The sequence below is a fragment of the Tachysurus fulvidraco genome, chromosome 3 (genome assembly GCF_022655615.1).
Source record: "Tachysurus fulvidraco isolate hzauxx_2018 chromosome 3, HZAU_PFXX_2.0, whole genome shotgun sequence".
Lineage (NCBI taxonomy): Eukaryota > Metazoa > Chordata > Actinopteri > Siluriformes > Bagridae > Tachysurus > Tachysurus fulvidraco.
In genome coordinates, this window is record NC_062520.1 from 14908264 (window position 1) to 15024115 (window position 115852).

The 115852-nt window shown below is 37.2% G+C and overlaps 6 protein-coding genes across 32 annotated transcripts; 3 read left to right on the forward strand and 3 right to left on the reverse strand.

Annotated features, from left to right (window-relative positions):
• The first annotated feature begins 5862 nt into the window (after nucleotides 1–5862).
• On the forward strand, nucleotides 5863–11771 carry tent5ba (terminal nucleotidyltransferase 5ba). Of its 2 annotated transcripts, XM_027150021.2 has the most exons (3): nucleotides 5868–5935; nucleotides 6023–6253; nucleotides 10127–11771. In XM_027150021.2, exons 2-3 carry the CDS (start codon nucleotides 6098–6100, stop codon nucleotides 11144–11146), a joined length of 1176 nt encoding a protein of 391 aa, XP_027005822.1. In that variant the 5' UTR covers nucleotides 5868–5935; nucleotides 6023–6097; the 3' UTR covers nucleotides 11147–11771. The 2 variants fall into 2 exon arrangements, with proteins under 2 accessions (XP_027005821.1, XP_027005822.1); XM_027150020.2 differs by having other exon boundaries at nucleotides 5863–6253.
• A 14413-nt stretch (nucleotides 11772–26184) lies between these two features.
• On the forward strand, nucleotides 26185–36130 carry tcea3 (transcription elongation factor A (SII), 3). Of its 19 annotated transcripts, none has more exons than XR_003441002.2 (22): nucleotides 26186–26443; nucleotides 26958–27020; nucleotides 27243–27348; nucleotides 27445–27547; nucleotides 27692–27826; nucleotides 27914–28000; nucleotides 28951–29052; nucleotides 29157–29249; nucleotides 29417–29515; nucleotides 31693–31821; nucleotides 31930–31992; nucleotides 32133–32192; nucleotides 32376–32438; nucleotides 32583–32645; nucleotides 32737–32799; nucleotides 32889–32966; nucleotides 33524–33684; nucleotides 33821–33877; nucleotides 34402–34556; nucleotides 34876–35026; nucleotides 35301–35372; nucleotides 35595–36130. XR_003441002.2 is itself a non-coding variant. In XM_047811455.1 (22 exons), the coding sequence occupies exons 1-22, from the start codon at nucleotides 26375–26377 to the stop codon at nucleotides 35601–35603; spliced, it is 1977 nt and encodes a 658-aa protein (XP_047667411.1). In that variant the 5' UTR covers nucleotides 26190–26374; the 3' UTR covers nucleotides 35604–36130. The 19 variants fall into 19 exon arrangements, 16 of the variants coding, with proteins under 16 accessions (XP_047667411.1, XP_027005143.2, XP_027005144.2 ...); XM_047811455.1 differs by having other exon boundaries at nucleotides 26190–26443; nucleotides 33821–33882; nucleotides 34407–34556; nucleotides 34880–35026; XM_027149342.2 differs by having other exon boundaries at nucleotides 26191–26443; nucleotides 34880–35026.
• A 9647-nt stretch (nucleotides 36131–45777) lies between these two features.
• oprd1b (opioid receptor, delta 1b) lies at nucleotides 45778–51317 on the forward strand. The gene is made up of 3 exons (XM_027148950.2): nucleotides 45778–46096; nucleotides 48143–48498; nucleotides 49223–51317. The coding sequence occupies exons 1-3, from the start codon at nucleotides 45867–45869 to the stop codon at nucleotides 49747–49749; spliced, it is 1113 nt and encodes a 370-aa protein (XP_027004751.1). The 5' UTR covers nucleotides 45778–45866; the 3' UTR covers nucleotides 49750–51317.
• A 4269-nt stretch (nucleotides 51318–55586) lies between these two features.
• Nucleotides 55587–62652, reverse strand: rcc1 (regulator of chromosome condensation 1). Its single transcript, XM_027149884.2, has 10 exons — nucleotides 62497–62652; nucleotides 59545–59631; nucleotides 59233–59420; nucleotides 58960–59139; nucleotides 58612–58708; nucleotides 58407–58529; nucleotides 58099–58245; nucleotides 57785–57904; nucleotides 57520–57672; nucleotides 55587–56378 (listed from the first exon to the last, which is right to left on the reverse strand). The coding sequence occupies exons 2-10, from the start codon at nucleotides 59615–59617 to the stop codon at nucleotides 56203–56205; spliced, it is 1257 nt and encodes a 418-aa protein (XP_027005685.1). The 5' UTR covers nucleotides 59618–59631; nucleotides 62497–62652; the 3' UTR covers nucleotides 55587–56202.
• A 4625-nt stretch (nucleotides 62653–67277) lies between these two features.
• phactr4b (phosphatase and actin regulator 4b) lies at nucleotides 67278–98889 on the reverse strand. Of its 7 annotated transcripts, none has more exons than XM_027149812.2 (16): nucleotides 98741–98889; nucleotides 92360–92464; nucleotides 91658–91702; nucleotides 78919–79080; nucleotides 78422–78502; nucleotides 77272–77691; nucleotides 75654–76040; nucleotides 74274–74399; nucleotides 72391–72907; nucleotides 71554–71861; nucleotides 71215–71395; nucleotides 70909–70964; nucleotides 70385–70446; nucleotides 69185–69322; nucleotides 69013–69089; nucleotides 68748–68930 (listed from the first exon to the last, which is right to left on the reverse strand). In XM_027149812.2, the coding sequence occupies exons 3-16, from the start codon at nucleotides 91668–91670 to the stop codon at nucleotides 68915–68917; spliced, it is 2544 nt and encodes an 847-aa protein (XP_027005613.2). In that variant the 5' UTR covers nucleotides 91671–91702; nucleotides 92360–92464; nucleotides 98741–98889; the 3' UTR covers nucleotides 68748–68914. The 7 variants fall into 7 exon arrangements, 6 of the variants coding, with proteins under 6 accessions (XP_027005613.2, XP_027005610.2, XP_027005608.2 ...); XM_027149809.2 differs by lacking the exon at nucleotides 98741–98889 and adding an exon at nucleotides 95746–95910; XR_007140184.1 differs by lacking the exons at nucleotides 91658–91702; nucleotides 92360–92464; nucleotides 98741–98889 and adding exons at nucleotides 67278–68637; nucleotides 88801–89060 and having other exon boundaries at nucleotides 68826–68930.
• A 9180-nt stretch (nucleotides 98890–108069) lies between these two features.
• LOC113644691 (endothelin-2) lies at nucleotides 108070–111974 on the reverse strand. Of its 2 annotated transcripts, none has more exons than XM_047811498.1 (5): nucleotides 111681–111974; nucleotides 110829–110970; nucleotides 110039–110152; nucleotides 109454–109582; nucleotides 108070–109360 (listed from the first exon to the last, which is right to left on the reverse strand). In XM_047811498.1, the coding sequence occupies exons 1-5, from the start codon at nucleotides 111736–111738 to the stop codon at nucleotides 109270–109272; spliced, it is 534 nt and encodes a 177-aa protein (XP_047667454.1). In that variant the 5' UTR covers nucleotides 111739–111974; the 3' UTR covers nucleotides 108070–109269. The 2 variants fall into 2 exon arrangements, with proteins under 2 accessions (XP_047667454.1, XP_027005538.1); XM_027149737.2 differs by having other exon boundaries at nucleotides 109454–109564; nucleotides 111681–111972.
• Nucleotides 111975–115852: the final 3878 nt, after the last annotated feature.

A 115852-nucleotide genomic window follows, 5' to 3' on the forward strand; every position in this document is an offset into this window, starting at 1 on the left:
CATACGGGTTTGACACACCCTGTTGTCCGAGACACCAGGCAAAAAACGAAAGAGAAATAAATACAAGAAAGGGTAAGAAAGAGATAAAAGCATAGGCCCTCTGCTTTGTTCACAGATTTTTTTTAGGGTTAGGCTCTTCCTTTGTATGATTTTTAGGTGTATTTGATATTTTAATTTTTGTATGCAGGAAAGAGTTTAAAATTACATGCTCCCCCACCTCTCTACAGTGTATGGAATTACTTTGTGATACTTCTTTTTAGAAAATATTATAGAGTTGTCTGGTAATTTAGCAAAGGAGATGTCTAGTTTCCATTGTTTGCCTGTCACTGTAAGGCTTCTATTGAACAGGCACTGAGGACTTTGCGTACTTGCGTCACAGGTAGGGCTCAGTTTACATAAGGCAATTCCAGACCTTGAGCTGCTACAGTCAGACGGCAAATAAGAGTTCCTGCATCTTATCAAATGCTAACCAGAACAGGTAGACTGAGTGCACTTCAGTAAGGAAAACCCTGTCGCATTGACGTCACCCAAACAGTAGTGTTGCCATAGAACTGTCTAAGCCTGCTATTTTAAACCCTTCATTTAATTCAAATATAAATATAGATCTAAGTCAAATAATGGATTACACTTGTCACAATTATAAAACATAGCTTTTCAGAAATTGTGTGGCTTTAGGGAAACAATATGTATATGTGTACAGAATCTAGTAAAAAAGTTGAAATTGAATCTAGGTTTTTTCTTTAGGAACAAATCATGTTTTACTTTTTCTGCTAGAAAAAAGGCTAGTTGATGCCACATTTCTCTATATTATTGATTATGTGATCTGTTGTATATGAATGCCCCATCAAAGTGTCTTCAGATGTTGGATGCTGTGTTTCATGGAGTTTTAAGGTTTATTTCAAATTGCGGACCTCTCATGCATCATTGTACACTTTACTCCAAAGTGAATTTGCCTTCTCTGACAAATCGCCGGCTTACTCACCTTTATATTTTTTTTATATATAAGGGTATTATAGGCAGGCTGGCAGGCTACATATTCGAATTTCTTTCTTTTGCACAGAGTACTTATGGTTTACGGTCCCAGAAAATTATTTCATTAAATGTTCCTCAAGCCAGGACAGAGTTGTTTAAAAAGGTTTTTATGTTTTTTGCACCTTCAACTTGGAATGAACTGTACAGAAATCACTAAAGCTACAGTGTCTAATTTCCTTAAAAGATTTTAAACATTATGTTAAATCTATAGAACATGAGTCCATTCACACTTGCAAATGTTTTAATTAATGCCACTTTTATTTAAATTGAAATGCACTTGAATTATCTTTTGTCTTTTTGTTTGTTTTGTGATTGTGTGATTTAATTTGTTCTGCTATTTTGGCCAGGTCTCTCTTGAAAAAAGAGATTCTATATCTCAATGTGACTAATCTGGTTAAATAAAGGTTAAATAAATAATAAAATAAATGTTCCAGACACTAACGTGTAGAACAAATTAGAATGATTGAAACCCCAAATGCAGTCTTATATGAAACCAACAGAAATGCTAAGGCCTGATTTCTAATACAAGTTAGCACGTGTGCATTCGCATACTTTCCTTCAAGATTACATCTAAAATATATGACTATGCAGTCCCACTAGGAAGAACAAAATATGCACACAGCACAGCAAAGTCCTAAAATAAGCTCTTGTACACACAGCTAGTGTTTACACCAGGGCTGCTTAAATAATGCAATTGTTTCCACTTTTTGGTGAGCTCTATTTTCAAATAATTGAATTGATGAACATTTCAGTAGACATGTGTCTTGTTTTGAACAGATTAAGCATCACATTTATACATTGACTTATACACATACTCTACATTGCTGTAATCAACACAGATTCTTAAAAAAAATCAATAACAGCTTATATTCAATAACTCACATATTACTATTCAAGAACAAATCAGGAACAATTAACTTATACATTAAAACCCCTTACTAAACACGAAAATGCTATTTCTTATTTTCAGTACATTAAGAGCCACTACTATCAACTACTAAAAAATAAAAGTTAATTACTTAGCACACAATATAAAAGTATTAAATTAAATGGTTCGTTTATTATTATGGACTAATAAAAATGATCAGATGATTAACAGATTTATCAAATATTATCTCTGGCAACACCATCTTACCTACTGGTCTACTGGTTCAAAGTATCCTACTCCAACATATCACTAGTCCAAAATAAATGCTTTTTACTTCTTGCATATTATAAATATAAAATGATGTGTTCAGTGGATGCAGAGATCAACCCTTTATTTACTGATCTCTAATTTGAGCTCACCTCACATCATTCTATTGTGCAGAAGGAAGTGTGTCAGTGTTCCCACTGTCTGACCAACAATCACAATAACTCCAAAGTTTTTGAGATATCGATTCCAAATGTTAAGGAATAAGCAAGTTTTTTCTACACTGAACAAAAATATAAACACAACACTTTTGTTTTTGCCCCCATTTTTCATGAGTTGAACTCAAAGTTCTAAGACTTTTTTTACGTACACAAAAGGCCTATTTCTCTCAAATATTGTTCACAAATCTGTCTAAATCTGTGTTAGTGAGCACTTCTCCTTTGCCGAGATAATCTAACCACCTCACAGGTGTAGCATATCAAGATGCTGATTAGACAGCATGATTATTGCACAGGTGTGCCTTAGGCTGGCCAAAATAAAAGGCCACTCTAAAATGTGCAGTTTTTATCACACAGCACAATGCTACAGATGTTGCAAGTTTTGAGGGAGCGTGCAATTCACCAGAGCTGTTGCCCGTGAATTGAACATTTATTTCTCTACCATAAGCCGTCTCCAAAGGCGTTTCAGAGAATTTGCCAGTACATCCAACCGGCCTCACAACCGCAGACCATGGGTAACCACACCAGCCCAGGACCTACACATCCAGCATCTTCACCTCCAAGATCATCTGAGACCAGCCATCCAGACAGCTGCTGCAACAATCGATTTGCATAAACAAAGAACAAACTGTCATAAACTGTCAGAAACCGTCTCAGGGAAGCTCATCTGCATGCTCGTCGTCCTCATCGGGGTCTCGACCTGACTGCAGTTTCTCGTCGTAACTGACTTGAGTGGGCAAATGCTCACATTTAATGGCGTCTTGTACTTTGGAGAGGTGTTCTCTTCACGAATGAATCCCGGCTTTTACTGTACAGTGCAGATGGCAGACAATGTGTATGGCATCATTTGGGTGAGCGGTTTGCTGATGGTTAGGAGATATTCAGATACTGAAGGATCTCTAGACGACACTGGGATTTTGTGTATGCAGTTGCTCAATAATGTTAAATAAGTTATAGTACAGTATTGTAAAATGTTTCTTTTGTTAATAAAAATTAAAATGTAATTTTAGTTAAAGCCAAATTGTACAAGTCACACATTTGAATGTTCCACATCTATTCCAACAGATGTCTTACTGAGTCAAATTCTTCCTTTCCTAGTCTCATGGAACAAATGGTTTCCTGAGTCATCACACCCTTATAAACGATAAAAGTGATTTCAACATCACAATAATAAAGGATGTCTGTTCTAATTCATAATGTGCAACACACTAACCTCATGGTCTGTTTAAATGCTGCTTGTAAATGAGTTTCAAGCAGAGCACTCTCATTACATTCAGTTCTGTTTAGTCATTGCTATTTCCATTTTATTTGGCAACACAATATCAATCCTTTCTTCAGTCCTCTAAAAGAGCTCTACCAGTTGTCAAAACCACTTTATAAATAATTACAATAAAGTGCCAATAAATAATCAATAACACGTTTTACTTCATAACAGCATATTTAAATAGTAGCTTTATCGATAATTCTATCAGCATTTTATAATACTTTTTACAGCATTTTTTCTTACTTGTTCTTCTGATAAGGTTAGTGGTTTCGTGGATTAGTGGCTTAGGAAGTGGATTATGGTAACATGTAGGTAAAACTAACGCAGTCATCTTTTAAGTGCTGTGTTAGCTTTAAGGCTTGATCAAATAATGGTGAATCTATATCCACCCACTAGACTCACACTGGCGGATAAATTAAAGCAAACAGAAACCAGTTCTGCCAAACCAATTACCAACAATAATTAAAGCAAATAATCTTCTGTTTACTTTAAATGTAAATATATTTTACTGTTTACATGTGAATCCATGATTATAGACATTTTTTTTGCTGGCTGGATGGGAAAAGACTTAAAAGGTTAAATACAACAGATGTGAGCACTATAATTTATATTCTATAAAATCACTCAATCCAGTTGCTGACTATTTTTTTACAAAGAGTACTTTATTTTATTGATGTGTTGAAAATGTTGTGTGTACTTTTTGTTGCCTTCCCAATGTTCTCTAGCACATCCCAGGCCATTATTCTTCCACACTGTCTGCGTGCCACATGGCAGGTTTTTTTAATAGATCTGTGACGAAGATTCTGGGTATCTCCAGCTGTACAGGCCACTGATGGGGCCATTTCTTCCACACTGCCTGGCAACCAAAGGATGCTGTTACATGCTGAAATTGGTTAAAACTATGGTGTGTGAAGACAACCTGCCGTAGATAGACGTTTATAAAAACAGCTTGTTTTATCTGTTATCTTTAATAAATACAGTATATGTCATTATTTTTTTATGTATGATTTTCTTTCAAATTAAGAAGTACAGTTTTAATCAGCAGGTAATACCTCTTCAAACCTGGTTTTGCCCCTATGAAGCATGTGACCAATAAAAATGCATACTGCAGCATGTTACAGAAGAAGTTCATTCATTATGTATATGCATTTGTTCTGAAATTGCTTAAACAACTTCTCCAATGAAACCTTTTAAGAAAAACTATTACAAATGCCCTCATGTGCAAGGTCATGTTGAGTTTAAAGGATAATGTGCCTTTTATTATCACTTGGTACTTAATACCAACCTGGCACTGATTATTTGCACATGGTACTGATGTGGATTTAAAAGTTGTTCTGCTGTTGAAAAGTAGAATAAAACCTTTCACCAAAAGAGTCAGCACATAAGAACATTCATGATGGAAACATAAACATGAGAATTTATCTTGAGTGGAAAAAGCTATGTGTTTCCACTCATGGCTTATCACTCACTGTAAAACTCAAATCAAACCAGATTAAAGAAAAACAAACTTGTACTTGTACTTGAAAAATAACCCATCTCATCAGGTTTAGACTTTTCCAACCAGATGGAGAAGCAATCAAAGGTTGCAATTAAAGTTTAGTCTGCACACACATTGGTCTTACTATAATTAATGCAGCCAATTAGTGCTATGTCTAATAACCATAGTTGAAACTTAAGCACAGTGGTCAGAAGGAAACCTTTAAGGTGTGTGTGTTTGTGTGTGTGTGTGTGTGTGTGTGTGTGTGTGTGTGTGTGTGTGTGTGTGTGTGTGTGTGTGTGTGTGTGTGTGTGTGTGTGTGTGTGTGTGTGTGTGTGAATTCTTCTTCATTATTATTATTATTATTATTATTATTATTATTATTATTATTATTATTATTATTATTATTATTATTATTATAACAACAGGATATACATCCAGTGATTGTGTCCAAACGTTTTAATGACTTTAAATAAAGCACTTAAAGATGATATAAAAAGAATTAGGACTTTACTTTGAAAGAAATAAACGTAAATCCGTATTATTCAAAGTGTTATAAAGTGTTTTAAATTAAATCCTTAGGGGAAGTTTCTTTAAAACTTGCAGTGGGCGTGACCACAGCACAGCCTCTCCAAAAAGGAGAGGAGCACTTATTAAATATTCATGAGCTTTCGTCCAATCAGCAAATTTATGCAAATATATGCAAATATAATAAGTATAAATAGTTCTGCCGGGGAGCGAAGCGTTTTAGACAAGTTATGAATTAGCGAGCGTGAGCTGGAAGCCGATAAAACGAGCTAGAATCGGATCTTGTATGTGTAAGGAGTTGAATATTTTTGAGTTCTTAGGCGTAAAACTTTGTCTAATAAGTGAAGTGTATTTTTCTGCATCCCATTCAGCACTGTGTGAAGACGCTGAGATCTTTTGAGGAGCAGAGATTTTTATTTTTATTATCACTTCTGTCTCTCATCGCCATGTCAGTCGGTGACACGTCGGGACACTCTGGGCGATTCTGTGTCTTGTCTTGGGAGCAGGTGCAGCGTTTGGACTGTATTCTTGGTGAACCGGTCCCTATTCACGGACGTGGGAACTTCCCGACACTTTCTGTTCAACCCCGACAAATTGTCCAGGTAAAACCTTTAGGTGCCTGGTGTGTTAATGATTTAACTGTCTGTCTCTGCATGTGTGCGTTCATCTCTGTTTCTTAATCAGTCTTGACACAAAGAGTGTCTTACTTTATTTACAATATACAATATACAATATCTGTAGCATACAATATTTTATAGTGTATAACAAAGATGTTTTATTTGGTATTTAGTGTTATATACCAACTTTAGTGTTAGTGTTATATACCCGCTTTAGTGTTATATAGCCGCTTTAGTGTTATATACCTGCTTTAATGTTACAGTATATACCCGCTTTAGTGTTATACCCACACCATAGGCCTACACAGAGAGGCCTGATCTCCACCAGTAAAGCTTATGAAAGAAGGGATTAGGTTGGATATTCTCTGAGTTCACAGTTTGGAGGTCTTCACATTTGCTTTAGAAGGTATAGGATAAGCAAAATATTTTTAGCCTTTGCCCCTTGGGACTTGCTCAGCTGATTAAACTGCTATATTAATGACTCCGATGTTCCTTTAAATGCTGCTTCTATCTATCTATCTATCTATCTATCTATCTATCTATCTATCTATCTATCTATCTATCTATCTATCTAGTTACTTATTTATTTATCTATCTCGACCCAAGCTACTATCACAGCTGCCCTTGGGACAACACGTTGGCATGATTTCCCCAAGTTCATTAAAGAAAATCTTTATGCCAGTCAGGGGAATCCTGTCTTTACAGAAGTCCTACTGAAAGTTAGGAGACTTCTGTATTTGTCTATAGCAAAATATAATTTTGATTTAAAATCATTTCATATTCTCGTTATTGCTTCTGGAATTGTAATCAGTTTTCTTTCCGATTAATAGTCTTAGCCACGTAATGGAAGTGACTGGTTCAGTGAGTGACTGATATAAAACAAGATAATGTTTATGTTTATAGAGGCACCATCCAATTGAAACTAATGCAGATCCTCTTATTTGGGACATATTTGCACTGGTCTGTCAAGCTTTGCTTGAAACTTTACAATCCGTATGAATTCCAACAGAAATGAGGTATAGAAGCTTGAATATTAACCAGTTATTGATAGCTCCTCTTCAACCTAAGAAAATGGTGTTAATGTGTTTTTCAGTCCCTAAAATAAACATGATTGATTAGTATTGCATGACAAAAGATTTTTAGATCGTTATCAGAATCAGTGTCTTGGGCTGCATACGCACACAAGTGCTTTGGGCTTCATCAATTACTGTACATTTTTTCATACAAAGAGGAAATAAGGACAAAGTTAATCTATTGTTTTAATGTAATTATTAGTGTTAGTGGTCTGATAATTACTACAATGTCTCCTTTGGATGCTGTTTCTTACATGTCTTCAAATTGACAGCTTTTATTTAATAGTCCTCTTACATCTGACAACATGGAACCTTGTTTTTAAGGACACAGAATCTGTACCGTGTAATTATGTTGTTGTGGTTTTGCCTCTTTTAGTGTTGTCTTACTAATGATGTATTTAAGCAGAGGCTTTTGTCAGAATTGTTAAATGGGATGTAACATGATGAGAATATAGACATGTATGTGTGTTCCCAAAGGCAAAGTGCCTGAGGCAGCGCACTGAATCAAAAATGTTTTGTGAAGCTTCTTGTTACATGATATTTAATCTGTTAATGTTTGTTGAAAGAGAGCTTTGTTTGTTGAAATATTACTGTCTTTTTTAACTGCAGTTTTTCAGTGTTACACAATATTATACACTGTGGCTGTAGAAGTATATAAGATAAATGTTTGTGTGTATGCTAGGTTCTGCATTAGTGTGCTCTTGAATAACAATGTATAATGTTTTCATACTGGCGCTTTCTCATTTATTCAAAATTGTTAAATTTCTAATCTCAGATATCCATCAGGCCCACGTATTTGTGAAGTTTCAAACAATATGACAATTATAAAAGAATAACTGCCTAAACTGACATGATATTCATGTTAAAGAATTGGTAATATAGTTGAGAAAGAAGCTGAGATGTGTAAAAAGTCCTGCATAGACCTTTCAGCCACTACTTATACTTCAAAGCCTCAGCCTGACCTAATAATTATAAATAGTAGGCTAATGACCGGATGGCTAATGACTGAGTGGAGTTAGTGTCTGTTTTTTATTTTGCCTAATGCTAATCAGACAGAGTATTTACACAGTTTCACACATTACGTTTTACCTATAGGGTGTATTCCTCCAAGTACTGTACACTGACTCTTATTTCAACAAGCCTGGCTAAATTCCAGCACCTTTAGCTCTACACCAGGAAACGAATCTTATGCCAATGTCGGTTACTATAGTAACGTAGGTATTTGGACAAACATACATTCTGTTATGTTACTAATGAAGCTTAGTTTGATTATTCTACTGGACAACAATATAAAAACATAAAAAAAAGATATAGAAATAGATCTCTCTGCTCATGATAAATATCAGTTCATAAACAGTTCATCCTTTTTAAAAGTAGAATTAGATTGGGATAAGATATAAAAACTACTTTTTGTGTACAGCTGAACATCGCCTTGGTAAAATGCAGGTTGTAAAACCAGTGGTCTATAGTAAACCTTATTTCATAGTCATCCATATGGTGTCTGCTGATCCAGTGGATGAGGGAGTGTGAATCCAGGAGGATGCAATATGTCTGTACATGATATAAAAGTAGGAATTGAACCTTGCCTTGCACTCAAGAATGAAATTCAAATTTTCTTTTTCCTGGCTTCGTCACCTTCTACTTACTTGAATGTTAGTACATATGCACTAAGTGCATATAATTTGTTGGAAAGTTTAAAAGTTACTCAAGGGATCTACTTTTTGTAATTATGTGTTCTAACATATCAATGCTTGACAAAAAAGGTACTCTTTCTTTGCAGTCTACATTTAGCTGTTTCTGCAACTGACTCTTGGAGCTCCTCCAATGTAGCATCTAAGCATGTTAGCCTACAGTTTTGCTTGAATAAGCAGGAACGTGTCGCACTTGCATTTTGTGTGACACACACTGATTGTTAATTGACATAGAGGCTAATTTAAGCAAGGCTATTTTATTATTGACTCACTTTGTAGAATACCACTTAAGTCACAGATAGATTATTTTGATTCCCTTTAGTCAGGTGCAGGTCAGGGGGTATGCTTTTGTAAAACCTTTTCCCCTTACAATATTTTCCCGGCTCTTCACACTTGAAGCCCATATCACCACTCATAGCCCGGTTCCAGTTCGGAAATTAAATATATAATAATATATAATGTATATATACTATGTTGCAAAATACAAATAATGTGTTGTAAATTAACATTCAGTATATTATATATTCTGTGACTTGAATGACCAATGACCTAGTGTTTCTTGTGGAGGAAGGGAATGCAGACTACTTGTGATGGCCTTAATTGCAAGTAGACAGGTTTAGCTCATTAACATGTGACTCTGTAAACAGTATCTTTCAGCATTTGAACATTTTAAATGCTTCCCATTCAATGTCTTTTTGTGCATAGGTTCTTAATATCAATTGAACTATCTAAGAATAAACAGTAGCATATCTTTTGAATAATCTCAAATTGCTTGCTCAAACTATTCCCAGAAATGTTTGCTTTCTTGCGAAGATAAACTAAAATAATGATCTTAGTTGGTGGGTGTATTTGCAAGTTCAATGAGTGAACCTGTTTATCTAGGCTAACATTTAACTTTCGTTTACCTCGTAAATACGAAAACTACTGTAGTTCAGCAACGGGAAATGCTCACATTCAGTAATGTTTCAGAGTGGCAGTCAAGGTTGCAAAAAAGTGGACCATATCAATTATTGGAATTTTAGCATTGTTATGTTAGCATTGACTAGCTAATTTTACTAAGACCAAATTGTAAAAAGTTATCTTTGTCTTTCTAGGTTGTGCGAACACGGCTGGAGGAGAGAGGAATCCCTGTGCGTGATGTGAGATTGAATGGCTCTGCTGCCAGTCACATTCTGCACCAAGACACAGGACTCGGCTACAAGGACTTAGACCTAATATTTGGCATATCTCTGTCGGATGACCAGGCATTCCATCTGGTTAAAGAAGTGGTTCTAGACTGCCTGCTTGACTTCTTGCCCGAGGGTGTTAGCAAAGAGCGCATCAATGCACTAACTCTGAAGGAGGCCTATGTGCAGAAGTTGGTGAAGGTGTGCAACGACTCGGACCGCTGGAGTCTCATATCTCTGTCCAACAACACAGGCAAGAACGTGGAGCTGAAGTTTGTGGATTCTCTGAGACGCCAGTTTGAATTCAGTGTGGACTCTTTCCAAATTGGCCTTGACTCACTACTGCTCTTCGATCGGTGCTCTGAGACACCTATGTCTGAAAGCTTCCACCCCACTGTTTTGGGGGAAAGCATGTATGGTGACTTTCAAGAAGCTCTTGGTCATCTTCATAATAAAATCATTGCTACACGCAGCCCAGAGGAGATCCGGGGTGGTGGTCTTTTAAAGTACTGTCACCTCCTGGTGCGGGGCTTCCAGCCCAAGTCAGAGGCTGAGATGAAATCACTCCAGCGCTACATGTGCTCCCGGTTCTTCATTGACTTTCCAGACATTGGAGAGCAGCAAAGGAAGCTGGAGGCCTACCTGCAGAACCACTTTGTGGGCATGGAGCACAAGCGCTACAACTGCCTCACCACACTCTACCATGTGGTTAACGAGAGTACTGTGTGCCTGATGGGCCACGAGAGACGTCAGACATTGAATCTTATTTCCATGTTGGCGCTGCGGGTGCTGGCCGAACAGAACGCCATACCCACTGTCACGACGTGTTACTACCAGCCTGCTCCTTATGTACGGGATATAAACTTCAGTAACTACTACATCGCTCATGTGCAGCCACTGGTTCACCCTTGTACTAACTCCTATCGGACTTGGCTGCCCTGCAAATGACCCAAAGAATCTGAAAAGAGAGATAACTATTAAAAAAGGCCTTGAAAGGAATAGCTGTCCAACCAGCTTCTGACTTCTGGTGGAACGATATGGGCACACAGTTCTTTTTCTCCCTTTTTATTTTAGACTTCTCAATGAAAATGAGATTATAAACAATGGCATCTTGAAATTATTTTTCAGTGTACATGAGTGAAGTGGACTGATAATTTACTGCTGTATGTCTGACATGAGCCAGTCCTATTGCATATTCCCTTGCTCTCACATAAATTAATTTTTCTGACTGGATACAGGACAGTTGGTCGTCTTTCAGTATAGCAATTATTACGTCTTTGATCTACAGCAGTTTTTGTTGGCCTTTGGGACAAAAGGCTGTATATTTTAGGTAGTGTTAAAAAGTTAACTTTTTTAACTTTTTTCTGGCTGTGGTTCAATCAATCTGTTTTCTTCTGTTTAAAGGACCAAAGGCATTTTATTTTTATAAGGAAATGTTTCTAGCAATTCCAAGTGCCTAAAAATCCATGTTAAAAAAAAAGATGAGAACTTTGTGCTCTCATGATTTCTTGTATCCTATATTTTCAGGGATAGAAGCATGTATTTTCATGTGATTAAAAAACACCAAAATTCACCCTGAAGTGTCCCTGATATGGTTCATTTTTCAAAATAAAGAAATGTATAATTTCTCAACAAATTTAACTCTAATTGTAACTTTGTACTCAAATAAGCTATGTTATTGAGCTACGTTATTATGGGCTGAACATGTGGCATGCTTTAGCTGAGGTGATGGATCCGTTACATTTCCGGCACATGAAACATAAGGATCCTTTTTAAAGCACAATGACTTCTCTTTTTGTTCTGACACTAAAGCTACCTTCAATGGCCTTTTTGTTCCTCTACCCATGTAGCTACTGGAATCAGAATCAAATTTCCTGCAAATTGATGCTATACTTATGTTTACTTAGTTCATCTAAGTCCTTAAAAGGGTTAGTGAACTGAGACTGATAATATAGCAGATCACTGGCTTGCCAAATCTTGCTGGGAAATTGGTAGTACTAATGATTGATATTTTGAGGTTAGAACGGATTTCCAGTCTTCAGCAATATAGACCATGGGGCAATTGACCTGTAATAGGTCCCTGTAATATGTAATAAATCTCCTATTTTCTGGTTATTTATGATATACAGAAAAATATTGCTGTATACAATGAAGTTATCTAGAAAATTTGATTATGGACAACATAGCTACCATACGTGTTAAAACAACAGTCTGTACAATACATCTGATCTTTTCCTTTAAAGGGCAGAGCTGTGACTCACATTGCCGGCATGTTTGACATTATGGAAAATCATACTGGCCATTTAATCTCTTTTCTTTTGGCACTCACACATGTTCACACATGTAACCTCTGTTTAGCTCAAGATGGAAATTCACTGTCAGTGGTATAAAAGTAGGTTGCTGACTCTCTACTTACTTCAGAATGTCTGGAATGGATCATTGTGGAGTTTATAAATAATGCAATCCTACTGCCTTTGTTTGCAGCTTCTTAAGTCAGGTTAAAACTTTCGTGTGTACATGATTGAACGCACATTTATAATTCCTTACTGTGTAACAAAAAGGGGACTTCTGAGTTTGGCTTAACAGGCTGGTGTAGTAGAACTTCTTGTTAGTCTTTTTACATTTTTTAAATATATCCTCAGCCGTTAAAAAGCAAATTCCAACATAAAGCAGTGCAAGCAATGTCAAACATAAGATTTCTATTATAATTAAATGTATAATGCTACATTTTTGCCTTATTTTAGAACTGATCAAACAGAAATGACCCAGGAGCTCCATGCTGTATACAAATTGTATTTAAATGTATATGCTTTTAACAGGCAAAACTATTTTTCACTTATCTTTTTGCAAAATGCCCTAAGTCTGAGGCAGTGATTTAAGTTCTAAAACCTTCAGCAATTTAAATCAGAACTGGAATACAGTGGAATAATTTCTTTTGTTGGCAATAAGTCTTGGAATAGCAGCAATCAATGTGCTGCTGACCTGGACCATTTCTTTTGACATTATGTCAATAAAATTGTAAGATAAAAATACACCTCCATCTTAGACATCCAAAAGTCTTTCATGTGCTTGGGGATTCTAATGATTATATGCATGCTCACTAAGCACTGATACTGGGTAGGGCTTCACTTTGCTCCCACAACAGTGTCAATTCTTCATGCAATGGATTCCCCAAGTTGGAAACATTTCTTTGAGATTCTGGTCCTCCTTGACATGAATGCATCAGTCATTTCCTGTAGATTTTTCAGCTGCACATTTATGTTTCGAATTCTTGTTCTACCACATCCCAAAGGATTTAGATCTGGTTACTGGTAAGAATGAAAACAACACTAAACTCACTGTCATGTTCATGAAATCTTTTTTTAAGATGACTTTTACTGCATTAACTTGCTGAATGTGATCATTATAAGACAGTAGACTGTGAGCATCGGCACATAGTCAGCAACAATACCCAAATAAACTGTAGCATTCAAGGGATAATTGATTGGTATAAACAGGCCAAAAGTGTGTCAAGAAAACATTCTTCACAGCCTTACACTCTCTCCACCAGCTATGATTGTTTAAAAATGTAAATTAATTTTTAAAAAAAATCTGAACAAAAAATAATTGCTAAACTTTTTGAGATTTTTAGTGCTATTTTAGTATCAGTGCACTAAAAAAATTGTGAAAGCGATTACGTTTTAATGATTAAAATTATTTTTTAAATTTTTTGCCCTCTTCCTTCTTTGCATTAAAAAAAAATGATAATGCATGTCTGAAAGCTGTTAGGGATTTAAATTTAGGTAATTAATGAAAGAAAGGAGACGCAATGTGTTCTGGACCACCAGGGCAGTTTCCTTCTGGAATTACTGATTTCCTGTGTCCTCGTTTTCCTAGCCAAGCACTAATAACACAGTCACTATTTTGTGCTGTGTAATGTATAGCCTATAAAAGGCCCATATCGAACCTTTCCCCTTTTCCATCTCATTGTACTGAGAGCACAAAAAGCAGAATCAAGTCTCTAAGGAAAGTGCGTTGATGTGCCCCTTGATAGTACGATGATAGTAGGTTTTACATTGATAAATTGCTCTTTGACACTGACAAGAGTGAAAAAGCAAGCTAGTCGGTGGTGCAATCATAGAATGTACAGCAGCCAATAGAGGGTTTGGGTGTGTGTAGAGAAGAGAATGGGCAATGTTACTGCATTGGAATAATGAGAAGAGTTATCAGTGAGCAGGTGCTAAATACAAAAGCTGGGTAGAGCTGTCAGACATGTAGAGACATACCCTAATGTCCTTTCAGTGACTACCCCTTATTCTCTAAGCTTGTAGGAGAGTGTAGATAGCCCATCAAAAGAGCAGCTTGATGATCAGTGTGTAACATCAGAACACAGGACATGGTATCAGGGCCACATTTTTAGTTGAACTACAGAAAAACTACTGATACATTTTATCAGTCCACAAAAGTGACTTTTTTATGACATAAAGACACTAACGAGCTTTTATTAGACAGTGCCTATAGTCTGCTACCTGGTATGACCATTGCCCTCACTAGGGATGTAAAGCATTGTAGTGCAAATCTCTCTTTTCAAAATCTCTAGCAATACAGTACCTAGTGGTATTAGCTTCTCTGTTAATACCAAGTGGCTTATACTGTAGCACTGGCTATTGGTCCTAAAGGAGGTAATACCCACATGACACATTCAGTGTGGTGTTAAAGGCAGAGGACTTAATGACAGTGCTCCAAGTCATGTGAGACAATGGTCATGTACAGGGGAAACCAGTGGGTGTATTGACACAAATGAGATTTACTCAAATGCCATTAACAGAGGCTTTTGGCACACAGGCACACAGATTCAGTGGGCTCTGGGAAATCGTCTCTCCTTAGTTGAACATGAACTAAGCATGTGGAACAGTAGGCTTCCATTTGGAGCCCTGAACCATGCTCATGTTATTTTCATAGAAGTAATTTTTAAATAGTGAAACTGAGGACATTGGTACACATGGCAGTGGATAGAACGCAAAGGCAGGTTCACATCAGGACAAGCATGGACTAAACTGCCAAAGTATGATTCACTAGAAGCACACATTCAATGGCAGGGTGGTGTAGCCCTCTGCAATTAAACCAGTGGAGGTCTAAAACATCAGATCAGTGTAGTTACTGAGCACACTGTCCACAGGTTCTAATTTACAATTTTAGTGTAGAAAACCACCAAACGCAGGGGTATATACCTAAAGAGGTGCAATTTGGCCTGAATTACTGTGGAAGTGTGATAACTGCTAGATAAATAGACATTAAAAATTACCTGAGTTTCCAGACAGAGCACCTGTCAGGATATTTTTAAGATATTTTATGATACAGAAAAAAAATAGGCTGAAACTACCCCATTTTCCTTTTAAGATACCCAAATGTAGTTGTAAAACAGCGGCTGTTCTTAATGCTGTACACACCAGATATGATCTGAGGTGGGAAACATAAGCTACTCCTTTTGGTGTTATTAGAAATTATGCTATAAAGCAAGCACAGAAACCACCCTGGTAGTTCTTCATTCGGTCAAAGACTCAGTGTTACATACAGTACCTACTATTTTAGGTTCTATTTCTGGCCCATATGTCTGTAAAGGTGTATTTGAGTGTCAAGAAGGAAGCAGCTGTTGTCAGAAGGTTGCTGGTGTTGGGTGTCTTGTTATTGGATAAGTAACTAAATATACTCACCCATTTAGTATGCTGACCGGAGCCACAGAATGCATAAATGTACTGTTTCTGCATGTAATTTATACTATTAACACTGATTTGTTCAGCCCAGATTCATTTATCCACTTCTTGATGTATTGTTCTTTGGGCTTAAACATGTTATCATGCAGTGCAGCTAACCAAGCTCATAGATTTTAGTCTATATGCAGATTAAAAACCATTTTAGACTCTAGGTCTTAACTAGAGTCTAATAGCAGTAAAGAAGATTTTCCATAATGATACTGAAGTACTGAAGCAATTCTTTGCATAACTGCACAACTGTATTATTGATATCTTCAGGTTTGACATACACAGAGAACAAAATGTTCATCAACTGTCTACTGGCCAGCCTGGTGAATATTAGAAATCAGGACTCTGTCATGGTTTCTTGAGAATTTTAGGTACTGTATAACTCCAGACCCATGCATAGACATTTTAATGGCAGGGACCCATATTAGGACAACGCGCCTTCCCCATACCCACACACTACTATGAACCATAATCACTGAAATTGAGCTACATTTAGTTAAATATCCAGCGACTGGTCCTACACCAGAAAAATCATGTTTAGAACCTAACCCACCTAGCCTTTCCATTCTCATGGATATAGATTGATCTAGTGTATCATTAAAAATTGGAGAGAGTACATTGTACTATCTTCAGTCACAGAGCTTGGAAGTTCACTACAACGCTTATGTCTTTGCATTATGAGACACTCAGGAGCCTTATGAAATACTAGTATTATGCATGCTAGCCACAGCCTGAACACACAAGGGTTGGGGCAAATATCTAACTGTATATATATTCATGATTTCCACCATGGAACATATTAGAGAGCACTGGGCAGTTTTGACATTGTGCTGGTAATGTGGTAAACAGATGGACCCTGAATACAGTAGGTGTTTTTAATTAAAGTTTGTTTGGGTGATCACATGATCTTTATGAGGTGAAATAATTCTAGGACTAAAGGAAAACACATGTCCATGCTGTACTGAATCAAAGGATGGACCTGGTAGGCCAATTGAAACTAAGAGTACAAACATCAAACTCTCTAAACATTCTATTGTGCATCTGCCTCAGTCCATGGCTATGGGTATTTTTGTATGGGCAAAAATAGTGGATTTTTTTTTAATCTAGTCTGAACTGGGGTTTTACTTGGTAATTATAATTTAGCAATGACATATTTTATAAATGTCATGCTGTGTCTTCATGTCTATGCCATCTCTATGAGCTCTAGGTTTTAAAGAATATGTGAGGTGTCTGTAAACATATGGAGGGTAATGTAACTTGATAGTATATGATAATATGCATTAGGAAATGTCAGTGTGACAGAATATTTAGTGTATATGGAATATAGAGGAGCATGTAAAGGAGCTGAGGGCCTACTGGGGAAGTGCTGCAGGAAGCCCAGAATAGCACACAGGCAGAGATGGCATCTGTTATTTTACTTCACTTCTGTCTCTGTTGATTACCTGACATGGGTAATAGATCATCTTGAACAGAGCAGACCATAAAGGGGCAAGAAAAGGAAAAGAAGTAGAAAGTAAGGATGAAAGACAGTGGGGGATACAAAGACAGCAAGCAAGGCAAGGAGAGATAGAAAGAGTCCGATAGGCAGAATGTCTCCTTTTTCCATGCTATTTCCCAGAGGGGAACCGGAGCGCTGCATTCCATGCATTGCGACTCGCTGACAAACAATCCCAACTTTATCTCCAGCACGTGGAATAGCTGAATGGGTGCAGTGTCTGAGATGGAGGCTGGAGTTTACCCAGCGAGGGGGGCAGAGCCACTGCCTGTTTGGCCATGTCCCAGTGCCCCTTTGAGCTTATGCACTCCCAAACCAAACACATGCCGGTGTTAGGTAGCTCAGAAGGCCAGAGTGTACAGAGAACACTCTGGAAGCAGATGGGCCGTCAGGGGCCAAGGGCAAGCATCCAGTGAAATGCAGCAAGTAAAAGAAAATGAATGAAGTAGCAATTCATAAATACTAGCTTTGATCACATATCTCTAGAATTTATAGATTTCCTATTTAGACTGTTAAAATTCTGGGTGTTTCTTTTGATTACTATGATTGCAGTACTTTTGGGATGAACATGCTCTTTCTTCTCCTTTATTGCAATTTTGAATTATTCAATATATTTAAGGAAGTGTAGTCTTATTGGTCATATCAAATGTTGCTTTCTCTTGCTGACATGAGGTAGATGGGAAAGCTGGACCTAGATCAAGGTTAAAATAAAATAGCAACTTTCAACCATACTGGCAGTGTCATTGTTCTCAAGTCCAAAGTCCAAAAATACAGTATAAAATATGAGCAGTGGTACAGTAGTAAGAGCTACTCTTCTGTTGCAGACGTGGCATACATGTAGGGTGATGAGGCACAGAGAGAGAGAGAGAGAGAGAGAGAGAGAGAGAGAGAGAGAGAGAGAGAGAGAGAGAGAGAGAGAGAGAGAGAGCGAGAGAGAGAGAGAACAGAGAGCTCTTTCAGTCTGTCTGTATTTACAGTATTTGCCGATCCACCCATTTCTCATCCCCCATGCTGCCCAAGGCCAGATGAAAGCTGTAGGCTGTTCTGCCCAAGACCAGATGTTTAGGTGGGGCTTTTGGCCACAGAGGTGCTCTGCTGGTTGTTGTCATGCACCACACATGCCTCATCCAATGTCGTCTGGGAGAATCATTTTAGTATGTTATCGCAGCTTGTTGGCCGATTTGTGCACGAAGGCAGATGAGGGATGTGCAGCAATATGCGGTAGGGCTGTGATCTTAAATGTGAGCTTTTTTCTAAAAAAGGGGGCAGAACTTATGGTCCATTATCTCACTGAGTATCCCACTGTCTACACAAACAGACTACCATTGTCTGGACTAGTGTTTAGTGTAGGCCAAGAACTCCATAGGTCTTCTGGAAGCAAAAGTTTTTCCTCACTGAAAAGCAAAATAAACACAACCCGGGAACACACTTGCATAGCTCAGCTTCTATAAATATCCACCCACTAAACCATATAAAACATTTCAAAGTGCACAATAATTTAACAACATCCGCCCCTTTTTACAATTAAAAAACATTATGTGGACTTTCAGTTCTACATAAAGGTTGCAATTCAAGAACATGGCTGATACTTATTTGTATTTAAATATGGACTTTTCCTTTTATTCTTACAAGGTATTCTTCTTTTATTTGTTTGTTCTCATGTGCTTTTAATAGTATTCCTGAATATGCATGTATTTTTTTCCACTAGTGTGTTAGCCTTTGTCTTCATCTTGTCTCTTCTTCTATTCAGCCTTGTTTTTACTCTCCATTTGATCCTCATTGTCTCTCATTTTGTTTTTCATTGTTTTTCTCTTTTCTGCTTTGAACTGGATTTGTGGTCTGCTCCAATATTTAAAATGTTTGCCAATATTTATTTCTCGAAGAAAGCTAACCATTTATGGGCAAACATTCCCTGGGAATTTGACCTTTAGTGGACCAATTAAAATGTAGTTTATAATTAATATCATTTACAACAAACACTTAATTGAAGTGTATTTGCAGTATATAAAGTGACCTCACACTAACAATAAAAGAAGGAGGCCACACTAAACAACAGGCAGTGGGAGTTATATGGGAATCTTATTTCCTGGATTCCAAAAGGGCTTCTGGGAAATAGAGTCAGTAGAGTCATAAGTCCATGATCAGAGTAGAGAAAATATACAGTTCTTAATGTAATATATACTTCAAACACACCAGCATATATTTTGCAAAAGTAATCAGGAATGCTAATGAGTTGGGGCACTGCAATCTGGATACATATATCTGTATTAATCTGTAATGCATTTTAAAGGGAATCTAATAAAGATGAAAGCTCCTCACAAAATACATGACAGTGTTTTGTTCATCTATATATTCCAGAACAACAAATAAAAACTTTAAAATATTTAAATCTCTAAGGAGGAGAAGCTATGTACTGCATTGTGGTGTCTCTTACAAATTGGCATCTGAGATGAGAAATTCATCATCAGATGTTCTTACAGCCAGTTCTTAACTTATCAAAACCTGATGTTGTAGCAGATGAAAAGTAGTGGCATATGGGTAAGAAAAAAATCACAGAATTACAATTTATATATATATAAATATATATATAAATCTGTTAGAGTTACTCCTCCATTTGTTATATCTGTCAAATTGATTCTGCAGTCTAAGCACTTTTCTGCACATTTCTGCAGTCTAAGCACCTTTTCTACTATTATTATTATGGGAGGTCAAAGGCTTTAGATTAACTTTTGGATTTCTATATTACTATCACATGGGCATAATTTTCCATATTTACTACACTTAATGTCATCTTGATTTGACAGTCCTGATGTTTGGCTTCCTATATGAGTATCCTATGAAAACTATATACAGTAGATATTTGGGATAGATGGGTTAAAGTATGTTCTAGGAAATATTAATTCAGCCATGCTGTGACAAATGTGATGGAACTGGAGACTTTAACATATTGTAAACAGATCTGTGTGCTTATACATTTTTGGTTAAAAAAAACACAAAAAAACAACAAAAACATTTAGTGGGAAAAAGGTTTCATGGGGACCAGGATTTGCGAGTCTTAGGTTCTAATTCTGGGCTTATGTTTAATTATAACTTTAGTCAATACAGCAGTGAGCTTTTTAATTGCTTTGTAGTAATACAATTTAGTAATACTGAAAAAAGGGTTGAGTTGAATTAACAAAAATAATACATTATTTAAGATAATTATTACTTTAGAATTTTTCCACTCAAGTTGCTGTTGTTACTTGGAGAAGTAGGTTTTTGGTCTGCTGGAATGTTTTCTTTGGCCTTTGGCCAGACTTTTTCAGATAATGTCTAACTGAATTAAAAATTAATTTCTAATTCGTTATTTATTGGTGATTTATTCATTTTTATGATTTCAGAATAAAACCTTGCACAAGTTATGTGTAAAGCCAGATAGGTTTATTTCATTTCAATTATTTTTTGACATGGCAGTACACAGTGAGAGGTAGAACCCAATTAAGTTACTAATCTAGCAAAGGGATAAATTGGACTAGATGCTAGTCTTAGAAAAATGGACTAGATGCAAGTCATTAGACATTTCCTGACCTTCTTTTTTTTTAATTTGTAACAGAATCATTAAATAGTCAATTAAGAAGGGACTATCTGTGTACTGCACTTTGCATAATTTGTGAAGATTTTGTGAATTTGTGGAAGTTGTGAAGAAAGAATAGTAACTTGGTCCCTTGAAGTAGTTTTAAATGTTTAAATGATAATTGTTATGCTGTACACTCTGCAGAGAACACGGAGTACACCTAGCTAGTAAACAACTTATATACGGTTGAATTGAACTACATAATACATACAGCATTTATTTGTTCAAATTAAATAAATAACTATTCTGTTTTTTTTATTCTTATAATGAGTCAATAAATATAAACCTGTGCTTTCCTTACTATCAGAGACATTCTGTTTATAAACACCATAATAATAATTGAGAAATAAGTGATGTGGTACAAGTTTTTTCCCTCAAATATTTCTTTAAAATGTGTCTGCTAGTGTTAAAAGACAAATAACCTTTTTTGGTACAATATAGAGATTTTTGCTATCTAAGGTCTAGACTGGTAACTCCAGTAAGTACATTGTGTACTGGGGTGGGAGCTGGAAGAACTAGTTTAACCTCAACTTAACAATGACAGTTCATTTGGTTTACACAGTTAAACACACTGGACTGTGACCATTAAATCTATCTATCTATCTATCTATCTATCTATCTATCTATCTATCTATCTATCTATCTATCTATCTATCTATCTATCTATCTATCTATCTATCTATCTATCTATCTATCTATCTATCTATCTATGAAATGAATACAAGTATTTTTAGGAGTGACAGAAAAGACAGAAAATTTTTAGGAGTGACTTTTTGAATTAGGTTTAGTCAAAACTGTCAAAGAAATATCTGAAGTGTAGAAGTATCTACTTACCAGGAGATATTTGGACATATGTTTTATGTGGAAAGAAACAGAAGATGGGGGAAAATGTCTGTTTTTTTTTTTTGTTGGTTTTTTTATGTTTCTTAATGGAGAATATGATTTTCCTTTCCTCCCAAGTGAAATCAGAAAAGCCAAGGAATATTCCACAGGATCACTGGAAACAAGACACAACCATGAGAGCCAAGTCTATCCCTGTTCCACTCGGGCTACGTCATATTAATACCATCAGTCATTCATTAGAGTTTTTAAACATTACAATTCCTAAGAATTATAAATATCTAATGTCCTGCATGCTCCAGCTACTATTTATTTTAAAAAGGACATTCAGTCTGATTGGGAAAACCACATTTCCTTGTCTCTCTCAACCCCAACTCTATCTCTATCCCTAACCTATCCTCCCCCTCCTTGGTTTCTGTAGGAGGCTGTGTGGTGGACAAAAAAGCTTTCATGAATGGATGAAACCCCAGGACGACTTTGAGGCCCCTGTAGATCGCTTCTCCTCTTGTGTGACCCTATGCACAGGCCCAATGCTTGTCATGACTCCTTCTGTGGGCCTCACAATAATGACATCATCACTATACTCCCACTTTACTGGTCATTTCCTTCTGACCTGTCAGTGACCTTGAGGCCATTTAAAAAGACTTTCTCCATTATGGAGATTGTCTCTTTTCTTTGGACTGCTTACCTCTTATTTGACTATCTATAAATCCTTTGAGGGTAAAGACGTGAACATTTTTCATGGTTCTGCATGTATTGCTACAGCGACCACAGCTGAACCAGTCTCATAGACTAAGGAAAGGTACATTACACGGTTTATACAGTATAGATTAATGTAGATTTGATCCTGATAAAAGGTGCAAGTGTTATTGCATGGAATAATATTCACTTAACAGTAATAAGATGTTGAATGGAGCTTGGTGTGTGTTTAGAACAGCTCTTATTCTCATGTTAACCCTGACAATTATATTGACAATTATATTGAGATCATGAACAGATCATGCAGTGAATAACAGGTCACAAATCTGGTGTAATAAGAGTGGAGGGGTCACCACTTCATTTTCTCATAGATGAGTGAAGGGACACATTTGTTAAGATCAATCTGTCTACAAAGCTGCTCATATATTAGCAGATATTTTATAGCGCTTTTCATCATTTCCACAAAAGGGAAACAAAATGGTTCTAATCTTCTAATCTAGGGTTAGTATAATAATCAAGATTTGTCAAAGAGGTAATTGAAGGAAAGTTAAGGTATATTAGTATCCACGATAAAAAAAAATCTCCTAGGTTAAGAAGTACATTAAGCATATTATATTGTGCTTTATTACACTTTATAGAGGTCTTAATTTTATTAGCTCATATGTTTCTCCTGATGAAACCTATTGAGGAATAAAAAGGTTTGGAGGTTGACAAACAAGGAAGTTCCAGGATGTGTGTAATCAGTGTAATGGGATTGAGTTGTACACATGGATTAGCAGCAGGCAGCTAAGGAAATGAGAGCAAGCACAGATTTGCACAGTAACACATTTCTGACATTAAGCTTGCTGTTCATCGCTTTAGTAAGGAAGTAAGAATTCTATTTCAACAACTGGAAAGACGTATTTGTGAAAAAATGCAGTCCTTACATGCAATCAATTGCCAAGTATGCAAGCATGCAGCAGTACAATGCACATTTGCAAGGTCAAGGTATTCATGCTGGTAATGAAGAATTCTTCCTGTTGTCTGCTGGAAGACTATATGTGAGTGCTTCATTCCTGCCTGAGCAAAGAAGCACATATCATTATAAATCAATGTACCCCATAATATGTTGGTTTAATAAGTGTAGTGATAGAGAAGGTATCATTTCATTCTATGCTTCATGGGTGGCCTCATCCTCTACAAATGTCACTACCTTCAGCACTGCATGGCCTAAATGTGTGTTCAAACACCATTGTTTAATGCTCCATAAACTAAAGACTAATGTGCATGCCATGACATCTGACATTTTGTGTTTTATTAGATACACATGGTGAAATCAATCATTTTCTTATCAGATACAATTATAAAGTCTCTGAACATGAAATCTTTGGTCTGTAATTGGGGAAAACACCACAGGTTTCAAACAACTAACTGTACTTAGGTGCTGGAAACTGTTAAAAACATTATCTTGCCATAAAACTTTTAGTAGGCGGTCATCAAAATGAAGACCAAGCTTTCTCTGTATTCTGTGGCTTAGAAAACCAGACATTTAGGGCAAATTTTATTGGTCTGTCTCCTGCTGTCAAGAGCTGGTTGGAGCTGCTGACTGATGTGGGGTGCTCCCAGTGGGTAATGATAGATCTGTTTCCCAAAACCTAAAACCTACTGTAATTCAGCACTTTTTTAAATACACGTTGAGACATTTATATAGTTGGAGTTATGCAATCAATGTAAGTGGAGAAACTTTGCAGAGAGGGTATTTAGGGTGAAAGCAGTAGTGTCAAAAACTAAAATGCTGAGGATGTGGGATGATACAGCGGAGAAAGTTTAAAGACGGAGACCACTGTTGTCATTATAGAGGCTATGTGGAAATTCTTCTCATGACACATCTGTTGTTTGGACTTCTTTTTACCTGAATTATAGAATATCTTTTGAGAACTACTCATAACTGATACTGAACCTAGAGCACCTAATGATTTTTGGACTGTAACAACAAAAATACAACAATACAAAATAAAAAATTTAAAAATGTAAAAATTACTACCCTAATAAATTCAGGGCTAAATACTTCACAATTTAATACTAACATAGTGCCCAAAAACCTTATGAAACATAGAATTAGCCTTAGTAAAATATTTTAAAAAAAGAAAAAAAAAGAAAAGCCTGCTTGTTTGCAAACTCCTTTCCACAAGCTTTTACTCTCTAGCCTTATAATAGCTCAATAGCGCCTCCTTTTGGATAACGACAAATGTGCCTATTTCTATATAATAATTCTTAAAGCTCAACAAATTAGCCTCATGTTTTAGCAAGCTATATCTGATTCCACTACTATTCCAGCCTTTAGAATGTGAACTGATTTCAGTGTCACAATTAATACGAAACATGTCAATATTACCTACATATAAAGAATAAATATTAATAATTGCTGCCATTTCCTTGCAATGCTAAAATATGACATATTAAATGTGCCAATAGTTTGAATGCACCAAAGTGTTAATGTTTTACATCATGTACAATCATTAATGCACACCAGAGCTGATGTGTATCTATCTGATTATGTGTAAAGTGAAGTAAAGCAAAATGTTCAGACTTCAAAGAAAATCTGGGATTCTGATATTTTACTGAGAAAAAAAATTAAGTGCAAAGGTAAGTGTTTTATGTGTTATTTTTCCTCAAGCGTGAACTTTATAATTTTGTTTAAGCAGTATTAGATCTTAATTTTTATTTAAGTGAAATGTTTCATAAATAAATGTTGTTTTCCTTTTGCTGCATTTCATGATAAATAAAAGAGTAAATCACTTAGTGTAGTAGATTGTAATAATGCACCTCATGGACCGAGTGCATTCAAAAACAAAAACCAAAGTGTGACAATAATAAAACTGTACAGGGTTCTACTGTACACATGAATGCATCACAGTCAGCACTCAGTTATTTGAGATATGAGACTGAGATATGAGAGTGTGATATGAGATTGAGATATGAGAGTGAGATATGAGAGTGAGATATGAGAATGAGATATGAGAGTGAGATATGAGATTGAGATATGAGAGTGAGATATGAGATTGAGATATGAGAGTGAGATATGGGACTGAGATATAAGACTGAGATATGATAGTGAGATAAGAGATTGAGACATGAGACTGAGATAAGAGATTGAGATAAGAAACTGAGATATGAGATTGAGACATGAGACTGAGATATGAGATAGAGACATGAGACTGAGATATGAGACTGACATTTGACACCATGCTGCCGTCTGCTGGGAGATTTATGAAACATGTTCAGCTGTGCTTCCTATTTTTTATCAGGAAACTACAATTTATTTTTTAAATTGATTAGTTTGGCATCGATTGCAAAATGAAGCAGTTCAACGAAATTCAAACTTGTATCAATATCAAATTTTCATTTGAGTTTATTTTCTGAACACCTGATAAATGCTGATGTCTTCATTCTGCTTCTGCACTGGTGAGTTTGTACTTCAGAGAGGTTTCATAATCTAGGTTTTATATATGTTCTTTTTTTTTTTTTTCTAAAAACGAACACTTTGCATTCAGTATTGGTCTTAAGCTTGTGTTCGACCTCCTTTCTATTCTTGGCACTTGTCATGTGTCCAGGGCATTTGGCTTAGAGGCTCGTACTGCACAGACCCGCCCCTTTTGGCCAAACAGGACTCTGCAGAAACAAACTCCAACTGCGAACCAAACTTCTAACATTACTAGCGTTTGTTTTGTTATATTTTCTTTACATGCTATAAAGCTTCTCGACTTTATTGATACTTTTATACAGTAGGGATAACTCATGCGTACACAATGACGCGAGAGGAGGACCTGATACGGATAGCGAAAAAGCTAGACAAAATGGTGTCTAGGAATAACACGGTGAGAGTTATTTTGACGCCTGCTTCACGTTGTTGGGTTTTTTCCCCTCCCGTTTCAGGGTTTCAGCGTGTATCGTATTTGAATACTTGTATCGTGCGCCTTTCGTCGTGCATTTGTTTACTTTTAATGGATGCGCCCTTTGAAGTTTATTGTAAAACTCTAGAATAGAAATGGCTCGTGCAGAAGCGCTCTGGGAGACGCACATGTGAACAGGTGTCCTGTAGAGGACTGTACACTTACTATCAGTGTCCTGTTCCTGCTATACGACCATGAACAAATCGGGAACTAGTAGCAGACTGTAACTAGTTTACTTAGGATTTTGCGTCTACGTTGTTTAGTCTTTTTGAAAACATCCCGATAGTGTAGAATTGGAATTTGGGTCACTGCCCCCAACAACATGGAGGAGTGAACTGATTAATATAGTAACCATTTTTAGATAAGTCACAGAGTTCAGGGTAACATTTTGACCGTTTGAACATATTATATATCTAATTTTTTTTCCTATTCTTTTCAGGAAGGTGCTCTTGACCTGTTGAGAGAATTGCAAAAATTCAATATGACCCTGAAGTTACTTCAGGTAAGAAAAGCAATGCTAGGGTATATATACAGTGTCAGAAACTATACACACTATAACCCAAACTATCACTCAGAATAAAATAGCATCAGTCAAGCTATACATCAGAAACAATGACAATCAGAAATGAAGTAAGATGATTCTAAGATGATTACATCTCTGTACACTGTTTTAGTTAGTTATATCTTAATGTCAGTGTTTTATGTGTTTTTCATTATATTACAGGACACAAGAATCGGTATGTCTGTTAATGGAATAAGAAAACACTGCAGAAATGAGGATGTTGTCACCCTCGCAAAGATTCTTATAAAAAACTGGAAGAGGCTATTAGGTAGCTAAGATTTTATTGTCTACTGTTTATTACTTGTTTAGAAATGTACAATACACAGAAAGATATAGAAGTAAATTAATAATCCTGCCTGTGTAGAACCCAGCCATTCCCAGAAGGCAGAAAGACCAAATGAGATGAAAAATGGGAGTGGAGACAGTACAAAGTCACCTTGTGGACCTTCTTCAGACACAGACACAAGGTAAGTCTAGCATTAAGCAATAAAACTGCAAGCTTATTTGAAAGTGAAACCATACACTATGCAGGCTTTTATGAACTGAAACTAAGTAAGAAGAACAAGAAGACATTGAATACACATTCAAATTGAACTTGTTTGTCTTGCCAGCCCCAAATCAAGTTTAAACAGTCCCAAGAAAGCAGGTAATAAGCACAGAAAAGAGACAGTGTTTAAGAAAGAAAGACAAGAAAGTGACCACAAAAAGGAAAAACACGTCAGTAATCACACAAAAGAAAAGGAGAGGTGAGAGTTCAACCTTGTTGTGTATCTCCTAATTTAATCAGTGATGAAATGGAGTCACAAGACTGAAGAGTTCTTATGTTTTATTAGGATCAGTATTATGGATTCGAGTGTATCTTCCTCTACTTCACCCGTCCTTCCTCTCAAGTGTTCATCAGTGGACGTGAAGAAAGACAGGTTAGGGCTAGTGTGTGTTCTCAGTGAATCTGCATGGCATTAACATTCATTTTTTCTATAATTTTGCTAATGATTATACAAATTTTATAGAAAATTTGAAGAGATATTATAATGTGGTTGATCAACAGATCATTAAAATCTGGTGGTGTGCTTTCAATTGGCGTATGTGTTTGGGTTGTGTAAACAACAGCACTGTTTCATTACGTGAAGCTCATCATTATGTATAGTTCAGTGTGTTGTAGCGCTAATCATTAACTTGTGTGATTTTTAGTTACACATCTTTGATCTTTCAGGGTAGATTACCACAGGGTTAAAGGTGGCGTTGCTGAGGTTAATAAGACCAATAAAATAAACTTCTTTTCATGACACAGACAGTGGACATTGAGCTCTGGGTTTGGATAGCTTTGCTATCTACAGCACAAGAAATTGTTTTATATTGGATTAACTTCAGTGGACATTTAACCCTGCTCTACCTTAGAGCATGTTGATGCTCTAAGTGGCTTCAAAATGAATGGTAACAATAGGCTTCACATAATTCTTCCCCATAGCCTACTACATATTAATTCATATTCTTCTCATCCAAAGAGAAAAAGAGGGTTGGTCTTTTTTGAAAACGAGCCTCATCATTTTTTATTTTGCTTCAAAGCATATTAGGCATTAATATAACTTAATAATAGTGTGTTATGTGCTAAATGGAATGTGAAAATGTTTAGGGAGATTCTCCTGTGTTATGCAGCTTCTTGTTTATAATCATTCACACACTGAAGAATGAAAGAGCAATCAGTCAAGAGCTCTTTCTCACTTCTCAGGCTGAATACTGTATCAGATGTAGAAGTGTATTTTGAGTCTTAAGGGCTATTGATGTTGCGCCTTCTATAAATTACTTCAGTTATAGTCTCATTTTACTGCCATGTGTTTTTGAGGTGCTGAATACAAAATTAATTACACAGGACAGAGGCTCCCGATCCACAAAGTTCTTCTCATCTTCTTCATCTTCACCATTCTCTTCCTGCTCATATTCGTAAACACCAGCCTGAAGTGAAGAAAGACAGGTCAGCATCATTAGCATAAACAGAAACATACTCTATGAGAACATGTTTAAGTAACATTAAGCGGACAGATGAGATAAGTTCTTAATATTTAGCATTATTTTCAGAAGAGTGGCACCAGAAACTCTGACCTCACAACATTCTCAGTCTCATCATTCCTCTTCTCATAAAAGGCCATCTCTAGAGATTCCTAAGGAGAGGTCAGAATGTGGTTCTGCATGATTTTAAAAATAGTGTTGTCATTGCTTTTAAGAAAAATGGTCTGTTTTGGAAAAATGTCATTCATTGCCAAAAATATGGCACAGAAAATAGCACATTGTGACTCTGTATCAAATAACAGAATTACACTGTTTATTTTTACACATAGAAAAAAGACTCCAGATCAAAATGCCCCACTTCCACCTTTGCCTCTTCATCTGCATCCTCCTGCTCAGAAACAATGTGCTTTAGAGATGAAGAAACCAAGGTCAGGGTTTGTTTGGAATGCTGAATTAAACTCCAGAAGTTATTTGATACTGTGAGCTGCGCAGGTTTTGTCATGCAAAACCTGCAAAAGCATGACAATAAAATTTAATATAACCTTCGGTTGCATAGTTTTTGCCTCCAGTTGGTTTATTTAAGTGCACCATGTGTTTTCTGTAATTAAATCTGTCAATTCTCTGACTTTTCTACCTACTTTGCTATCATCAAACTACTGCATGTAAAACTAACATACTTTTACAAACTCCCACAAGTTCCTGTTGTGGAGATTGGGTGAAGATTTTTGCTGTTCCAATATTATAGGATTAGTTATGGTATATACATCTCATTGTTTATACTTTGTAAAAACAACTTAAATGAGAGGATAGCCGCCAAAGAAATGCAGCAATGCTGATATCACTACTCCTCCAGCAAATATGGCACAATTGAACTTGGCTGTGCAACAAGAGGTCAAAGATTTGGTTTTAGCTGATAACACACTGTTTATTCGTTTGTGCCCTTGAGAAACACCTAACATACACAGTAGAGTATTGAGTATTGCAGAGAGGTTATGTAGTGCTGGCAATATATGCAATATAATCTAATCAAACTACATTGCAAGCATTAAACATTACTTTTGTGAATTTGTTTTAACAATGGAAACAAATGATTCTGTAGTAGTGAACTCTGGTGGGTGAAATCAGGCATTGACAGCTGTGACAGTACTCCTTGGCCCAGATTTATCTGTTTGGTTGCAGTGGAAGTCCTGTATGAGCAAGTAGCCTGGAGACATACCCTGGAGCTCTCCCATACAACCAGGTCAAACAACTATTTACCCTGGTATCCGGAGTCCAGGAAGTCTCAGATACAATAGTTGGGCTGTCAGAGATATAAAGAACAAGGACAGTGAGCTTCATTAATTAATAAATATATATACAAAACAGTACTTGAGACTGAAATCTCTTGGTGGAAACTGCTGCTGCAGATTCTAATCATCTTTCACCCAGATGATCTTACTGGATTTTCTAATGCCACATGGAAGCATATACTAGCACAAGTCCATATGTTTAATTTTTTCTTTTAGCATTAGGGCATCTCATGGATCCTCAGTCCAGAAGAAGAGTAGGTACTGAGAACATGCAGTGAATACAAAACAAATACTCAAGTGTTTCTGTCAATTTTCTTGTTTGGACTTTACCGAATTTACAGAATACCATTCAATTCAGTTTATTTGTATGGTGCCTTTAACAATTCACATTGTCTCAAAGCAGCTTTACAGAAGTATAGAAAAAGACTCATAAATGAATATATAAATTTGAAGTTTAAAATTACTTTTAAATACTATATATCTTGAACATCTATCCCTGATGACCGAGCCTGAGAGAGGGAGAAACCTTAAGAGGAACCAGACTAAGAAGGGAACCCATCCTCATTTTGGTGACACTTGAACAGTAAATTATGTAAATGAAAATACTGTCATATCTAGAACAGTTTATAATAGTGCAACTAAGAGCTCCTGGGGAACTTATGGGTCAGCACAAACTCTGAGTTCACCATGGACTTCCTGCCAAAGTCAGACCACACACCTGACGAAACAATGGTAAAAAGAAGGCAGTCTGCAGGCGGCTCCATCCACAACATTACTGTGAATGTAGGTCCCTACATTACTGTGTTTAAAGAGTGGTAAACAGTGTGACTTAGTACGTATTGTAGGGTAACATGCCTATATTCCGGTTCTGGTGACCTGTGGTGGTGAAATTTGGGATTTTTGGAGAAAGCTGTAATGACTCACCTCTTCACCACAACAGTTTTAATGTGTATGACATTCACAATGGAATGTAATCTCTACATTGGATGGAAATTAAACAGTGTAAACAGTCAGTCCTTCATTAGTTTACGATCATGTAAAATAATATACTGGCAGGTGATTAAAAGATATTTTCTCTGTGACTCCCAGTTACACAGCAATAAAGTGTTTGCTTCTATCATTGGGAGATTAGCTGCTAACAGACCATTCAGTTTTAGGCTCATGGTGTGGTACTGTAAATGGAAGCAAGTTCTGGTTTTACTGTAATTACTAAAATTCTTTATATAACCATTTTGCATGGTTAGAAGAAAAATATGTAGTACATGATTCTTGTGATTTTGTTTTTTTTATCAATAGTTAATTCTTGTTTTTATTAGGAAAGAGATTGTGAATCCTGATGCTCCTCTTCCTCCTCTTCCTCTTCACCTTCATCCCTCTACACCTACAAAGCGTCTTTCCTTAGACATGCAGAAAGGCAAAGAAAAAGAAAGCAAGGACAAAGAGAGGTTATGATTGGATGTTTAGCATGCAATCTTAACAGATTGGATTGTTGTTTTGGATATTTTTAGTGATTATCTCATAATAGATTTATTTCTCCCCTATAATAAATGTAGAAAAGAGATGGTAGCACCAAAACGAAGTGCACAGCAGATGATGGCTGAGCATAAGAAAACCAGGTCTGAAGCTTGTAACCTATTGGATTGTCTTAGTACTAGTTCTGTGAAACTACAGTAAAAGCTGGATTCTCTGGAAAATGCATGTGGTGAAAAGATACATTTTGGTTCCTTAAAAAGTTCAAATAATTTTCCCATGTCAGCAGAGATCTGGGGGAGAGTAAACCAGCCAAAAGACTATCTACAGACATGAAGAAAGACAGGTTGGAACATAGATGTGTCATTAAGGATGAAAGACAGAGGGCAGCATCAGTGCATGAATTAGATTGCTGTGATTTCTCAGCTTGTGGATGGCCATAGTAAAAAAAAAAAATTGCTCCATTTATGACAGTTTTTTCATATTAAATTTTCATTGTACTGATAGTTTCTTATTGTTTTTTCAAAAGAAATTCCACGGATTTCAGTCACCAGCCTCCAAAAAAACTCTTCAATGATGCAAAGAAAGAAAGGTGTGATCAGAAACATTATCAAGTGTGCCATGCGGTTTAAACTAGTTAATCTAAAATTATTTTAGGATAGGAGATGAGCTTTCATTACAAACTGTATTGTTTTTTTTCTGGGGTTTTTTCTGTATTTATTTATTTATTTTCCAGAAAAGACTCCACAGACTCGAAGTCTGGTCAGCGACAACACGCGAGTGACTCCAAACCTCAGAGGTACAATATTTGTCTCTTACTATTTTTTATTTATCTTGAGAGGAAATGTTATTGTTTAGGACAGATAATATAAAACATGCTTCTTACACAGAAGAGACTCGGTTAATTCGATGTCGGGAAGCTCACCCCTGTCTAAGAAGCTCTCGGAAGAAAGGCAAGAATTAGTTGCTCACTTCTATGTTATACTCATCACTAATTTACAGAAATCTGTAATGGATTTAAGAATATTTCTATGTCTTCTAGGAAAGAATCTCATGGCCCTAAGTTAACTCTCCCTGGAACTGTACAGAGAAAGGTGTCCACAGACAGTAATGATGGACGGTACACTTAATATCAAGTCTCTTCCTTCCTTTAATTTTTTTGGATAGCATGAGGTCTCCAACATATTTACTTTTTAGTAGTGAAGTTAAGCAAAGGTGATATTCTGACTGTTTAGTATGTGTTGGATAAATTCCCAGTGCATCCTGTTGCTAGGCTGAAGACTTTAGTCTCACTTGCTGAAAAGAGCTCATCATTTAATTAGTAATTAGCCAATAAGTTTAATCAAGTGTGTTTGATTAGACATATCAGTAATTGCACAGCATGTGGTTAGACTGATATGATGTTTGTAACTAATACAGTACTGTAGGTAGCTACAGTAAGCAGCTAAGGCTATGTTTGGAAAGCAGACTGTGTCTGATTCATATCACATTTATACACCAGAGGGCTATTTTAGCAAGTGATGTAAGTTTGTGATGCCCAGTTTCACACAGATGTTGTGCTGTAATACTACACTCAGTAGTATCAGTCACAGCAATATTGTATTAAATGAATATCAGAATCAGTGGTTTGTGATTTGTGTGCCAATCTATCTTGATATTTTATATTTATCTGAACAGAAAAAGTAAACCTGAGACCCCAAAGACACCCAGCACCCCCACCACCCCTATGTCTCCATCCTTCAGCCCTGCTGGTGGTCCTCTCTCCCCTCACCTGCTCACTGGGGACTCAGTCAGGGACAAGTGCATTGAAATGCTGTCAGCTGCACTACGCACAGATGGTAGCAAAACACCAAATGTCTATTTTATGGGCATTGATTTAGCAGGAGAAGGTCATTATCGAGTGATTTCCCCCTTTCTTTCCTTCCTTCATTCCTTTCTTTCTGCCTTTCTTTCCGCCTTTCTACCTACCTACAGATGACTACAAATATTATGGAGCAAACTGTGATTCCATGGCAGCTGAAATTGAGGATCATATCCTTTCAAATCAAGAAGATTATTCTCAGTCATTTTTAAAGTAAACATATTTTAAGATACCTATTAAATATATAATGTATATACTGGTTGTGTAATCCAGTCAAGACACTTGGTGTTCACAGTTCACAAACAGACAGACAACTCTTTCAGAAAATGACTGTAGGAACAAATTTTATTCAGTTTTTAGTACTGTAGATTCCTTATATTTGAACCAAAGTTATACTAGATAATGCTGGTGTCTTTGCTGTTTATCCTGGTGCTGACATATCTTTTAAGTAGAGTAATGAGTAATTGGTTGGAAATCTAATATTGGTAAACAGGAAATATTTTTGTGGTGATGTATATCATTGTGGCCACAGTCTAATGCAAGACAAAGAGCTGCAGCAGAGCTGTCAGTCAAAATTGAGATGAAAGGACAAGAAATTGCATAATTGGCCATTATTGTTATGGTGATATACTGTATATATATTGTTATAAGTGAAAACTCCTCAGTCTCTCCTTAACTGATCTTGTCTCCTTAAATATCTACCAGGAGATTAAAGCCACAGATATGAAATATAAAAACAGAGTACGTAGCCGCATCAGCAATCTGAAAGATCCAAAGAATCCGAACTTACGCAAGAATGTCCTGGGAGGAGCAATCGAGTTGAGTCGCATAGCCACCATGACTGCTGAGGTGTGTATGAATTATTTAGGTATTGAACTGTTATTATAGACTGTGTAGTCAGGTGGGGATGGCATTGGTTGTTCATTTCTTAGGTTCTGCATCCAGGCAGTATTGATATTGTATCTATATTATGAAAAACTCTTCACATCTCTAAGCTCATGTTTCATTTCACATATAATACAAAAAGATTAAAATAATGCCAAAATGCTCTTTAAGTATTACGTCACAGTTAGAAATACAAAGCATTTTTATGTAGTGTTTTTCAAATCTGTGAAGTTCTGGCAGCCATGGAATCATTTTAGACCAGTTCTGTAATGTTCTCTGTGAGGTAGGAAATGGCCAGTGATGAGCTGAAGCAGCTAAGGAACATTCTGACTCAGGAAGCCATCCGTGAGCACCAGATGGCCAAGACTGGAGGCACTACGACTGACCTGCTGCAGTGTGGCAAATGCAAGAAAAAGAATTGCACATACAACCAGGTACTTTGTTCTTTCCTTTTTTTTAAAACATTTTCTTTTTGCATAAGGGTCAAAACTATATGGAATATATAAGATATTTCATTACAGTATGACAACCAATATTAAGCAAAATTATTTAAAAACAATCCATTGCTGTATAACATTCTGTCTTCTGCAGCAAATAAGTGAAATAAAGATCTTAGTGATGAAGTAGTAGATATTGCTTAATGTCTTAGTTGTTATGAGCATTTCAAATACATGTAAAGGCACATCTTCAATATGTGATTTTGCACAGGTGCAAACCCGGAGTGCTGATGAGCCCATGACTACATTTGTACTATGCAATGAGTGTGGAAACCGCTGGAAGGTAAGGAGTTCTAGTTTAACAGAAAAACATTTCAGATATTTCACTGTGCTAATTGAATATACAGTACATTTTATTAAATAACTGTCAATATTACCATTTACACCCTTTTGTACATTGCACTTTTCCCGAGTTCACTAGTCGTTTGTTGAACTAGGAACATAAATATATGTGCTTGGTTTGCTGATCTATTTCTACTGCTTAATATGTGTTTGTGTTTTTCAGTTTTGCTGATTCCTGTTCAGATCAACAGTGAACACTTGGGATCTTTTTTAATATAGATTATACTGTAGTGTGCCATTTTTAAAAAGTTGTAATGGCTTCATTGATTATTGGAGTTACAAATCAAACAATGCCATACAATAGAAAATGCAACCAGAACATTTTTAAGAATTTTAATTTTGTCTTTAAATTCAGTAATTTTTTTAAAAACCTTTTTTCTACCACATACATTAACTGCATGATTTGAAGTGGAATTTAAACTAAAAAAAAAAAAAGTTGGAAATCCATTTGTAACAGTTATTTTTGAATTTTTGCTGTCCTTGATTGCTTTGTAAATGCTAGAGCAATAATTTAATGACAAAGCTGAAAAGCTCTATATAAATTAATTTAATTCTAACAATAAAAATAAACAAATAATTATTGTAAAGCATCAATATTAGTATTAGCTTTTCTTTAAAGGCTGTTTGAATTAATACACTACAGTTATAATGTTAATGATCAAGTTGTGCCTTAGTAAATAAAGCTGTATTTATACTGAAGTGGAAGATATTTTTGTGGTCTATAAGTGTTATCTGTACCATGTTTAATAACACTTACGCTTGCATTATGTGTTAAATAAACCCAAGACATAGGAGACATCTGGGTTTTTAAAGCTAAAGGCAGTATCACATGTGAGGAGTACATCTGTTGCACCCATGGCCACAGAAAGACGCAAGCCAGAGCTAATAATGCCCCTGTCTCTATATTGAGCCTTAATAAGTACTATGCTGTCTGGCTCATTCTTATTCTCTTCACTAAACTACTGACTATGTGTGGAATTGTTCTCTTTATCACTGGAAGCTCAGGATTTGGTGTTTAGTTACCTGGAAACAGAATTAAAGATAAACTGCTTAAAATAGTTTTCCCAAATACTTTTCCTTTGTTGTGAATAAAACACCGTTTTAGCATTTAATAATCATGCTAATTGAAAGTGTCTAGATATTGTGGCAGAAATACAGATAAACTGTTTTTTTATTCCTTGGAAAGGAAGAACCTGTACTATAAGAAGAATTACCTGTAAATGTAATTGGATGGATGGATGGATGTAATTTGATGTTGGTAATAAACACGCATAGACATACATCAGATGTACACTCACTGTTGTAATATGGTACAACATGGTCCTCTTATGATGTCACTGAATGGAATAGTTTAGTTGTACAAGCAAGGAAAAAGTAAAGAGTGCGCTTCCAAAAATGTTAAAGAAATGTCTCCTAACACAAAACGTACATATCATACAATTAGGTTTCTGTTTTTCACTCACATTTTTAAATCAAAGCATTAAACTTAGTCTGTTATCCTAGTTTATGTGAAGAGTCTGCCAAACAAGTCCCAGTGAATAAACTGTTACTATGGCAACAATAATAGCTTAGAATTACATTTGAATTACATGCAGATCTGTCGTCAGAGCTGCTGCTATAGCTACTAAATGAACCACAGATAACGGGTGTGGTCATAATTACACATACTGAGGGGCATTTCGAAGCTTGTAACAGTTCCGGAAACATGACGCTCAGAGAACAAGACAAACTCAGCGTAAGAAGTCAAGCTCTTATTAGTGATCGTGTCTCTTGGCATTATCAGCAAGCAGTTACAGTATGTGCACTTTTGCTCACTATTTAACTTCAGCTTTGCTCATCTCTTGGCTGCACACACTCATCTCACTGCTGAGAGAGAGGGAGAGATGGCAATGAACAAAAAACAGCTGTATATCCTTTTTGCTCATCTCCCCAAAGTACCCTTCACCCTCTTAAAGATTCACCAGCTACACTGCAGTTCCCATAAATACACTTCATAAGGATAGATGAAGCTCTGCCACTCCTAAGATATTTGTCAATAATTTCCCATAAATATGGTCCTCGTAATTATGCTCCAATAAATCCAAGCCAATGAACTGTAGTCTCAGTTATAGTAAAGCTCTCACTTTATATCCCTCTTGAAAGTGAAGACTCCAGTCATGCAATCACGAGTCAATATTTCTGAAGATGAATGATAGCTAGTGTCACGGGACTATCATCATAACAGACCTAAATTAGACTTCAAGCCTGCAAACTAATAAATTTTTGGAGTGCTATATGTGAACTGTAGAAGATATAATTACATTTGTTTATTCATTCGGCTATCTATAAATCAATAAATGAGGTTATTATTCTACTTACTTTAAACATGTTATTAGTTTTATTGCTTAATGTTATGAATGATTTGTGTTTGTGTGTTTGGCCAAAGCAGTAACTATCTGTGCACAATCTCAGAACCAACAAACAAACAATGTTGCTATAGCATAAGAAATTGATTGTTGAACAGTTCCTCTTTTATTGCCTCTGGGACGATGCATTCTCATTTCCTCTCTGAGAATCCACTATGCTTGTATTTCTAGTAAATCTCAGCTCATTTAGTCACACCCACCACTCTTTTCTGTCTAAACTGCCTCAATCTCTCTTCCGCACTTAAGCTGGTGAAAGCTTTTTCTTTTCACACACATAACCGTTGTGGCACTTGTTGTGTATACAGCACTGATATGTACTCTTAGGATAACATTAGGATATCAAACACCTTGTCCATTTCAGCCCACTCATCTCGCTATTGCCATAGACATCAACTCTTGTAAGCTTGCACCCTGGCCCAGTGTGCTGTGATAAATTCACACATTCACATCACGCAAAGTCCAAAGAATCTTTCTACTTTTTTGCTTTGGGGTATTTTGAGATTATTATTTTACTCTGATCTGGGGGAGCATCCAAAAACATGATACCTACTTAATTCCTTAATCTTTTTTCTTACAGAAACTAATTTAGTTTAAACCTTATAAAAATGTAAGCATGTGATGTGAATAATGTTTTGCTTGAAGTTAATTGTGTGTGTATATACAGATGTTATACAGTTGAAGAACTGTTCCATGCTTGGAAACATGCCATCTGTAGGTAAAAGAAAGTTTGTTCTCATTTCTTGACTTCCTCCTGACAAATTCCTCTTGACCCTTTTTTCCCCCCTGCACTCTTTTCATGGAAGGCAAATCTAAGAGTTTATAAGGAAGACATGTCTTTCACTTCCCTTTTTTTCTATTTGCCTTAAGCTATAGTCATGCTGCCATTTAGGCATTCCCCAGACTTCATGATTGTAAGCTTAAACACCTTCTAACCATTTAAGCAGTTAATTTGCCTTTATCTTTAGAAACCACTTTATCCTGGTCATTCATGTTGGACCAGGAACCTACCCTGTGAACATGAAGTGAAGTGTATATACACTCTGGATGAAAAGAGCAGAATATCATCAAGCGTAATGTTGCTCTATCTTGTCTATATGTTATTTTTTTTATTTCAGGTAGCCAGTAGTGTTTTGTCATCTCATCACAAATATACTGATTAATCAACCTTGCACATGTGAAAAGTCTCTTATAGTTAATATTTGTATTTAGTTTCCGTTTTATATGGTTTTTCCATAATCGTTTTTGCTCTATGAAGACAAAATGAGGAGTGGACATGAACTGACTTGCTTGTACATCCTGTAAAGACCAGATGCAAAAGTTGCCAATATTGTGTCTATTTTCCATCTTGCTGTGTAGAAGATTAATTCCAGTGGGAGGTTTCAGCCCTTCAACACTTATCAGAGTTTGTTATAATCCCCTTGACACCGTGTTTTTTGATGAATAGTGTAGAGCACAAATTCTAATCCACATACTTTATTTCCATTCACAAGTGAGTCTTACCTTTGCTGAAACTGGAAACTAACACTTGTTGCCAAGGTACCAAATAGGGGTGTACAATATGAATAAAGCAAGAAATGCAGATTATTGGTTGGCTCAAATCAACAATCTCAGAATCATTAGTCACATAGCAATTATAAAAACAAAAGAATGCAAATAAGCAACAATGACCCATCTACCACCATAGGACCTATGCATCTATGTTCCATTGCACACTGTATACTTTATACAGGCAACACTTTTTGTAATAATGCATTATTATTAATTGTGTAACTAAATTTGTCATTTCAAACCTTGTGTATTCTATTCTTTTTTTATGTTTTTAATTTTTGTTATGTTTTAGGCTGCTGGAGAAATAATTACAAAGTATGGTGTAGCACACTGTTTACTGTACATGACAATAAACTCTTGAATCCTGAAACACAAGGGATTTGTAAACTCCTACAACGTTCCCAATCCTGATGCTGGATCGCAAACACTTGAGTCAAATATTCAGCTAGTTAAAAGCCCATCCTGAGCTGAAGTGGGTGTTTTATAGAGATAGTGACATCATTGACTAGACTGCATTTTTCAAACTTGTATTTACCAGAATCTCACTACATCTGCTTATTCTTATTTGAGTATGTTAATAATTAATCATCAGATGGTGTATTGATCTTATTTAGCCTCCAGTGCAGTAAAACATTAATTATTTAATTAGTTTTCAATCTTGCTTCTGGGCAACCGGAAACCTGATATTTATAGACCTCAACAGTCATTATAATTATTATTATTATTATTATTATTATTAGTAGTAGTAGTAGTAGTAGTAGTAGTTGTTGTTATCACTAGTTCACAACATAAATTGTGTCAAGAGAAACTGTCACATTCATCACAACAATTTTTACCAAACAGGGGCAACTCTGTTCAGATAACAAGAAAGACAGAGAGTTTCTAAACACAATAAAACTCCTAAACAAATTAATTAGCATCTCTATGGTCCAGTATAAACAAAAGATTCACAGTATTAAAAATATGCTTGGAAAACACAATGACAATGGATAAAGGCATGTAGTTTGTTATTAATGTTTAATTATTTAATGTGACTCTTCAGGACGGTAAAATATGTTCCAGCTTGAGTGAACAGAAGTCTAAGAAACTGCAGTGAATTTTACATACAGTATACAGTATGTTATTGTTACCTAAGGGGTTGTACAATTACAAGAAACTAATATTCTATTTCCTACTTTTGTTTGAATTCTTATGTGTACATTATGTCTTATATACAAGAAGATCAACTGTTGAAGTTCATAATACAAACATGTTCCAGGTAGACTAATAAATAAATAAAACCTACAGAGCTGTCTCATGAAATTCCCCACTTGAGGAGCATTTTTTTTGATGTGGGAGTCATTCAGCTGCTGCTGTGTGGGCTGCTGTGTGGGCTGATGTGTGGGCTGTGAAGTTGCACATCGCTCAAGCTTGTGTTCAGGGCTTTTTTGTGGCTTCTGGCATATGTGCAAAATCCGTGTATCTAATAACATAAACATAAGAAATTGCTAAAGCGAGAGAGAGTGACATGTCCCCATGGACCTGCTCATGACAGGAGAAGAAGCAGAGAGCATTGTGTGTTCTGTGCTGCTGTTAATACTGTTCTAGTCAGAAAAGAAAGCAATAATAATTCCCAAAGGCAAGTGTCATCTGTCTCCTTATCTAATGCCCTGTTTCCTCCCTGTTTATACCACCACCGCAGCTAAGCCCTGTGGGATATCACATACAGAAACATTAGTGTTGTTTGTACAGAAGGAATTACATTCTCCACTGGAATTTAATTAAACAAAGGAAAACGTAAACAAATGTAAACAAAGGAAAAAGACATTTAGGGCAGATTAAAATCATAAATTCAAACAGAAGCGTAAAAACTGGTTATTTACTATAAATAATATAGCAGTGAATAATATATTTCATTAAAATATAAATGCATATAAACACAAATTAACATTAGCAAGATGAGTGAATTTCAGGATCAATAGCACGAATCAACATAAGAAATATGCAAGTTTTAATTTAATGTAAAAAACAATTTTAGAGGATGGGAAAAAGCTAAAAAAAAAAAAAACTAGATTTCTTACATGGGAAACAAGCTGTAGTACAGCCTTCACCTTGTCTACTAACTGTATATAAATTCAATAATTAATGGCAGGCTGTTTCCATTACATCCAAATACAGTGCAAAGATTCAAAGGCCTTTCAAAATGAATGAAGAGAACTTGAGGGTCTGTTTTTCTGTAGAGCTCCCAACAGCCTGAATGCAAGACCTTTTCTGGTAAAAGAAGCATGGGAAATAATTGGATGTTAATATTATTCGTGGTTTGTTCTGTATGTCACATTAGTGATATTTATGCCAGGACCCTGCCTATGAGTAAGCCCTCAAACAAACAGGATCATCTGCATCTCAATATATTCTTCAACACTTGGGGAAAAAACGATAAATGCTATATGAACATTACATTTCAGCCTACAGGTTTTTAACTGATACTGAGGTTCATAATGATCAATTCCAGGAACTGCTCAATGGAAGTATAAAAGGGCATGGGATCTGAAAAGAAAGACTAGAGTGCATTTTTTTCATTTTTCAAAAGCAACAAGTTAGACTACAAAATGCTTGAAAACAAGTTCCAGAATCAAATGATGGACACAAATCTAATGGCATAACAAAATTTATCCCAAAGATATTCCCTCAGTTGGTGTTTTGATGACAGTGGTGCTGCAGACATAGATATGTACAGTGCCTTGCAAAAGTATTCATACCCACTGAACATTTTGACACGTTGCAACCACAAACAAAAATGTATTTTATTAGGATTTTATGTAATAGACTGACACAAAGTGGCACATAATTGTGAAGTGGAAGGAAAATAATAAATGGTTTCCAAATTTTTTTTTACAAATAATATCTCAAAAGTGTGGCGTGCATTTGTATTCAGCCCCACTGAGCCAATACTTTGTAGAACCACCTTTCACTGCAGTTACAGCTGCAAGTCTTTTGGGGGTATGTCTCTACTGTACCAGCTTTGCACATCTAGAGAGTGAACCTTTTGGCCTGTGAACAGTGATTTTCAAGTCTCGCCACAGATTCCCGATTGGATTTAGGTCTGGACTTTGACTGGGCCATTCTAACACATGAATATGCTTTGATATAAACCACTCCATTTTAGGTCTGGCTGTATTTTTAGGGTCATTCTCTTGCTGGAAGGTGAACCTCCTCCTTAGTCTCAAGTCTTTTGCAGACTCTAACTGGTTTTCATCTAAGATTGCCCTGTATTTGGCTCCATCCATCTTCCTATCAACTCTGACCAGCTTCCCTGTCTCTGCTGAAGAAAAGCATCCCCACAACATGATGCTGCCACCACCATGTTTCACGGTTGGGGATGGTGTGTTCAGGATGATGTGCAGTGTTAGGTTTCTGCCTCACATAACATTTTGAATTTTGGCCGAAAAGTTACATTTTGGTCTCATCTGACCAGAGCACCTTCTTCCACATGCTTGCTGTGTCTCCCACATGGCTTGTCGCAAACTGCAAACGGGATTTCTTATGGCTTTCAACAATGGCTTTCTTCTTGCCACTCTTCCATAAAGACCAGATTTGTGGAGTGCACAACTAATAATTGTCCTGTTGACAGATTCTCCCATCTGAGCTGTGGATCTATGCAGCTCCGCCGAGTTACCATGGGCCTCTTGGGTGCTTCTCTGATTAATGCTCTCTTTGCACGGCCTGCCAGTTTCGGTGGACGGCCATGTCTTGATAGGCTTGCAGTTGTGCCACACTATTTATATTTCCGGATGATGGATTGTACAGTGCCTTGTTAGATGTTCAAGGCTTGGTATATTAATTTATAACCTAACCCTGCTTTAAACGTCTCCACAACTTTATCTGTGACCTGTCTGGTGTACTGTATTTATACTGATATTAAATTACACAAAGGTGCACTCTATTTACTAATTAGGTGACTTCTGAAGGCAGTTGGTTTCACTGGACTTTAGTTAGGGGTATCAGAGTAAAGGTGGCTGAATACAAATGCACACCACACTTTTCAGTTATTTATTTGTAAAAAAATAAAAAATAAAAAAAAAATAAAAAAAAATTTGGACACCATTTATAATTTTCATTCAACAATTATGTGCCACTTTCTTTCGTCTATTTAATAAAATCCCAATAAAATGCAGTTTTCTTTGTGTTTGTAACGTGTAAAATGTGGAAATGTTCAGTGGGTATGAACTTTTGCAAGGCACTGTATAAAACATTGTCCCAAAATCATCTGTAGATGTTCAGATCGGTATAGACATGGTGGTAGTAAAGGCCACAGAGAATAATTTTCATCAAGCCCTTCAGTGAGCCCTTGTGCCATGTGAATCATCATCATGGAGACAAAAGGACACAAATGATGTGAGCACAATGTCCCCCACAGCAAACAGAGCCACTGTTTTTTACTTTTACACACCTTTTATGCATCAAACATATCAAATATGTCATTATGCATTTATATGTAAGAAAAAAACCTAATTATTTCAAACATTTATTATTTTTATACACAACAGCAGTATTCCTTTGCCATACATAATAAGGTAGAAAGCAAATAATAAAAAAAAAAGAAATACAATGATTGTAATCCTGCAGTAGTCATACAAGTGATATAATAGATATTGTAAGCAAACACTGAATACTTAAACGTTGCCGCACGTTCTGCAAAGAATAAACGTTATGTAACTCTAAATGATGTGGAATAGAGATCCATTAATCTCTGTGTCAGCATCATGTGTTTCCATCCAGCATCGATCTATCGAGCTACATCTACCATTTAATGGCCATCATTCATTTACCCAGTGAAGTACAGAAGAGGTCTCCGTTGAAGAATCACATATGGTTCTTAATGATAAACACAATTATGTAGTCCTACAGCAGACCAGTGTTTCAGAGTGCATCTGATCTCATGAACATAAAAAAAATAAAAAAGAAGTATTTAAATAAAGTTTATTGACTGTACAGATGTTGTTAAATCATGGTATTTCTAGTTATATGTGTATGTATGAATATGTGATTAAATAAGTCAATGATATAATCAATCACAGATAAAAATGAATCTCATCTTATATGATAGGTTAGAGCCTGTGTGTGCTAGAGAATGCTGTGTAATGTTTTGGGTGGAGTGCAAGTAATGGAAAAATAAATCTTCCACCCATAACAGAGCTTGTATTAAATCATTTTCTGATTTAATAATTGTCATGGTTATTATTGTAGGAAGTATTTTCAAATGTAAGGTGTCAGTTTTGTGCCTTTTTGTCCCCCAAGTCTGAAAATAGAAAGTATACCTTATGCAAGAAACTAATATTTTATAAATATATTTTAATATTTATCAATGAAGAATCAAAATGATTTACAACATGGATTAACTATGCTTGTGCTATAGTGGTACGTTGAATGAAAACTCATCATATTCTATAGCAGTCTGAATTTTCTAGATTTAGGTCAGATTAGTCAGTGTAAAAATGAAAGGATTACCTTTCATTACCTACAGCATGGCATGGTTAGTATGCAGAACAATTTGTACCCATAGCAACAATGGATGGAACCAGATGGTATTTAAGTTGGCATGTGCTTTTATATTCTTTTATAAGACAGAGAGAAAACAGCCAACCAAACAGAAGACTTTGGGGATTTCTGGAAAGTTATCAGACACTACTGAATTTTGTTGTGCTAGGCTACATCTCAAACCAGTTACTTCTATGCGAGACCAAGATTTTAAAGCTATGCTATTGTGACATACTAGTTATTACAGTAAATAGGAGGTCATAATGTCACTTAAACTTGGAAGAACTATTGATTAGCTGATTAGTTGAATGTCTAGTGTGTTAGAGCACCGTAAAGGCTAAAATGTGAAGGACGGGAATTCTGCATGGTCAGAATTGGGAATCTTTCCAGTGGTATATATAAAGTTAAGGGATGATTTCTGATGATTCTGTGACTGTGTTGAGTTAATCAATAATCTGCACTTCTTCATCATTTACATTTAAGGCATTTGGCAGATGCCATTATCCAAAAGTGCTTTTTCATCTGATGCTGTGCCCTGGCAACTAGTGTTCAACATGGGTGTGTCTGAATAGAAATAAATGGTATAAATCATGATTTGTTGTTATGCCACATGGTCTGTGTTATTAAACAGCACAATTAGTTTTCGGTGGTATTCACTGGCAATAAAAGCTCATATATTTAGGTTCCTTTGTATTGAACCAAGCAAATTTCATGTGCTATAATAAAGGTTTTCAATAAAGGTTGATCCTGTGTCCTGCACATTTCGAGTCAACTCAGGAAGGTTAATGGGTTGAATCTGGTGTGTTGTGTGGACAGGTTTTCTTACACGTGCAAAAGGAGCTCCTTTAATGCGCGTGCATGTCCAACTCGCCGTAGCGCACTGGGGCGCGTTACACACTCATGCAAACTGCGCGCATCGAACTCGCACACGTTTGCATTTGCCTTTAAATCTCGAGAGGAAAGCCATGGATCCTCCTGCAGTGACCGAGAGCGGCTTTGGTGCATATTATACAGACATGGGCTATAATAATAACTTTTCGGAACCGACCAGACTTCCTTATAACAGGAGCGCAGAGCAGAGCGCTGTGAGCGAGAGCGCGTCTGTGATCATCGCCATCTCCATCACAGCCATTTACTCCGCCATCTGCGTGCTGGGACTGTTAGGAAACGTGCTGGTTATGTACGGAGTGATCAGGTACAGATCCCTTCTATTGCACAGCGAACAAACCAACCAACAACAAAATATCACATGCTTTAAATCTGAAACCGGCGAATAATTGTGTATTTCTTAGCACAGCTGATCTGTTTAGAGTGGTTCCGTTTATATAGTCTGCATTAAACAAACACACTCATACAGTACTAACATTTTTCTTAGGTTTACAGACTCGTTATCTGGGCAAAATGATGAAAAAAAGATACTGCACTGAATATTAGAGTCAAAGAGTTAGATTTTTTTAAGCACACAGGCTTATAGAGAGAAGATGAAGAAGTCAAATTACACAAATTGCTTCTGTGAAGACCAACAGATTAAATAGGCTCAGAAATGTTTAGATGGAAAAACAACAGCGAGACTTCACAATGCCTGGGTTGCTCAGTTAGCTGGAGTGAATTTTGGGATTTTATATTCTGATATTTTTGTCTGTTTTACACAGATGTTGTAGACTTACCAAGACAAGACTGTACATCTAAACCGACATAGAAAATACACAAATGTATGCATTCATAGCAGTTGAGTGAGACAGATCTAGTAAAATAAATTTTTAACCTGACTTATGGCAAAGGTGGCATGTGCTTAATTTTATGCATCTGTTAGTAGTGGAAATGTCTGTTATCATGAATAACTGAATATAATATAATAATGTTAGAAGTGAGAATGGCCATGTATTGTATATTATACTATATAACTGGTGGAGATAGTACAGAGACAATAGAAGGGAAATGTAGAAATATATAATCAAAGATAAAAGTACAGTTGGTGTTTTTGGTGATACAGTCCACTTTGAAAGTATTCAAATCAAAATGGAATTTTTTTTTTGTTTATACTAAAATGTATAATTAAATTTAGAATGAATGAAAAAATATTTTTACAATGAACAGGTCTGCCCTGCGGTGGGTTGGCACTCCATCCAGGGTGTGTCCTGCCTTGATGCACAATGACGCATGAGATAGGCACAGGCTCCCCGTGACCCGAGAATAGTTTGGATAAGCTGGTAGAAAATGAATGAGTGAATGAATGAATGAATGAATGAATGAACAGGTCTAAATGTCTAATCCCAGTTTAAGCCCCAGGTTTCACCTGGAAAAAGGATAAATCACCTCAAAGTCCAGAGAGCTATCAATGGGAGTAAATCACACCATTCTGTAGTTGAGAAAAGAGGAAAACATTGGTCAGGGCTATTGTACAAGCAGTAGGCACAGGAAATACAGCAATAATAAAAACAAAAGAATAGGACTTGCCATTCCAATACATTCCTAGGGGAATGCAAATCAATCAGAAAAACAAGAACACTGACACGACATGTCTTCTAAGTGGCTTGTACATTGTATTGTTTTTAAAGCCTTATTTTAAATCAGCCCTGATATAATAATCGAAAATATACTTATGTTCTGGCAGAAGAGCCATTATCCAAAGCTTTGAAAACCTAATTAGAATTAACAGGAATCAACAGCTATAAAATATTTCTTTCTATTGCCTTTTAGATCATTTTTGTTTTGCCATTAGAGTCTCATACGCCACACATCTTTTGTTTAGTTAAGACTCCAAGACTCCTCCCAGATCATTAAGAAGTAATCATGACATTATGACACACAGAGAAGAGTGAGTCTGTTATATGTAATTATATTGTGGGTATAGAGTGTGTGGAAAACATAAAATATGTTTAAAAATTCATCAGATATGTGAATCTGGTTGATATCATTTCGACAGCCTTAGGAACACTTTGCTTAGGCAGTAAAGGATATTTAGCTGAAACATTTAGGTTTTGCTGGGAAGTTCTCAGTTAACATTTACTTACGTTTATCACTGACATAAAGTAAATTTCTTTATGGGCCAGGTCACCTGTTCACTGCTTAATGCAAATGAACATCCCACATTACATACCGTTTTACAAAAAGTAAAAAATAAGAGAGACCATTCTGCACAGACAGTTTTTCTACAAAGTTGAAGCTTTTGCTTGTATTAACCACAACTGATAATTGGACAATAATGCTATACAAATCAACAACTTTGTTAACTCAACAGGTACACAAAGATGAACACTGCAACCAACATTTACATCTTCAATTTGGCTCTGGCTGATGCTTTGGCCACCAGCACACTGCCGTTCCAGAGTGCCAAGTATCTGATGAGGACCTGGCCTTTTGGAGAACTACTCTGTAAAATAATCATTGCGATTGACTACTACAACATGTTCACCAGTATTTTTACTCTTACAATGATGAGTGTGGACCGCTACATCGCTGTCTGCCACCCAGTGAGGGCTCTTGAATTCAGAACACCAGTCAAAGCAAAGATCATAAACATCTTCATCTGGATACTGTCATCTGCCATTGGTATTCCAGTCATGATCATTGCTGTAACAAGAGTCAAAGAAAATGGTGAGTGGGTGCTAAAGATGACCTGATTCTGTCAGTTACAAGTAGTACCAATTTTGTATTGTTGTACTGTTTTATTAACAAAGCAGTAGAGAATAGAGAGCATGCTTGAAATAACCTGAAAATGAAAACTTCAGAGCCAAGATACTGTATCATCTTTAGAGGCATATTGAGAACAGAAAATACTGTAGTTCAATGTGGATACTAGGAACAAGAAACAAATATGTAGAGTTCATGTGGCAGATAATAATTATAAAATAATACCCATAACACTCTCTCTGTCACAATACAAGTTACTATATTATTGCTCTAGCCATTTAAGGATTGTGCACATAATTACAAATTATAAAGTGTAAACTAATTTACTCCTTAGGTCGAAATCAACTTTTATTGCATTAAAAATGTAATTTGTGATCATTATATTTTCAATTTGTGGAAAATCAAGTATTAGCAGATCAACCTTTAGATTAAATATTGTGGCAGTACAAATGGATTAATGGAACCTACTTATAAGATACAGGTTTTCTGTATTTTTTGTTTGATGCAGGCAGTGCCTACATGTGAGCACAAGACTTGTTCATATACATATATATAAAAAAGCTACAGGCTAAATAAGAAATGAGAACACTACCCTACCAGCTTAATGGGTGAGGTCAGATTTGCCTCAAAGTAAAAGAAAAATCCAATCTTTAAAACTATTGTTACTGAACTTCCTGTCTTTTCTCAGGTAAAATCATCTGTATGCTGAAGTTTCCTGACCCTCAAAGGTATTATGAAAGTGCGACAAATATTTGTGTGTTCATCGTTGCCTTTGTGGTGCCAGTGTTGGTGATCTCCATCTGCTATGGTCTGATGATCTTGCGGCTAAAAAGTGTACGCTTGCTCTCTGGTTCCAAAGAAAAAGACAGGCACCTGCGCCGTATTACCCGTATGGTGCTGGTAGTAGTGGCAGCCTTCATTATCTGCTGGACACCCATTCATATCTTCATCATAGTTAAGACTTTTATAAAAATTGACCAGAAGAACCCACTTGTGATCATCAGCTGGCACTTGTGCATTGCTCTTGGCTACATGAACAGCAGCCTAAACCCAGTCCTCTATGCTTTCCTGGATGAGAATTTCAAGAGATGCTTTCGAGAATTTTGCCTTCCTTTCCGTTCTCACAGGGAGCAGAACAGCTTTTCCAGAGCCCACAACACTAGGGAACCTGTCTCAGTCTGTGGCACGACAGATTCAGTGAGAAAGCCCACATGACTAGTCCTGGTCCAGAGATTTCCTGGACATCCGACTAGAAACCAACAGGACCAACAGTCTGAGTGCACTCAAATCTCCACTACAGAGCTCTGTGTTACCGCATAGAAAATGTAAAGCTGGTTACACAAATAAAACTGCATTCACATAAGCCAGCATGTATAACAATTGTCTGAAGAGTTGCTGTAAAATGCGCTAATCTTTTAGATTTTGCTATGACTTTCTTTATACCTAGAAAAATGAACTAAATCCTCCAAATTTCAAAAGAGATCTGGTTTAAATTGCAAACAACATAAGTCAGCCCAGTAATCATTCCCTGATGATAAATACAATATGGGCAACATTTTAAGGACACCTGACCATAACATGTATGTGCTTTATGAATTAGACCTCTTGTTGCTATTATAATTACTTTCCATTAGATTTTGGAGTGTGGCTGTGAAGATTTGTACTCATTAAGCCACAAGAGAATTAGTGAGGCCATGTCAACATTCTAGTACTTTCTAACGTTGTTACGTAGGGTTAAGTTTAGGGCTTTGTGCCAACCTTTTGAGATTTTCCCACTCCAAACTTAAGCGAATCATGTCTTCATGGATGTCACTTGGCATAGATGTGCACGGGGCATTGTCATGATGGCACTTTGGGCCTACATATGGGTGCCACATACAATTGTGAGGTGTCCACAAACGTTTCACAATAAATGGGTGTGAAACTTTGAAAGTCTGTAATGGTATATATTAATTGGTCACAGACTATGAAAACACCTACCATAAGAAACTAAAGAAAACCTTTAAAAAAATTTTTAAAGAGGTTTCACAGGTCAAGAAATGACGTACTGTCAAAAGGAAATTTAATTGCAAAGAGACATAAACAAAAAATATATATTGCTATATAGAAATTATGACTGTCTTGATCAAAGGTCAAAATCATATTCACCTGTAAAATATGGTTCTTTATTTTGGCTCTCTGTCTCAACTAATGAAAGCTGCTTGACATGATATTTATTATAAGGAAAAGGAGTTTACTGAAAAAGAAACAAGAATAATACAATCATATGCACAAATACAGACTAAAACTGTACTAAACTATAATAAATTGCTGTAACTGACAATCCAAAACAACCACAGACACACTTAAATGCTACAGTGTTATAAACTAAAATCTGCCTGCAGTTCACTTCACCACTTCACTGTTAAAATCATGTAGTCTACTTTTTTTTTTGAGAAATATTTGTATACATGTGACTAAATACATTGAAAGAAATGTAATGAAAATGGCTGTAAATCAAATGTTATTTGGTGACATTTTCCACTGCATATTAATATGATTTTAGTGCCAGGAGCAGAATGAAATGGAAAAGTTAATGGCTATTATTTTTTTTAAAGCAGTGGAGAAATCAACGTCTATTCTTGTGCTGCTTTTTGATAATGTGGCTTTGGACTGTAGTGTTTTACATTGTGAGTATTCATACATCCTCTGCCAATCTTGTACATCTTCAGTATGATCCTTACTTCTGCCTCTGCTTCTACATCAACTGGAACTGAATTATAATAAATGCAGCATTAGCTTGATATTCTGAGCGTTTATATATTTTGATGGACCCCTGTGTGCATATATAAAAAAATACTGATAAATATTGATAAATGTGTATTGTTTTAAAATTGTGAATTTTAAAGCATTAATTATTATAGAAATGGTTCAGAGACGTATTTGCAAAAGATGTTGATGTTATCTTTGGGAGTGACAAGATTGGACAGGATTAGGAACGAGTACATCGGAGGGACAGCTCATGTTGGACGTTTGGGAGACAAAGTTAGGGAGACCAGTTTAAGTTGGTTTGGACATATTCAGAGGAGGGATATTGGTAGGAGAATGTTGGACATGGAGCTGCCAGGCAGGAGGCAAAGAGGAAGGCCAAAGAGGAGGTATATGGATGTAATTAATGAGGATTTGAAGCTAGTGGGGGTTGAGGATGCAGAAGATAGGGATAGGTGAAGAGAGATGATTCGCTGTGGCGACCCCTGAAGGGAAAAGCCGAAAGAAGAAGAAGAAGAAATTATATATAATGTCAGTATTAACATAGGTGCTTGGCAAGTTTATTATGAATAACAATGCAGGACATCAAAACCAATTTAAATTTTAATTATAATAAAGAAATTAAATATATATGTATATATACACACACACACACACACACATACATACAGTCCAAATAAACAGTGGACCTTGATACCTTAGAACAGGTCAGTCAGAATTTGCCCATCAGACTTTCTGTAAGGAAATCTTGTACAGTAAATGCAAGAGAGCTCAAAAAATTGAAATAAAATGAAACCTTTACTGAAAGTGGAGGTGGTGTAGTCAAGTTATGAGATTTCCTTTTACTATAGCAATAAAGGAACCACTTAATGATTAAATTCAGTGTTGTAGGATCACATTATTTGGCCATCAAAATGTTGGTGTCTAACAATATTTGAACCTTTGAATTACCAAGTCAATACAAGCATATAAATGTACTTGCATGATCCATGTCTATTTAGTGAGCATCTAACGAGATGCTCTAAAGTACCAAATCAGTAATTTAACTGACGAAAGGCCAACTGCATTATATATTTGCAACCAGTTATAGGACAGTCAGTCACATTAAACACATCATGTAATTCACACAACATAGCTCTTACTTCCAGAGGCTAAATCCTACAGCTCAAAACGATGTTATACAAGAGACCATGTCAGAGAGCTGAGATGTATTTGTCTCACTGACACTGTGCTCATGTGGGTGAAAAGCAGAATGCATGAGCAAAACCGAACCAAACATCACTTTATTATAGTAAAACACTGCATTTACGAACAGAGTAAACTCGAGAGAGACAATACACAGTAACGCTAAGCCATTTAGCCAGATGTTATGGTTTAAGATTTCTTGGATAATTAGAAATAAATATCTTGGTCCCAAAAAATAAAAATAAAAAAATCCTTGTCAGATTTTATTAAAGAATTTCATATATAAAATTCACATTGTATAAGAGGGAAAAATGCAAAAGTAAACAAGGAAAAAGGGAACAGTATAGTCTGTAAAAACAAAACAAACAAAAAAAAAATACAGTGCTCCTGAGAAGTCCTGTTCTATAGCACTGGCTGAATTTTCACTGGTATTATCCAGGTGGACCTGGATAAAAATGTGTCAACATACATTATACACCAGCTCGGATACACCAAACATCACACCAACTTCATGAAACACACAGGCATGAAAGACTGACTGTAATGTTATAAGAGTCAACTGTAGCCAATCTGGAGAGTGAAAATAAGTAAATAAATGAAAGAAAGACAGTGATGGCCCAATATTGCACTAAAAAAGGAAAAAAAAAAAAACATTTCAAGCTTCTGTAGATTCAGTTGCTTTTTTCTCTCTTGCCCGAACAGGTAAAGTTTTTCATTTTATAACTAGGAATTCTAGTGAGAGGAAAACAGACTTTTTTTTTATCTATATAACAATTTACAATGTAACCTATTTTATAATTCTTCAAACCATTTATACAGTTATCTAATCAGCCAATAATATGGCAGTAGCACTGCATAAAATCATGTAGACACAGAACAAGAGCTTGTGTTATTGCTCACATCAAACATTGAGGAAATAATTGTGACCTGTGACTTGACGTGATGCATAGTTGTTTGTAACAGATGAACTGGTTTGAGTGGTTATAATTTCAGGAACTCCAGACCTTCTGGGATTTTCACAAACAGTAGTCTCCAGAGTTAAACAGAACAGTGCAAAAATAAAAATGAAACAATGAGTAAGTGACAGTTCTGTGGGTGAAACTGTTGGAGAGGTCATAGGAAAATGGCCAGACTGGATCAAGCTGCCAGGTAGGACATAGCAACAATAACAAATAATCACTCTTTACAAATGTAATAAGCAGAAAAGCTTCTCAGTGAACACATCAACCATGACATAGATAGCAGAACAGCACTGCTCCTATCAGCCAAGAGCAGAAATCCGAGTCCATCATGTCCACAGACTCAAACTGATAAACATCGGGATGGGAAGGAAATAAAATAAACAACCCTTTTCCAGGCTTTTTTCCTAGTTTGGGTATGTGCATGCCAATGATGAACTCCGATCCTTGTTCTTGGCTGACAAGAAAGAAACCTGATGTGGTCTTCCACTATTGTAGCCCATTCACCTCAGGGTTTAAGGTGTTATGTGTACTGAAATTTATCCATTCACATGCTTTTGCCCCACCACATCATTGTGTGTAAACTCAACACTTGTGTACAGCCCACCCAATTCCAACAATCATACTGTGGCTAATGTCACATATCTTCCCTATTCTGCTTTTTGATTTGAGAACATTAATTTATGCTCTTAATGATTTTATGCATTCCACTTATACAAAAATGATGGGCTGTATGAATAACAGCATACACATGAGCAGGTTTACAGGTATTCCTATTGGACAGTGACAATATTGTACTTGTGAATTTTTTGTTTAAAAGGGATTAATCCACAGAAAACTGACAGTAAATTTGAAACGTGATGCACACATCGTGCAAATACTTTTTCTGCATCTGTGAAGTTTTGCATACAAGTATTTACCTTATTTCTGTGTAACATTTATACTTAAACCACCAGTTGATATCTGAAGTCAATAACAGTAATGACTTCATCTTTAATCTCTTGAAGTATCCTCACCTAATTATAAAAGGGGGCAGAATCGATTAATATGTCAAAAGGTATTGAGCTCAAATAGGGTTTAATACTAAAAATAAGAAATAAAAAAAAATACATCCAAAGCACCATTACATACGTTTTACACATTACACACCCACACAAGGGGAACTATTAAGGATTCACAGCCCTGATGAGAGAAGCTGTTCAAGGACACACAGAGGACAGCTGGGAGAGCAGTGAGCCATATAAAATCCTGCTTGGTGGCATGCTGGAAATCAAACACTGAGCTCAATTAATCTGAACACAGTTCCTCAGATGGTTTTAACCAAGTCCTGCTAAAAAGAAACCCACCCATAATATGGTCTAAATTTGTTTTCCAAATTTCAGTTAAGCCTGGGTTATTCAGTAAACTTTCTGGAAATCAATACAAATAAAAAGCTGTTAATGGAATAGCTTAAAGGTTACTTCTCAAAAATGAACAAGTACTAAAAGGTATGAATTTCTGGCATAAAACAGAAGACTAGTTCTTTCAAATATCAACAAAGGGAAATTGAAGCCCAGGTATGTGCTTGCACAAAAGGCTGTTAACATTTCAAAGGTTTTAGACTAAATGAGCAAACAAGGGTTTTTCAGCTCAGACACTACAGTTTCTGCATGACTCATTATAACTGGGCAGCAAGCACACAATGCAATTCACTCTTGAAACACAGAATTTGATTGATTTGGTATTCAGAAACATCAATGCAATGTTCTGAAACAACTGCAATATCATTAGGACATTTTCCATGAAATCTTATAAACTCAAGTTTAAGCTTTCACACCATTACTTCAAAGATCACTTTTATTTGAAATCAATGTTAAATTGTGTCATTACAACCATAATGGTAAAACGTATCTAATTTGATAAAAAAATTCTGTACCCTGCACAGACCTAATGATTTACTTTACTAGGAAATGTAATAAGAAATTAAATATTCCAGGCAACAGGTAACTCACTATGTCATTAAAACAGACTAAACTAAATTAGCAAGGATTTTGTTCTAAAATGGTATTTTTTGTTTAACAAGAGCAGACAAACACCATCAGTACTGAGAAATGGCTTTCGGAGGGACCATCTTTCCTGATGAAAGTTCATTACAAGGGGGAAAGAAAAAAAAAACCTCTGTAAAGATTTCAGTTTTTATTACACTTCCCACAGGGCAAGCACATCATGGATGCAATCAACAACCGGTATTTGCTTCTTAAGGAAAACAATTGAATACTGCAAATGACAGCAATACCAAACAAATTTCTTTTCCAGTAAAAATGTAAAGAACACATTGCAGCTGCAGCCACGGTCCATATGTATTGCTCTGGGCAAAAATATTAACTTTTAAAATCCCTTTGCAGGGAACCTTCCTAAAAACACTAAACTTTCAATACATTACATACATATGCTCACTCACAGCTGGCAATCTTACTACTGATACGCATTAAAAAGAATTAAGAAAAAGCAAAAGTTTTTCAAAATTAAAAAAAAAATAATTTCTTTTATCATCATGATCCACTGGAGTACACCCAGCAAATGCTTAAGCTCACCACAAAGTGGGAGAAATGTTTAATCAGATGAGACCCACCTATCTTTACCTCTTGACACATCTCCAATCTTTCCTAACCAATAAACTTAGCACAGTACAGGCAGTATAAACCCCAGATTATCCCCAGCATCCAGATTAAGGTCTAGTTTTAGAGTTACCACCAGAACAGTAGTACAGCTCAGCTTTCAGCATCTGGGTTTAATATCAGCTCTCTTGCTTGTCTTTGACCAGTAAGACCGTATGCTGCCCTCCACTGGAGACCGAAAGAACAACCCTGTTCTCCAGCTGCTTGCCCACCATTTCAACTGGGCTCCAAACATCCTCTTCATCTCCGGTGCCGAGCTGCATGTTGGTGCCCATGCCCCATGCATATATAGAACCTGTAATGTACACAGAAAAGGGAGGTGTAAGACTAGCTAATGTCACTGACAAGTCACCATAAATCTTTTGAAATTAAATGCTGCTATATATAAAAGGCACTGCACAACAATTGCTCAGATGGAGTTTAAGTCAGTTCTGCCTGCCACAGCACCTTCTTAAAAGCTCTGCAACACTCTATTCAGCACTAAGTGACCAATATGTTCTGTATAATCCCTAGTGTTGTGTGCCACCAATGCCTGCTTTATGACTTATGCTCATATTCTGTGCAGCAGACACCCAACAGTCAGTTTGAATTGAATCATCATCTTTCGGCTTTTCCCTTCAGGGGTCGCCACAGCGAATCATCTCATCCACCTATGCCTATCTTCTGCACCCTCAACACTTGCACCCACTAGCTTCATGTCCTCATTAATTACATCCATAAACCTCCTCTTTGCCTCCTGCCTTGCAGCTCCATGTCCAACATTCTCCTACCAATATACTCACTCTCCCTCCTCTGAATATGTCCAAACCATCTTCCCCTTGATTCTCGCTGATATTTTCCTATCACACAGAACTCCTGACACCTTTGTCTACCCATTCCAACCTGCCAGCACTCGCTTCTTTACCTCTTTCCCACTCTCTCCATTACTCTGGACTGTTGACCCCAAGTACTTAAACTCCTGTACCTTCTTCACCTCTTCACCCTGTAACCTTACTGTTCCACTTCCCTCCCTTTCATTCACACACATGTACCAAGTCTTACTATGACTGATTTTCATTCCTCTGCTCTCCAGCACAAACCTCCACCTCTCCAGGTTTTCCTCCACCTGCTCCCTGCTCTCACTACAGATCGCAATGTAATCTGCAAACATCATCGTCTAAGGAGACTAATGAATATACAAAGAAATTATGTTCTGTGTTTCGTATCCATAAGCACCTGATACTTTAGGCATGTTTCCACTTGATTGTTTTGTGGGAGTCATTTAAATGTGAAGTAGTTTGAACAAGTGCTGACTGGCAGTTAAGAGTGTAAATGAATGAACACAAAAATCAGGGTTTCAGAAACTTTTGAAAATGGTGGTAATTTTCTGTATACGTTGGCTTATGCAAACATTTACAAATAACTTTGCTGAAAGATTGATAAGCATGCCAGCCAACCTTCTTTAGTGACTGCATAGCTCACAGATGCTCCACATGCTACCATACAGGCCCTGGTGATTCCTCTAACCGATGTTGGCTCACTCCTTTCTGTCACAGTTTCTCCCAGGCCCAAGCGCCCATATTCAGCACGACCAAGGCTGTAAACCTGCCCTGCAAGTGAAAAACAAACTGCTTATCAAGATTTTTAAATGTGCGGTTTTATTAGTCACTGATGTGCAACTGTTTTGAAGGTGAACAACTGTGTTTAAAAATGTGTATTTACCTTCAGAGTCCAAGCAGACAGTATGGTGTTGTCCACCAGAGAAGCCGACCCAGGAGGTTGTGGAATTTTTGAAGGCAGTGAGCTTTACCGGAACAAAGCATGTGTTTGTGCTTGAGGTACCTTAAAACAAAAACATTACAAACACTGAAATAAGGCTGGTTAAATAGAACTTAGTTGGGTGAATAGGTTTTGTATCCTACATACCGTGTTCATATCCTTAAAAATTAAGCATATAATTTTCCAGAACTGCAATACTAATGAATTTTTGCACTACATGTTGATTTCTGATTAGTGACTTGCAACCAAAAACCCACCCAGCTGGTGATAGTTAGAGAGTCCAAAGCCATAGACATGACCATCTTTAGATATGGCAAACGTGAAGTATGCCCCACAGAAGACATCAGTAAACTGGACCTTCCCACGAGGCTTCACCATAACCATCTGTGGCTCCAGTAACCTCACTTCAATGGGATAAATAAAGACAATAATAATAATAAAATAAATAAATAAATAAATGAATTAAAAAAAAAACAAAAAAAAAAACAAACCCAACCACAAACCTAATGGGTAAAACAGTAATCACATTTATGCAACATTTAAAAACAAACAAACCACCACATACTCAAACCCTTTCTTCCCCCTCGGTTGGCAAAGCACTCCGGTACTCTTCCCAGTTGGCCCTGCTCTCCACAGCCAGAAGTGACGAGAGAGCCATTCACAGTGAGCATTACTAGGTGGTCATTTCCTTTACAGCAGAGCAACAAAGTTTCATTAGAACCAAAACCAATCATTACCAATCAATAGCCTATGACGAGCTGAAACCTCACCTGAAACTATTTTTGCCACAGGAGTGTCTATGGGGACTTTGACGGGCAAGGTACATTTTTTCATCGGCTCAAGGAGGCCAATGATACCGTTGTTATCCTGTTAAAAAAAAAAAAAAGTGCAGTATTTAAAACTAAATTGTTGGCCATCAAGCAAAACTTTAGATCAGCTAACTGATCAACATCAACTGGCAAGGTCTTTAAATAGTGAACTCAAACTGTACAGGGCAATGAGAATGGTAAGATTCTAATGGGCACACCCAGAATAAAAAACTAGACTTTTAGCAGATTTTGTATAAATTTCGACAATGTTTATTCCACAGTAAAAAGCTTTGTTTAAAGTTGGCTCACCCGAAAGGATCCCCAGATAAAGACTGATCCATCCTCTGTGAGAGCAGCAGTGTGGCTATCACCTGCACTGACTTGTACCACCTTCTCTGCTAACTCCACCTTTCCTGGCACCATCTCAGAACCCTCCTCTGAGGTATCCCTGCCCAGAGCCCCCTCGTCATTGCAGCCAAATGTGTAGATCTGCAACATGAAACAGTAATGACAAAAATGTACATCTCAACAAGAACAAGCTTCATCCTTAAATCGTGGAGACAAACTTTTGAAGAACCATACATTTCCAGTGTCACTGAGGCACACTGTGTGCATGCCCCCTGCAACAGCCTGCACAATGCCCTCTGGAAGTGTCACCAAAGCAGGCTTCTTCCTTTCAAGCACATCCTCACCCAGACCTAGCTGGCCCACATCTCCCTGCCCAAGAACCAGGACCAGTCCCTTCTCCTGACCGTGACTCCTGTGAGAGACTACATTCAAACACAAGAGCCAGAGACGTGCATCAACATTTCTATGAAAACATCTCTACAAAAAAAAACATTACAGCACTGTTGTATAAAACAGCATTATCCAGTACTATCCATTTTAGCATACCTTTCACTTTTTTCTGTGAAGGGTCCTCAGTCTCATTTTCTTTTCTTCTCTTTGTAGCTTTTTTCGCAGGCATGGCAGCTCAAAAGTCTAGAAAGATTTTCAAAATTAGAAACAAATATGGGCCAGACAAATGCAACCATAACATACAATCTGTTACTATGCTACAGGAAAAGGGTTTTTATGCTGTCAATTCTTGCCGGTTAGGTCAATAAATATTAACGCTCAAATTGTACTTTATATCTGTTGATTATTAGAAAGCTATTATAAATTTATTATAAATATGCCTTTAGTATAGTTCCCAAATGTACAGCTGGTAATGAACATAAAATGCTAAACTGCTCATTTTTCCTGTCTTTAAACTAGAGGTTAATGGAAAATGCAAGGAAAGGGTGAGATGAAAAAATTAACACACTAAAAAACCTGCACGAATGATCAATTATGAAAACTGCATTTTCTAACATCTGCTTTGTAAATCAGCTCTGACAGATCTGATCACACTGGTTATAAAGCCTTTCATTATACCAGCAGTTGAAGGGGAAAGATTGAGCTGCTTTAGCTTACACTGTGGCAGAAAACCCAGTACTTGCTGCCTTTTTACAGGCAAATAAAATACAATTCCATCAAGCATTGAAAATGACCGACAATTTGAAAGTCCCACCAATGTTAGTGTGTGATGTTATATTGTTCCTCACTTTTAGCCATTTGTACCTCACCCTGGCTAATGGGGTACAGCAGCCTGTAGAGCAGGGCTATTCAATTGGTTTGTCAGTTCATGAAAGGCATACCAAAGGAGAGATATGGCTTGCAATATGAACAATGATAATATAGGAGTTATCATTATATGTTGTATTTTTAAACCATAACACCCCCCCCCCAGTAAGCTTTTCCCCCTACATTCAAACATGCTTGTGTTGCATTGACATTACAACAGTGCATTGTACGACACCCAAGTAAACTGTTTCTATATTCAAATGGGTAAATCAGACAGCCGTATAAGACTCATTTAGAATGTAACCAATTTAACTGAGACTTAAATGCACATATGTTGACAACACGAAAAAGATTGTTTCATGGTATTTGTCAAAATAAATTCTTCTAGTATGCCCATTTAAACTACATTTAGCCTGCCTTCTACTGAGAGAAATGACACAGATTTCACATGAGCAGTGAAATCAGGTGTATATGTTGTTAGTGCAGGACACATGCAGTGGTACAGGAGATGAACTGTGAGGGATGTGTGATTACTCGCTTTAATGCCATTCATGCATGAGAATGACGATTCGCAAGTGTAAGTACAGCAGGTTTAATGTCGTTTCAGACGAAAAGATATTAACAAAAGTTCTCATGTCATCGTCCTCGTGATGACAACTGAACAGCCCGGCTGTAGAGGTTCACCTTACAGGCACGGTAACTAACATCTTATAGTCAGCAAAAACTCCCCACTAGCTTGTAAACACTGTAAAGCCATAATCTAAACTTAAGGACAGATATGTACTGCACTGCTGATATGAAGCATATACATTTGCACACAGTATTCACTTCTTGCCCCTAAAAATACACATTACTGTTTCAATAGCAACAGGAACACCACCTTTTATCGGCACACCTACAGCATCACCAGAGTGTGTCATCCAATGGTAGATTAAATTAAATTCTACCTTAATGATGAAGATTCTACAATACAAACAAAATTCCACTTGAGTAAATCTTTAAATTATACCTACAAATTATACCTTCTGCTCTCACTATAGCTCACGCTCGCATGCGCTCTCGTATATTATATACACACACACGTATATATATTTTTTACATACACACACATTTCTCTCCTATCAAATCTACCATGTTTAAAATAACGAGAAACTTGCCACAATCATTTTTTGGAATATTATCGTATGTGCATCGGATCATAAGAGTAAAGTACAAGGACAAACAAATGATGTCGAGGGCATTTTAAAGCACAATGCAGCTACACAAATGTAGTGTTCAGGAGAGAAGGAGATTCAAGCTCAAGTTCAGTGCTCCATTTACTGAGAACTGTTGTTCATGACACAGACTGACTGGAACTGCTGTTTAACACAAATGCCAAACATTTGTCACTTTTGAAGATGAATATTTAAATCTTTACAAATGACTGTGTGTTCTGTCGAGTTTGTGTGTCACGCACACACACGCACACACACGCACGCGAGAAGTTAGTAGCTAATTGAAGCATCTGCTCCGGTAGATTTTTTAACTGCTTAAACCTTTTACATAGACGTGTTTATAGACGTGTTCAACGTGTCACAACCTCACACTAAGGAGAAAACTCACGTGTCACAACCTCACACTAAGGAGAAAATGACAAAACCCTGACATTTCACAGCAAACAGGCCTAAGACACTAACTTATTAAACTTAAACACTTCCTTACATGCTGACTGCGATGTTATTTAACGCTTTATAACCATTTCCTTGCACTTCGTTGTTTATGAAAGAATTCCCAGCCTTTAGTTAATAAACAGCACTGAACACTGAACACTGAGCACTGAACACTGAGCACTGAACACTGAGCACTGAACACGGAGCACTGAACACGGAGCACTGAACACGGAGCACTGAACACGGAGCACTGAACACGGAGCACTGAACACGGAGCACTGAACACGGAGCACTGAACACGGAGCACTGAACACGGAGCACTGAACACGGAGCACTGAGCACTGAACACTGAACACTGAGCACTGAACACGGAGCACTGAACACGGAGCACTGAACACGGAGCACTGAGCACTGAACACTGAGCACTGAACACTGAACACTGAACACTGAACACTGAACACTGAGCACTGAGCTAACTGCTAACCGCTAACTAGCAAGTAAAGGTTCACACTCTAACTGTTTCCCCTGTACTACATCTACAAGTAAATCTACACAGCACTGGAGATCAACATTACTTCATATTTCTTCCTACCTTCGATTTAATCTAATAAAACGTGTCTGGAGGCCGCGACGTGCCTTGAAGTTTCTCTGAGCTTCTCAGGAGAACACACACGCGCTCGGCGCCTTTTCCTCTTCATTTATTGCCACCAATTGATGCGAGGTAAAACAAGCACACGCTGCACCCTGGCGGTGCGGAGAAACATTACCACAATTTCCTACGAACAGCAGAGATTTGACCTGGGGTCTGTTTCAGAAAGGAGTGAAACTCTGGGTTTCCCGTTACAGAAAGGGAGGTATGTTAAACCCGAGAAAGCAGGTTAAGTTAAGCCCGTTTCTGAAAGAGAGGTAACATATACTCCGAGTCAGTTACCATAATAGCTTACTCTGTGAACCTAACCTGGTCTGGAGCAGGTTTTCTTCAGTAAACCCAAAGTTTCTGTCGGTCTCCTCCACTTTTTTAAAGAGGAAGCGACGTTCATCCATCAGCCATCACGGCCGTGCTCTTACATCCGAGCAGATGCTTTGCGTTGCCTTACGGTTCTTTGCAAATGGTAGTTTTGTGTATAAGATCGGGGATGCAGGACACATTAGTAAGGCTACTGATTGCAGAGCAGTCAGGAAAGTGTGCCTCGCTCTTAAGCGCTTTCTGACAATTTTTGTGATGCTTCCTAATAAAATAAAATACTTCTGATATTATAACAGTTGGGAATTAACTTTAAAATAGTTCTTAATTACTAACTACAAATTACATTTACAGCATTTGGCAGACGCCCTTATCCAGAGCGACGTACATAAGTGCTAAAATCTCTAGCATTGAATACATTAATACTGGCTCATTAGGTTACATCCTTAAGATACCATGAGTTTAAAACATTTGTTCAAAGTTACAATGAAAAAGTGTCAGGTTTTCTTAAATGCAAAAGATAGGGATCACATCTGTAATGTAATCTAATGTAATAATGTGTAATGTAATAATTACTCTCTCTAGAAAGTATTGGTCTACTTACTAATTTGGTCTACTTACTTATTAATTACTTTCTAAATCCCATATCAACCTCAACCACCTGAACAATAAGAAGAGACAAGAAATAAACAATATACAATTGAACAGAACCATATTATCACCACATATACATTACAGCACAGTGGAATTCTTTTCTTCACATACCCCAACTGAGGAGGTTGGGGTCAGAGTGCAGGGGCAGCTATGATACAGCGCCTTATCCAGTTGAGCCACCACTGCCCCTTGCATGATTTATCCTTGAATTGAACAAAGGGAGTAACTAGAGGGAAAAGTTAACATTAAAAATATAACTTTGAAATGTATAATTTATGTATATATACAGTATATATATATATACGTATATATATACGTATATATATATATATATATATATATATATATATATATATATACACGTATATATATATACGTATATATTTATATATATATATATATATATATATATATATATATATATATATATATATATATATACGTATATATATATATATATACACACACACACCTTTTAAAATGTGATGTTAAATTCACTATTGTTTTATACAGCAGTGTTGCTTTTTTATTTTAATTATTTTTATTTTATTTTTAAATATGCGTTCAAATTCTCCATATGCTTGCATAAGCACTTGCAGAAATATGCAGACTTTTCTTTTGTCTGACGCTGTTGCCATGGTGACTCGTTATATCTGTGCTCCATTGATAATGGCTTTTTTAGTTGTGGTGTACGTGCTTAACTCAGAGTCAGTCAATTTAGTGTTGATAAAACTAACTCATTTCAGCTGTTCTGTAACCGAAAACTCAGAGTTTCCCATCTCAGGGTTTGTCAACTCAGAGTTCAAGTTTAAACTCAGAGTTGTTTGAACCACCTTTCTGAAACAGGCCCCTGTTCATTACCATCAGACCTTTTTAATAATCATTTACTAATTTCTCTGCACCCTACAGACCTAATTCAACTAATAAGCTTATTACCAGCCCTTCCTTACAGTACATGAGGAAAAACATTAATACAATATTGGCTTTAAATTGGGCAAATTTATTTATTTGTTTGTTTGTTTGTTTGTTTGTTTGTTTGTTATTTAAACCAAAGACAATACATTGCTGAGCATACAAAAGCCAGAGTAATTCTCTATACCATCAGTGTATTTATGTAAAATATTCTATTACATACTCATTTCTTAATTTGAAATAATTTAGTTTTCCACAGTTCCAAGGAGAACCGGGTCAGAGATAATTTATTGCAAGTTATACTGTAGTGTATATAACTGGTTACATAGCAAATAAAATATTGAATCTTGACTGTTATCCACAGAGTACTATATTATCCACGGAGTACTGTATAATAATGTACTGATCTGGAGAAGATAGTCTGGATAAGAACTGGATTGAATTATTACTGCATTAAGTAATATAAGTGCAAATACAGCTCTGGGGGAAAAAACATACACACACACACACACACACACTATGTATATATATATATATATATATATATATATATATATATATATATATATATATATATATATATATATATATATATATATTTAATGGGGTGTCCTAAGTTTTTCACATGACTGTATATGATTTTATATATATATATATAGTATATGAATAAGTTCTTAAAAAATGTTAACATCAATTTCTGATCTTGTTTTAATTTAACTATTAATGAAACAAAGGAAATAAACAAATATGAGTATTTCAACTGAGGAAAAAGTTAGTACACACTGTGCAGTAATAGATGCCACTCCTCAATGTAGAATTCTTTCAGCTGTTTGATGTCTGGGGGGTTTCTTGCATGCATAGTTTGTTTTAAATCACCCCATATTATTTCAGCAGGATTTAGATCTGGGCTTTGACTTGATCATTTCATAATTCTCAGTTTATTACTTTCAGGTGAGTCCTTGGTGGATTTGCTGGTATGTTTTAGGACATTGTCATGTTTCAAGGTCCAGTCCCCCTTCAGCTTCTGATACAGTGTAGTATTCAAAGTGGATTCTATGATGGTGAGCTGGCCAGGTCCAGCTGCAGCAAAGCATCCCCAAACCATAACACTTTCACCTCCATGTCTCACAGTTGGTATGAGGTTGTTTGCTGAAATGTTGTATTTGGTTTACACCAAACATGCCCACTGTTATGGAGTCCAAATAAATCAGTATTGGACTCATCTGTTTAAAGAAAATTAGGCAGAATCTTGGCCTTTGTCTCCGTGTTCTTTCACAAACTTCAATCTTGCCCTCATGTTTTTCTTAGACAGTAAATGGTTTCTCCTTGCACACCTCCCATGATAATTAAAATTACTCTTACTGATTGTAGATTCATGCACTTTGACATCGACTGTCGCAAGAGCTTGTGTGATAATATTTTTTGGGGGTTTTGAACGGCCAGACCTGGCCATGTTGGGAGTGCTTTTTAAATGTTCTCTACTTGCAAATGATTTTCGGACAGTGGAATGGCTGATTACAAATACATTTGAGAGCTTTTTATATCTCTTACCAGACTCATAAGCATCAACAATCTTCTTTCTGAAGGTTTCACAGAGCTCTTTGGATCTCACCACGGTGATACCCATCACAATTAAGAACAAACCAAACTAAATATCTGAGGCTTAAATAAGACAAGCCTTCTTCAAAATGGTCTGTAACAAGGATTGAATAATTTACACCTGATGTGATACACCTGTAATTTTATCTATTTTAAGTGGTTACCCATAAATGTGTGGGTGTCCTTAATTTTTTTCCTATAATAAGAAATTGTAAAAAAAAAAAAAAAAAAAGACATTTTACTTTTCTTTGGTTTTCTTGAATCTTCCAATATTGTTAAAATGAACTTCAAATGCCAATGTTTAACTAAAAAAACAAAAACAAAAAACAAAACAAAACAAAAAAAGAAAAAAAACAGGCTTTCATGGGGTGTCCTGATTTTTTTTTTTTTACATGACTTTGTATATGCATATATATAGTGGGTGAAATCTCAAGAAAGCATAGAAAACCAATATACATCTGAGGCATCATTATATTTATGTAGTACAATTGAGTGGACTGGAAGAACCCAAACAGCAATGATAGCAGCACAAAAATACCTCCTCATACACCTCAAACACAAAAGAAAGGTGCAATTTCTCCTGACACATCATTCCAATTTTAAGAAATGTTAGATTCTGCTGGACAAGTACAGTAGGTTTTGATCAGGTATAATCTCAACCCAAACACTCCAGATTCCTCTCTCTCTCATGCATCAAGGATGATAAGCTGTTACTGGAAATATCCCAGCCATCATAGTCACAAGGAATCATCTTGCCTCACTTTCACACTTGCACCAGGATGTTAGTCAAATTAGGATGTGAATGTGGAGTAGATTGAAACATACATGTATTAGATGTTTGCATATGGGTGATCGCTGCTGTTCAAGGATTTCGTTGCTCTGGGTTCAGTCTGTCTCTGCTGAATCCAATGTGCCTTTCACATGTGTTGTCTACTAGCTACTGCTGGCATTCTAATAAAAGACATTTACATTTTTAAAGTCCTTTTCCTTCTTTACACAATTCACAGCTCACTCCCTGGACAATGAATTTTTACTAACTAAAAAAAATGATAATTATTGAACAATTCTATTGTCATCAGTCATTTATCTGATTTATCCTGGTCATGGTCAAGGAGTGACAGCAGTCTATTAGAGGGCACCGCATTGCGCGCACACACACACACACTTGTAGCTCCTATAATGAGTTGTGTGTCTGTCCTTTCTAGGACATTGTTGCTAAGAAAAACTGAAATTAGCCTGGCGACTATTTGTAAGCTTTTAATTTAGATTCATAGGCAACATCTAAACAGAAAAATACTGTCAGTTCCTAAATGTTCACATAATCAAATTAAAACAAAAAACAAAAACAAAAAACAAAAAAAACAAAATAAAAGGAGCTTTTAAAGCATTGAATAAAACACAAATATTTTGTGCTTAAAAAAATAGCAACCTATATTACTTTCATAATATTTAAAATACAATTCCAAATAATAGGAAGGCAAGATATACACAACAGTTAGTTTAATCTAAATAGTAGATCTGTACAGCAGAGCATGTTTATTGAGCATATTATTCTACTGGCCATAGATATTTAAAAAGAAGAAAAGGAGAAAATGATGTGAGCTGAAATAATTACACTATTTAAAAAACAAACAAAAAAAACAAACAAAAAGAAAACCACAACCTTCTTCATAGTGTTATATCAATACTTGGACTGTTCACTTGGCTTGAAACTGAATTCAAACTACATTATAATTTATTCTTATTAAGACAAAAATGCAGTCCTAACTTTCAGAAATATGACTTTAAAATTGTACTTTAACTGATTCAGCCCTAGATTGTTAAAAAGGGATTAAAACATAAAATAGTGTAGTTAGATTTTTAGATTAGAATCATGAAGTGTAATGCTCAAAGACTTAAAAAAAAGAAAAGAAAAAAGAAATAAATAAAAGAGGCCATCCTTTTTCTCCCTTCCCATTTTCTAATAATAAGTTGCACAGGAAGGGCAAATGTAAGCAAGGCAGGCATAAATAAACCTGTCCCCATTTCACACAAATGTAACAATGCATCATAATACATTGTGCTTTAGTTACTAATGATTAAATTTAAAAGTTTCAGCCTAAGAGAAAATTACAACACTGTACACACATACACACATTCCTGTCCATGCAAAGTCCATCTGTACTCAATTCTGCTCAGTCCATATGAATCTAACAATTATTTATTATCATTACTTAAATACTATTTGTTATGGTTTACACATTTCCCTAAAAGGAAAAGCTGAATATTTAATTATAATGGTCAGTCTTGACCTTTCCTTCCCCTTCAGCCCTATGCTACTAAAGGGGATCTCGGTTCCTGAGAGATGTTCTCCTGATGGCACACACACACACTGTACATCCATATTTGAGGCTTCTTCATTAGTGCTCTGGTTGTCTGTCTCCCTTCAACATCAGGGAGAAATACTGTATTGTTCTTAGCCCTCCCATCTGTCATATTTACAAAGGGCAGATGAGTGAGGAAAAGTTTTCTATTAGTTCCACGTATCTGTACAGTACATTCACTGAAGGGCAATTTGTTAGTAGTACAAACACCCTGAAGCTCCGCACGCACGCACGCACGCACGCACGCACGCACGCACGCACGCACGCACGCACGCACGCACGCACGCACGCACGCACGCACGCACGCACGCACGCACGCACGCACGCACGCACGCACGCACGCACGCACGCACGCACGCACGCACGCACGCACGCACGCACGCACGCACGCACGCACGCACGCACGCACGCACGCACGCACGCACGCACTAAGACACACACAGACACGCATTCACACAGGCACGCAGACACCCTGCCACCAGTGCTCAAATGTTTCACTTTACAGGCAATGGAAGATGTTATGGACGATGAAACCTGGAGGGAAAAAAAAAATGAGAAGATATAAAAACCATACTGTAACTCAGCAACAAAAATGATATTATCGTGTATTGTTTACCTTGTATAAATTCTACTTTCTTCATGTACTTCCATCTCAGAACTTTTGAACTCGTTGAGTTCCTTCCGTATTGCAGCCTGGACAAGAGCAATGATGTTAACCAAGGAAACACTGGTACAGTGGGGCTAAAGTAAAATAAACAGCTAGAGAAGGACATAACTTGTGGCTTTACCTTGTCGGCGGGTGTGAGTTTGGTCCATGGTTTTTCAGCACGACGATCGTAGTCTTGAGCGTGTGTGACCTCCACATACTCATGGAAGCGCAGAATCTTTCTGGCCTGTAACTCAGCAACTGTTGGCCTCTGACTTAACTACAGAGAGGACAACGAGAATCACTTTCAAAATTCTGCGACTGCTTTCTGCTTTACTTCATATTCAACAATAATTCAAGAGCAAATGAGTGTATAACTAAAGGCTAGGATGAAACTGGGGTATGTGATGAAGCATTTACTGGGATAAGACTGGTAAGGGTCTTAACTGTAAGGTAAATAATTAAAGGGCTAATTTGTGAACAGAAGCCAATATATTATTGGGAAACATGTAACACTGAGCCATCTGAGGTGAAGAGAGAAAAACACTGTGCTCAGCTCTTCCTTATTACTTTTGTGTGCATGATAATAATAATAAATATATTAGGAGAAAAAAAACCACAACACTGTGTCTTTTAATACAGCGGCTTAATAAAATGATCTAATTAATTTCTCAATTCTTATTGCACAGCTGCTGATAAAGGTTATTTTACAGCACAGCTCTAAAACAGGGATATTACAAGTGTATATGAATGCATTCATTGTAATATGTATGTTACACATTGTATAATATGTTGCGTGCTGTGACAAGCACTGGTTAAGCTTCATTGCTTATTTATGGAAAGAGACATTAAGCAGTTTTTAAAGTTTTTTTTGCTGATTTCAAGGCAGCAGTTTGCACTCTGTGCTTTGTCATTAACATGACAGACTGGAATGTTTATTTAGAAAGAGGGATTTGAGAGTTGATGGCGATAGTATCATCTGTTAGTGATAAAAAAGAAACAGAATTATTCTGTACGTATTTCTTTAACAGCATTAAATGTAATCATACGTGAATTTAACAAATAAAGAAACAACCATCTGTGATGCTGTGGTACAGGAGGAATAAACCACCTTTAGGTGTCTTGTAATAGAAAAATCATTAACTCCGGGCCATAAGACCTACTAATATCCAATTATTGAAAATTTTTCTATAAAAGCTTGCAACAATGTCTTTTATTCCCTACATATTCCTCAATGTATTTAGCGTTAAGTGCTGTGGCTTATAGAACATACAACTAGTAGGTAGGATAACTAACTAAATAACTTGGTGCACATTTTTAAAACTAAACACATGAATTTTACCTTTCTGGTGAGCCTGCGTTTAATCTCCCGAACTTCTGCCTGCCGATCAGCTTCATTTTTGGCTGGAGAAGGAGGTATGCAGAACGGAAAAGATCTTTACAAAAGCTAAGCAAATTTTGCATTACACTTAAGTACACCTGCTAGCCAAAATTCTGTACTAATCTGTGCTGCCCGATCTTATCTGGGGCAGAGTGGGTACAGGTCTGAAAACCAAGATCGGCGGCTAATTAAACAGGTGGAATCAAGTGTGGCTCCTGCTTAACTAAAATGAGAACCGGCTTCTTGTGGAAAAGATTGGACAATCCTGACCTGATACTACTTGCACTGCAGTATGACTATAGGTCAGTGCAAATAGCACAAATGGGGAACAAAGCAGGCCAGCAATGCATAAGTCATAAGTGTAAAGAATCCTCTGCATGTGTGGGTTATTTTTTAGGTATGTGCTACATGTGCTAAAGGAAGTGAAGCTGTATTGAGCAAAAAGCATTAGGCTGGCAATAGAAGGAAAGAAGGAAATTGCTTACGCTGGAGAATGTTTCTCTGTTCCAGCTCCTCAGCGGTGGGCCTCTGGCTCAGTCGTCTTTAGACAAACAGACACGTTACAATAACCATTTATGGAGACACTTATTCGCTTTCTTAGATTCTGTGTATAAATGATTTAAATCTGCCTCCCACTAGTATCTGGGAGAAATCCTTCATTTAGGTACTCAACACTCACAGTTAGTTATTAATAAATGAGTGTGTGTGCGTGTGTGTGAGTGTGTGTATGTGAGTTAGAGAGTTAGAGAGAGAGAAAGAGAGAGAGAGAGAGCATGAGGACAGGCGAGTACCGTGTGAGTGCTGTGCCAATCTGTGTGCGGATGGCCTCCCACTGCTCTTTGCTCTGCCACGACAGACCTGTGTACTCCATTCTGGTCTGCCTCTCAGGAGCCTGTCTGTCTGGGGCTGAAGGCCGACTGCTCAGCTTCAGAGCCAAAGTGTCCTTCCTCTTCACCCTGCTGGCCAGACTACCTGCAGAAGTGCATACACAATAACACAGTTAAAAGCTATCCAACAATTTCTGAATTTTTACAATTCCTCTATTCCTTGGATGCATGAATACTTAATGTACAAAAAAGATACAACAAACAATCTATCTGCATTGTAAATGGACAAGGCACTTCACTTACTCGGTGGACTGTCGTCCTCTTCATCTGATTCCTCCTCTTTGTAAAGCACAGGGCCATCTGAGTCACTCTCATCAGCCTGTTGATCTTCCTCTCTCTCCTCTTCCTCACTGCTGTCTGATCCCTCTGGCATAATTCGGATGTTCACATCACCCACTAGGCACCGGCGGCTACGAGGCTCCAGCTCTGGCTGAATTTGAGGGGGAGGGAGGTGTTCAGGAGGTGGCTCATCTTCATCCTCCTCCTCCTCCTCCTCCTCTTCTTCATCTTCCTCCTCTTCTTCCTCTTCATCAGAGTAGTCATCTTCAGCCCTGAGAGAGAGTTTGAGAAAGAAGAGAGGATAAACGTGAATAGATACATGTGGATAAATTCTGAATGGAAAACTGTAACTAAAATGTTTGTCATATAAAAATCAAGAGGCAGGTCCTAAACTTGAACTTGAAAAACTAAACTAAACAAACTAAACTTGAAAAAAAAAACCCAAAAAAAAACACACTAGTGAGGAAACTACTGTTTATAACTTCTATAACATAAGAAAAAAATGAGCAAATATTTATTATAACAAATAGCCCAATAAAATGTGTCATTTGTTAATAAGTAAACATTTCTGAGTTGCCAAATTGCTGTAGTATGAGAGGAATAAACCACTTCATGACGTAGTGTTATAGAAAAACAATCAACTTCAGTTTGAAGTCAAGTTGCATTCTACCACCACGTTGATTGTTTTACTAAATCAGCACGTCTTGTGTTATTTCACCAAGATTTTTCACTAAGCGACTCATCTCTGTTCACTTATACAGAAATGCTGGGACTGAAACACTGCTGGTGATGAGTACACACATTTTTAAAGGCTGGATGGTGACCGGCAGCGGGCGAGATCCTTGGTACTCTGGAGGGGTTTCAAACAGCAGCGAGTGGGCACGGTGGGAGGCATCCAGGTGAGGCAGGGCAGCTCCGGGGCTGATCAGTGCACGCTGGATCATGATGTGCAGGGGTACTGGGGCTTGACGTGTAGGCAGCTCTTCCTGCGGGCTCGGAGGGTCAAAATGGACAGGTAATGGGTCGGGGAGAGGATGAGGATAGGAGTGTTGGTGGAAGAGCTGGTGAGGGTGTCCTCGAGGAGGCGAGGGTGGTATGTGCGTGGGGAGAGGTGGGGACGGTGGCGGCGGGGGGAGCGGGAACCCTCCTGGGATATTTGCCCTGTCCTCAGGAGAGAGCATTGAGGGCAGAGAGGCGATAGAAAGGGTGGAGTTCTCAGTGTGGCGCTTTGTGACCGGCGTGGTTCTCTTGGGGGGCATAGGTGGCGATGGCTTAGCTTGAGCTGGGTTGGCACTTCCTACAACCTGTGTGAGTTCAGCTGCAGGAGACAAAGGATTATGAGTTATAAGCACCGACAGTTTTAACAGCCAATTTTTAACCACTGATTTTTATCAGAATGTCATATGTACATAAAATAAAGGTTAGAGCATCATTAAAATCTGACATCACTAGTCTTTACAAGACCTTGTATTTTCATATTATTTTGTAACATAAACCACAAATGATATTTCTGAAGGGTACACATGTAAAGCATTAAAAACTACATTGTATACTGATTTCACATGCTCAGAAGCAGTAACATGAACTACATCCCGTGTTTGTCGCATACTGTACATGTCCATGTGGCAGGACAAACTGTACGTTGAACTGCCACAGCTTTAGCGCAAGGCGAAGCTGCTCCATGTACAGATGACCACAGAACAGCTAACAAACACACAGAAAGCCACAGCCAGAGAAACTACACTTAATGGAGTAACTGCATGCAAACATTTGAAATCACTGATAAACCCAGAAACAGTATTTGAGCTGAACTTCTGTTCGCTGCACATAATCTGCTGCCATTCAGCATGCTGTGCATTCAATTAGATTTCTATATTATTCTGTAAACTAATTTCTGCCAGTTGAACAGAGGATCCTAAAAGGCGGGCACAATTCTGTGGTTACAGCAATAGGTTTCTAAGCATGCCCGCTTACTGCAAATCTAGTTCTAAAAACATGCATTTTAACAGGAAGCAGAGAGAGAGATAGAGAGAGAGAGAGAGAGAGAGAGAGAGAGCGCGAACGCACAAGAGAGTGAAGGAGAGAGAGAGAGAGAGAGAGCGAGCGCACAAGAGAGTGAAGGAGAGAGAGAGAGCGAGCGCACAAGAGAGTGAAGGAGAGAGAGAGAGAGAGAGCGAGCGCACAAGAGAGTGAAGGAGAGAGAGAGAGCGAGCGCACAAGAGAGTGAAGGAGAGAGAGAGAGAGAGAGAGAGCGCACAAGAGAGTGAAGGAGAGAGAGAGAGAGAGAGAGAGAGCGCACAAGAGAGTGAAGGAGAGAGAGAGAGAGCGAGCGCACAAGAGAGAGAGAGAGAGCGCACAAGAGAGAGAGAGAGAGAGAAAAAGAGCGAGTGCACAAGAGAGTGAAGGAGAGAGAGAGAGAGAGCGCACAGGAGAGTGAAGGAGAGAGAGAGATAGAGCGAGCGTACGAGAGAGAGAGAGAGAGAGAGAGCGCACAAGAGAGAGAGAGAGAGAGAGAGATATGTGGCATTCTAGCCACTCCATGTTAGTCCAGCATCCCGGCCAGAGCTAAGAGCATATGGTGGCATGGGTGAAGAAGACAATGCCAGCAAACATAGAGCAGATGGATAGAACATGATTACAAAAAGGCAGCATCGCTGTGGTTCCAGGCATGGCCTTGCTGTTACCTGTGCGCCCACCTCCTGCCCGACGGCATAAGTACACGGGCAGTGACAGGTAGACATCATAGTCAGCTTCACGCTTCCAGCAGGACCAGTAGAGGGGAAAGGGATCACCCCCTTGAAGGGTGGAAGCTGACAGGGGTAAGAAACCATCCCAAAGGTATCAAAAACCACACAAAAACATGACCAAACCATCCGACAAAACTGTATAGTTTGGCAATGTAGACGGATGTGTTCGCATTAGCCTAAAATTTGCTGAAGCAAGATAACATAAGCTGAAGTAGGTACTTCATTTCAGAAAGTGGGTCATACTTCTGTTGAGGAATGAAGAAGCCAGGCAACCACAGAAAACTCTGGGTTCCAATGCTCAAACAAGTCGAGCATTAAGCAGCTCATCTCTCATGAGCACATCTCTCAATGCTTCAGCTGACCAGCAGGAGGCAGTGTGTAGATGCAGCTCAACCACATTTAAATTTCTCTCATGGATAAAGCTGTCATCACCAGTACAATCAACATTCAGCACAGCGATGCGTTACATTACAGTAACTCTAGATTTCTTGTGTATCATGCTATTGCACCGTGGTCCTGAAAGATCAACATCTTAGTTCATTGTTTAGGAGTTACATTAGAGGAGTGGTAATAATCCCACTTGAAACTAAATAAAAATTGTTTGGCTGTTTTACGAAGCTCTACTAATGTCTCTTGTGATGCAATAAATGACGGAATAAAGAAAACAAGAGTGCTTCACAATAAGAGTACCAAATTACTCTATAAACTATAATCAACACAATAGCAAAACCCCAATACATTTTCAGCATGAATCTAAGCAACCAATTTGATACGTTCTAGTGCCAAAGAGCATTAGTGATCTAAGAAGCTTAAATTTTCAGATCCTCTTAAATCTTGCGTCTTTCTCGAGGTTACATGATGCAAGTTTCAACTTTGACACAATAACACAAAATGATCGAAGGCACAATAAGACCAATTGTGTACAGGTTATATGTGGAACTTTGAGGGTCAGACATTATTTAAAATACAGATAGTCTTGCCCTAAAATGATCAACAATCCCATTACAGAGGAAAACACTTATCCGACATAGTAACCAACAAAAAAAAACAACTTCTGCAACACTGCAGCAGACAGCTGCCTGCCAAGCCTGGAGTCATTAGAGATAATGCTGCACAAGAGGAGAAGGATGCCGAGAAAGAAATGTTCTTGAGACTTTTTTAAATGCTTTCCTACACATACAAAAAACTTAAACATGGCGAGACAAAAAGATAAATGTGCTTCTTATCCTGACGCTCCTAGACAAGAAGAATGAAAGCATGTAACATCTGCTTTTGGGGGTCATATGAGAAAAGCAGGAAGCAGGAGTAAGCACTCACCCAGCATAGCAGCGTTGGTGGTGCGGTTGACTGGTTTGGGTGGAGGGAGTGGGGGCTGCCTAGCATGCTGTGCTGGCATTAACCCTTGGGTGGAGGACTGGGTGAAAGAGGATCCCAGGGGCACGCTGGCCACAGCAGACGGGGCCATCCGCAGGGTCTTTGCGGTTGCGCCGGGGACAGAGGATGATGGAGAGTTGGAGGATCCGGAGGTGGAGAATGAGGTTGCAGGGCTGTGGACGGGTGTGTGTTGCATGACATCAGTGCCACATTCTGCGGTGGAGCTCATCAGCCATTTGGGGGTCATAATTGTCTGCTTAGGGGGCAGAGGCTCTCGCAGTGTATCCCTCAGTGTCTCAGGGTCGGGAATATAGTGACTGCTGTCCGATTCTGAGAGGAATACAAAGAAAACATAGTAGCTGTATCTCAGCAATGAATTTCAGACTTATTACTACTAGATATAGTAAAATGACCTGGATGACTTTCCTAATAGTCTTCTTACTGTCATTAAAGATATTAATAAAATTATTAAATCAAAGTCATCATTTTCAGCACTGAAACACGCACACCTAAGAGTTTCTCTTATCCAACATGTCAAACTATTTGAGCTGCATTAGGAGTTGTATCATAATTCCCATACTACTCATTTGTATGTTTCTTAATCAGCTCATCGACCGCCGTGGGAGATAAACAGGCTGCCGTAATTACCTCTCTGTCTCTCTATATTGCTCCCTCCCACGTTATCCCCCCTTTATTCTTCACAGCTGGCGTTTTAAATGCCGGGTTATTTACAGCCATTTTTTCACAAGACACAGGCAGCAGTAAAGCAAAAAGGGCAATTTGTTTTAGAAAAATCTAGTGAACTGGAAGCACCACTTCACTTGCTATATTGCTTTTATTTATTTTTTAGTTTAAAATGAAAATGGGAAAACAAGGGAAAAGGGTTTTATTTCATTTTTTTGTTGTTCCTCCTGTAAAGTTAAAAATATAAATAATTTCTTATTAAAACAACAGTTAAAATTGTACGTAAATACAACAGATCAAATCATGAATACAGAAATAACGTTAATAATAAAAAAAAAGGCTCAGTGCAGTGTGTTTCAACACAGATACGGACGACCTGGAAATGTAAAGCATCTAGTCTACACACTCTTTCCTCTAGTGAAGACATGTAGTCTGGACACTTACTATTTTGTTTACATAAAATATCTGCATTTGCTGATTCCATTTTTAAAATCATAAGTGGATTTTTGATAATTAAAATAGTCTTAAATTGTCAAACTGTAAGGCAGCAAAATTCATTCAGCTCAGGATTAGTTACTTTAGGGTACTAGTAAAATGCAAATTTACCCCACAAGTAGTTTGTGTTCATTCCTAAAAACTGAACTGATAGCAGCATATGTAGAAGAATAAGGGAGAACAAAGCTACAAAAGTGAAGCTATCCCTCTGCTTGTTCCTAAATAAGAATCTTAGCTGGAGCAGGACCCGAGGGAGCAGTGCCAGTCTTCACTTCAGAGTGGATGTGAGGAGAAGAGAGAGGAAGAAGCACTGGTGAGAGCAAGAGCAGAGTAGAGGAAGTCAAAGAGCTAGAGGGAGAAAGAGAAAGTTGAACCTCCTCACCTCGCCTTCCTCTGCCCTCCTCAGCGGATGAGTGTCGGGGAAGGCTTGGCTTCCAATCGACTTCAGGGCGAGTTCTTCTGCCATCCTCTGAAGGGGCTTTGATCAGACCGGGCTTTCTCTCTGTGTCTGTGTGGATTCTGCCTCCATGCTTTATTTCCTCTCCCTGCCAGCCCACACTTGGCTTCCACTCATCTACTGCAACCCGGCCTCCTCTCCAGCAGTCATCCTGGCTAGATATTGCACGTCGCTCTGCATCAGAGGGGTCACGACCCCTGCGCTCCGGATTGACCCTGAATTGCAATTCAGAGGTAGGCCGAACTGACTCAATTCCCCGACTTCCGCTTCCAATGGTGCCCCCTACAGGTAGCGTGTGGCCATTCTTCACATATGGTGGCTTGGACCCATGTGCCTCATCTGCCTCTGTGAAAAACAATTCAAATACATCGAAATTTAGTTAAAAGAGAATAAATCATCAATGGGGCATCATCAAAAAATGTAAAACTTCTAGAAAGTAGTTTCTGATGACATCTAGACTTCTCTTTTTAAATCAGACAAGAAAAAAGAACAGCAAAGAAGCCAGAGGCAGGTAACAAGAACAGGCTGCTTATTAAGATTAGATCAGCTTCTAGATAAATGGGCCTCCACAGCAGTAAGTGCATGACTTTCAATGTTTTTGCTGCAGGGCACAATTTGCTCCATGTTTTGCAACTGAAGACAAACAATATGTCATTTCTCCCCCTCATAAATTGAAGTTAGACCCTCAAACACCTGTCAAATTAAACCTTCTTGCTTCATCTCTCTCAGGAACTGCTGCATTTCTACTGTGCCCTAGTGACCAGTGAGATAATACCAGACCAGTGACTGCTACCAGCTTCCAGTATTGTTCTGTGTCCACCCAATCCTCCGCTCAAGGGCTATTGCCTCACAGCATGGAAGGCAGCACCCACTCACTCCACCCAAACCAGTCACACACACACAATTTTTTTTTATATTAAGTAGTAATTGGGTTAAGGGTGAGTTAAGGGCCTTGCTCAGGGACCTAGCAGTGCTAGCTTGGTTTTCCTGGGATTCAAACTCACAAGCTGTATGTAACCATTGAGCTACGACTCTTCCCTTTGCACACACACAAGCACATACACACAATGCCTACCGTTATCAGGAAGCTCCTTTAGGACTCCCTGCTCGATCAGCTCCTCCCGTGGTCTTCTCATCGACATCTTTCTTTCCAAAACTATTGGGTAAAATTCAACAAACACAAATTCAATAAAACACTGAACTACAGCACACAGTGACATATTCACACTTTGTTTGAGAGAAAATAACAGTGAGTTAATGTGAAATGATTGCATGCTCTGTAGTTGTACAGACAAAAGTATATCAGTAATTTGGTTGTATGTTAGGATGATTTTCCTGTTTTCACCCATTGCTCTTACTTACTGTATGAATGGCCGACTTTACCAGAGTACAAACTAAATTCAATGGATTATTGTTTGCTTTATGATCACAAAAACTCAATTGTTGCCTGTTGATCTAACATTAATAACAGAGAAGGTGGATTCATCTCATCAAAAGTTTGCTTTCAAAACTTCAAGACAAAAATAGGAAGCAGAATCAAATGTGGCCCAAACTTCTATAAAAACTAGGTACCTTCTGAAGTTTCCTTAAACTTCTCGCTGCTTTTCTTCTTTCTCCATTTCCAAGGTTTGAAGATCTTGCCCAGTGTAGACAACTTGCCCTTGCGCTTGGGGGGAGGAGTGCTATCGCCCCCTTCACTCCCTGTGCTATTGTGCTGGTGGCTGCATTCATCATCTAAAAAATATGTGAAAAACAGGTAAAGACAGTTTAATAGCACATTGAGGACTCGGACAACCACTTACACAAACATTTGAAAGAATTCAGATGGACAAAGCATGAGCACAACTTAAAACAGCGAAGCACATATAAAAATGTCCAGGAACAGAAATGGTCAGTGAGCAGTGCAAGCACATGTCTTACTTTCCTTGTGGAGCCCTTTCTTTAACATAATTATTAACACTATGCCAACACCTAAATCTAAGCCCAAATTTAACTCCAGTAACAATACTGTAAACGTTTTGGCTAGATTGTAGGGTTTTTAAAATAAAAGCAGTTTTTGTGGGGAGAAAGTTTTACTTGACTATCCAAATACCAATACAAGGTGAACATGGTCAGATATTCCTATCCGTGCAGGCAGACGCAGAGTCACACACGACACAGGGAGACGACGCAGAGTCACACACGACACAGGGAGACGACGCAGAGTCACACACGACACAGGGAGACGACGCAGAGTCACACACGACACAGGGAGACGACGCAGAGTCACACACAACACAGGGAGACGACGCAGAGTCACACACGACACAGGGAGACGACGCAGAGTCACGCACGACACAGGGAGACGACGCAGAGTCACGCACGACACAGGGAGACGACGCAGAGTCACGCACGACACAGGGAGACGACGCAGAGTCACGCACGACACAGGGAGACGACGCAGAGTCACGCACGACACAGGGAGACGACGCAGAGTCACACACGACACAGGGAGACGACGCAGAGTCACACACGACACAGGGAGACGACGCAGAGTCACACACGACACAGGGAGACGACGCAGAGTCACACACGACACAGGGAGACGACGCAGAGTCACACACGACACAGGGAGACGACGCAGAGTCACACACGACACAGGGAGACGACGCAGAGTCACACACGACACAGGGAGACGACGCAGAGTCACACACGACACAGGGAGACGACGCAGAGTCACACACGACACAGGGAGACGACGCAGAGTCACACACGACACAGGGAGACGACGCAGAGTCACACACGACACAGGGAGACGACGCAGAGTCACACACGACACAGGGAGACGACGCAGAGTCACACACGACACAGGGAGACGACGCAGAGTCACACACGACACAGGGAGACGACGCAGAGTCACGCACGACACAGGGAGACGACGCAGAGTCACGCACGACACAGGGAGACGACGCAGAGTCACGCACGACACAGGGAGACGACGCAGAGTCACGCACGACACAGGGAGACGACGCAGAGTCACGCACGACACAGGGAGACGACGCAGAGTCACACACGACACAGGGAGACGACGCAGAGTCACACACAACACAGGGAGACGACGCAGAGTCACACACAACACAGGGAGACGACGCAGAGTCACACACGACACAGGGAGATGACGCAGAGTCACACACGACACAGGGAGACGACGCAGAGTCACACACGACACAGGGAGACGGGAGACGAACACAGGGAGACAAACGTCACAGGGAGATGACAGAGTCACACACGACACAGAGAGACAACACTGAGGCGCATGCACACACAGACACACACACAACCACACAGAGGCACGCACACACAGACACGCACACAGAGACACACACACAGAGACACACACACAGAGACACACACACAGAGACACACACACACAGACACACACACACAGACACACACACACAGACACACACACAGAGACACACACACAGAGACACACACACACACAGAGACACACACACAGAGACACACACACAGAGACACACACACAGAGACAGACACATACACAGAGACAGACACACACACACACAGAGACACACACACACAGAGACACACACACACAGAGACACACACACACAGAGACACACACACACAGAGACACACACACACACAGATTCAGTAAATTTCAAACAAAGTAGATGATGTTTGTCAGAAAGTCTGTTGTTTTAAACTCCAAGGCAGTGTTTTAAACATGACTGTTGTTTAAACACAGCAGTTTCCTGGCAGCTGTAGTTGGAAACAAACAGCCCCCTGCACAGAGCCTCAGTCATTTGACCAGTGGCTGCCACTTCAATACTCCAAGAACTCACATTCCTCTTAGCAATACAACTGTCAACAGGTTCACACACACTAACTAGCTGGACCAACACATCCAGTCTAATACATTCCGTATATAAAGTTTATGAACTTCACAAACACATGCATCATACATCGGAGACTAAAATATGCTCTGTTCCATTTAACCCTCCTTAAGAAAGAACACATTAGCATTGACTGTTTTCATACTCAGTTCATTATGTGATGCTAAAATCAACAAGTTAAATCGATAGTTCAGTGCATAATTATTTACACAATTTTCTCCTGATCTCAAATGCATATGCAAGTTTGCTATCTGAGAGATGATTCCTGATCATGACCCCCTCAAATACCAAACTTTTGCCACAAAATTGGGGGCACAAGACTGCCTGTCTTTGTATACTGTAGCATTACCATTTGCCTCCACCAGAACCAAGAGCAACAAACCCGTTTCTGCATGACAATGTACCGATGATTAAGACAAAGAGCAGTGACCTCAACCCCAAAGAACACCCTTTGGGATGTACTGATGTTTTGGAGTTCAGTCCATAACTAACCCCCACAGGCTCGTTCTCTCTTTCCTGTATATGTAGCTCAATGTTTTATTTTGGTAAGTTAATTTCTTATTATTGTATTTTAGTTTGTCAGTGAAAGACCTGGGTGTTATATTAGACAGCAACTTGTCTTTTGAAAATCATATCGCCTATACTACCAAAACAGCCTTCTTACACCTTAGAAATATTGCCAAGCTGAGAAACATCCTGTCTGTATCTGATGCTGAGAAGCTAGTTCATGCATTCATGAAGCTAGTTCATGCACACTTTAATAAATAGGCTACAGTTAGTACAAAATGCAGCTGCCAGAGTTCTCACTAGGACAAGAAAGTATGACCATATAACCCCAATTTTATCATCTCTACACTGGCTACCTGTTAAGTTTAGAATTGATTACAAACTGCTGCTACTTACGTATAAGGCTCTTAATGGTTTAGCTCCCATGTATCTAACTAGTCTTCTAACACGTTACAATCCTTCACGCTCTCTGAGATCACAAAACTCAGGACTTCTGGTAGTTCCCAGAATATCTAAGTCTACTAAAGGTGGTAGAGCATTTTCTTATTTAGCTCCCAAACTTTGGAATAGTCTTCCTGATAGTGTTATAAAAAGATAAAAAACTCATCTCTTTAGTCAGGCGTACACATAATACATCCTATAATATCATGCACCAGTACATCAGACCTGCACATTTTTATGAACAGCAGATATGTTAATCCCTTTCCACTGTTTCTCTCTTTGTACCCATCCCGAGGCATCCAGACATTGTACCAGCCCCCAACGTCCTCTGTGGGACGAAGCCTTTGGCCGTCCACTGAGCCGAGGCCGACTCTAAGAATCCTGAGACATCTCCAGTTGGACTCTGTGATACTAAGGAGATCTGAAGTCCATGATCCTTACACCAATACAACATTTGTTTGACTGTATATTACAATCACATCCCCAATGTCACCCATATGAGGATGGGTTCCCCCTTGAGTCCGGTTCCTCTCAAGGTTTCTTCCTTTATCAATTTAAGGGAGTTTTTCCTTGCCACTGCTGCCTGAGTCACCTCAGACTTGCTCATAGGGGGATAAATACATACAGATTGTGAACTATATATATATAATAATAATCTTGAATTTTTATTCTGTTAAGTCTTTTTCTTTTATTATTCCTTATTTCTTTTATTATTATTATTTCTTATATTACCTTCTGCTCTATGTTTATGTTCTGTAAAGCCGCTTTAAGACAATGTCTATTGTAAAAAGCACTATACAAATAAACTTGAATTGTATTATTATTATCATCATCATCATCATCATCAGCTTGTACATTTACTGTACAAGTGAATAAGTGAATAAACAAGAGAGCAACAAAGTGTTGTAGTAAAATATTACATGCATTAAATACTGTATGAGCAAATTCCATAATTATATAAAGAAATTATAACAAGACTTGAAATCTGCCCTGGCCAGGAAAATAAAAACTACCAGTAAACTACCATTTAACTACCAGACATGACCAAAAGTTTTTAATTCAATGAAAATTTTTTTGAATTAATTTAATTCAGTTAAATTCAATGTATTTGTATATCATTTTTGACAATGAACATTGTTTCAAAACAGCTTTACAGAAGTATAGAAACAGAATAAAAAACTTTAAGTTTTAATTTAAGTTGTTATTTATCTCTAACACTTATCCCTAATGAACAAGCCTGATGTGACTTGGCAAGTAAAATCTCCCTGAGATGGTATGGGGAAGAAACCATGACAGGAACCAGACTACAAAGGGAACCCATCCTCATTTGGGTGGACATTAAATAATGTAAATGAAAATAATGTCTTTTCTACAACTGTTTGCGATCCAGTGAAATTGTGCAACCAAGAACACCTGAGGATCTAACAGGAGTAATTTCTGCATTTATTATAGACTTAACATCAATTCCCTCCTGCCGAAGTCTTCAAATGTTCACTGATGAAGACCTGAGAAAAAAGCTGACCGACGCAATGGCAGTTTAAAGACGATGTGATAGTCTCCAAATCATATATCATCATGGAGCATCAAAAATATAAGATATACTTCAGAATCGTTGTTTCTGCTGATATATAGAAATATTTTTCTTTTATCCGACAATTAAAATCAGCAAATAAAGCTGTTCAGAGTTCAGGGCTCTGCGCGGACAAGCTTTTCCACACCAGAATTGGTAAACATGTCTTCATAGACCTTACTGCATACAGGGGCATTGTCAATCTGGAACAGGTTTGGGTCTTTTAGTTCCAGTGAAAAGAAATATTAATGCTAGTGCGTAGCATGACTTTCTATTTAAGTGTGTTTCCAACTTTTTGACAACATTTTGTGGAGGCCGCAAACAAGGGTTAGTCTCAGCTATCCAAATACAGGTTTCTATATTAGATGTGTCATTATTAGGATGGAGACATATTAGGTTATATTTTTCCATTAGTGATCTTAAGTTTTTATCATTTAATATTAGCAGCACAGTAACATCCATCCCAGTAAACACAGGATTTCCCACAACATGGCAGGCACATAATCCACCCCAGTGTCCAAAAGTGTCAACCTTTAGCTCGCTCAAATCACATAAAACACTATTGGGAAGCAATGGTGAGCAATGTGACACCTACTTACACATTGCCCGTCATGAGCTTGGAAATACATTGTTTTTTAAAGTCTTAATAAATCAACTTTTTTTCATTTTAAATGTTGTGCCTCTAGAAGGATATCCAAGGAATTTGTAAATCTGGTTGGTCACTTCAGGAACATTTCAAACTGACTCCCAGAACAGCTCAGCTGGGTTAAGACTACAGTAGGTGACTGGGAAGGCTAAATTATAAAATATATCTTCAACAAGTATCTCTAGTACAGTTTAATGTGTTGTGTGATTGGAGGGGGAAAAAAAAGTAGATCATTTTCTAAAGCAATATTTTGGCAAGTAGTATGTCATGTGGTCATACAGTTAGTAGCAAACCAGATGGGTAGAGACTAGCTGTCAGGACAGAAGATGTAATAATGCTCCAAGCAACACATGCAGAACTATCTATTTAATCTTCTATTAGTGCTATTTCCAGCAAGTCCCTCAGAGCCATACATACATTCCTAATGGCCGATATAAAACTGGCTGCCCTATCTTCCTGTAATGAAATCTACAGCTGGAAATTGCTTCCCAGAATCAAACGGCACATTGTAAAAGACATCAATGCTGATTCACGCTACTTGTGAAGCAGTGTTAAAGAGTTAGAAAGCAGAACTACCTGGGATCCAGATGTCATGTCGAAGGGTGTGGAAGCAGCAGGCCATGAGAAACTAAGAAAAAATTCAACTCCTTTCCTATCAGAAAGAGCCTTTGAAAAACTGTAGAGATAGAGTTAGAAACTGCCTAAATGGTCCTCGTGGTGAGACTCACTATAATCCTCAAGAGCTAAAAGACCAGACAGACTTGGCAGTGGTTGTTCGTTTTAAATCTGGATCTCCAGGTGCCCACAGAAAGGGGATAGTATGAGAGAAATTTAGAGCAACTCATGCTCAATATCCACATCATGATTTTAAAGCAGCAATAATAACACATGCAGTCTCTCACACTGAACTCATCCTCCAGTACAGTGTAATACAAGTCAGCACAGGCAGCCATCCAAGTATAAGACAGTTACAGTGCTGAGACAAAAGTAGCCACTGACCAGCCATCCATCACAAAGCGTGGAGTACGAGGCAGAATGGATTCCTGGTCCTTTTCCGTCTCTGAAAAAGGAACAAGCGAGTGCTGCAGTATGCAGTTTGACCAGGCACTTGGCTGAGTCATTAAGCAGATCGTCTGGACATATTGAACACGAAGCTGAGCTGTCCAAGCTCCCTGCTCATGGATAATGGACCTTAATGGACCCAGTATTGCTCATAGCTCGAATCCGAATGCGCAGGAGAAAGCAGATCAGGCAGACGCAGATGGTACGGCTTGTAGAAAAGGTGTCCGTTTGAGCTGTGAGTTGTGAGCTGACTTCACGTCCTGTGCTATAGGGCTGTGTACTGATAGCTGGGAGAGTCTGAGAGGGCAAAAAAGGGGGGGAAGCTGGGAAACAGAGGGAGGAAATGACACTCCACCCTGATCCTGAAAGAAGCAGGTGGGTGGGGGCACATACAGATGACCCCCACCCACTCACCAGACCAGTATGAAGTGGAAAACAGTACAACAGATGAGCAAAAACAACATGCGTCAGCCAGTGAGTAATGCACTCCATGCACATCCGTGCTAATGCACTATGAGGACATTAACAGCCATATTCCCAAATCTCCATGATCAAGTTTAAAGCCATATATAGCTTACATAAATGCTCTTATAGAAATCAGGTTAAAAGTTAGCTCGGCCACTTAGGAAACCATCGTAATTGTACAAAATACTGTATAAAGCAAAAAAAAATAAAGAAAAAGAAAATCCAATAAAATGTAGTAGCAGAAAGTATTAGAAAATGAATCCACATAACTGATACTTTTATTACTACTACCAGCTCTAATGTCTACAGATTTAATATGGCACTGTCTCATCGTCAGCCAGCAGGTTTTACTTTCTTACTTTTGTATGGTTTATGTCAAAATATTTTCCCCACAGCATCAGAACTACTTGCCCAAATATATCAGTTTAAACCTATGATATGGTGGATGAAGGTGTACTTATTTACTTATTTAAAAAATAAGAAACAGTTGTATTACATCTGTGATTTAAAAACACATCTGAAATGTTACATTTGCAATTTTTAATGTTTAACCAAGCAGTTTATGATTTTAGAAAACACATGCTGAATTTCTTTGAATAAGCTTAGATTTTTTTTAAAGAAATAATACACTAAATAATTATTATACCTTTAGAACATTCAGATAATTGCAGCAATAGTGAAAACAACAGATTTTCAGTCACTGATCAGCAGCAATCCAGCTTTAAACAGAAGCATACAAAAAAAAAACAAAAAAACATCCAGTCAGGACTAGAAAGCATTTTCCAGCAGAAATTCTGTGCTTGTGAGGAAAAGTGCTAGTCATCTCCCTCAGACACATCAGAATCTCACTGCACTCTATAGAGGGATGAAGCAAGTCATGTTTACCAATTGACTCTGGGCAGAATATCAGACTATGGGTAAAGATATTCTTCTTTTCTTGACTAGATGAAGTTTTTTGTTCTACAAATCCCATGACAAAATCTGTGGTGAAACACAGTAATGGCTTAACACAATCCAAAAAAAAAAATGCTGTTGCTGTGTACAGCTGCGTCACTTGACGTTTATTTATAACCATCAGACTGCTGGCATTTGCCATGTGTAGCACAGTTGCTTTGATAAAACAAACTATTTTTGATTGTGGGCTTTGAGCATCCTAATCCCAAACATTTTAACTGAATATTTTTGTAGAGGGTTAATGAATCATGGCATCCAACAATATAAACTGAAATCTATACGATTTCTAAATGCTAAACGTTAAATTGCTTCAGCAGATAAATTACAATAACAGTATAGTGTTAGTATAGCATTTAATCCTTGTATTGTAGACATACAAAAATGCTCTCCAAACGCAGCTATGAACAAAGCAAATGGCACTAGTAGATTTAGTAGCGTACATGTAGGATGCATCAAAGACGCAAATATAAACGCATGGATGCACACGGCCCCAGGGCAGAGGGAGTCAGGTGTGTATGCCGTTCAATTAAGTTAGCACACATGATAGCTGGCAGTGGTTTAGAGGAAAATGTGATGCCTGGAGCGGTTTGTGTGGTTAAGTAAGTTACGCTAGTCTGTTGGGAAAACCTGTGAGGAACAGCACACTCCTCCTGCTTTCCTCTCACTCAACACTCCTTCACCCATCCTGTAACAGCTCTCACAAAACGCAATCATACAAAACGCAGCCATGATCTCGTTGTCTCGATCTGCTTCTGTCTACTATAGTAATTGGACTACAGAGCCTGAGAACATCAATCACACAGCTAATTTTGTAGTATGCCTTTACTGAAAGGTGCTCTTACTCTTAGAAAGGTGACATTTTGCATTAGAAGTAGCTGTAAGTGAATCCAGCATGAACAAGGGCAAACCTGAGGAGAGGCCGCTGACCAAACAAAGAGCCTGTATTGTGAAATGAAACTTGGCTGGTCATTTTGGCCGAGCACAACTTGGCCTCTGAATGATTCCTGTATGGGGAAAAAGACCCAATGCTGTCTCCACTATTGACATCTCCATCTTGATACATTCAGATAACAAGACGGAGGACATTGAGATTGCAGGCTTTTCCACATAAATAAACCATGGTTTATCTGGCGATGGGGAAGGGTCACAGCCTGTCAGCTCATCTAAAACAATGTCATCAGAACGCTCAGGAAAATATATGAAATCTTCCAAGTATAATAGGCAGCAATGTTACAGAGCTAACAAACATTAATGCATTGTTTTAAACCTCATATGCTAAAATAATGCTTTGCTCCAGAATGATCTTATATTATTGGCCTCAAAAATGTCCCAAAATCCTGAAACAGCCTACAGTGTGCAAGGTGTAACAATGTACATATGAATCACTCAATGATGGTTTAAAAAAATATCTAAACAAATAAAATAATTCAAAAAAGATTCAAAACTTCAAAAGTTGCCCGAACAAACTACAACTAATAATAATGTTAATGAACAGCGTAAAGATTAAATTCACATATTACGATCAGTCTTCTGTAACACACACAGTCCAAAAGGTATCTTAAAAACAGTTTACACAGTTTCTGCTTACGTGAGAAACATAAGCAAACTGAAATATAATCAGACTGAAACACAAGAAATGGCAGGAAACACCTTTTTGGACTGTTTGTGGAATATTTTTTGAAGGAAACCGCAAATAAGTCAATGAGTAATGTAGTGAAATAGTAATGAGAATAAATCCTTAGTCTGCTTCTGACAGTAAGCAAACTTTGGGAGGTTTATATCTATGCTAGGCTTAGTCCCATCACCATAGTGCTATTATTGAATATTGAATATTAGAATTGAATAGATATTGATTCTACATTCATGCAGCTAAATCTAAGATAATGTTTGTGTTGTGTATACATGTGACTCACCAGTGTGTTTTTTAGTGTCCTGTGATCCTGCAATCTCCAGAGAAAAGCTCTGTCCCATACTCTTGGCCCTAAGGGCCTAAGCTTTCAGCTGTGGCCTAGAAAAGGCCACTGAGCAACAAGAGCGTCCTACCTGCTCAACTCTTGACCTGCCTAGGTTCTTCACATCAGATGACTCTCTTACTGCCACTTCTTTCTTCTACCCACTGATCTTTACGGAGACCTCCCTTCTGTTCTGTGTCTCTTTCACCAGCATTCCCTCCCTTCTTCCCTTCAGGAATTCTGCACTCCTCCCTCTGTAACTCCCCACCCCTTTCCTTTACACTGAACCTCCCTCTGCCTCCCTGACTTAAGCCTGTGAGTTAGCACAACTTCAGATGGATGCCTATCATTCCAGGGAGCCAGGGTCTGTGTGTGTGTGTGTGTGTGTGTGTGTGTGTGTGTGTGTGTGTGTGTGTGTGTGTTTTTAAAGAAGAGGTTAAACGTCCTATTTCCTCTTGTGCAAAACAAAAATACTAATTAGAACAACATGGCTAAAAAAAAAAAAAAAAATCAAGAATGGAATTCCATTTATTTGTACAGAGGCAAAATCGTTTTACCTCTGTTCTTCAATTTCCCTTAATCCTCATTAAAAAACAAAAACAAAAAAAACTACTACTAAAAAAAAAAAAGTGTTTACAGTCGTGATTTATCTGGTTCAAATCCAGCTCCTGCTTTATCCCCAAAATTTCACTGAACTACAAGAAAACAATGTTGTGCCCCCTAGAGGGAACAGTGAGCAAACCCCTTTAGTGGCCATTGGAATTCCAGGCATGCAACTTATCCAGCACAGTCCATTAGAGGAAAATGATTGTGTACGTGTGCCACATTTATGAATGATGCTCACAGGCTTCCAACACAAAGCTCCATTTCCTATTGCTCCAACCACATCATTTAAAGAGGTCACCTTTCCACAGATCTCTCAGTTACTAAGAAACAGGTTAGGATACATTAATCACAGCACAAGTAATATGTCTCATTCTGTGTAAATGCCTCAATAATTCAGTGATTTGCTAAATACACTTGAATGACTGACTCATTACAGCATTGGAAGTGCTCCCACAGTATCTCACAAGCCCGAGACAAATAGGAAGTGGAAGAGAAGCCAAAACACACACTCAGCAGTCAAGTAGTGCAGTACTTCTCGGTTTGATAAACCACACATTCGATATTTTATTTTATTTTTAGGTGGACATGGAAAATGGGGAAAACGTTTGACATCACCAGACTGAGCAACAGCCAACATGAAGAGGAACACAGCTAAGAGAACTAGGAGGGTGAATAAGGGAAGAGAGGGTGAGTCAGTAACCCTGCCAAACTACAGAGAAAGCAAAAATGCCTCGTGCATGTTGACTGTGGCACATTTATTCTTCACCACTGTGATGACTCTGTCAAACTTTAGAGGTTATGTCTGAAAGTCTGACTTTAGTCAGATGTAGCGAGTTGTTTAAAAACCTTTATTTTCAACATATACAGCTCCTCCACTTAGCTTTGCCCACAGAGCTACTAACACCAACTAGGTTTTAAAGACTGGACTGATATTGCAAAACGGCTTTCTGACTTTACAAGCAACTTGACTGGCAGGCAAAGAGAGGCCCCTTTTGTGCTCGTTGGTTAGACATTTGTGGTTCACATCATCCCCCACTCAGAGATCCTGCAACGCCCCAAAGTATAGTATCAGAGCAGATATTTTATACCAGAAATCAAATGACACCGAACACAATGAAACAGTGTATCCGATGAATACAGCAAATTAAAAATAAATAAACAAATAAATCACTGACAGCAAAGCCCAAGCTTCAGAAAACAGGTATTAGTTTTTTTGTTTTTCGAACATTCGAAATAGCATTTGTTCCTTATGGCAACATATTGTATGAATTAATTTATATGTATAACCAAACAAATCAGCTAATGCTCAATTACCGTTAACAATAATTATTTTAGTCACTACATATTTTATAGGCTAAAGAGTAGATTGAAATTTTAATTTTTATGTAAAGACCTTGGGTAAACATTTTATAGCCAAGCAATTCAGAGACAAACCCTAATCTCATTTCTTTCCTAAGTGAGCAGCTATGAAATTCCCACATCATTAAACCACAGTAACACTGAAATACACACTGAAACCTCAGAGAGAGCCAGACAGAGAGGTAGAGGTAGGAATAAAAATGATCGAATCCAGACACTGAATTCAGCTCTAGCAAGTTAAGGATGCACTGGCACCATCCCAATACAAAACGAAACTGAATGAGTTCTAGAGATAATAAAGTGAGCTGCAGTCCCAATTCTTTGTGTCCTAGTTACAGCGTCTACACTGGGGCAATGATCCAAACATGCACAGCCTGCTGGTTAGTTCTCCCCCAGCCCAGAACCTGCTGCTGCGACCTGGAAAACGTGCTCCATGCAACTGTGTGATAAAGTGGACACATGACCATGGTGAACTTGAGAAAAGAGTTCTCATTGACGCCGACACTCAAAACAAATCTGGCCCAGTAGTCGTCCATACCAGTACCAAGGACAAAATCATACATCGTACTTACAAGGTGCCATTTTTCAGCTAGATTTCTAACACTCAATAAGTACAGCTGCCTGTATACATTTGTGAGTTAGGAGCTAAAAATAAATTACCTGATAACCCAATATACTCAACCATGCAAATCCTGTCATGATATCATTTAAAATGTCAGCAGGCTCCAGATGCAAACACCATCAGGCTAGAATGTGAAATACTCAAGCAGCTCATCATAATCCTTAACAGCAACACAAAAAAACTAAGCAAACAAGTGTGTGCTCCATGAAACAAGTGTGTGCTCTCACTCACCAAGATTTTCCATCACAGAATCTGACACGAACCACTGAGTCGATCCTGTGGATGCAAATGAAAAAGATGATTAAAGCGGCTAAATTTCTTCTTTGACACATTATATAGTCAGTGATAAAATTCTTCGAGATTCATTTTCAGATGGTCAGTTATACAACACATCGCAAAAATGAATCGCAACCGTCATTAATAAGGCCATAATGACACGAGTCCACACACACTTAAACCTCTGCTAGCTACTCATGAGTGCAAATGTTTGTACAAATTTAGACAAAATAAAGACAAAGTAATTTAAAAAAAAATGATAAAACATGTTGTACGTGTTAAAAACTTAACTAGCTTTTGAAATCTGTTGAATTGTTTATTTTTCCTTTGGCTTTAAACTGTCCCCGAGTGCAGAATACACCTACATTTAATTTTTAATTTGCTGGATTTTTTTCTTGTAGATAAACTGGAAAAAAAAAAGAGAGATACAATTTCTCCAGCTAGAAGTCATAGGGGATGCAAACTTTTGCACTCAACTGTAGCTGTGCATCTGTGTGCTTTTATAATATAAGAGCTTAGACAACAATTTCTTCACACTGCGTTTATACAGAACGCTCAATATTTCAGGCTTGGAGCAAACATTTCTATGTGACTGATATAAAAGAGTATTTGTTATGCACAACACTTGAACACTGACAGCTAACATTGGAAACGCACTGCATAGAAGGTCATTGGCCTTGTAATGCGGTGTTCGTTCTCGGTGTGTCCAGGTCACAGGTCTCCGAGCGGCAGATAAGGTACATGGGCTCACTTCTTCTGAATCTGTACAGGTCAGAAAGGGGAGGTTTAAATTAGCAGGAACAGATGACCATTTAACACAGACACAGAGTACAGAGAATCATCGATAACAAACTGACTCCTTAGAATTTCTGAATAATTCTGGCTACACCCACTAGTATAAAATATAGGTGGAGAATCTGCCACTATAAATAATGATTTCAAAAAGCATCCATCTTACATTTAAAGCTAAAAGGAACTTCGAGGTTAAACGGCTGGTAAAGCTAAAGCCTATGAGGCAACAGTGAGGGCTTGAAACTCATTTTCTAAAAAATCTTGGCATTGATTCATTAAAGAAAACACAAATGAGTAAATGACTCAATCTGATGAAGAGAGTTTGGCTGAGAGCGTGACAGGACGTGGATGGATGAGGCAGAGAGGAGAACATGGTGGAGGAGAATGTTGAGAGAGATCTGCGGTACAAGGAGGAAGACAGAGCGGAAGAGAGAGTGATTCGAGGGAACGTGAGAAATGCTAATGAATATCTCCCGAGACAGAGCGATCGATTGGAGTGAGGCAAAACAGGCTTCACAGGCCAACTTCTCTCTCATGCCATATCACAGCAGCAGAACAGGAGGCTGGTGAAAAAGCTGTGTGTATGATCAATGTAAGGCACTGACAATCCAAAACACTAATCTTGTTTTAATTCTGAACAGATTTTAACATTTTAAACATGAGTATAAGATTATTGTCCTGCAGTTCCAAGGCACTGTGCTAAAAGTCTACAATAAGAAAAATGGTGTAAAGTGTAAAGGTAAGCTTTGTTTAATTCTCTTTGTAGGCCCATTTTTCAAGGAAAATAAAGGACAGGAAATGAAATGTCTGTGCATTCATACTAGCATAAAATAGAGCATGCTAGCACTGACACTGTGCCTCAGAATAACGTGTAAATGTAAATATAACAGTGTGACATTGCATACAGTGTATGTATAAATACAGACTGAGACCAAAAGAAGAAATGATTTAATCTAAAATCTAATGCCACACAATATTTGAAATCAACAGCTAAACATGAAGTTAGCATATGTTAACGATGAAAGCACACAGCTGACACGAAGAGAGAGTTAATGCTAGGGTTTAAGAAGGCTGAGGTTTGAAACAATCTGACAGTAAGCCTCACCAGCTTCACATTTCTGAGGTTTCAGAAACCAAAATAATCCTTAAACTGTAGAACACTTCCTCGGGAATTGGATGTTCTGTCAACACGAATCCAAAAAAAGCCCTAACAAGGTAAACGGAAGCGACACTTGCAACGACAAAAAAATGATCTAAAAAAAAAAAAAATCAACATGCAAACACCAAGCTTTTACAAATAATATACAAACAATTTATATATGTCTAGATTAACCTGCATATGTGCTCTTTGGTTTGAGCAGTAGTGTAGAGTTTGGTGGTGTAGAGTTTGTCAAAGAGCTATTTACTATTTGTAGGGGACACTATTTTGTTTTTAAAGGATAAAGTCTTTTGGATTGAGTAAAAATCTCCAAATTTAATGAGTTAGGGAAGGGCTCTGCTAAATCCTAAAGGAATCTGCTAAATGCTGTAAATGACTAAAATTAATTCCAATCATACTTTTTTCTAGAGAGTTTTACTTTTGTATTTTTCCCCATTCGTCTGAATCCCTTTAAAAATGATATATTTGCAACAGAACCTTAAAGTGCAATGTAAATTGTTGCAAACATGCAATAACTGGCTTGCTATAACCTCAGCCTTGTGCTGCTGAGCACAATGGCCATTGAAATAAAACACAGAGCCAGTGGAATGGAGATGGTGAAGAGGCAGAATCATGAAAGAACGCAGAAGTCAGTATTACAGTTACTGTAAATCTGCTTCAGTTCTTATAATGCAGAGTTCAGAGCATTTAAACTGTGGTGAAGCCCACACTGTGATATGGAAGAACTTGCAGGTGACTTCCTTTATAACAACAAAGCATGTGGGTTTGAGTGTGACTGTGAAATACTGACAGACACACACAGCATACTGACCATATCATGAGTTTAAATAATCATAAATAAATAAATCAATAAAGACAAATTATTCTATCTGGCTTAAATGCAGTTTAAAGTGCTTCATAAATAGACAAGCATATATGGTCAAAGCTAACATGCTAAAACAAACACACACACACACAAACGCACGCATACACACACGTACGTCCCTCAGGATGGGAAGTGTGAAAATGGGATGTAACTGGCCTAGTTCCTGATTGAGCGTTAACTCCTGATGAACCACCATGCACCAGTTGAGATGAGACTGTTAAAAAGGAGACCCTTAGGGAACAAAGATCTGCTTTACTGTAAATTAAACAGGGAACTTGTGCAGCAGGAAGAAAAGAAAAAGATGAGCTTTCTCTCTGTTTAGATAACAATTCAAATGCAGGAACTGATGTCGACAAAGCTGGTTTATTTGCTGCGCATAATGATGAGAAGCTGTCATTGCATGACCTTTCCTGATGACTTTATTCTAGACATTTTATGTTCAGACTGGTTAAACACAGCAGCAGCCTAGCAATTCTGTTCTTCATCAATCTGATCAGAAAATATAGCCTGAGTGGAATTGTGTTAAGCATAATGTGCACCGGAGGGTCTTCATCAGAAAAGAGTAAAACAGGATTTTATCAGCTAGTATGTGATGCATGATGGTTAATAATGGTAAGCTATTAGGCCCTAGAAGAAAAGACACAAAGAAATTCAATCAGATGCACAGTTCAAACCCGTCATCCATATAATCAACACTAAGAGGGAAAAAGTGGAACTACATCTAAGAGCATCATGTGGTGGTAATCTATACAAAAGTGCCTTGCTACTGTTAAATGGCTCTTCTGCCACATTGCAATGTGCAAATACACAGGGCTACAATTTGAACACCTAATAATACCGCAACACACATAAATGTAAATTTATTGATGCACAGGCTGCAACACCTCAAAGCACTTTTCACCTACCACAATCAACACACAGGGAAATGAGAAAATAAAAAATCCCCTACACCGCAGCACATTTCCCCAAATATTACATTAACACAGCACTGACCAATTCAAAGCAACTGGTGTCTTCCATGGGTAGAATGAATGAAGTTTCGCAATGGGAATAAGTGCATCAGGCTCTTATTATTTAAATAGCATCCCAACTTGTGATCGAACAGCTTCGAATTGGGCAGACATTATGTGTTCAATAATCTGACATACAGTATCAATCAAGGAGATCAGTAAGTTTGATTTCAAAAAAGAAGAGGACTATAAGCTAACCCATGACGCTCATACTCACAGACGTGTCTGCAGACGCTGGCCTTTACAATGGCTACATCCAGTCAGACATGTGTCTACATGAAAGCTGAGGAGAAGGATCAGCAGCTTGCTTTATCTCCTTCTGGCACAGTGATCTTAGCCCAGATCACGAGCACCTACACATCCTAGTCCCGATCTAGAATGAGAGGACGACAGCAATCGCTCTAATTCCGGGCCGCCTGTAACGTCATCGCCGTGCTTGTCCCAGAAAAGCTCAGCTCACCACAGGGACCGGTGGCCCACTTTACAAGGAGTCCAAAAGGCTGCTCTCTCACTGTCCTTTCTAAACTTTAGTCCTCTAGACTCTTCACGTGCAAGAGTCATATCGCTGACTCAGTCCTGAGAGATGTGAGCCTAAAGGAGGTCTTCAACCCAACCCTCAAACTGGTTAAACCCATACAGCGCTTACGAGATAAACTATTCATATTTGCTGCCCATTTTTCTCTTTCAACGCAGTTCCACTTTTAGCATAGTAAACACACAGCCTGACAGCAGTACATAGAGATGTGTGTTTTGACTGTTTTATACAAGAATCACATCTCACACACAGTTAGAAACAACTTGCATAGGTCCCAGGCTGTTAAACTGAACAGACAATTGACAGAAAGAACATTACCCGGCCCTGAACGTAAGCAAACACTTCTCCATTACAGGCTTATATCTAAATACAAGTGCACCAGTTCATAGGTCTGTTTTATAACTTCTCAAACTTTGATATCAGTTTAGACATACTACTTAGATATACCAAGTGATTCTGCCAAGCTGAACAGTTTGGGTATATGACAGCTTGGATGTGTTTGATTTAGTAAAGGTTGTTCGCTTACAGCACTGTCACAGCCGGCGACACTAAGCCGACCGTAGCTTCTACCTGAACGTTTATTACACTGGATCTATATTAAAAGAGTTCTCTCTCTTTGTACTGCACATATTTGCTGTTGCTGCATCCAGTTTAGTTATACTGCTCCTGTGCAGTGAATTTGAGATGAATATGTAGGTTTAAATGTCATATAATAAACTTCTCATATATTTTATATCACTGCAATTTCATCTCCAGGCTGAGATTATAACTACAGCAGGATTATACCTGATCACGAAAACAGGGCCTGTAGTTGCCTGTATGTGCAGTTAGTAAAAATTGACCACTGATATAGTCTAAGAAGTACCAGTATTTAAAAAAAAAAAGCCTAATATAAACAAATTGTGTCTTTCAGTCCATAGCAGATGATCAGTCTTTGCAAATATGAACCTCAAACTTACTCAGCAAGGACACGAGGAACTAAAACAAAAGGGGGGGATTAAAAAAAAAATCAGAGAAGTTTAAACTTTAATAAGCAGTACGTATTAAAAATGAACAATAAATACATTATTTAATTCCGAAATAAAGCTTGCAGTTGGCATGTAAATTTACCTCATGTATCTTTTTAATTTGCATTAAAACTTTAAAAGTATATCAGTCGTCCTTAAGGTCCACTCATGTAACTTACATTTCACTGCTGGTTATATATGCAGTATATAATTGTGTGTGTGACAAATAAAAATCTTGAATCCTAAATTAATTCTGAGTAGACAAATACATATTAAAAAGGTACAAAAGATATATATCTTCATGGTACTACCTCAGTAACAAGGAACAGTGCAGTTATCTTTATTGCATAACCATGGATGGCTTCTAGAAATCTACAGTTAACATTACACAGTGAACTGATAGTACATCTTTATTTAGACAAAAAGACAGAACATTGACATTAAACAAGACAGTCAAACAGGAGGACATGCTCCATTTACTCCTTAATAGAATCTAAGCAGTGACTTTCGTATGAATCATGTGCCCTTGAGCTCACCCAAAACCATATATTACCCCAATGCACCATATTACTCCATCTAGATTCTAGATGGAGTAATATGGTGCATTGGGGTAATATATGGTTCTAGAATGAAAGCAATAGTATCCTACAACCTTCATATAACATTTCATATGACAGTGCAAACGGCAGCTTAGACAACATTGATTTAGTGCGACCAAGCAAGAGGATGAACTGCTTGCAAGGAAAGATTAACTCTGTGCATTAGAGACTGAGATTGATCATCACATTTACACAGACTGACAGGAGTGATCAATTAGTTCACTTGGCAGTATTTATTGATTGAACAGAGTGTGTGTGTGTGTGTGTGAGAGAGAGAGAGAGAGAGAGAGAGAGAGAGAGAGAGAGAGAGAGAAAGAGAGAAAGAGTGAGGAAGAGAGAGAGAAAGAGAGAGTGAGAGAGTGTGAGAGAGCGTGTGAGTGAGAGAGAGAGTGTGAGTGAGTGAGTGAGTGTGTGTGTGAGAGAGAGTGTGAGTGAGAGAGAGAGAGAGAGAGAGAGAGAGAGAGAGTGAGAGAGTGTGTGTGTGTGTGAGAGAGTTCTATTCTTCTTCTTATTATTGTTATAATAATAAAAACTCCTATAGCATTTAGCAGCTTCTATCATCACCAGCAGTCCCCATTCTCCCAGTTCTCCCCCTCCATCATACAGGCATTTCACAATGACTGACAGAAAATGAACACAGCGTTTGATAAGAAATGATAAGATCTAAATGGTGACAATTCATGTAGAATATTTTTCTGGATCAGAATAACAAACCTAAACAACACACAACATTGCGCTGGTTCTCTGTAGCCTTTTAATCTCAAGCGTGTGCAAGTTTGCAGTCAGCAACTGATCAGTAAAAAGTAAAAACACACCGGCCTTACTCCCAGTTTCCCTTTGCAGAGACACACATAAATAAGTGCTATGCAGCTTTTAAAGTGCAGAACTGCACACAGCCGCTTTACTCCACAAAGCTCCCAAATCACGCTGTGTAAGTTTCATTGTAAGAGGCGCGAGCGCGCACAGCATCATTCCTATTCTCCTTAACAGCAACTTTCTTTCTATCTGTCTTTTCTCCAGCAGAGACAACAATGCACAATATCTGTCCTGTTAAAAAGTAGCGTTTCCTACCTCTCACTACGGTGCACTTGGTACGTTTTGCCTTGTTCTTGTGCGATACAAACACGGACACTTCTGTAGCACTCGTTTTTTTTTCCACCCCATTGAAACTTTTTTTTTTAAAGGTACCGGAAATAATCCGACAAATACGTTGGTAGTTGTAGTTCTAAGAGTATTGAGTTCTATTCTTCGTGTCAAGGCAATGCACTTCATTACCCACAATGCTTTGTAAAGGAAACGACGCCCCCACGCAGTGTCTACCGTTATACCTTTATTCTATACCCACCAGGATAACAGTCTTCATATTATACTGACCTTACTGTATAATATCTAAAGAGGATTAAACCAAATGCGCATTTAGGCTACTGTTTTATTAAGTATTATAATCATAAAAACATACATTATATAGTACGAATGTATATATGACTATAATATTTAATGAATAATGTTATTATATAAATGCATGTATATATGACTATAATTAATAAATTATGTTATTATATAAATGGATGTATATATGACTGTAATATTTAATAAATTATGTGTTATTATATAAATGCATGTATATATGACTATAATATTTAATAAATGTTATATATACTAATATGTAAATAGATTCAATAATATAGGGCGAAAATCTATACCAATTATACATTAAAGCTTTATTGATCACACAACCATACACAGCACCACACGCAGTGCTTTCTCGGTGGTCTGTGACATAAATAAGAATGAGAATAGAAATAAAATACAAATTATAGAATAAAATAAGACTCTACAAAAATCAGAATTAATTTTTCACATGTAGAAAAGGTGGAAATATATCTAGAAAATAAAATATAAATAAAAAATAAAGCATATACAATATATGCTGTGCATTATTATTATTATTATTATTATTATTATTATTATTATTATTATTGTCTCATGGCATTAAACAGCATAAAATGGCTCTGTATTCCAGTTATAGGCACCATATTGTAAACAAACATGCAGGAAAAGAAAATACAGTATAAAATAGATGCTGTGACACTATTATACACCCTGGTGTATAATAAAAAGTTATGAGATCTGACGTGTAGATATTGTACTTTATTACAACACTGCCATCCAATGGACATTAAGGGAAAAGTAGGCTACAGTTAGAAAAATTATATATTTAAATTAGTAGATTTGAAAAATATTTGGAAATATCTGAATTTAAAATGACTTTAGCTACTTAAAGCTTTAGGACATAAATCTGAGGTGCAATCAAAATTACAAAAATTAAAAAATGTTTTATACATATATTACTTTAATGTATGTTCAAATATCATGTGATCATTGTATTATAACTGACAATGAGATTATTATATTTTTATTTCATTTTTTTTGTCATTAATATATTTCATCAGCAGAATTCTTATCTACTGTCATTATTTTACTTAATATTTTATACAATAATATTTTATTTTATATATATATATATAGCCTTTTGACCTAATGTCAATTCGATTCTTGTTATCTTAGAATCTCATTGGTTATCAAGTATCTGTGCTATGGTGGTGAATAAATTTTTTCCATGTCGTTTTTTATTACCCCTGGCAAATGTATTATTCACAATAATTTCCAGATAAATACGATATACACCACACAATGAACAGTATGAATGTCTGCAACATTAGAGGAATTTTGTTATGATGATCTGAAGTAAAAGGGGAAGAAAAAGCTCTTCCAACTGACACTGTTGAATACAACTGGGCACATATCCAGTGTGAGGAATAGTAAGAAAATGATCCACTCAAACAGGAAGTGTTTAAAGGCTTGATGCTGGTGTGTTTTCTTAGTTAAATTCAGTGTAAAACAGAGAAAGCAGACAAAAATGAACAAAAATTCAAGGGACTTTAAAGCAACATTTTGAAGTGTGGATTTCATGCTCTCATTAAATCTTTCATTCCAGTTTTCACTGGAAGACAGAAAATTTTTGTGCATAATACAAATGCCTTGTAAGTATCGTAATAACTAAGTACCTAAGTAACTGAAATACTCCAAAACTCAAATTAATTTTGGTGCAATTTCAGCAGTTGGTAATTGGGATTTAAAAGGAGCAAGCTGTTTTGGCCCAGACCGAGACATATATAATAAAATTATTACTAAACCAAATCAAGTAATATGTGATACATTTGGGAAAGGGATATAATTGTCTACAAATTTAATCATGCAAGGTAGTTTTATTTGTAATTGTTTATAAAATATTAGCTGCAATGTTTTGAGCAAGAACGCATGCCCAGAAAAACCTCTACATTTCATTTTGCACACTCTCAACCATATTCATATAAAAAGTACATTTTGATGGCAGAGAGCATATGCAGAAGTTTTATATCCTTTTTCCGGATATAAGGAAGTTGAAGCATGAAAAATATATATTTTTTCCATTCATAGAATTACAGATATTGAAATCTACATAAAATTCCTTTAAAAGCCAACACAACCACTTTTATAACCTGATTACGTTATTGTGATTTTGCTTTTCATAGAATATACATCTCACTGATGGGTAAAACACCATACTGATAATTTGGACTTTGACATTCTGCTTGAGAAAGGTTTATAACATAATTTGTATTTTACTGACATAGAAAGGACCTCACCTGCAGCCAATTTTCTAGAAATTACGTGTTGTTTCTTGAGGTAGTATCTGTAATATTCAGGGCACAAAAGATGAACAGGGTAATGGGAGTGTGTAAAAACATAATGGTGAAATGTCCAGCTTTAGACACTGTATGCATGTGTGGAAAGAGTTATGAAATATATTTTTATAGAGATTTTTCTTCTTAATATGAATATATCAGCTATGCAGACTGACAGTGCTGAACAGACCTTTATAATTTTCTAATTTTAGCCACAATTTTTTGGATGAGATGCACCCAATGTCTACAGTGGCCTGTAAGTGATACTTGCTAGGCAGCCTCCCCTACAGCAGCGCTCTAATAATAGCTCAGTAATAGGCAGTGAGGGAGCATGTAGCAGACAGAATGTGCCGGAATACCAGTGTTTAGTGGACAGCTGCTTGAATATCTTGTATGCCATTACACATCTGCTGCACCAGATCTCACTACATTGGCATTCTTTAAAACTGTTTATGTTAAGAGTAGCAGGACATAGGGACACTGAAAATTAGGAAAGGTTATATACACTTTTAGAGCAATGCAATCATGTATTTATTTATTTAAAATAACTGAATTGAACTTTAAATGATTTAAGCATATAGAGCAAAAAGAACTAGAATTACTGGGTAGTAATTACACACGTTTCAGGAGTTTCTAGAGAATAGGGCAAAGAACAAAAAACAAGCAGCAAGCACCAGTTTTGTGGGCAGAAATGATTTGTTGTTGAGAAAGGTTAGAGAGGAATAGCCAGATATGGTGACTGGAATGCTACAGTAACTGAAATAACCACTTTTTACAACCGTGGTGAACAGAAAATGATAACTAGTCAAAGCCATGTGGTGGATGGAATTCAAGAACCGAAATCTGAGACAGCAGTGAACACAGACTCACAGAAAATGAACCGGTAATGATGAGAAAAACCTTTATACATTTTAATATATAAAATTCTGCTCTTTTTTTAACTTTTCTAATCAGAAAAACATATCAAAGGCACACACTCATACACTGCACCCAAATACACATAAAAACCTTTACAAGCATTAACATTAACCATGTCACCTTAGACATGCTTTTCTTGTTGGTCACATTGTTATTCTTTCAGGCACAACTAAATTGAGTCTGTTATGAAATTTAATCATTTTATGTCACAAAATTACCAAAATTGCATTGAGTTGCCAGGCGTTAAAGAACTGTGTGAATGCTCCAGTGCTACACAATCCACACAATCCATGAAATCAAAATGATTTTGTTCAACACCCATGACAAATTATATGTTATTAGACTTATATGTCAAGCCCATGCCTAAAATATGACTTGACCAAAATGTCCTTGCCATGAAGTGACTCAAATCAAAGCCAGATGTTGCAGCCTCTCAACCTGCTGCCTTTCACACTGCCGTCTCCTAAAGGTCCACAGGAAGCCAATCAGAGGTTTTTAACATGCAGGGGGTTACATTCTGTACATTGTACTCTTTCTGTTTATGCTATGCTTATTATATATAGTGTGGTCTTTAACTTCTTTTCCTTTCTGCTGTTAATTTCCTCAGTTAAAAGAAAAATGTGAAACATTTAATTTATTTACATTTACATGTAATTTTATTTATGCTTTTCAAACCTGCAATTTAATAAAAATCCTTAACAATTATTTTCGTATTTCGTATAAGTGAGTAATGGTGTAAATATTGTATGTTTTACTCAAATAAACAAGTGATACATAAGTCAGCAGGTTTTGATCCTGTAAATGAATGACAAAGAAGTGCTGACTGCTGCTTTCCTCACATGTTCACTAAATCCCCAGTGTTGAATTAAACCGTAAGCTGTTCACTGATGTACAGCTGGATTAAAATGAATACTTTATGTGTTGAAATGAAGTAGGTGTCGTTATTGAAATTCTGTCAATTTCATCATGCAGAGATTAAAAGTATAATGACACAGTATAAGGAAATACAACACAGCAGGAGGCTGTATTTACACTGATTAAAGCCATTAAGTTACTAGCAATATCAAGCAAAAAACATGCTCCGAAGAAAAGCTTTATCTTAATATGTACGTCGCATGTTTATTCCAATTCAACTGTAGTTATTATTATTATTATTATTATTATTATTATTATTATTATTATTATTATTATTATTATTATTATTATGGAACAAGGGTAGTTCTGGAGAGATTCAACATAAAGGATTTTTCTGAGCACCGCTTAAAGTTATATATATATATTCTTGTATGTTTTCTATAAGCTATTTAATTTCAGTTTTTAAAAAAAAATAAGGTACTTGCATTGCTAGTTTGTGAGAAAAATGTCATATAAATTACACTTGACATTTTAATTTACACTCTTCTGTACAATGTTCACGATGGCTTTTATGTTTACTAAAATAGTTTCTGATATAATTACTATGATGCGCACCAGGGAGTTCAATCACACTATACACACTTATACCTAATATATGACCTTCTTTCACACGTGCCATTGTAATGCGATACTCAGTGTTATTTACTTCACCTCTTAAATGTTATGCCTGATTAGTGTGTTATATATTTTCAATGTCATTTAATTTCATGTTTGTTTGTTTTTTAATCAAGATAATATTAATTGTTTGTAACTTATTTCTAATTAAAAAAATTTTCTGAGGAAATTTTTCCTCATCATTTTGGATTGTCACTGCTTTGTACAATGTTCAAAATGGCTTTTATGTTTTCTAAAATATTGACTAAAATTATTTATATGATAAGCTCCAGGGCATTGGCTCACACTACGTCACACTATACACACTGATTGTGATTGGGTTTAGTGTTAGTATCAAGTTGTTACTAAGCATGACCATAATAAACAATGATACACTTTGCTTGATGGACTTTTTATTTCTTACAATTCCTCAAGAAATACCTGCCCTGTCTGTGAATATAAACAGAAATATTATTAATTATTATTGAATCCTTCACTATTACTGGAACCTGGGTCTTATTAGATTCATGTATGCAGAATATTAGGGTTTAGATGCCTCACTAATGATCAACTCTTTTTTTTATGTTTCAGCCTGTTGGATATCCACTGTAGCCCAATATTGTCATTCACCTGCTTGTTTTGTATTTACTCCAGATTATGGACTGTACTTACTGTAGAAAATCAGTTTACGACTTAGCTGTTTATTTTTTTTAAATGTTTTTATGCATATTGTTCTGTAACTCACACAAACAGTCCATAAATTCATCATGTAAAGTTTTCTGTGATTCAGGGCATTTTACCTAGTAGTGTGATGTCAAAATAAGTGGATTAGGCATAATAATACAAATATCTTCATCTATTCATAGTTGATGTATTCACAGTTCATCAGAATTGTTCAATAAGTGCCCAGTATATTTTTTTATCTCTGTATTTGATTAACACCTATAATATCACAGACTGTAACCTCTCTTGGCAATTTTTGGCATCAGGAGGTGTGAACTGGTGTGAAACTGCTGATATAAAGGAGTTATGACAGCAGTGTGAATGGTGTTGCAGACACTTTAACCTTCAGAGACAGGAACAATACAGCTTCCTGTCTCTCCTAACCAGCTGATATCTTTATCTAATTTATATAAAGTGTCAGGATCTAGCCCAGACTTTTTACTGGTGCCATGTGTTTTTGTTTTTGTGCTCACATGCTCTGTCTTGTTTTTGTGTTTTGGTTTCTTTTCTTTTTCCTGTGTGTTTCCCTGTTTTGTGGTTTTATGTTCTTTGTAACAAATCATGTTTTTAGCTATCTTCACGTTTGGGTCTGAATTTTGTCTACATTTTCTGACATAAATTGTACTCTTCAAAGAAGTGTTGTTTGTCCTGTAGACCCAGGTTGAGCTCTGAGTCTTAATCATAGCTCTCTTGCATTGTACCTTGCAATTCATCAACAAGTATATACAAGTATAATATATAAGTATATTGTATATATAAATATACAAGTAAATCCATGTCCTACATGTCAAAATGTACTAATCACAGAAAAATAAATCATGTGAAAAAACTCTAAATAAGAAAATTACATGTACACATGAAATGTCTACAATGAGTGAAATATGACATTAGGAAATACTCCAAAGAACTACAAGCCACAAGCGTAAATTTCACATGTGCGTCTATTCAAATATAAAGTCAATGTAAAGGACACAAATCTATTTCAAATATGCAAGTGTCATATTTTATAAACCTGTATCTATTTTATTTTGAATTAACCTCTTGAGGAAATAAAGCAGTTACTCTACTTGTCTTAACACAGGAAATACATGCTAACATAAAATTTGTGGAGTTCTGTACAATGGAGATTGAATGTCTTTAGCCTAGGCCTTAATAGTATTTTCATAAAATGTGCTTGTGGGCTTGTGGGAAAAGCTGCTGTATTGAATAAATGTGAAGAAGAGGTTCAAATTCTCTGCACTGCACACTGGTAATATCATTTAAAGGCAAAAACTGTCTTCCAAAAAGAATGTCTACACTCAGCAAAAAAGCATGTATTTCCTAGAAGATGCAGTTAAAAGAACATTTCTATGTGGACAAATAGAATGGCTGGAGGATAGAGTGTTATCCTGATGATGTACAAATCCAATATGAATACAAACTTGTAGACAATTTCACAGGCCCTGACAGAAAAGAACCACATTATCAGGTCAAACAGTGCAATACTGTTACAGATACATACAATGATATTGTTATTGATATTATTCATGATTACAATCATACCTGAAATCCACCTGCTCTCTGTTGAGCTACTGTATATATGCCACTCCCGAGGTCCCAGTATTCCGAATTTTTAGTCTGATCGCTTCTTCTGGAAATACTTCATCAATTCTTATGCCCTCCCCCTGGTTAGAGTCTCATCACCTGGTATGCACTTTGCTGGGGATTGATCTGCATGGACAGTCTGTGACTCATGGGATTACTGTGGATGGTGCCACCTGGAGACCGCCACGCCATCTTTTAACTTTTGTGTCGGACACCAACTACAAACAGCTGTAGAAAAGACATTATTTTCATTTACATTATTAACTGTCCGGTGTAACCCAAATGATGATGGGTTCTTTTCTGAGTCTGGTTCCTCTCAAGTTTTCTTTCACATATCATCTCAGGGAATTTTCTTGCCTCCATCACCTCCGGTTTGCTCATTATGGAAAGATGTTAGAGATATATAGTAACTTAATTTTAAACTTCAATCTTTAAATTTTATATTCAGTTGCTATACTTATTAAAAACTGGTTTGAGGCAATGCAAATTGTGATCTGAGATATTATGATTACTTAAGATGTTCACACGACTATAATGAAGTTTTAATATAGAACCATAAGTGAAATAAAATTGCATTGGGTGTTTACTTTCAGATTAATGAGTGTGCTTTCATACTGATGCATTTCATTGGCTAAACTCTGCTCACTGCGTTGCTATAGCAGTGCAATCTTGAGGGCCAGAACAGTTGATCAGTGAGATGATGAGGACTTGCTCAAAGAGATGTGGAGTGTATTTAGCACAGTACAGATCAACAAAGATCGACTAGAGATCTACTGGTGATGATGAGAAACACCGGTGGAGTTGCAAAAAAAAAAAGAAATACTCTGTGAGCATTGCTGTCTGGTCTCTTAAGGCAAAGCAATCCATTCTTTTCCTAATTTCTGGCTCAATCCCTACTGTCTTTGGCCCCATAGAAAAATTTGCTCCCAGTTCATTACCATCTTGAAGCAGTTAAGAGTAAAAAAAACACAAAAAATTTATGTGTATACATAAGAACATACTAGAATTATATGCTAATTCTAAGTAATCAAACGTTTAATAAATGAAGATTAGGAAAGATCTAAATGATGAAATCTTTTTCTTTAGACAGTGTACTTATGTGGGTGCTTTGTGTGTGTATAAATCATTACTGGCTATAATGCTGTTCTGATATTACACAATCATAGTAAGCTAATTACAGATTCCATAACTGCTTCTGTTCAAGTGACTTGCAAATGACTGATAAACATACAGCATATGACTTATTTAAAGCACAAACACATTGATGTTTCCATCAATAAAAGGTAAAATAAAACAGACCTACAGTTTAATGACTCCATTATAAACCCATATCTACTTCATATCACTTCCTTTAATTGACCTCCAGTGTGTTTTTCCTGTGTAAAAAGGCATCCTGTTTTTCACTGTGGGACACTGTGGGACACCAGTAACAGAACTGGAGATGATTATTATTGTTATTGTCGCTGTTGCTTTTTTCTTCTTTTTGTTCTTGGTCCTTTTTGATTCTGGGTTTCTAAGACTAATATGTTGAATCTCAGACAAACAGGATATAAGAGGTAAATATTATATATAAGAGGCAGATATGTCTTGTCCTTATGTGTAAAGACAAACCTCTCCGCAGTTGTACAAAACCCACAGGCAGTGTAATGTGAATAGGAGAAGAGGAACACATCATGCATGTTGATGTTGTTGTTATTCTCACATAGCCATTGTAAAGTGGTACATTCTAATGTGCATTTATGGTACAAGACTTCCTTTGTTATTCACTTGCTTACATTACTAATTACCATCTCTTAACAGTCATTGTTCATGCAGAATGAAGCGGAAACCATTTTTCAGTCGTCCAATCACGTGGACATGCTTAGATGAAATATTAGTAGCAGAATCGTTTGAACTGTATTAATGATGAAATAGCATGAATCATTTAAAATAGCTTGGAATAGTTTATTTTTTTTTACAACTTATACTTTATACAACAATAATATATAATCGATATACTTCATCAAGAGATTTAATGTACTGTATCTCCTAATATTAGTATTAATATGAACAATATCTGAGTACATTCTTACAAATAATATGTACTCCTATATTAGCGAGAAGCTAATATGGTCTAAACTATATGTCCCTTATTATACACACATTGTAAAGTGCATGCATGATCATTACAGCTCTCCTGATGTTGTCTTCTCCCTTAGTGTTTAAGCCCAGTTTCATCTGATATTTCTTACCAGGACTATCTCAAAAGCTATCTAAATATGCTTTAATTAATATTTATAAATAAATAATTATCTATAATCTATTATCCTACATTATAGCTAAAGTATCTTTGGCAAACACAGAGTATGAGCATTTGCCATTATAAATATCAAACAGTTAATTAATAGGATGAACAAAGAGATCTCATTTCAGCAAGTGGGCCATAAAGTCCTTGTACAACATTTCCAGGTCATAGTGAATATTATGATTTATATGTTCTATACAATTGAAGACTATTTCAAGACTTATTTCCTTTTTATCTCCCTGTTGCACTGCAGTTCATACATTCATTTTCTACCGCTTATCCGAAATTCTCGGGTCACGGGGAGCCTGTGCCTCAGGTGTCATTGGGCATCAAGGCAGGATACACCCTGGACGGAGTGCCAACCCATCGCAGGGCACACACGCTCTCATTTGTGCTGCAGTTAATATATACAGTATATATTTTTTATATATTTTCATCCCTTAATTCCATGCAATGCCTCTTTATAATGATTTAAAAGAAAAGTTGTTTGTTTTCTTCTTCAAACCCAATATAAATGCTGTCAATACTTATCCTATTCGGTTGCCAAAGATTCATGTGTGAATCTTCCCTGTTATCAGCCAAGTACACCCTGAGCATTCACATTCTTCAGAAGTTTTAGCCACATAGACCTTCTTCATCACTTGCTTGTCTACTTCATTGTATCTAAACATTTCTACATGATTTAAAGGCATGACCTTCATTGTTGCTTCCCCTGTCCTGCTATTTCCTGCCTTTTCAGTCTCCCAGGTTGCGTCTTCTGTATGTGACGTCTTATTCATGCTTCTACCCCACAGTTCTCGGGGTTGTGTTTTGTTCAAGTGCTCAATCTCCACACTACCATCCCCATAAAACCTTCACCTGGGGCCTTGCTTATGTGCCCTCAAGCTTTTAGGCTTGACTGTATGAGCCATCTTCATGGCCCTGGATTTAGCTCTCATCAAGTTCCTGTGAATACAGAAAAATATGATGCACAACGATGCAAAGTCAACATTAAATGCACAGACAGTAATAGTACTGTAGACTGGACCGTAAACTAACCTGAGCAATGTCAGAAACTCAACATGAGCAACATGGAGGTCTGAGTTAAGCTCTGATTTTTCCTGCAGCGGTTCAGAAAAGCTCTTCAGCAGGACAGCTGTGATATTTGGGCTAAAGACATGATGAATCCTGATTAGGCACAAACAAGAAAACTAAAGAAAGAACAAGACAGTACTGAAATATCAAAAAAGAAAAGGTATTTATATTGTAAAAATGTTCCATATAAGATTTAAAAAATCTTATTAAGACAGAGTTCTATCTGTTATATATTCTGCAATATGTAGTATTTTAATGATTCCAATCAGTATTTTTGTTTTGTTTATATTGCTGTGCTAATACTGTTCTATTAATATGCATGTTAATGGTAACTATGTTATAACTAACTACTAACGAACAAACTAAGTAATTAACTAATATACAGTGAAGAAAAGTTCTACACTTATTTCATGTTGATAAGGATGCCAAATAGATCAATATTAAATTTATATAAACTTTGTTTACTAGTTTTAGGGTATGTTTTATAATGCTTTGTGTGCATGTGTGTGTACATGTGTGTGTGTGTCTGAGAGAGAGTATTTGTTTCACCTGTGGGAGCAGAAGGTGTTACAGGTTTGGTCAGCAGGATTGTCACAGAAGCAGCGGCCTGTAGATCTGCGGCGTCGGGCCAATGGACTACCCAGCCCATATACAGTGGTCTTACTACAGACAGGAAAACCAACCAACCAACCAACCAACCAACCAACCAACCAGTCATTATCTCTTTTCCAATGAAGAGCCATTCATTTCACAAAAAATCTGTGTTGTTTTACCTGAATGAACTGGCTTTATGTCTGAAAGAATTTACCTTATATGGGGCATTGGCAAAATGACAGCAGATAAGCAGCAAGACCAGTTTACCAGATGTACCCGTTTTCTTTTTTGTGAAGTATAATATGTTTTAAAAATAGGTCATTTATTTTCAGAATGACATTAAATCCACTTTAGCAAAAGCTTGTGATGTTAATGGACACATTAATGGACATCTAGCAGAGTCAATGGACTGTAAGTAACTGAAATATTTTCAGATCTTCCACACAAATTATGCCAATGTTTTATTGTTTATTCAAAAATGAATAAGAGTTTTTTTTTTTTTTATAATGATCTCATTTTGTATTGGCATGGCATGATTTTAATCAATTTACTTTAATACACATAATGATGATTTGCTAATTAAAAACATTAAACTGATCTCACTTTTAAGGCATTTTCCTAAAGTATCCTTTGAGCTATAAAATTACAAAAGGTATAATTTTCGAAATTTACATTAATGGTATGTATCAGTAAATGAAAGTGAATTGAAGACAGGTAAATGCTGTGTTTGTGTGTTTGTGCTCACCCTGGTGTGTTCACCCAGACGATGTCCAGATGGCAGAAGTAGTAGCATTCAGAGTCCAGCTGGTTAATGCAAGAGCATCGTTTTGTGCGCTGTCTATGTGGGACAATTTCATCAGGCTGATTTTTCACAGGTAAACCGAATCCTATAAGAATATGTTGGGAATCTTTTAACCAAGTACACTACGTACTACACACCAAACTCCTCCAAAGCCCAGCTGTGAAAAAAACCCTGAGAACCATATCTTAGGTCTGATTTATTACATTATCTATTACCTGTGGCTTTTTAAAGTATGTTTTCTTAAATGATCATAGAATTACTCCTGGAAAGCACCTCTGACAGGATGATTTAGACAAATAAATTGGGCTAAATCTGTGTTTGGGAAATTTTCCATGTCTGGCTTTCTCATTGCTGGAATTCTCTTAACTAAAAAAGTTAAAAGTTTATTTTAAAGAAAATTGGAAGTAAAATAGAATATTTTTATATACACTATGTAAAAAGAGTTAAGACTCAGACTCAAAGGTTTACAGTGTTTGCTACAGTAAGCTTGCAGCTATCCTGAATCATACAATAAACATCAGTTGTATCTGTCACCTCTATGAGCGTTGTAAAGTTTTATCTGCAAATAAAGCAATCAAAATGTATTACAACAAACTTGATCTTACTTTCCCATACCCTGGTTAACCCACTATTAATATATCAAAAAAGTAAATAAAATCTAGTGAATAATAGGCTATACCAAGTACATGCAGGCTTTCGAAAAGACAATCTCCATTTAAAAAGTTCATGCTTATTTTTTTCACTGATGCAGAACAGAATATTCGAATGGAAATCTGTTTTTTTTTTTTTTTTTACCTTCATGGAGCACAGCAGACCAGCTAATAGAGAAGACGATGAAGCTGCACAGTGCCATTGCTTTTCAAATTTAGCTGCAAATGCAAGAAGAATCCAGTGAACGGAAATAGTAGGATCAATGGATCAATCCACGTTCAGCTGTAGGTGGTTGTGTGTTGCTGCATCCTGTTTGGCCACACTTATAGTCACTGCTTCTCATGGTATGCCAGATCTGTCCCCTCCCCTTTTAGTTCTGACTATTACAAAACTTCAGCTTCATCATGGTTGCCTCCAACATTCCAGGAATTTTGGCTGCCCTCTGCATGTGGAGGTCACTAGCCCATGGGTGAGGAGGAAAACAGGGACATCATAAAAAGATGATGTTACGTACAAGCCTGTGCTTCCTGCTTATATCCGTTTATGGATGTAGATGCAAAAATCATAACGAACAGATATGGATCATCTTAAATGGAGAAAGGATGATGTTGGGAAGCCAGTAGGAAACATGGGAGGATTTGTTGTTTTGCATAAATTCTGTTAGGACAAACCAATCCCATGGAAAGCAGATAGCCACAGGAACATTTGGAAGATTTAAGCACATTACATTGTGGTGTAGGTAGAGGGAGTGCAAAGCATTAGTTAGCTTCCTGTGCCCTCCAGCAAGAAGCTGAGCTTGATAATGAGAGGTGAAATTAACATAACACATTACAGGAGATAAAAGTTGCACGTTGGATGTTACATAACGAATTTGGCTACTGTGGTTTCCCTTTTAGAAAGCCTGAACAAGCTACAGTATTAGATACCTTGTGCTTGTGTGAAATACTGTATGTTTCAGCATAAAGCATCCACACATACTCTATGCATGCTACTATGCTTGTATGGATAAAAGCACTCCTTTATCATAGTATTCATTGGGTCATGAATGTAGATCCTTAACATGACATTAAACAGAAATAAAATGCTTGAGCTACACAGTAATATTCCTGGTGACAAAAAAACAAACAAAACAGTTAATTGACCAGACCACGACCTGGCCATGCGGTGAAATTATTACAGTATTAGCTGTATGTGTGAAATAAAATATAAACTATAGATTTTATCTGGCTAACAATCCTGTGTTATATCTCTGGATATGATAAAATAGATTGGAATGATGATTCAGACATTAGTGTAAAACTCACAGTTTTATCAAAAGTCACTTCTTATTGCTCTCAAAAAATGGCAGCCTTAATTAGGTACTTGCATGATGGCTAACTGCAACCTGCACCTAGATAAAACACGCGTGCTGTGTCAGCCAGATGTCAGCCAGGGAGCGCTTGCAAATGTAGCCTTCTAGCGTGGGATGAGGACACGGTGTCCACTGACTGCACTTTTCCAGCAAACACACACAATATCTTCACAGCAGTCCATGTGGGAGTCAAAAGCTGCCACTTAGATGCAAATGCAGTGAGGCACAAATCTCCCCACAGACAAATTAGCATGATTTTATCACTCGTAATATGAAGATGAATGAGAGATTGAGACATGTTACTCATAGTAGATGACAGAATGGAAACCACCCTGACAGGGAAATAGAGCTAGACATGAATCTGGTAATCCCGATTCAAATTACTATGTGATTTGATAGTGTGATATTTACACAAGTCAAAGGTTCCCGGATGGTTCAGCAAGATTTGCTTCAGTGGAATCGTTTAAATGTTCTACTATCTTATCGACAGTACAAGGTGCCAGTAAAGCTGTAGGTTTTTATTCCAACTAAGCAGGAGTCACACTTAATCAAAATTAACTGTTTAAACGGTGGAGTTAGGCATGATTTACAATAAAAGCTTGCAGGCATTGAATGTATGAGGTCTGGATATTGTTAGAATATTCTACCAGAGGTTTCTCTAAGGGTCGGGAACTTATGGGTAAGGTTACATCTTAATAGCATCTTAATCCTATCACTCACACAGAAAGATTGTTAGAAAGAAGAATGAAATATAAATGGAAAGGAATATTTAACCATGGAGTTCTTCTGTATAATCTATAATCTTAGCAGCACCATGTGGAGTTTGGGCTCATTTTTAATGCGATATTTTATGTGAATTATAACATTGTATGTTGTATGTTATTGCTGGGCTATAACATGCAACAGTATGACAGTACAGAAGGTGTGTGTGTGTGCTTTTCCTTTTTTATTTTTGGTGAGAGAGCATTTTTATATTTTGGTGGAGCAAATGTCTGACCTTTTTGTCCTCATGGGGACATCGATTATTTGTTTATTTATTTATCTATTTATTTATCTATTTATTTATTTAGTCAATTTTTTTTATATATTTTTACATTTTTTTTACAAAAACTGCAGCTTTTATTTTTAAAGACCTCCGTTGAGGCAAATGATTAATTTACTTACTGAGAATCAGGTTCAAGTTTAGGTATTAGATTTAGGTTCAGTATGTTATAGCGTTAATTAGCAGCAGTGATCAGTGGTCAGAGAAAGAGGTCACTTTTGAATGCAAGTCTTATATCTATAGTGCTTTTTAGTTTGCAAATTTTGTCACTCAGTATGTAAAATTGCTCAGTAGATAAATTAGACAGAGCCAGATATTCTGTTACAGTGACTCCTGTCTGTGTCTATGGTGCACTACTCTAAAGAGTTCAAAACAGAAAATGTAACCAGTGAAAGTGCTTATTCCTTGGAAATCATCTGAATTCCTGCGCTCCCTCCAATTTGTTCCTTTTCAGCAGCAGCAGCAGCAGCAGCAGCAGACGATCCTCAAAGCAATATGGCAGGAATAATGTTTTAACTAACTAATGTTTTTACTACTGTCTGATGATGTGTTTGAGTTAGACGAGAGTCTTAACATTTTAATACGAAGCATTACATAACGCAGCTGCATCAGATGTTATGAAATGTAAAAATAAAAAAGTAAAAAAGAATTTAAAAGATTAAACATCAAGCGGTTTTAATGACTTCAGTGTGTTGTTCAAAACTCCTTTTACATTTCTTACCCTATAGCTACAAGTTACTGATTTTTACACTGCAGTTAATTAATTACAAAGATTAAATCAGCTTTGACTAAGTTCATTTTTCCCATGAACTCATTCCATTAATTGTGCAGTGACATTAGGAAAGCACACCATTGTCAGTGATTCCATACTATCCTGCATGAGGCTTCCTCGCTTGTAGTGTATCTTATTGCTTTTTTCCATGGAGCTTTATTTATCTTCAATTGTGACCTCCCTAAGACTCCCGGATTTCAGCAAACAGCCTAATCACTCTCCTATTCTCCTCCTCCTCCTCTCTGTTCCAGAGCACAGCTTTTTAAAAATAGACTACTGTTGATGCTGGTGATGTTTCCTCACCACCTTTTTGTTCATTTTGTCTGGCCTTTTGTTATTCATATTTTTACTTTTAAAAAAAGTGGGTAGAGATCTGCAGAACACAGAGAACACTGGACTGTTGCATAACTTGTTTGGGGGACATTTATAGAAACCTAATGAATATATGTCTGTATAATCATCTCATGTTTCACTTTTCAAAGGAGAGTACCATTGTGGGCATAATACTACAGCCTTCTCAATTGCTGTTTTACTTGGTGATTTATGACACAGCATTTGATGAGCCACACTAATAAAAACTCATATATATATATACATACATACATACATATAATGCACATCTGTAAATTACTGTTTATAGCAATAGCCATATTTTGTTACATCCTTCTGTAAATTTCAGTTATAATTATAGCCATCTGTATATTATGTTCATAGTACACACACACATCTGTAAATCACTTCCATATTACCATTTTATTTAACTTATCTAAATCTTGTAAAAACTGTATATCCTGCACTTACTGCTATTGCACTCTGGTTAGACTTAAACTGAATTTCGTTGCCTTGTACTCGTACATGTGTAATGACAATAAAGTTGAATCTAATCTAATCTAATCAAATATATTAATATCCATTGAAAACATGAACATCTTTATCCTGTAAAGGAAGAAATAATGATATATTTAGGACCAGACTTGTGAAGTAATGTGAAGCCAGTGAAGTAGACTGGGTTTGGGTTCAGAAATATGATCCACACTGATTCACATGGAAAATGGAACACAAGGGATGAGGGCTTATAGAATGGTTTAAAGACTATGACAATTACATGTTACATCCTTTACACTCATTAGAACACCTATAGTTTTTGGACA

Bases quoted from the DNA above. Each gene is read 5' to 3' on its own strand.
- rcc1 (XM_027149884.2), bottom strand. From the start codon at position 59,617: ATGCCTGCGAAAAAAGCTACAAAGAGAAGAAAAGAAAATGAGACTGAG. The intron at 59,421-59,544 runs GTATGCTAAAAT...GTTTGAATGTAG, and splicing joins TTCACAGAAAAAAGTGAAAG to TCTCTCACAGGAGTCACGGT. The intron at 58,530-58,611 runs GTGAGGTTTCAG...TCTGCTGTAAAG, and splicing joins TGTGGCAAAAATAGTTTCAG to GAAATGACCACCTAGTAATG.
- LOC113644691 (XM_047811498.1), bottom strand. From the start codon at position 111,738: ATGGCACTGTGCAGCTTCATCGTCTTCTCTATTAGCTGGTCTGCTGTG. The intron at 110,971-111,680 runs GTAAAAAAAAAA...ATATTCTTATAG, and splicing joins GTCTGCTGTGCTCCATGAAG to GATTCGGTTTACCTGTGAAA. The intron at 110,153-110,828 runs GTGAGCACAAAC...TCCTGTCTGTAG, and splicing joins GTCTGGGTGAACACACCAGG to TAAGACCACTGTATATGGGC.
- tcea3 (XM_047811455.1), top strand. From the start codon at position 26,375: ATGACGCGAGAGGAGGACCTGATACGGATAGCGAAAAAGCTAGACAAA. The intron at 32,439-32,582 runs GTGTGATCAGAA...TTTATTTTCCAG, and splicing joins AATGATGCAAAGAAAGAAAG to AAAAGACTCCACAGACTCGA. The intron at 32,646-32,736 runs GTACAATATTTG...CTTCTTACACAG, and splicing joins AGTGACTCCAAACCTCAGAG to AAGAGACTCGGTTAATTCGA.
- oprd1b (XM_027148950.2), top strand. From the start codon at position 45,867: ATGGATCCTCCTGCAGTGACCGAGAGCGGCTTTGGTGCATATTATACA. The intron at 46,097-48,142 runs GTACAGATCCCT...TTAACTCAACAG, and splicing joins GTTATGTACGGAGTGATCAG to GTACACAAAGATGAACACTG. The intron at 48,499-49,222 runs GTGAGTGGGTGC...GTCTTTTCTCAG, and splicing joins AACAAGAGTCAAAGAAAATG to GTAAAATCATCTGTATGCTG.
- tent5ba (XM_027150020.2), top strand. From the start codon at position 6,098: ATGTCAGTCGGTGACACGTCGGGACACTCTGGGCGATTCTGTGTCTTG. The intron at 6,254-10,126 runs GTAAAACCTTTA...TTGTCTTTCTAG, and splicing joins AACCCCGACAAATTGTCCAG to GTTGTGCGAACACGGCTGGA.
- phactr4b (XM_027149807.2), bottom strand. From the start codon at position 88,858: ATGGGACAGAGCTTTTCTCTGGAGATTGCAGGATCACAGGACACTAAA. The intron at 78,503-78,918 runs GTACCTAGTTTT...TTTACCCAATAG, and splicing joins GTTTAAGGAAACTTCAGAAG to TTTTGGAAAGAAAGATGTCG. The intron at 69,090-69,184 runs GTAAAGCCACAA...GCTCTTGTCCAG, and splicing joins AACTCACACCCGCCGACAAG to GCTGCAATACGGAAGGAACT.